Source organism: Pinus tabuliformis, chromosome Q, assembly GCF_031772625.1.
Source record: "Pinus tabuliformis cultivar Carrire ecotype Pingquan chromosome Q, CPIR1, whole genome shotgun sequence".
NCBI lineage: Eukaryota > Viridiplantae > Streptophyta > Pinopsida > Pinales > Pinaceae > Pinus > Pinus tabuliformis.
In genome coordinates, this window is record NC_142296.1 from 195,517,087 (window position 1) to 195,661,265 (window position 144,179).

Below are 144,179 nucleotides of genomic sequence, written 5' to 3' on the forward strand. Positions count from 1 at the left end.
CAAGGAAGAAAAACCTCCTTCACTTTTTACACAGGTGTCATGGTTTTAGAGAAATATCAAAAAATACAGTTGCCTCAGGAGAATTGATGCACCTCTGAAGTGACCTTGGGAAAATCAAGGTTTCGCCTAGCTTGGTTGGCCAACTGACTTGTTTGATGAGTCAAATGTTAACTAGACACAAATATATTTCCAATGAGCTATCATGAGCTCAATTTGGGGTTGAGGAAGACCTTCCAAAGTTGACTTCAACAGCACTCTGCCTTTAGGCAGCCTCATTTTTCACATTTTAACCAGTCTTGTGAGATTTGACTTTTGACAGGGCAAATGAACTCCAAATTGAAAAATTCAAGTTGTGTTGGAACGTAGACTCAATAATATTTCCAACGATATATCCCACTCCCAATTTGGACACTATAATGGCCTCCAAAAGTCTCCTACAAAATTCGCGACTCATTGAGCTAGCGCGGCGCATTGGGCAGTGATTTACAGTGTACTTTCATAACGGGCGCGACGCATTGAGGCAGCGTGGCACATAGGACTTCAAGGCCTGAAATCATTCAAATCTTCCTCCAAAGCTCCAAAGATTTTAAATTTCTCATTTCCCAAGTAATTTCACACTCCAATATGCTCAATGCATGAGTTTGTCTCAGTCCTCTTGGTGATTTAATAGGGAAATATTGAAACCCTAGTTCCTTGCAGTTTGATGAAAAACATTGCATAGGGTTTATAAATTGCATTTTTTGCTGCTAAATCCTACTCCCATCATTTTCACTCACTCATTCCCTCACTCCCTCACTTCATTTTCTCCCTCCATTTTCATTTATATTTACCCTTTCCATATTCCCCATATCCCTAGACTACCAACCCTAAATCCCTAATCCCACTATCCCAAACTCTAATCAAATATCCCTAATCCTTAAATGTTATTCCCTAAATCCTTGCATTCCCTAGTTAGCATCAAATCCTCCCCTCATCAGTCCCACTTATCCATGGAGCTCCAAAACATAAGGGAAAACCGGCAAGCTGCCAAGAGGAGGAAAATCAAATTGACCACACTTGAGCAAGAAATTCAAGCTGATCGTGAATCTTGGCTTGAGAGGAAAAAAATGAACCTAGAAACGATGCTAGAGAAGGCCAACAATGAGAAAAACATGTTGAGGAACATGGCATACCAGTACTTGTCAAGAAATATGGTGTGCAAAGCAAGAATCAAGGATTTGAAGGCCAAATTGAAGAAAACCATGAGTAAGAGAAAAGAGAAAAATAGATTTTAGATCTTGGCTAAGGCTTTATTATCCCAACACAACACCTGATGAGGAACACTCAGCCCAAATTTCAAGAAATTTGGGAAACTTTTTGCAAATTTTGAAATTTTTGGCCTAAAAAATAGGTTTTTCTGCTCAATGCGCCGCACCACTTGGCACGCGCTTTTTATAGAGACCTCCTTTTGAGGAAAACTCAGCATTTTTGGATTTTTCATGGAAAAATATGAATTCACTCACATGGCCAGGAAATTTTGACAAGATTTGAGCTTCCAAAAAGGTCAAAAACACCTCAAAAATGACCTTTCTGCCCAATTTTGGACACACAGGAAGCAGTGTTGGGAGAACTCAATTTTGGATGGGCAAATGGGGGCCAAATTCAGAAAGTCTACTTGTTTTGGAAAGTAGACAGGTATACCTTTCCAACAAGCCCACTTGGAGCAACTTTGGTGCACATGAAGGCCTCCAAAATCAGCTTCAAAAAGGCACAACATAGGGAAATCAACACGGTGCATAGGAGGAAATTTGCTCATTCTGGCCAAAAAACTCTATTTTTCGCCTAGTTTCTTCACAGTTTGACTTTTCTCTTTCTAATAGTCAAACTCATGATGTAATTTAATGTGACTTGATGGATTTTTATGTAATTATGCTAAATTTTCACTCATAGAGGTAGATTCATCATGAAAAAGTAGTTTGCAACTGAATGAATCAGTTTCCTAGGTTTTAGAGGCATGTTGTTCCACTGCCTACTTTTCAGTTCTTAGTTTAGATATTTTTGAAACAGCTCCTAAACTCATGAAATCGACCCCTAAAGCCTAGAATGAGTTGTTTAATGCCTATATATAGTAGTTTTTCAGTCATTGAGAAAGGCTGGACTCTTGTGAATGCTTTGAGAATTATTGTACATTCATTTTCAGTAGTTTGGCAAAGGAATTGACCAATGTGTGCAACACTTTATGGGATTCTTGTGGCATCTTGATTTGGTATTGTGTTTTCTTCTATAGTTGCAAGTTTTACATGTGATTTATGTATGCCATTATCTCTCTTTGCTTCATCTTAACTAAATCAAACAAGGACAAAGGTAGAATACATTGAAATTATAGTGCTCTACCTAGGGTTTTGTTTAGTTATTTATGTTTTCAGCTGTTGAAGAGGATCCCTGAGTCTTTCTTGCCCTCTCCAACTCCTCACTAGTCTAAAAGCTCTCCATCTCACTCAATTTTAAGTGCTAAACCATTTGCCTACCTCGCCCCATAAAGATCTCTGCAAAACTGTGTCCATTCCCCACACCCAAATCTGCCTTTCACAATTGAGCCAGCAAACCCATCTTAAATTCAATCAAACACCTCTGCACAAGGAGAGAGCCCTCTCTCGACCTGGTAGGTCTAGCTACCAGGTTAAGCATGGTTTGATGTTACCCTAGATATTGCCTTTCTCAGCCTAAGATAGATTTAGGCCCCAACATAGTGGCGACCATAATGGGGAAACGAAAAGTTTGTTGTTTGCTTTATAAACCACATACAGAGCTTGAAGTTAGCCAGGTAACCTTCGAAATGCTCTTGCTTTGCATTAGCGAAAGTAGATGAATGTTGCTTCAGTCAATCTCTAGTTTAGTTTATGAACTAAACATTTGGTTTCCTCAACAAAATATAATCAAGTTCAGATCTGATTCTTGTTGGTGGACAACGATCAGACACCGCAAGGCTGAAGTCATTCACCTGGCAACTCTAAATCAATTTTGAGATCATATCCAAGGACTCCACTAGAGGATGAACCTAACCAGTAGAAACATGAAAGGAAAATATGGAAAGATCAGGTATTCAAGTTGGAATTTCATCCAAGAAACTTTGTTCTTTGTCATAAATTATTTCTTCTCTTTTCCTGAGAATGTTAAGAAGGCTTTGCAAAGTATATTGTATTTGAGAAAAGATCCTCAGCCTGCATTTGATTCCTTCCCTTTGAATATTGTGAATACCAAAGATTTGCATGCCTTTGAGCTTGATCAAGACCCTTTTCTCAAATCTTGTGATGACCATCTTCAAAATGATGAGTCTCAAGAGACCAAGACTGATTCTATACTTTCTGTACATACCCCTATACCTTGTAAAATTCTAGATAGATACAAGCCTCTGATTTAACCTCCTATATCCCATGCTTTCCCTAAAAATCATGATCTCTATCTACCAAGATTTGATGTTGAACATGACAACATCACTACTGAGAGACATGTATTAAATTTTGAGTCTTTTCTTGATCTTTTTGAAGTTGATGAAGAAGATGTTAGTATTATGATTTTTTCTCTTTCTTTGCAAGGCAAAGTCAAGAGTTGGTTCAAAACCCTTCCTGATGCGAGAATCTCAGATTTCCAGCAGTTCGTCAAAGTTTTCCTTGACGGGTGGGTGGTCAAGCAGAACCCTTTCTTGATTATAGAAGGTATAACCAGTTGAAAAGATTGCCAGGGGAGATAGTACAACAATTTTCTGCCAGATTTAACCAAGATTATTATTCGATGCTTGTTAATATAAGACCTCCTCTTGGATCCGCTCTCTTGCACTACCCGGGTGCCTCTGATCCAGAAATGGAGTTTCAGCTGAGACAAAGGAATCTTGCAACACTTGAAGAGATGCAGAACATTGCAGTAGATGTAGAGGCTCATTTGCTGATCCGAAGGGCAGAAGGAAGAAGAGATGAAAAACATAGATCCGGAGGAATCGACATCTTTAGAGGTAGAGCTTGACATTTTGGTAAGTGTAGTGGAAGAGATAATGCAGAAGATCACTACAAGGAATGAGTATAGTGTTCAAGCCCATCGCTCGCTGATTGAAGAAAAACAAGTTCCTGATCCAAAACATCTTCTTTCTTATCCCAGTTGTCATATATCTAATAATGATTGTTTTATAGATCATCTTGGAGAAGAGAGATCTGTTGATATGACATGTATGCTTGATGATGTGTTTTATACTGATGATTTGCCCTATTTTTATCAGTATGATGATGATTATGTTCTCCAAATAGAAGCTAATCTTGTAGACAAACCAGCAGCTAGTTTGTGGGAAGAAGAAGTTCACTTTTAGCAGCACGAATACCGTGATCAACCATTGCATATCAGCTATGGAAATGATGAGGAAAGTGTAGAAAATTTTGAGGTAAGTGAAGGATCTTTGCCTTTTTGTTTTGCTTCATTTCAGTTCATCAGAGACAACATTCATGCAATCAGAAATCAACTATCGACAAGTCTTGATATGAACCTTTTTGAGGGGAATGAAAACCTTGTTCAAGACTTCTCATATCCAGATTTATAGCCCCTGAATCCCATTGATTGTCAAGTTGCAGATGAAGACTTGGAAGTTGGCACATATGATCAAATGATACAAGATGATTTTTCACCATTTTGTTTTGAATCATTTCAGTTTTTGAAGGAAAAATTGCATAGTACATCTTCAGTAAAGAATGAGCAGCATGTAGGGAATCATGTAATCTCATCAGAACCAATAGAAAATGGGTTGTAGTAGTCTTTTCAAGTTTTTCATGATCCAATAGTTGATGTGTTGGATGATGTCTATAGTCAAAGTCCTTCTCCTATCTGTGAGCTTGACAAAAGTATTGATACAAACTTGATCCGACAACTGGTTTCTTTGTCATTTTTAGTAGGAGTCTCGTCACAAAGCTCAGATCAAAGTTTGCATTCATGGTATGAGAAAAAGAGAAGTAATCCATTGGATGAGCTAAGTCCTAGTGTGCATGAACTTCAAGATCCTTATGCAGTGTTTTTGGAGGCGGATAGAGAATCCATATTATTCAACGGATCTGTTTCCAAGTTTTCATGGGAGTTGCCTTTCAGTAGTTCTCTCTTGTTGTTCATAAGCAAGCACTTGTGGAGAATTCAAACAACAGCCAGAATACTTACTTGGTTGCATTGGTTGTTTCATTTCACTTGATCAGGTGATGAATGGAACAACTAGAGTAGGTTGTATTGAATAAGCTCCATTTTGAGCATATTTTCTAGTTTGTCAGTTGTGTTTTGGTCTTGAGTCATTTTTTGTTTCAGTCAGTTTAAAGATAGTTTCAGCTGAGTGTCCAGTTTCAACTTTTGAGAGTCTTGTTTCAGTTTTGAATTAGTCAGTTCAACTATGAGTCTTGAGTCAAAGTTTCATAGTAATTGGTTTTTGGGTGTTTTGAAGTTATTGACTCCATCGCCCAATGGATGAAGGCACTTGTCTTCTCTCCCAAAGATTTGTGGTTCTTGGCACCTCCAAGGAGCTACCAACCCCATTGGAGCCAATGTTAGTGTCAGCCTTTGAAACCTTCCTCTAGTGATCAAACATACTCTTACAAAGTGATTTTAAGGTGTCAAGGTCAAATTTTGTCATTTCAGTGAGTCTTCAAGCAAAATTTAGTCACTAGGTATTAGGTCTAGGGTTTGTTTTCACTCCCTTCAAGGTTGTCCAAATGTCGGTCCATGTCACCATTCAGCTGAGTGTACCATCATTCAGAGGGTTGTCATCATCATGTCAGGTTCTAATGGGTCATTTTACACCTTGTTCATGCTTCAGTTGTGCCTAGGTAAGGTTCATTTCCCTCTCCTAGGGTTTTGAAGGTAATTTCTCTTGGATGGTCAAATCATCAGAAAAACTTGTATCTTGATGTTCATACACCTTCCCCTATCCTTAATGTACCTTATTAAACACTTCCCATCACTGATATCCCTCAAATTCCTCATTTTCGCACAAACCCTAGTTTCTTGCTACAATTTGACAATTTTCTAGGCTAGGCCCGTGTTTTGCCCTTTTGGACCTCTTCCCCTCACTCAATATTTGAAATTCCACTTTCCCATACTTCCTAACATCCCACCTTCCCAAAATTTTCTCAAGAATTTAGAAGCCCCTTATCCCATTCATTTCACTTCATTTCGACAAATCCCTTGTTCCACACATCAGGATAGGTTTTACTCCAATGATGTTTCTGAGCAAGAAAAGATGAATTTGGGAAAACGGAGGGATGTTTTTGTTCAAAGTAGGTCAAGGAAGAAAAAACTTCTTCACTTTTTACACAGGTTTCATGGTTTTAGAGAAATTTCAAAAAATGCATTTGCTTAAGGAGAATTGATGCACATCTGAAGTGACCTTGGGAAAATCAATATTCTCGTATCTTGGTTGGCCAAATGACTTGCTTGATGAGTCAAATGATAACTATACACCAAGATATTTCCAATGAGCTATCATGAGCTCAATTTGGGGTTGAGGAAGACCTTCAAACGTTGACTGCAACAGCACTCTGCCTTTAGGCAGCCTCATTTTGCACATTTTGACCAGTCTTGGGAGATTTGACTTTTGATAGGGAAAATGAACTCCAAATTGAAAAATTCAAGTTGTGATAGAAAGTATACGCAATAATATTTCCAACGAGCTATCCCACGCCCAATTTGGACGCTGGGAAGGTATCCAAAGGTCTCTTGCAAAAGGGGAAATGCATTGAGCCAGCGCGGCACATTGGATAGTGATTTACAATGTATTTTTATAACGGGCGTGATGCATTGAGGTAGCATGGAGCACAGGACTTCAAGGCCTGAAATCATTCAAATCTTCCTCCAAATCTCCCAAAATTGAAATTCCTCATTGCCCAAGTAAGTTCACACTCCAATATGCTCAATGCATGAGTTTGTCTCAGTCCTCTTGGTGCTTTAATAGGGAAATATTGAAATCCTAGTTCGTTACAGTTTGATGAAAAAACATTGCATAGGGTTTTTAAATTGCATTTTTTGCTGCTAAATCCCACTCCCATAATTCTCACTCACTCATTCCCTCACTCCCTCACTTCATTTTCTCCCTCCCTTTTCATTTATATTTACCCTTTCCATATTCCCCATATCCCTAGACTACCAACCCTAAATCCCTAATCCCACTATCCCAAACTCTAATCAAATATCCCTAAATGTTATTCCCTGAACCCTTTCATTCCCCAAAACCATACAGTTAGCATCAAATCCTCCTCTCATCAATCCCACTCATCCATGGAGCTCCAAAACATAAGGGCAAGTCGGCAAGCTGCCAAGAGGAGGAAAATCAAATTGACCACAGTTGAGCAAGAAATTCAAGCTGATCGTGAATCTTGGCTTGAGAGGAAAAAAATGCACCTAGAAAGAATGATATAGAAGGCCAAAAATGAGAAAAACATGTTGAGGAACATGGCATATCACTACTCGTCAAGAAATATGGTGTGCAAAGCAAGAATCAAGAATTTGAAGGCCAAATTGAAGAAAACCATGAGGAAGAGAAAAGAGAAAATTAGACTTTAGATCTTGGCTGAGGTTTCCTTAGCTCAACACAACACCTGATGAGGAACACTCAGCCCAAATTTCAAGAAATTTGGGAAACTTTTTTCAAATTTTGAAATTTTTGGCCTATAAAACAGGTTTTTCTGCCAAATGCGCCGTGCCAATTGGCGTGTACTTTTTCTAGAGACCTCCTTTTGAGGAAAACTCAGAATTTTTATATTTTTAATGGAAAAATATGAATTCCCTCACATGTCCAAGAAATTTTGACAGGTTTTGAGCTTCCAAAAAGGTCAAAAACACCTCAAAAATGACCTTTCTGCCCCTTTTTGGACACACATGAAGTAGTGTTGGGAGAACTCACTTTTGGATGGGAAAATTGAGACCAAATTAAGAAATTCCACTTTTTTTTGGAAAGTAGACAAGTAGACCTTTCCAACAAGCCCACTTGGACCAAATTTGGTGCATAGGAAGGCCTCCAAAATCAGTTGCAAAAGGGTGCTATGCATAGGGAAATCAATGCGATGCATAGGAGGAAATTTGCTCATTTTGGCAAAAAAGCTATGTTTTTCACCTAGTTTCTTCACAGTTTGACTTTTCTCTTTATAATAGTCAAATTCATGATGTAATTTAATGTGAATTGATGGATTTTGATGTAATTATGCTAAATTTTCACTCATAGAGGTAGATTCATCATGAAAATGTAGTTTGCAACTGAATGAAACAGTTTCCTAGGTTTTAGAGGCATGCTATTCCATTGCCTACTTTTCAGTTCTTAGTTTAGATCTTGTTGAAACAGCTCCTAAACTCATGAACTTGACCCAAAAAGCCTAGCATGAGTTATTTAATGCCTATATCTAGTAGTTTTTCAGTCATTGAGAAAGGTTGGACTCTTGTGAATGCTTTGAGCATTATTGTACATTCATTTTTAGCAGTTTGGCAAAGGAATTGACTAGGGTTTGCAGCACTTTATGGGATTCTTGTGGCATATTGATTTTGTATTATGTTTTCTTCTGTAATTACAAGTTTTACATGTGATTTATGTATGCCATTATCTCTCTTTGCTCATCTTAACTAAATCAAACAAGGACAAAGGTAGAATACATTGAAATTGCAGTGCTCTACCTAGGGTTTTGTTTAGTTATTTATGTTTTTAGCTATTGAAGAGGATCCCTGAGTCTTTCATGCCCTCTCCAACTCCTCACCAGTCTAAAATCTCTCCATCTCACTCAATTTGAAGTGCTAAACCATTTTCCTACCTCGCCCCATAGAGATCTCTGCAAAACTGTGTCCATTCCCTGCACCCAAATCTGCCTTTCACAATTGAGCCAGCAAACCCATCTTAAATTCAATCAAACACCTTTGTACACATACCTAGCCTAAAATTAGTCATTACATCAGTCATCTCAAGCTTCATATGCCATCTTTTCTGAGATTGAAAAGGAGAGAGCCCTCTCTCGACCTGGTAGGGCTAGCTACCAAGTTAAGCGTGGCTTGATGTTACCCTAGATCCTGCCTTTCTCAGCCTGAGGTAGATTTAGGCACTAATAGAGAGGACCAAAATTGACCTAATTATCATCCAATGTGGCCAAGTGGAAGTTGATTTTTGAATTATTTTTTTCATACATGCATTATGGATTGGGTTAGCCCTAAGCACATGTGAAATTAGTTAGGTCATCCTCAACCCTAAGTGGACCCTTAGGAAAGCCTATAAATAGAGGTGACCTAAAGCTCATTTCATCACATTGATCAAGCCATATTATATTCTTCTCTTTTTCTTGGTTCACACAGGCCTGTCGAAAGGAGTTCGTGCAAGGGTCCAAAATCACAGGGGTGAAGCTCGCACTGATCTATGGTTTTTTAAGTCCCTAGGTGCTGGATCAAAGTGGGAAAGAAAATTTCCATAGAGCCCTAGATGTTGGAACAAAAGCTTAAGGGAGCATCTATGGTTTTAGAGGCAGATCTGAAGGTTTGGTCCCCAAAGACTCGCACAGAGTAGTCTTGAGAAGGTAGAGGCCATCCCGTATGCACGCATTGCAACTGAAAGAGAGATTACAAGGGATTTTGAGTAGATCTGGTGGGTTTGACCCCAGAAGCATGGATAGGGTCTTCTCTAGAGAATCCGAGCAATTATAGATGCCCTCACACACTGGCCGAGAGAGTGTCCAGGGAGTTTCAGACGTATGCAGTCAGTTTTGGTGAGAGTGTCCAGGGTTTTGACTTTGGATTTTATTGTTGGATTCAGTGATCTGGTAGATTTGCGTTTCTCTCTACTATTATATAAATATGTAGACATGATTTTTAAATATTCATTGCTATCATATGTATTGGGTTCATTGTATTATCTACTAAATTATTTTTATGATGATTTATTAAAGAAGAAGATTTGAAAGGGTTCCCCCCATGTGGGGTTTTTCCCTGGTCTTGGACCAACCTATCGTCTCTTAAGGTTGTGCTGTTGTCTTCTTTGTCACTTCATATATTGTTCGTTCTTCAGTTATGTTTATGATTGGTTAGACTGCTAATAATTGGATGTATTATTAATGAAGAAGTAAAATGGGCTAAAGTAACTGATACAACATAGAATAATATAAAAAATTAACACGGTATCAGAGCTGAGGTGAATGACAAGCCTAAAAGAATACGAGCATTGAATCCCTAATTTTCAAAAAGTACATTGCCTAGTCAAGGTCAAGATGTCGTCCTATACCATGAAGGAGCATGAAAAGGTGGGTGATGCATCAAAATGTGTTGCATGGAAAGTTAGATTGGAGATCATAGCTGAAAAAATGATATGTGCAAATATATTCATGGAAGGATGCCCAAGACTCCAGAAAATTCTTCCGCTTCCCTTAAGAACATGTACAAGAAAGGTGAGTCCAAAGAAAACAAAATTATACCTGATGGTTTACAAGATCATTTATTGCATATGTTGGGAATTTAAGAAAGTATAAAGACATGTATGACAAGATAGCTAGCATGTATGAAACCACCAACTTGAATGAGATCATCACCTTGAAAGATCAACTAAAGGAAAACAAGATGAATAAAGGAGAAGTTGTTCAATCCTACATTATGAGGATCTCTCGCCTTATAGATCAATTGTAGAGAGTTGGAGAAAATGTGCCTGATAGGGATCTAGTAGTTGTGATTCTTAGAGGTCTCCCTCCTATTTGCAAAACCTTCATACTACAATCAGTAACAACAATGTCCTTTCGTCATTTGATGAAATTGTTGGGAAGCTTACTCAAGAAGAATCGAGGATGATAGAAAGGGGAAGGATTTAAGAGAATGAAGAGGGAGAGCCAACTGCATATATCACTAATGGAAAAAGGAAGAAGGAAAAAGGATATCCATCAAGGAATCCTCCTTCTCAAAATACTAAAGGAAGGAATGAAAAATAATTATCTCATATTGAATGCTTCAATTTCCACAATAAAGGTCATTATGCTTGAGACTGTCTTGAGAAGAGAAAGAGGCCTCATTACAACACTAGAAGCAACACCAATAACAAAAGAAGAAAATAAAATCAAAGTAATAACCACGATAGAAGATATCAAAGAATAACAAGGGACTCCTCAAGCGACCGTGAAGAAGATCATTGTACTCAAAAGAAGTCAAGGGCTTCGAGGTATGAAAGCAATACTGTAAATAAATTTGAATACATTTTTATTTCTACCCTTACTAGTTCTTATGCACTAGATTTGTGGGATAGTTGGTTGGCTGATAGTGGGGCCACTCATCATTTCTCTGGGTACAAGGAAGTCCTCTCTAATATGGTAGAGAGGGAGACTAAGCTAAAGATCATTCTTGGAGACAATTCCACTCATCCCATGAAAGGCTTTGGGCCTGAAAAATTTTAGTTGAATTCTAGGGAATCAATTATGCTACATGATGTTTGTACTCGGATTAATGAAGAATCTGGTATCTATATCTGCATTGGAAGATAAAGGGCTGAGGGTTTCCTTCACCAAAGGAAAATTTCTGACTTGGCCTATTGATTCAGCTATGAGATATGCATTCACATTAGGATCGAGATTTAAAGGACTCTATAGAGTCACTGGAAGGGCACTTCTAGCATTGGTTCATAATACAAATCATCTGAGCGAGTTATGGCACCATATACTGGATTATCTGCACTATGATGCACTTTCAAAGTTGAAGAAATTGGTCTCAGATATGCCCAATGTTCAAGATCATCATGATGGAGTTTGTCCAAGTTGTGTGAGGGGAAAGAAAATGAGGGGACCATTCCCCTCTAGTAAGAATAAGTCAAATGACAACCTCCATCTCATTCATTTCGATATATGTGGTATGATGTCGGTACATTCCATTGGTGGTCATCTCTACTAAATCACCTTCATTGACGAATTCTTAAGAAAGGCATGGATATACTACGTTAAGCATAAAGATGAAGCCTTTGAAATATTCAAGGAATTCAAAGCTTTGATCGAGGAAAGAGAATCAAAGTCTTCAGGTCTAACAATGGAGGGGAATACATGTCAAACGAATTAATAGCATTTTGCAAGAAAAAAGGGATTAAGAAGGAAACGATTGTGCCATATACTCCTGAATAGAATGGTTTAGCTGAAGGGAAGAATAGGTCTATAGTAGAAGCTATCTGTGCCATGCTCCATGATCTAAAGGTGCCAAAGGTCCTTTGGGAAAAAGCTACATGTACTACTGTATATGTTCAAAATAGGGTGCCTCATCAAGAATTAGAAAACAAGACCCCCAAAGAAATATTCACAGGTATCAAGCATGATATTAGCCATCTTCGTCTATTTGGATGCCCCATATATTTTCATGTGTCTAAGGACAAAAGGAACAAATTGGAAGATACAAGAAGAAAAGGTACGTTTATGGGTTATTGTGAAAATTCTAAAGCATATAGAATAAATATTCCTGGTCAGAGGAAGGTCAAAATTAGTAGGGACATAATTTTCGATGAAGATGTAGCTCTTGCAAAAGAAAGAGATCTTCCTCTACTTCCTCCTTCCAATGAAGGGAATGATGATTGGGATATTTTAGATGGTCCTTCTATTTCCGATACTGATATGGATGATGATCCCATAGAGCCTATGGATCCATTAGATCCTCCTCCAAATGATCCTCCTACTAGGAAGAGACCACTTTGGCTCTGTGATACTACATAATGCTAAAGTAAATGTCCCGATTTGTAGATCATTCAGAGAAAGGAAGAAACCATGAAAGTATTAGGGATATGTTGCAACCATGAATACTATGATTCAAGCTAAATCATCCTCATTCGAAGAAGAAGTAAAAGAACAAGTTTGGAAGGATGTTATGACCGAGGAATATCAATCAAATGTGAAAAATGATGTATGGGATGTTGTACCAAGGCCGAATGGGAAGTCTGTTGTGACTTCAAAGTGGCTATTCAAGATCAAACATGGTGTTGGCTTAAGGGGTCCTGACCCAGGTTTAGAGTTGTTCGCGCCAACCAAAAGGATCCTAACTGCTGGCCCTTTCGGCAACAACCTGCATAGTGCAGGTTACAGTCTCACCTGAAGCAGTATTGGGGGATGCTCGAACCAAGTTTTTGCATCCAAAGATAGTGTGATAATCAGTGTTAATCCCTTGTAGCTTAGATCTTCCTTCGTACACATCAATATCCTTCTATGGCTTGATACTATAGCTCTTGGAAAATGGATTCTAGACCTTCGCGAAGGTCTGCGATTAGTATTTACAGATCCTAAAGAGGAAAACTATCTGCTTTCGCGCATTAATTAATAACTTTAGATCTGCCTTCGTGCGATTCTATCCAATTTATCAGAAATCATAATAGAATTAACCCTTAACTTCATGAAAATAGATAAGTACTTAAGTCATGCATAAATATGATAGATGTAGTAGATTTGCGCAATTTTTATACATTATTCCACATAAAACATATTATTGAGCGACAAAACATAACATAAACATAATTAACAATAATACTCAGATGCAAGATATTTCTTCAAAATTTGTCTTTATTCAGTTCCAGCGTTCAATTTACAAACTTCTTCGCCTTGTGCACTCAGTTGCAGGGATCTGCCCACTCAGTTGTAGACTTACCAAGGCCTCCTGCACACTCAATTGTAGGAGCCTTCCCCTTTCGCCAAAGTACAAGAAACAGAGCTTTCTTGCCTTAGCACTTGCCCAAAAACAACAATCTTCATTCAAACTTATCCCTAAGACTCACTATGACTAATCTATATATAGCTTTCTTCAATACAATACCATGGTCCGTGGACCATGGGTGAGTCTCAAAACTGACCTATTACTTACCCAAACAAGGGGCTGAAGCCCCTTTGAAACTTACTTAGCTGCACACTCCACATTCACATTTTAAAGAGACTTTACATTCCTTACAAAATCTATTATAGAAATTGGTAAAACTGACCCTAGGGACCCTATCTCAATAGGCCCCCAACACAAATATGGAGACTCACCCTCGAGTCACTTGGCTGGCTTCTCTACTTTGTGATGAAGGTCATTGAAATCCTACTTCAATAATTCCAGCTCCATGATGCCTTGTACTGCAGCCTGCGTTACCTCTTCAACGAGATTTTGTGTAGTTGGTCCCTCTAGCACTAGACTCATTGTCCTTTGAGTCTGCTACAAAGCTTTTACCTTGTCTTGTATGGTCTAAGCAATCTCAATGGCCTCCTTTGTCCAAGGTTGAAGATGAGCCTTCAAAACTAATTCTCTTTGCTACAATTCATGCACCTGTGCATGTAGCAGCTTCCCTTCCTGTAGGCGTGCCAAGTGTTGGGCTGGCGCCAATGTGTGCACGCACCTTGATCTCGTCATATTTCTGTTGGGCCTTCTGGATTTCTGTACTTAATCGATGCAAGTTTGGGTCCTCCTACAAAGTTGCCCATAACTCCATGGTGTGGTTAAAAAGGAAGTCGTAGCCTTTAACTACCCTATCTAGAGTAGACATGTGCTCCTTGATGGCTGCAACTTTAATTGAAGCTTTGAGATCTTCATACGAAAATATAATCTAACTTTGCCTATCTCATCCTTCGACACACGAACTGCAGCAGCCAATTTTTTGACTTTTGCTGTAGCTGCATCATCCTCTGGGATGTTCAACTTAGGAATTGTCTTGCAGGCCTGCTCTATCATTGTTTCTAGGCTCTGACTTTGCACTTGTAGTTCCTCATCTTCCTTTAGAGCCTAAGATTTCTCCACAAACATATTTTCATTATTCACCTTGAACTCACTGATGACTGTAAGGGCATGCTGCTCTCTAATCCATAGCTCGTATAAAACCCCATGATGCAACGCATGGAGGGCTAAAGTGGCAATGAAACCAAGTTTACTCCCATGTCCTTCACTGTACCTAGCATAGCATGGTCCTCATCTGATGCCGTGTGAAGAGATCCTTCTGGTAAAGGTATGACTCTGAGGTCTAGAGTCCGTTCCAGCTCTGCTACTGTCCCATTCCCTTGCACCAGGCTCACTTACACCCTGTTAATTTGCCCAACACTCGCTTGAATCCTGCCGGTGTGGATCTGTAGCTTGCACATATCCATATGGATGCTCCCCAATGTTTTCATATATTGTTGCTTGAAATGCTACTACAACTCTATTGTGTTATCTATGACCTTGTCCCCGATATGATCGAGATACCATTTTGTAAGGATCATCAGGTCAATGTGTGTCTACTTGTCAGATTTATGCTTCTTTTGGGGCCCAAAAATGTATTCCATTCTGTACTTCTTCAAGGTCAAGGGAGTTCTCTGCTCCTCTCCACAACCTCCTTCCTGTCCTGAAATTTCCTGCTTATCTGTATGTTGCGAATCCAATTCTTCAAATTCTTCTATATATGTGTGTTCTTTCTCAGCATGCTCTTTTGCAACATGTTCTTTCTCATCACACTTCTTCTCCACAGCTGCCTTTGCAACAACTTCTTTCCTCTTTTGCTCAACTAGAGCTCGTGATGCCTTCTAAGTTGCTTCTTTTTGCTTCTGCACAACAGTCAATTGTGCAACAAAACTTTTTGCACCTTTGTTGGTACCTACACCAAGCTCTGTGGGTTCGTGCCACTCCATTGGCCAACTCCCCATGATCTCCTATACATCTGTTTTTGATACTAAATATGGTAGATTGTGTCATAGGTGATTTTAGTCCTTCCGTGCCCTGATTGAAATGTTGTGGAAATCGGCCTTGAGCTCTGCGAAGGTCGTCAATTGCTCAAACAAGGTTGGGGACAACCTTGGCCGCTAATTGATAACCATCCTTAGGTCCATCTCCATCAATATACTTAAACATTTTGATTCCTTAATCCTCTCTGGATCCTTTTTTTCCCACAGTAAAGTGAACTTCGTTGCCTCTAGTAAATACTCTAGCTGCAGGGGAAACTAACTATCCTCCGGTAATCACCAAACTACTAAAATAATAGACAACATGAGCCACGCATAATGGAGTGGTTTGATATCCTCATGAGCTTCGCGTCAGTTTGCGAGGAAATACGTGCAAAAATACTTTTCCAAATTATATTGAACTCCCTTCGTGACTCGGTAGCCAATGATACTACAGGGGCCGGAACTTCGTCCGTGTAGCATTTCCTCATGATTTCTTCTACAAGTATTTGTGTGGTGAGCTACATCGATTGGTCTTGAATGGAGCAGATAGAATGTTCACGTGAATTCTTTATAAGACCATATTCTGCCTTCATCTTATCTGCTAACCCTTTTTCTCCACTTTTCCCTCCAAACTCCTTGGTAGGGTCCACCCCTTTGTAGGGTAACTTTGTTATTCAATGAATTAGCATATCTATGATCGGGATGGGCTCCCCAAGACATAGGCACCCATCATGCACCAGCGCCAAGAGCTGGCACAAACACACTGTGTTGATTATTGATCTATGAAAATGCGGCATGCAAAACATGTGCAGCAACCTAGCCTGCTCAACACCTCTGACCCACTTCATGGGTTCCAACCATGTAACCCCAGTCTCTTCATAGTAAATCTTCGTCATATACTTGATAGTCACCAGATGTGTGAATTTCTTGTGGTTTGCAAGGTCCTAATATCTCATCTTCAGCATTGGAATGCGTGCTAAGGTTGTGCCTTCAAATTCCACCTATTCTAGTAACAGGGATATCAAGACTTTAAACTTCTCAGAATCAAGGTCTTTTGTAACTTTAGCCTTCACTTTCGGCAGAGGGATATACTCTAGGAGCCATGTGATAGGATCATACTCCTTAGCATCCAATTCCTCCACTCCTTGGAATTCCTCTTCCTCCAAGTCCACAACTTTCTCTGACTGCTTATATTTTTTCTCCTTCTGCTGCACTTCTAGGTTCTTCCTTAGTGAATGTCTCACTGGCATTGATTTCTTTTGTTTTTCTTTTGAAGCCAATTGCTTCGGCCTAGGTTACTTTGATGCCATATGCACAACAGGTGTAGCTTCCATACTTGGTATCTCCAGGGCCACCGTGTCAGAGACAACAACTTCAAAACTCATAGCTTCTGTGGGATTTGTGGCAGTCATATGTGCGAGAATAGTCCTTTGGTTAATCTCAGGCAACCCTACGAATATTGGACTGGCCATAAAGTCCTCCTAAACCATACGATTCATACAATGACATTAATAGGGCTTAGACACAAATCTTAGAATGCAAATTGTTTTTTTCGCAGACCAACATGCTCAATTTATAGATAGTTTTGAATTCAAATCCCATGTTCCCTCTAATTTCTGATCTTAAATGCATCTTTGGCGGTAGATATTCAAATATTTTTGCCATAAATGGCATATACCCACTCCGCTTAACATAATTTTTTTCCATTAAATCATGAATAATAACTCCAACGACTACTTTTGAATTCATCTATGTGGCACCATCCTCCATGGTACAGCTCATCCAGTGCAGCTTCACCTGTCACAATCCTATCGTTCATTACACAGCCTCCCCACTATGTTTTTCACCTTGTCAGGCAATGTAGTTTATGGTCTCATAATCCCTTGCAACTGCCTGGATTACTAAGATTGTCCTACTACCATATAGTCACAGCGCAGGGGTAGGATCCCTTGTGTACAGCTTCAACCTACTTCCGTTTACTTTCACAGGAAATGGTTCTCCATTCAATTTCACAAGTTGAATTGTGCCAGCATTTGTGATCTCCTTAACAACATATGGCCCCAACAAGTGCATTTGAAATTTCCCTAGAAATTTGGTGAACTTGCTATCATATAGTAGCACTAAATCATCTTTCTCAAAAGTGTGCAACTTAATATGCCTATCATGCCATGCTTTCTTGTGTTCCTTTTGCACTTGCTAGTGAAATCATACAAGAAAGCGGTCTTCTTCTAACTCCATGATCTGTGTGAGCCACTCCTCCATGGTCTTGCGATTTGCCATCACTGTCAAAGATGCAATACATAAAATTGGTAGAATATACTCCATACACATTACTTCTTCAATTCCATCGACCAACCTAAATGGTGTTTGGCCTGTCAACTTCTTGCAAGTTGTCCTATAAGCCCATAGCAGTGTAGAGATGCGCATATTCTAGTCATTCCTCTATGTGTTGCAGACATTTTTCAATGCATTCTCCAAAATTTTGTTAAAATCTTCCACCGTTTCATTCGCCTATGGGTGATAGTGTGTGCTCTTTTGATGATATGCCTGGAATTCTTCAAGAATCGCATTGATCGTTTCAATCAAGAAATGTTTGCCCCTATCACTCATCAATATCTTAGGGAATCCAAACCACATTAAGACATATTCAAACAAAAATTTTGCGGCAGTAGCAACGCTACAATCCTTCACTGGCCACGCTTCCACCCATCTGGTTAAATACTCTGTTGTCGTACTGATGTACTGTGCACCCGTCTTCTTACCTGGTGGTTGTATTGGACCTATAAATTCAATGGCCCATGTATCAAATATCTGAAACAAAACCTGAGGATTTAAAGGAAATTCATCCCTTCGCGAAGGCTTCCCTGTCCTTTGACAAGCATCAAAGGCCTTGTCATATGCCTTAAAATCATTGTGTAAGGTCGGCCACCATAACCTAGTGCATAAAATATTTTGTGCAGTTTCTTTTCCTAAATAGTGACCTCTTGTCACTCCTCCATGTGCTTCAGCAAGGATATTAGCGCGTTCAAACTCAGGAACATTCCTTTGTAGTATCTCATCCATTCCCATCTTATATAAATGACCCGCAATCATTGAAAAATCCACAACACGAACTACTAACTCCTTTTGCTGAGTGGAATAACCTTCGGGAGTTGTTCCTGTTGTTAAAAACTGAATGAAATTAGTAAAATGATCGTCCACGACATGCCCCACAATGAGCTACGCATCTGGTAGTCCTTTCTTCAAACTACTTGGTTCTTCACCTGTTTCAATCCTTGATAGATGGTCTAGACCGACATTCAACCTTCTCAGCTTCACAATCACTTCAAAGTCATATTCCTGAAATAATAGTAACCATTGACATATCTTCCCCCCCAACACAAGCTTATTGACCAGGTACTTCAACGCAGAGTGATCTGTATACATTTGAAAGTGTTCACACAAAAAATAATGCCTAAACTTCTCTAGTGCGTAGACCATCGCCAACCCTTCGCACTCTGTAGTGGAGTAATTCTTCTCAGCTTTGGATAAATTTTTGCGCGTGAAAGCTATCTGATGATCAATCTCTCACTCACCTACTTGTGTTAATACTACTCCTAGCATAATGCAATAGGGATTGACATGCACATGGAACTCTTTCTTCTAGTCTGGAAACACCAAAATAGGCGTTGTCACCATCTTTTCCTTCAAGACATCCAAATTGCGCTAACAGTATTCTTCCCAGCAAAACATCACATTTTTCTTTAATAATTGTTCCATCAGCGTGGTTATCTGAGCATATGCCTTGATCAATTTCTGGGAATACCAAGTGTGCCCCAATTTCACGTGCAGTTGTTTCACATTCCTAGGAGCTTCTAAATTCACAATTACAATGATCTTCTTAGGGTCCAACATCAATCCTTCCTTACATACAACATGGCCGAGAAAAATTCCAAAGGGCACACTGAATATGCACTTCTTCAAGTTCAGCGTGATCTGATACCATCAACATGTATCCAACATAATGTGTAGACTCACAACATGGCGCTTCACTAATCCAAACATAGTCCAATCATCAAAATACACTTCCAATAATTTATGAATAAACTCTTTGAACACCGCGATCACAACTCGGGAAAATATTGGAGGCACGTTCTTCAATCCGAATGTCATAATTGTATATTGAAAGAAACCCCACTCAATCATGAAGGTTGTTTTGCTTCGATCTTCCGACATGATCTTTATTTGATGATATCCCGAAAAACCACCAGTAAACAAATATTCCTCCTGTCCGCCAACATTCTCTAACACTTCATCACTAAATGGTGTTGGAAACAGATCATGTATGCATGCATCGTTTAGCTTTCTCAGATCCATGCATATGCATATTTCGACTTTCTGTTTCTTCTCTTAGATCACCATCGGGCTCACATAATTGAATTCCTCTACTGGCTCAATAATACCAACATCCAACATCTTATCCAGTTCTTGGTGCACCTTCTATTTATATTTTGGATTCAACCGATAAGGCCTCTACTTAACATGCTTCGCATCTGGCTTCAACGTAATCTTCATAACACCTAAATCTTTGTTGGCTTATATGGGCCTAACCCAGGTTTGGAAGAATTATTTAGCCAAACAAATCCCGCAGCTACTGGCCCTTTTGGCAACAGTCCGCGGAGTGTGGACTGAGGTCTCACCTGAGGTAGCAGGGGAGGGTGCTGGAACGAGGTTTCCACACCCTTGGGATGTCTTGATGTGATCTAGAGGTTTCACGCACCGTTTCACAGCTTCACACTACTTTACTTCACACATATCTAGTCCCATAATATTCCTTGATACGTATTAATGCGCTATTTATAGATTCAACCTACTTTTATGGGTCTTTAAGCAAACAATTAATAGAATTAACCAGTTCGCGCCCTTCGAATAGATACATATTCACATATAGTCATAACATGAGCATACACGCAGAGACCAAACAATTATATTAACCATGCATTAACCAGATCTACGATAGTTTAGATTTAACACAGAATTTTAGAATCAACTTATCTTTATTCACTTTCTTAACTAATACGTCCAGATCCATCTTGCACACTTAGCTGCAAGGGTCTACCGCACACAGCTGCAGACTCTTCCATGCCTATGCACACACAGATGCAGAGCCTCTATCTACTACCCAACACCCTCGACTCAGGCTTACTGACACTTCAAGACTTTTCTTCTCAAAAACCCATTACATAACAGATCCAAGATTACATACCAAAAACTACTTTCTATCCATAGAGCCTCACTCTATTTATACATTTCCATGGACTGCAATCCATGGGTAGGCCGACTCAACTTACATTTCTTTACATTATTTTTGGGCGGACTACCCTTTGACTCAACTTATTATAAATCGTGCTCCGTGCATGCTGCGGAGTCTTTACCCTATCTTTACCCAAAAGTTTGGGCTTTGTGCCCCCATGATCATTGCGCAGGGCTTCCGCTACCCAATAGTCCTCCAACATAATCATCGTGACTCATCTCGAGTCACTCAGCTGGTGTGGGAATATTTGCACCGAGGTCGATTAGCAACTTCTACACGTCAAGTGTCCCTTCAAAAAATTCTACTACGAGCCTCTGTACTTGTTCCAAGTGAGCCGCTAATGCATCCATAGCATGTGTTGTTGCTTGATCGGTATCATACATAGTCTGCATATGCGTTAACTTGCTTCAATTGTTGTAGAGACGCTAACCACTTCATCAAGCCAGGTTTGGATGCATTCTTTAAGCACTGCCTCCTATTGTTGTACTGCATCAACTTGGGCCTTAAGAGCTTGGGCCTGCTTCATTTTGGCCAACCGCTGTGTGATAGTGACCGTCTGTACATCCCCTCGAGCGGTATCATAGGCCTATTGTAACTCACGTGCCTTGGTTTCCACTTGTTGTATGGTTGGGTCCTCCTGGAGGGATGTGAGCATAACGAGAGACTGATCCAGTAGTCCCGAGCATTCATGGACAGTGCTCCTCATCGTTTCCAATCTGGCTTGAATTTCACTGTGGTGCCAATCTCATTCTACTGGGGGTGTGGGAAGCTATGCCTTGAGGTGGAGCTTTGTAATTTGTAACATTAGTTCCTCTTGGGTTCTTGCGACCTCCTGCTGGGCTGTACGAAATTTGGCTGCCATGTGCTGAATCTTGGTAACGGTTGGGAGGTCTACTAGCTATAGGGTGACCCTGCCCGGGGGTCACACCTGTAATTCCTACAACTGCGCTCGGATCTCCCCCAACACAGTTGTTTTCTCAGTGATTAGTTTGGTCAACGCACTGGTGGAAACATTGCTTGCTAGCTGGTTGTCGTAACTGAATTTTTTTTCGAGAGCCTTCATTGTTTTGGACTTTTTTCTTACAGCTGGTGGTTCCTTACCGCACAACCGCTTGAGATGGTCCTGCATCTTTGTTTCCGGTTGTGGGTCTTGTTCCAAGTCCATTTCCTGATCTTCCTGGTTCTCTTCTTCTATCAGGCTCTTAGTAGCCTCCCGCTTCGAAGCGTCCTGTTGTTACTAAAGTGTCTTTTCTGCCAGTTGAATGAGTCGCTGCTGGCATTCCTTCTTCTGCTTCTGGGCTATCATCTTGTTGAGAACGGCCTTGTCTGGGGCATGCCATTCTAGAGGCCATGTTGCTAATACCATGTAAATGGCATCAATTGTTGCAATGAACAGAAGCGTGAACCATGGTTGCTTTGGATCCTTTTGCACCCAGATATACAAGTGATGCATGTTTGCTTTGAACTCAGCCGTGCTTTCGAAAGTATTGTAGATTGTGGGAGACATCTACGGTCTTCGAATAATCCATGTCCATATATTCCCTTCCATGGCAGTCCAAAAAGCCAGAATTACAGAAACCCTTGCTACGTCTTTTGTAGCCCAGAGGGAAATATACCACACTGCTTTGGGTAGGCTATCTTTAATGATGGGAAACTGGCTCTCCTGTGGCAGTTCGCCTATAACCAGAAGGAGTGATAAGAGAAACCATGCATAATGAAATGTCTTACCTTTGTCCTGTGCTTCTTGACAATTGGTTAGAAATTCGTCGCATAAAAACTGTGCCCAATTGAACTGAACCCCTTCGGCACACTGCCTCACTAGTGCAATGACAGGAGCTGGCACCTCATTTGCGTGACACTTCCTCATGAGTTTACTAGCTAGTAGCTGAGTGGCGACTCATACTGTGTGATCGTTGATGCTTGTGATGACATACCCCCACTTTCCTTCTTCCAACTAGTATTTCTCCATTGTTTTAGCAAGGCCTACCTCGCTACTTGTTCCTGCTATGTCTGTGGGGCCATTCCCTTTAAGTGGCTAGTGCATAATTCGGTGGATTAAGTTAGTTGTGATCGGAATCGGCTCTTCCAACTAGAGATACCCATCATGTATGAGATAGAGCAGATGTCGGATAAAAAATATGGTGATGGTCATACGGTGATAGTGAGGTATCCACCTGAGGTTCAGTAGTCCCTCCTTCTCCACACCTAGCAACCAATGCTATGGCAATAGCTTGTCTTCGGCCAATTCGGGGAACTTTTCATTGTTTACAAGGTCCCAATCTTCGAACTTGATTCTTGTAATGCGCCCCATCAACAACCCTTCGAACCTTATTTCATCTGGAATAAGCGGGCTTTGGAGCGTAGCCTTAGCGGTGTCCACGCCCTTCAATATCTTGGTCGTCCCAGTCTAGGGAGAAATATATGAAGGTAGTGATAGAAGTTAGAACGCGACACCTTCTTCCTCAACCTATGTGTCGATCTGATCAATCAAGGCTTGCAGATCATCATCATCCTCAGCAGGTTCGGTGGTGACTACCTTTCCTTTGTTAACTGCTGACCGTTTGTTGAATCTTGGTGAGGCATAGACTGTTCCTATCATCTGCTTGTTCTTCTTGGGCCACGATATGTGTGGAGACTTCGGAACTTTGGGAGCCTGAGTCATATCCTCGGGTTCTACCTAATTTAGTCGAATTTCTTCCGCGAACCGTGCTTGGGTTCTGGCCATGGTACTCATGGGGTGCTTGGTAGCGGAGTACTTGCTACTCTCCGCTGGTTCAGAGTGCTAATATTCCAGTGCCAGCCACAGATTATGAGATTTTAAAAAACCCCTTCCCTCCTTTTTCCAGTTTATTCATGTCATCTAGTCGGCAGATCTTTGCGTATCTAGTCCAGAACTCTCGTCTTAATGTCTTGCCGCACGCTCCTCTCTGACGTACCCTAACTTTCTTGTCAAGTATAATGTTGCCAATGGTAATCTTCCAACTGTTCCCCACGGTAGCGCAATCCTTGGGGCACAACTGTGATTTTGTGGTCTACCTTAGTTGGTAAAGAATCCTTTTTCCATGCCGGCTTTCCACAAAGTTGTTTATAGTCCCGTGCCTTCTTTCAACTACTTGGGGCACTGAGATTGTAGTTCCTATTGCTAGTCAGGTGTTCGCACATGTGGTGCGATTCCTCGACTTCCCTGCTAGCCCAGGTTGTGAGCACTTCTCGAGCGTCTGGGTAGCCGGTTTTTCGGTAGGCGCTGTTATGGGGGACGTGTTCTTCCGTAAGTGCGGGTGCAGCCATGATAGCAGGCTCACAACATGTGCCGGTGGTACTCTGCTAGATCCGTCCTTGCCTAGTGCACTTTGCTTCCTTGGTCGTACTCAAAGTTTATTGATGTTGTGGGGTTGGCGGCTATCCTATCTTTTCTGGGCTTCCTTCTGTCATCTATTACAGGCCCAGTGAACCCATGGTATCCATAACTTCCCTGATTTCCTACTAACCTTGGCATCGGTTGCTGGTGAAACGGTTTGTTGTGGTGGCTTTGGGCTACTAGTTCTATGTTGGTTGGGTGTCTGCACCACATACACCTGCAACCTATGCTGGCGAGGAATGCTTACCTCGTTTCACTCTCCCATCCATGCACGCACCTGCCTCTGACACCCGTGCCATTTCCTTCGTGTCTTTGGAACTACACCCTTTCCTAAAGCAATGGTTGCGCATGGTGCCTCCATGGATATTTCTGGCAGGTTTGTTCTTCCCTTCGTCGATTCATACTGATTAGTTGGCTGCTCCTTTGCCCCTATTGTCACCATCCTGTTACAATTTAGTGTGGTTACTTCATGCAGTTAGTTCTTCCATCGTTCAATCTCTTCATCTAAGTCTGACGTGCAAGAACTATCCCGGTCCCATGAGAGTCTACCATCCGCTATTGGATTTACCCTGTCCTGGTCTTGTGCTGTAATCTGGTAGATATAGTCCAATTCACCCTCACTGTCTTCGTCACACACTGGCTTAGTATAACGTGCCCCTTCAGCTAGATCCAACGGAACCACTATGCGGAGAGATTTCTTTTCGAATATCATTTTTTGTTTCTTGAAGTTGATGACTCCATTTATATCCATTACCTAATCTATCCCTAACAATGCAGGATATGGGTTACTATCATCCACAATTTCTATGACCTCAAAATCGGTTTGTGTGCTAACACCATCGATGTCTACTGTAACCCTGTGCAATCTTCCCATGGGTAGGATACTTTGTTGGTTAGCCCTTCATAACTAGATTGGGGACCATTGTAGTGTGGGCCTGCCCATGCGATCCCAAGTCTGTTTTGGTAGGACATTCGTGTTGGACCCAAATCCAAAATGAACTGGTCCATCTCATAGTCTCCAATCTAGATAGTCAATCGCATTTCCCGCCCAGTGCGCAAAGCATGTTTACCTACCTTCTGGACCATTCGCGGTTCGTCTGCTCCCACGCAGCGAGTTATCAATTCTTGTAGTCCCTTCACCGCGTTAGGATCCTGGAGTAACTTCATGCATGTTTCCAAGAAGGTGGTTAGCATGGAAGTATCCTTCTCAGGTTTGGATTGATCCTTATTGTCCAAAGTAGAAGCTTCCACGAAGTTCTTCTTGGCTTCCATAAAGGTTTCCTTTGCACGCTCCAAGTCAAATTCTGGTTGTTTTGAGGGGGCTTTATGGACCCATGTATCCACCTCTGGCTGCTTCCCCTTATCTTCCCCTATAGCGGTGCCACTTCTGAGCATCATATTTATGTTAGGATCTTCCGCACGTGGTTCAACCTTCATCATTTGGACGTTCTGAGTAGGGTTAGCCGAAAGCACCCCCTTTTCCCACATCTGAGCAATTAGCATGGGGAAATCGACTACTTCGTGATCAAATTGGCAACTGTAAGGGAAACAGGCTTTGGTCAAGTTCATTCAATCATGCGCGTAATGCCCCGGTCCTCCACAGTTATAGAAAATTAATTGTCCTTGTCCCCGTACAGGTCCCATCCGCCCGTGGCCCCGTTCGCGTCCTTGGTATCCTCCTCGCGCGAATGGTGTGGCAGGATCCTACTCGTGCGCCTCCACATGCATCCTATAAGTAGGTATTCAATCCATCAACATCTCGTAACTGCGGCAATTTGTTTCATCTTGGCCCACCGTCCTACAGAAGTTACAAAATAATTGTTGAGGGGGGGGTTGTCTCAGATTCAGCAATAGGTGACAATTGTCCGTGGCATGCTTTCCTCCCACTTGACAGATTACACACTAGGGTGTGGGTGCTATGTTTGGCCCAGCTTGTACCTCTGGTCGCAATGGTATTGGCCCCCCTCCTGTCATATAGTTCACGAAGAGCGAACAATGGTCCTTATCGTGGCCCTGGCCCTTACATGTGATACACCACACCTCTTCCCATGCTTTTGTTCGAGGTGGCTACCCTTGTTTCAAGCTTCGCATTTCTAGACATAGGTTTTGTATTTGCACTTGGATTTGCTGTACTCCCAACTCTGGATCCTGTATTGGGGTTTCATGCAACCTCATTGCTATCTCCAACGCTTCAGCCTGGGTTGAGATCTTTTGTTGTGGCAAAGCCATCCTCAAATATGGGGTTAATGATGCAACAAACCAAGCGCAGTGTTGCGCATCCAAAAATGTCATGTTTGCCTCGCAGATAGTGCTTTTCAATTTCTGATCTAGATCCCACAGGGTTTCACTAGGCAACATTGTGATTTCCTTGAACCTAATAACCGACTGTGCTTCTGACTTTGGTCACCCAAGTTCCTTGTTTAGTGCCTCCTGGATTACTGCTATTCCCTTGTTTGGATGATCGCTTGAGTATTTCATGTACCAGGTCAACACGCAGTCCTGCAGCGCTAACTAAGGTAGCCTTCTTGATGTTATCATCTGTGATGCCCTGAGCGTCCCATACAGACTTTATCACAAACCAGAACCAACCCAGTTCCTCATTTCCTACACCCTTAAATATTGGTAGTTGGACTGCACTTGCCATACTGACTTTTGTTGGTGGTGGGGTTGGAGGTGGGGTCGGTGTTGGTTTAGCTGGATTTGGTGTAGGTGAAGCGGGTGGTGGTGTGGATGGAGGTGGTATCAGTGAAAAGCGCTCCTTGATCAACCAGACTGCACTTCATGGTGAGAACCTTGCAAGCTTCTCCTCTCTTTCCCATGAAATAGAAATCAAAGGACTGTTCTTTGCCCCTCCCATTCCGCAGTAACCTCTTCCACTCCGTGTTACTCTAGACATCAATAAATGCGCACAATCTGTTTTTCACACAATAGCGTCTTAATCCAAGTATTCAATGATTTGATATACTTACCCTGCGGTCCTTGGAGAAATCACCTTTCTACTTCACTATAATTGACAATTGTGTCTATTGCGAACTCAGTGATAAATCCTCCTATTACCTGATCCAGCCAATGATCTACTGTGCGTGCAATTTTTTCCTCGGTGGCTTCTAGCCTGCACACCAGTTCTGGAGTCCACACAATAGGCTGATCTAATCTACACCTTCCCACACTATTAGCTAACCTCGCAATCTACCAGAAATGTCGTGAAGAAGACCTCCTAGATATTTGTGTATATATATAGCGGTCCAACCAATATTCCTCTTATATTTGTAGATTCCTATTTTCTTGAACCACAAACTCGTGGAGCTTCCGATCCAACCACTCTTCAAGCTCTTTCTTTGTAGGGTTCCAGTGTTCCAACATAAGACACCCCTTAGGCAGATCTCGGTCCCAACAATAGAACCATTTGTTGGATTATATGGGCCTGACCCAGGTTTGAAAGAATTATTTAGCCAAACAAATCCCACAGCTACCGGCCCTTTCGGCAACAGCCCACAGAGGATGGACTGAGGTCTCACCTGAGGTAGCAGGGGAGGGTGCTGGAACTAGGTTTCCACACCCTTGGGATGTCTTGATGTGGTCTGGAGGTTTCGCGCACCATTCCACAGCTTCACGCCACGCTCCTTCGCACAGATACAGTTCTAGAATATTCCTTGATACTTATTAATGTGCTATTTATAGATTCAACCTACTTTTTATGGTCTTTAAGCAAACAATTAACAGAATTAACTAGTTCACGCCCTTAGAATAGATATAGATTCACATATATTCATAACATGAGCATACGCGTAGAGATCAAACAATTATATTAAACATGCATTAACCAGATCTGCGATAGTTTAGATTTAACACAGAATTTCAGAATCAACTTATATTTATTCACTTTCTTCACTAATACATCCAGATACATCCTGCACACTCAGCTGCAGGGGTCCACGCACATAGCTGCAGACTCTTCAAGGCCTCTACACACATAGCTGCAGAGCCTCTATCTGCTACCCAAAACCCTCGACTCAGACTTATTGAGGCTTCAAGAATTTTCTTCTCAAAAACCCATTACATACAGATCCAAGATTACATATCAAAAATTACTCTCTATCCATAGAGCCTCGCTCTATTTATACATTTCCATGGACCGCAATCCATGGGCAGGCCAACTTAACTTACATTTCTTTACATTATTTTTGGGTGGACTACCCTTTGACTCAACTTATTATAAATCGCGCTCTACGCATCCCGCGGAGTCTTTACGCTATCTTTACCCAAAATTTCGGGCTTCGTGCCCCGTGATTGTTGCACGAGTCTTCTGCTACCCAACAATCTCCGATGATCCTTTTCAAATCTGAGACCTTCGTTGGGAATAGATCCTGGTACTTGTACAACAACTTAGCTACCTTATCAACAATACATTCGTCCTAATAACCTCTTATCTTCACGAACTTAGATTCTTCTTCAAATCCAATGGTTACTTGTCGAGATTTCAAAGGCTCTGATATATCCGGGTTCTCCACCTTCAATCCTTCAATTTCACATTTTCCTTCTGTCTTTTGAATTGTAATATTCCATGGATCTTCCTCATATTCTTCAATAGTCACATTGTAACATTCCAACCCATGGTGTAACTGTATTCTCTAATCTGGCTGAGCTCATTCTACTGGTTCCTTCGACTTTTTGAATATATCTGCGTTAATCTCCTGTAGTGCCTCATCAATTATTTCAAACCCATCCTCAAAGCTAAAAGTTAATAGAAAAATCTCCCTTAAGATGTCCCATTCAGTTGTTCCATGGCGAAGCTCCATCTCCAGATACCAATTCATTGGGATGGTATCTAAGGTATGACAAAAAATGTGCACCCATTCTGGTTGTGGTTCTGTTCCCCAGGCCTTAGTCCATCATGCCAAATGATCGTGCGAGTCATCCTTCCCACTATATTTTTATGTCATTCTAGTATTAGAATACCCAAACCTTAACTTCATCATTCTTTTGTATTCTTTCCATCCAGGAAAGTTCTCCTTGTGTGTACTCCACCAACGGGCAGGCATAGTGCACAAGGCCAATTCCAGTGCATGGAAGCAATGTTCTTCTGGTACTTCCCTTTCAAATTCATCCAAAATAACTCTAGATTAGTCAAACCATCATAATGTGGAAAATTTCTTACCTCAGGCAAGACACGCTGCAACGACTTGGTCATCATATTGCAAAGGAGCATAGATACTTCATGTAACCAATTCTGCCAATGTTCAAGCTCTTCATCCAAATCCGAGGTGTAGGATGTATCCCTGTCCCACACAATTAGTCCATTGGTTGTGGGATTGATCTAATATTCATCTTGTGATATTATCTTGTATATCTGATCTAGATCATCATCGCTTTCTACATAGTCGTGAACAAGTTCAGTATAACGGGCTCCTTATGTAGGTTCTAGTGGAACTACAACCTCGAGAGACTTCTTCTCAAATGCCATATTCCGCTTCTTCAAGTTGATTACCTTGTTCATATCAATAGTCCAGTCAATCCAATATAGTGTGGGGTATGGGTAACTGTTATCCACTATTTCAATGACCTCAAAGTCAACCATCATGCTTGCACCCTCAATGTCCACCGTTACACCATATAAGTGGCCCATCAGAATAATCTTCTGTTGATTTTCCATGAACAACTGAATAGGAGACCACTGTAGCTCAGGTCACCCCATTATTTCCCATGTTTTCCTAGGTAGGAAATTCACATCAGACCCCAGATCCAATATTACCTGGTCCATTTCATATTCACCTATTTTCGCAGTTAGCCTCATCTTGTGCCCTGTTCACTTCTTATGCTTACTAATCTTTCTTACTGTGCATTGTTTAGCAAGAGTCTTTTCTTTATTCATGCACTTGTTGATTAACTCTTGCAACCCTTCTACTACTTTTTGATCACATAGTAACTTCTTACAAGTCTTCAGAAAAGTAGCTATCATTGAAGGATCTACCTCTTCCATCGCACTAGTCTCTGGCCTTTTCTCCTGACAACCTGAGGTAGAGGCCTCAACGAAGTTCTTCTTGGCTTCCACGAAGGTTTATTTAGCGTGATTAAGATCAAATATACTTCCTTCTCAGTAGCCTTGTTCACCCATCTGTCTTCCTCGGGATGCTTACCTTTATCTACACCAGTCGCCATGCCACTTCTTAGCATGATATTTATGCTTTGATCTTCTTCGCAGGGCTCAAACCTCATCATTTGAATCTTATGCATAAGATGTTATGGCTGTGCCTCTTTTCTTACATATTTTCCATAAGGACTGGAAATTCTTCTATGACATGGTCAAACTGTCGACAATACTAACATGATGGATGTGTGGGATTTTTTCAATCTCACACAAAGTTCCTTGCTTCGCCATAGTTATAGCAGATTACCTACCCTATCCCTCGACCTAGTCTGGCACCTCTTGCTCATCCTATGCCTTGGAATCCTCCACGCGTATCTCCTGTGCTTGATCCTGAGGCTGTTTTTCTATCTGCATTCGATAGGTAGGGGTTGTATCCATCATCAGGTTATAACTTCTATAATGGCATTCATCATGGCCCACATATTTACAAAATTTGCAAAACAAATGCTGAGGGGTCTGTGAAAACTTCTGAAGTAAATGGAAGTTATTAGTAGCATGTTGTCCTATACCTTGATAGATATCGAACCATAATGCAGCTCCCGTACTCGTCCCAATGTTATTATCTAGATTTGGCAGGACAATCCCTCCCCAAAAAATGTAGTTCTTATAGACCAGGCCATGGTCCTTATCATGTCCATGGCTCTTACATTTCAAACACCAGACCTCAGCGCTTACCTCCGACTCAGATTCTTTTCCTTTCTTCCTGCTCTGCAACTCCAAGTGCAGGCTTTCCAGCTGTGAGTGAATTTGTTGCACTCCAACGTTCGTATCCTATATAGGCAAGGCATCCACCCTCGTCACAATATCCAAGTCTTCCTCTTGCATTGCTATCTTCTGTTGTGACAGAGGTACTCTTAAATGCAACAAGAGTGATGCTATATACTAGTCGCGATGATGGGAATCCGTGATTATCATATTAGCCTACCTGATCAGGAATTTGAACCTTTGATCAAAGTCCCAGGGTGTCTCATCTATCTTTTGAAAGATTTCCTTAAATTCAATTACTGATTGTGCCTCTGACTTAGGCTTACTAAACTCCTTATTCAAAGCTTGCTGGGTCTCTTCCAACATCACCTTGGAGAAATCAGTGCAATACTTGATGTACCATGTTAATGTGTGATCCTGTAAGGCTGTAACTAGCTACGCTTTCTTAATATTATCATCCATAATCTACTATGCTGTCCATACAACTTCGGTGACAAACCAAAATTGTTCGGGATCTTCGCTCCCTACCCCTTTAAAAACTGACATATTCATCGCGTTCGCTGTGTTGAATGGTGGAAGTGGAGGTGGAGGTGGAGTGGATGGATGAGGTATCCTCGGGATACCCTGAGTAATTAACTAAACTTCACTTTGTGGCATCGTCACCACTGTCCCTTCATTGTCGCTTGAAAGGGGTTCATTGAGCGGACTATATTCTAGGCTTGATCCTCTGTTTCTTCTAAACAATACCCCGCTTCGTGTAGCCCCAAACATCAAGGTAACTGCATAACCATATTTTCACATAACAACATTTTAATCACAGTATTCAATGATTTCATATACTTACTCTGCAGTCATTTAAAGAGCCTTCATTTTGCTTCGATATATCCAATATTTCTATTGATTGCAAAATAAGTAACAAAGCTTCCCAATGTGCAATCAATCCAATGATCCACAGCCTGTGCGATATTGCTTTTTGATGCTTCCAAATGTTGCACCAGTTTAGGAGTCCACACTATAGGACCATCAAGCCTCCACGTCCCTTGACTATCAATGAATTTATACAACCGCTCATGTAGTTCTTCAGGGAAGAAATAGAAGAATGCATCAGTTTCTTCTGTGTACAAAAATCTCTGCAACCCCTTCTCCTTGGATAATTTAGGGCTCTTGTTCTCTTGAGTCACGAATGCATGCATGTTTCGATCAATCCACTTGTCAATCTCTTTCTTTGTAGGGAACCATTTATCACAAATCTCTTCAATAGATCTTGGTCCTGGCAAGAAAACCATTTGTTGGCTTAAGGGGACCTAACCTAGGTTCGAAGTTGTTCGCACCAACCAACAAAACCCTAACTGCTGGCCCTTTTTGCAACAACTTGCATAACGTAGGCTGCATTCTCACCTAAAGCAGTATTAGGGGATGATAGAACTAGGTTTTTTCATCCAGAGACAATGGGATAAGTGGTCTTAAGCCCTTGTAGCTCAGATTTGCCTTCACGTAGCTTGTATCCTTATATGGCTTGATACTATAGCTCTAGGAAAACAACTTCTAGACCTTCGTGAAGGTCTATGATAAGTCTTTACAGACCCTAAAGAGGAAAACTATCCACTTTCATGCATTAATTAATAACTCTAGATCTGCCTTCGCATAGATCTATCCAATTTATCAGAAATCATAATAGAATTAACCCTTAACTTCGCGAAAACAAATAAGTACTTAAGTCATGCATAAATATGATAGATGCAGTAGATTCGTGTAGTATTTATACATTATTCCATAGCAAACATATTATTGAGTGAGAGATCGTAACATAAAAATAATTAACAATAATACTCAAATGAAAGATATTTCTTCAAAATCGGTCTTTATTCAGTTCCAGCGTTCAACTTACGTACTTCTCCGCCCTGCGCACTCAACTGCAAGGGTCTACGCACTCAGTTGCGGACTTACCAAGGCCTCCTGCACACTCAGCTACAAGAGGCTTCCCCTTTCACCTAAGTATAGGGAACAAATATTTCTTGCCTTACACTTTCCCAAAAACAACAATATTCATTCAAAGTTATCCCTAAGACTCACCATGACTCAACTATGTATAGCTTTCTTCAATACATGGTCCGCCGACCATGGATGAGTCTCAAAACTGATCTATTACTTACGCAAACAAGGGGATAAATCCCCTTTGACTGTTACTTAGTTGCAATCTTCACATCAACATTTTGTGGAGACTTTACATTCTTTACAAAATCTATTACAAAAATTGGTAAAACTAACCCCAAAACTAACCCTAGGGACCCTATCCCAACAAATGGAATTGATGGCAACATTGAAAAATACAAAGAAAGGTTCGTAGCTTGAGGATTCTCTAAGAAAGATGGAGAATATTATGATGACATGTTTTCTCCCATGGCTCGATATATAACCATCAGTTTGATAGTTTCCCTTGTTGCTAGTCAAGGATGGACTCTTCATCAGATGGACGTAAATATTGGTTTCTTGCATGGCATGCTACAGGAAGAAGTATATGTTGAACAACCACAATGATTTGAAGTGGAAGATTGAAGAACACATGTTTATAGGTTGAAGAAAGAATTGTATGGTTTGAAACAAGCTCCTCGAGCTTGGTATGCATGCATTGGCCGTTACTTAATGAAGCAGGGATTCACAAGAAGAAATGTTGATCCCAGCCTCTACTTCAAGGTAGTCCAAGGTATGCCATTTATTTTTGTTTATATGTGGATGATCGAGTGTAAGAGGGAGCTTGCCTTTGAATTCGAAATGAAGGACCTTGGTCTCATTAACTACTTTCTAGTCCTTGAGGTGTGGCAAAATCTTGGTGAGATTTTCCTTTCACTAGGAAAATACATTGTAAAGTTACTAGAAATATTTGGGATGACTGAATGCAAATCCATGGCTACACCAATGGAAATTAACTTCAAGAAGTTATGTGGAGAAGCTGTAGGACTTGATTTGGAAAATCCATTCAAGTATAGACAACTAGTTGGGGCTATGATGTTCCTTGCGAACACTTGTCTAGATATATTCTATGCAGTAAATACATTGAGTCAATTCATGACCGATCCCCTCCATGCACATTGGGTAGCTCCCAAACATGTATTGAGATATTTGCATTGTTTAATCACAGTTGGCTTGAGATATTCTATTGGACATGTTCAACTTCATGGATACACTGATGTTGACTGGGAAAGAAATACTATAGACAAGAATAGTACATCTAGATGTTGTTTTAGCCTTGGATTTGTCATGATATCCTAGATAAGTAGGAAACAAAAGTCTATAGCATTAAGCACCGCCAACGAAAAATACATAGTTGCTAGCATGGCTAGCTATGAAGGAGTTTGGTTGAGGAAGCTCTTTAGAGAGATATTTGAGCAGGTCCTAGACACTATAGAGATATATTATGACAACAAGAGTGGGATATGCTTAGCAGAGAATCCCATGTTCCATGACAAGTCCAAGAACATTGAGATTTGCTATCACTTTATTTGAGACATGGTGTAGAGAAGAGCTGTTAGACTCCATCACATATCGACAGATGAATAGATTGTAGATATTCTCTCCAAGGCATTACTGAAAGGAAAGTTCTTGATATTCATAGAGTATCTTGGACTGATGGATGTGGCCCCTTTGGATAAGGGGAAGCACTTATCGAGGACAATGAACCAATGCTTCCTACCCTGTTTGAGCTCTCAGGGTGAGGAATTGAGATAGAGGGCTCCTAGGGTTGAGGGATCTTTGGAAAATAGGGTACTCCCCTATCTGTTACCCATAGGGTTGAAGATGTTTCTAACATATATTAATAGGTTCAGAGAATGATGCTCCCCTATCTCGTCTTTGTAGAGTATACCCTAGTTGGCATCATACTCAAAAGAAGTGCTTGTCAGGAATGCTACTCCTCATTTGGGCAACAAGTTGAGAGTGTACTTGGGTGTATAACACAAGTCAAATATGGTGCAAGTGATCTAGCACATGACTATTGAAAGTCATTGATGGATAGATAAGTAGGCTATAGGATTGGGATGAGATGTTTCTCCCCTTTTGAGATTCTAGGTTGAGTATGAGCTCTCTGATGAGATTCTAGGGTCGAAGATGTGCTCCCGTATATGATGAGTTATCCTATTGCTCAGTATGGGTGGAAGCTCTTACTCCCTAGTTCTTCTTCTTCTTGATTCTAGAAAATTTTAGTAGATAGAGTTGAGTAGAGAAAACCACAACATGATGCAAACATGACAAGATGATATGAAGATCAATTGATAGATATTGGTAGGTGGAGTTCTTCCTATTTGAGAGGGAGTGTTAATTTTTTCAACTAGGGTAAAGTTCCACATTGGATAGCTTAGATGACCAGGATGATTCTTGCATTAAATTCCTCTTTCCGAGAGGACTAGAATTGACCTAAAGATCACCCAATTTGGTCAAGCAAAAGTTGAGTTCTGAATTATTTTATTCATACATGCATTATGGAATGGGTCGGCCCTAAGAACATGTGAAATTGGTCAGGTCAACTCAACTTGAAGTGCACCCTCACAAAAGCCTATAAATAAAAGAAATGTTAAGCTCATTTCATCACATTGATCAAGCCATCTTCTATTCTTCTCTTTTGTCTTGGTTCGCATAGGTCTGTCGGAAGGAGTTTGTGCAAGGCTCTGAAATCACAGGGGTGAAGCTCACATCAATTGAGGGTTTCCTGAGTCCCTAGATACTAGCACAAAGTAAGAAAGACAACATCTAAAGATCCCTAGACACTGACACAAAATATTAAGGGTCTAGGGTTTCAAAGGTAGATCTAAAGGTGTCGGTCCTTGGACGCTCACAAAGGAAACACCTGAGATCATCTAGGCCATCCCGGACATATGCATAGTGATTGGAAGAGAGTGTCCAAGGGTTTTTGAGAAGAATTGGTGGGTTTGACCCCATATGCATGCATAGGGTGTTCCTAAAAAGAGTGTTTGAGAAGTTACAGATGCTGTCCAACAATGGTCGAGATAGTGTCTAGGGAGTTTTGTATGCACACAATCAGTTTTGGTGAGAGCGTCTAGGGTTTTGATTTTTGATTTTACAGTTGGATTTAGTTGGCTTCAATGATCTCATAGATTTGCATTTCTCTATTCTATTATACAGATATGTAGATATGTATATCTAATTTGTAAATCTTCACTGCTATCATATGTATTGGGCTCATTGTACTCTCTACTGAAATTTTTTTATGCCGATCTATTAAAGAAGAATATTTGAAAGGGTTTCCCCCTTGTGGGATTTTTCCCTAGTCTTTGGCCAATCTGTTGTCCCTTATGGTTATGTAGTTATCTTCTTTGTCACTACATATATTTTTATTTCTCCAGTTATGTTTATGGTTGGTTATACTGCTAATAATTGGAGGCATTGTTAATAAAGAAGTAAATTTGGCTAAAGTAACTGATACAACATAGAACAATCTAAAAATTAACAGAGTGTAGGTACATAGATGGTACTTGTGCTAGCCCTAGAATCAAGGATTTTGAGCTCAATTTCTAGTTTGTCTTGTACTTCCAGAAAGAGAATGATTAAATATTTGCAGGGGATGATTGAAAGCTGATAAATGATGACGATTAAGCCATTTTATAGGCCATTAGGTCCAACATAAAAATATAACTCAAGTATGATAAGTAACCCAAGTGCGACAGAATAGAGAAAGTGTGACATATGTGACAAGTGGGACAAATGGTCTATAATGCATTTCCCCCCAAAGTACAAAGCTGGAAATCATCATTGAGGACTCAAGTGTTTTGCCATGAGATAAGTTAGGGGCACAAGTAGGAAGGTGAAGGTCATCGTCTGTTACAATACATATTACATCATGATATCATTATTGAGGGAGGCATAACCATACTCAACATATAAGCCTGTATACATGTACAATGATCAAGAAGTCTTGTCCATTGATGATTGATTGTGGATCCATGTTTAGATAACTGTCAGAATGATCATAGCCATCATACTTTATGATATTGTATGATCCTGAAACTATAACCTGGATGGATGAAAATAGATCGAGGGTCTTCTACCTCATCACTCAATAATACGAGTCAACCATGTGAATAAGTGAGTTGGAGTTGAACATGGAAAACATTATTTGATTACCGATAAATGATGTAAGTTGTTAATAGATGTGAGAGAAACCACCAATGATGATAATGGCTCTCAAGGTACTATAGTATAGTCTATATGGTGTGAATTGATGAGTTCAAGTTTAACACCACATAAAATCTATTGGATAGTTGGCATTGTCTTGATGGCTAGTGGCCTAGTGAAGATATCTGCAAGTGTGTTGGCATTGACTTCAACAGTCATGATGGGTAGATGTGTTGGGAGGTTGGCATTGCCTAACTATTACAGATCCATTTGCGCACATCAACCCCGACTTACAGATTAGTACTATTAGGGCCCATCAAACCCCGATTTAGTTGTTACATACCCTAATGAAGTCAACCATTAGAATGCCTCCTTCCCAAGAGATTCCATGACTAAAATCATCCAAAAACTACCTCTAAGAAGATCAGCGCAGGTAGGCCTTTATCAGGGTGCACTGTAGTGCAGCCCAGTACACTGCCAGGGTGCATTACAGTGCACTTGAGCCCTCTTTGGCTTGTGATGGGCGAATTTGAGCGAAATATGCATTGGGGTTTGGAATATTCTTATCCATAGAATGCTTCTAGAAGTTTCCCAAGGCTATCTACTCCTTTGGGCTCGAAATTGGATGTTTGAGGAAGTTAAGGAACATCAATCCCTTTATCCCTTCCTCCATGGAACTAAATCCTATGTTTGGGAGGGCATTCATTGTCACCATTTATGGCATAACTTCCTTCATTCACCTATAAAAAGACAACTCATCTAAGTGATTAGTGGCTGGAAATCATTGAATTATACGAAGATGCTGTTAGTATGAGACTTGAGTTGGTTTCAAGTATTGTAATGATGTCAAAATGTCTTGCTTGTTATGAGGAGAGGATGGGATTGAACTGGAGGAGTGGCACTAAATCAAGCAAATTGGGTTGTAACTCTTCCTTTTACTAATAAAGTGTTCAAATCTTTTTCCATATGTTTGTATTCTTTATTGATGATTTCATATGTGTATTATGTACTTGATTCCATTTTATGTTTAATCAATAGATCATTATCATATGATTTGATCGGTTTTTTCCTTATGTCTGTGTGAAGGTTCTTTTCAAGTGGATTAAGTATGAAAAGGAGCGACATAATTGGTCAAGGGAGATAAGGAGTAAGCGAAAGCTTTAGGTAGGTTTCTTTACTATCTTATTTAATCCATTGGTTATAGAAAAAGTAGAGAATGATTTGCATTGTTGTTCTAGACTTAGCTACTAGTCTAGGGGTTTAGGAGTTTATCCATAGACACTAAAACTTCCCAAAACAAATTGGCGACTCCACTTGGGATCGATTATCCATATTAGTAGCTTATTCACCTCTTAAGATATTTTTACATACTGTACTTGTGTTTGTTGATTGAATTTCAGTCTTATTTCATTGAAAATTGAGTAAAAAATGTGTCAAATTGCCTTAAAAATGGCTTACTGTCACCAACGCAGCCCAATGAAGGACACAGTGCATTGAAATGCACTTCTCGCATAGAGCCAGTGCACTGAAGAACATTGTCTCTCACTACAGCATGTGCTGATCCCTTGAGGGTCAGTTTCCCATCTAGGAGCTAAAGTTTTTTGCCAATTTTCCACTGTTTGAATGATTTTTTGAATGTCAATGATGTCTTGTCTCTGAAAATAGTTTTTCATCTCCTTAGCTAGCCCTACTTAGACTAGGATTGATAAATGTTTCTTATGTATTTAGGTTGTCATTTTCAATATATAGTTGAAAGTTAGTTTTTTAGTTGATTGATATTTGTCGAAAGAAAGTGTCATAAAATCGTCTTTTCCTTCGAAAATTGAATTGTCGTAAAGTCTTCATTCACGAAAGATCAATTGATTGATGTGTGCATATGATTAGTATTTTTGTTGAAAGTGTCATAATTCCTCATTTCTTTGAAAATGAAAGTGTCATAAAGTCTTCCTTTCCTTGAAAAGAAATTGTTGCAAAATCATCATTTTTATGAAAAGAGTTTATTGATCGATTGTGCATTAGTTTTCCTTTTCGTTCATTCAAATTAAGGGAAATCAAACAGAAATACATGCATGTTGCATTGAAAAGGTTTGTGTGTGTTGATAGGAATAGTGTAGGGAATTTTCATTTAGATTGTGCTCTTTGCTCTTTGATCAAAAGGAATTTGATTGCTCTATCCCTAAGTAGCTGGGATTTTCATCATTAAATTGAATGAAAAAAATGCTTATCATGATAGTTGCATTCCTAGGAATTTCATAACACATCACGTGGTGAACTTGAAAGGAAAATTCCTAAGCAAGATCGACCTAAAATAAACATCAATTTACCTAATGGAGCATTGTCATTAACAATAACATTTAGTGGTTCTAGGCTAGAGACGTGTTCTGGTGTCGTAAAACAAAGCAGTTGTCGCTAGCTTTTCTGCAATACATCCTGAGTGTGATACCTCATTCCACGTACGTGAGTATATCATAGCTCATTCATGTACCTTCGGGTATATAGGGCGGCGTTACAGTACATAAAGTATATGGGAATGCTCTCACTATGCGGTTTTGCATTAGACAACGCTTATATGGATTGGGCCTCCACGTACTTTTGGGTATATATGGGAGGACAACACTAGGTTGCTATCCATCCTTAGGTAACCGAGTCGGCTGCCTTGTACACTATGATACACCGAACATAGCATTCAGGGAGATTGCCTACCCGTACTTCTTGGTTTGCCAGGAGGTATTCTGCAGTTCATAGTTGCTTGGTAAACCTTTTGCCTAGATTATCCCTCTTTTATTTTGTTATGTTAATTTGATTAAAATAAAATTAATTGACTGCGGATAACATCCTCCATGCTCACTCCTTATTTGATCTTAGGTTGAAACATATGGTGACAAATCCAGAGTCCACTGATCAAGGAATTCCTTTTGATGGGAATCCTAGTCCTTTTCTTCCTTTTGGAAATATTGGTGCTCCATATATGGCTACATTATACCTTCCAGGATTTACCATTGGCTTGCTAGTATGGTCGTTTTCATCCTCCTTGGTTCAAAATGTCACGATTTATCCGCAATCAAGTAGTCCTCCAACTGGACAAAATCAATCTCTAGTTGATCCTAATGTTGACCCTTTGCCTTCTTCCTCGATCGTTTCTTCCTCCCCTTCTTCCTCTTCGCCTGGTGAAAGTATTGGTACTAGTAACCAGGTGGCTAAGAAGAAGAAGAAAGGGAAGAAGAAGAAGAAGAAGCAAATTCAGCAGAGGGGCAACCAAACAACCATTTCTTCGAATGCAAAATCTAATGAGAAACCATCTTTCAAGCCTCACAAAGTTCAATATCCATGCAAAATTTGTGTAAGAGACCATCTTCTTCGAAATTGTCCTAATATTCCTCAAATATTAAGGGAATGGACTTCTTGTTCACATCATCCTATTTCATTAACTTCTCGAGATCATGTTGGTGACACACCATCAACTAGTGGTAGTAAAGTTCAAGGAAATAAGGGTAAAGTTAAGTTTCCCTGTAGGTTATGTGAAGGGAATCACCCCATTCACATTTGTCCCTATCTGGATGAAGCCAAAATAGTGTTGGATAACCATCCTACTTCACCACAACAACTTCCATCTGGTTACAGGAAACTCTCCGTAAATCCTTCACTAGTTGATGAATTTACTGACTCAAATCAATAGTCAATCAAAGCCACTCTCTCTGAAAGTGAATCCTATGAGTCTATACCTGACCCAAATCAATAGCTCGAGGTAACAGTTGACCCAATTTCACCTTCAACTAATCGTACCTTTCTCGAAGAGAGTGAATATGATACCACTCAAGTTCTTTTTGTTTCTTCAGATTCTAATGAGCTTGGGAGAAGTCCTCTTGTTCCATCAAGACAGGAGGAAAATCTTCCTGCTCTCGTAACTCAAGGAGTTAATTCTCTTGTTCTTATGGTACCCCCTCCAAGTAGTCTGGTCACTTCCTTTGATTGGAATCAGCTGGCTGGATTCTGTCTTCCTTCTTATGTGCCTTTCCAGATCATAGTACAAGTTTGTAATGTGATTGTATCTGGAACTATTATAGATGAAGGTGCATCTGTGAGTATCCTTTCCTCAACTGCTTGGCAAGCACTCGGTTTGCTGCCACTTGTGCTAGTTATCTAGAATTTTTTGGCTTTTAACAGAGGAACCAGTCAACAATTAGGGATCCTTCCTCAATTGACTATTACTTTGGGAGGACAAATCATTCATCCAAATGTGATGGTAGTCCCAAGCCCTCTAGATTATAATTTAATTCTTGGGCGCGACTATGTTTATGACACGGGAGGTATTGTTTCAACACTCTTTCGAGTGATTTGTTTCCCTCATGAAGGTAAAATAGTCATCATCAACCAGCTTTCATTTCCCAGTCCAATTACGGCTCCCATTCAACCATCTTCCCTAAATGGTCCTTTTGTACCAATGGTATCATCCCCGCTACGGGTTAATTATGTGGCAACCTGTTCCATACCTACATAAACTAACGATCAATTTGGTGATGTTGTACATCATGTTCTGGGGGCATTGGAACCAGATCTCTCCTTCATGACCTCTTATGAGTTGTGAACCAAGGATACGAGGATGGTTCTTTTACTGTGTCAACCTCGGTAAAAAATGAAACAGCTCCCATGAGGATAGTTCTTTTATTGTGTCAACCTTGTTGAAAAATGAAACAAGCCAATGAGGATAGTTCTTTTACTGTGTCAACCTCGTTAAAAAATGAAACAGGCCAATGAGGATAGTTCTTTTACTATGTCAACCTCGTTAAAAAATGAAACAGGCCTTTACTGTGTCAACCTCATTAAAAAATGAAACATGTCCATGAGGATAGTTCTTTTACTGTGTCAACCTCATTAAAAAAAGAAACAGGTCCATGAGGATAGTTCTTTTACAGTGTCAACCTCATTAAAAAATGAAACAGGTCCGTGAGGATAGTTCTTTTACTGTGTCAACCTCATTAAAAAATGAAACAGGTCCATGAGGATAGTTCTTTTACTATGTCAACCTCATTAAAAAATGAAACAGGTCCATGAGGAGAGTTCCTTGTCTTGTGTCAACCTCGTTAAAAAATGAAACCAAGGAATATGAGGATAGTTCCTTGTCTTGTATCAACCTCGTTAAAGAATGAAACAACTCCTATGAGCATTGTTCCTTGTCTTGTGTCAAGCTCGTTAAAAAATGAAACAAGGAAGTTGGGTTGTGTTATATTCTTTCCACGTAGTTAATAGGGGGTTTGAGGGGCACCCATAACCCCACTTAATGGGGTCTGGGGCAGCACCCCAGAAAATTTTGGTTTTGGACCCTATGTTAGGTTGGGCAGACCCACCTATGGTTTTATGCATGATTTTCGCACATGTTTTTTGGACGCTATGGTTTTCGGTCCATGGTATTGGACGTGATGGTTTTTGGTCCATGGTATTGGATGCTTCGGCATGTATAAATATGTATTATAACATTGAAAGGAGCATAATGAAAAATCAAGCTAGTAGTCCCGGTTTTGGGATCCAGGGGAAAATCTCTGTGTATATGTGTTTTATGTGTTCTGCTCTCACATTATTTATTTTCTGCGTTTTAGAATTCCTATGCAGGTAATTTCTATACGGGGTTAAAACATACATTTGGTATCAAAGCATATTTGGCTTCAAGGGGATGCCTTTGTTGTTGAGGGGTTTCGCTCGGGCCTGTGGTAGACCCTGTTCAGTGGGAGATCTGCGAGATCGTTTCTAGCGGTGAAAGAAGATGGCGAGCAGTGGAAAGATAGAGATCAAAAAATTTAATGGTCAGAGTTTTGAGTTATAGAAACTCAATATGGAGGATCTGTTGGTGGATAAAGATCAGTGGATTGTGATAGATCCAAGTACGAAACCAACAAGAGTGTCTGATGAAGAATGGAAGAAGTTGGATCGGAAGGGAAAAAGCATAATATGATTGTGTGTCTCAGATTCAGTATTGCTGAATATATAAGGGGAAGCTACAACAAAGGCTTTGTGGGACAAGTTAGGGACTTTGTACCAATCTAAGTCTCTGGTGAACAAATTGTTCCTGTGGAAAATGCTGTATAACCTGAGGATGAAAGATGGAGACTCAGTGACAGAGCATCTAAACACATTTAATACTGTGGTAAGTCAGTTAGCATCTGTTGATATTAAAATTTTAGATCAAGAGAAGTGCATCAGTTTGTTGTGTTCTCTATCAGATTCATGGGATAGTCTAGTTATTGCAATAGGTAGCAATGCAACTGCCTTGCAGTTTGATGAAATAGTCTTAGCCTTACTGACGGAGGAGATGGGATGAAAAAATATGGAGAGCCAAAATGGTAATGCTTTGTCTGTACAAGGACGGTCCCAGAATAGAAACAAAAATAAGTCATTGAGTGGGAGATCTAAATCTAGAGGGAGATCTAAATCTTCAGGAAAACCTATAAAGGTGGTGTGCTGGAAATGCAGAAAGGAAGGCCACTTCAAAAGGGACTATAAATCTAAAGCTCTTGACAAAGGAAAGGGATCTGATGAGGCTCCTTCTGCTGAGGTGAAAACCACCTCAGATGAAGGTGGGGATGTGTACTCGACTTCTTCAAGTACACATGTAGATCATGAGGCATGGTTGATTGACTCAGGTGCATCCTTTCACTTCACTCACCATAGAGAGTGGTTTTTGTGAGTATGAGAAATATGATGGTGGTGATGTCTTCATGGGGGATGACGGGAAGGCTAGAATCATTGGTCATGGAAAAGTAAAGTTGAAGCTACGAGGTGGAAGGGTTAGAACACTTCCGAGTGTTCTACATATTCCTACATTAGCCAGAAATCTGATTTCAGTTAGTAAGCTGGATGATGCAGGTGCAAAAACAATGTTCAAGAAGGATACCTACAAGATGGTTCGGGGAGCACTGGTATTGATGCGGGGAGTTTGGATTGGAACTCTGTATAAGCTACAAGGTAGCACTGTTGTTGATGGGTGCAACAGTTCCATGGTTCCTAAATGTGGAGAAGAAAATCTAGTGGTCTATGGAGAAAAGACCATGTTGTGGCATCAAAGGCTTGGACATATTGGAGAGAAGGGCTTTCAAATACTTCATGGTAAAGGTATGGTAGAAGGTACGAGTAGTAGTGTTGGCATTATGATTCTGGTATGGCTCTATGTTACAGGTGTTGTACTTGATGGCAACTCACTCTAGTGGAAATGTTTTGTTCAGGCTCTCAAAATGTTGGAAATTAAGAGGTTCGCAGGTGAATGGTTCAAAAGGTGCGGACCCGCAGGCACGCCGTGCAGGAAATGCGGTCATACCCGCAGGTTACCCGTTCAGAAGGTGCGGTCCCCCAGTTCACTCACTTCAAGGCAGAGAAGCGCGCTCACGTGGGTTTTCTTATGTTTGGCCCGTGGTATTTGGCCCGTCGTTCATGATCCTATGGTTTTGGCCCGTGGTATAGGATCTAATTTAGCCCCGGTTTGGATCCCTTGTTTTGGTTATTTGATGGTTTTGCCCCATGGTGTGAATGAGGGCTTGACTATAAATAGGGAAGGAGATCACTTGGCCAAGGTACCTTTTGCAAATTGAATATCTTAAGATCTGAAATATTGGGTTATCGGTTTAAAAAGCTTGATCTATATAAAAGTAAAGTTGAAAGTGAATCTATGAAGTGTGATCTCTCGGGCGCATGATCAGATCTGGGCATCTGACTGTCAGTGGCTCTTCGGAGGTTTGTTAATTCGGTTCAAATCAAAGGTTCGCAGGTATTTCACGGTTCAGGTGCGGAGGACCGCAGCTCGGTGAAAGGTCCAGTGCGGTGGTACGTGGTTAACAGAAAGGCACAGTGCGGGGGATCGCAGTGCGATCAAAGACACAGTGCATAGATATAGTAGAGGTACGCAGCATAACAGAAGGGCACAGCGCGGACGCACGCAGCAAGACAGAAGAAGAAGTGCAGAACAAGATCAGAGGTACGCGGCGCGATAGAAGGAAAGCCTGTGGAGGTACATAGAAGTATGCGGCACGATAGAAGGAACAGGTGCGTTGGCACAGTAAATGTACGCAGAAAGGCAGAAGGTGATTTGCGGTGATACGCAGTGAAGTAGAAGTCACTCTGCGTGGATACGTAGGGAAACAGAAGGCAGGGTGCGGAGTCACGCAGTCTAGATAAGAAAAAACTGCGGATCTATCTTAAAAAATTTGTTGGTTATCTTTTATCTATTGCTGCAGAGTTCTGGGTTTATATTTCTGGTACTATCTTTCTGTTTACAGCATTCTGAGAAGTTGGGTGATTGTATAAGAAGTTGGGTGACTGTATAAGGAGTTTGGGTGATTTGCATGTACTTGATGATTATTTGATATTCTTGGATCTAGTTTGAAAATTTATGAAAAGTGGTCCTTGAAAGAAAAGAAGTAGGGGGTTGTAGCTCCCTTCCAGGAGAGACTGGAAAACGAGAGAGAGTTGTAGCTCTCTGCAGGTTGTAGCCCGCGTACTGGTAAAGGACTGCACCAGTACAAAATCATTGTAAAAGGAGTTTCTAATTGAAAGAAGATAGAGACATATTGTAGCAGGTGGTTTTCATCCACATTGGGTTTCCACCTTATATCTGGTGTTCTTTTGTGTGATTATTTGCTTTTCTTGTTCATGCTCATTATTTTATGATACTGACATACAAAGTAATGATCAATATTTGAAGAATTATTCAAAGTATAAATAAGGAAGATATATTGAAAAGAATTTGATAATACTGATTCACCCCCCCTCTCAGTATTATTTCCAACAATTGGTATCAGAGCAGGTCCTTCTGAAGAAGCTTGATCGCTTGAAGGAAGATCTAACATCATGAGCAACTACGAGAGGGAAGCATCAATCAGGCCACCGATTTTTGATGGGACAAACTTCGTATATTGGAAGGTAAGAGTTACTGCCTATCTTCAATCTTTGGGTACAGAAGTATGGGACATTATAGAAACAGGGTATACTTTTCCATCAGCTACTCCTACAGATCCAGCTGAGAAGAAGAAATATGAAACAAATGCAAAGGCGGTTAATACTCTTCTAGGATGTCTATCTCAATCTGAATTCGTGAAGGTTATGCAATATAAATCCGCAAAAGAAATATGGGACAAGATTGTTTTGAGCTACGAAGGAGATGAACAGGTAAAACGTGCAAAACTTCAAACCCTCAGGATTCAGTATGAGAATCTCAGAATGTATAATGATGAAAGTGTGGCTAACTATTTCCTTCGGGTAGATGAGATTGTTAATTGCATGAAAAACTTGGGTGAAGAAATAAAAGAGGCTGTTGTGGTTGAAAAAGTCCTAAGATCATTGTCCCCCAAGTTTGAATCTAAAGTGTCTGCAATAGAAGAAAAGGAAAATCTACGAACTCTTACTATGTCTCAGCTACACGGAATTCTAACTGCTTATGAAATGAGAAAAGGAGGTCCATCAGACAGGAGAGAAGCTGCTTTTAAGGCTTCAGGCAAAGGAGACTACTATGAATCAAGTCACGTGCCAGAAAAAGAAGAAGAATCAAATTTTGTCAGAAATCTTCAACGGGGTACTGGAAGGTTCAGAGGTAAGCTACCTTTTAAATGTTTTGCTTGTGGAAGAGTAGGTCATTATGCTGCCAAATTTCCTCATAAGGATAAGATTGACAAAGGAAAGGAACCTGCTAGATGGAACAAGAAACAAAATGCAAATAAGAAAAGATACTACACTCATGAAGACAGTGATGGTCTATCAAATAGTGATGAAGATGAACGAGGTAATGACTATAAACTTTTAATGGAATTTAAAGATGATGATTACATGGATGCTATAGATGTGGATAGTTTTTATGAAGAGATTTATAGACTCAAGACATGTATAGAAGAAAAGAATATGATCATTGATACTCTACAATTTCAAATTGATGAAAAAGAAAAATATCTTGAAAAGTTAGAAGGTGAAATTGTTGGCCTTAGAAAAGAAATTGAGAAAACAAAGGCTATTAATCTTAAGTTTGTCAAAGGATCTGAAACTCTGGATGAGATCATCAATGTACAACATTCTCCGCTAAACAAGACAGGTCTGGGGTATAATGGAGAAACATCTCAAGCATCCACCTCAAAGAGTTATCTTGATGCAGCAAGAAGGAATGAGCAAAAGCACAATGGAGATCACCAGGTAAAGCAGGGACGAATTACATCAAGAACGAACAAAGACTATCAGGTAAACCAGGGGCAATCTTTCTTAAGGGTGAACAAAAGCTACAACCAGCCATAGGTAAAATCTTCTCAATTTGCTTCAAGAATGGATGACAATAGAAATTACAATCATTTGGCCGGTAGATTTGATAATTGCAGAAGTTTCTTCAATGGGCAATGTTTCTCTTGCCATAACTTTGGTCACAAAGCAGCTCCATGTGTTGCATATAAAACAATCACGACTAGAGAAGCTCAAAAACAAAGAAGTATGTTCGGGATAACAAAAAGGACCTATAACAACTTTTCGGCTCTTGAAAATGAAGTTGAATGTTCTATTTGCAATAACTTTGGTCATGAAGATTCTGAATGCAGGAGCAAGTTTCTGCAGACAAAGGAACAAGCTTCAAGCACCAGAACATGGAGAATAAAGGAACCACAAACAGAAAGATGTGGGATAGCATTTTATGTAGAGGGACAAGAAAATCTATGGTACATTGACAGTGGATGTTCGAAACATATGACAGGTGATAAAGAAAAACTTGAATCATATTCTGCTTTAGAAAAGGGAAAGAAAGTTTCTTTTGGAAATGATACTCTGTAGCTATAAAAGGAAAAGGCATTGCTCAGTTAAAAGAAAAGGTCAAAGCTAGAAATGTTTTGTATGTTGATGGATTGAAGCATAATCTTCTAAGTGTTAGCCAGATGTGTGATCAAGGAACCGAGGTGATATTTAGATCAAATGGATGTCATGTTCTTGATCTTGATACAGGTGAAACAGTGATCAAAGGTAGAAGAACTCCAAATAATCTATACATATTTGAAGAAGGACAACAACAATGCTATTTGAGCAAGGATGATGAACACTGGTTATGGCACCGGAGGTTGGGGCATCTAAGATTTTCACAAATAAGGAAAGCATGCAAATATCAGGTAGTTCGTGGTCTTCCAGATATCAAAATTCCAGACAACACCATATGCAAATCATGTCAGTTTGGAAAGCAAACCAGAACTAACTTTCCTGAGAAGGAAGGATCAGCTAGCATGCCTCTTGAGCTAGTCCATACAGATGTATGTGGTCCATTTAGGAAAAGGACACCTCGAGGAGAAGAATACTTGATATTATTCATTGACGATTTCTCCAGGTTTGTTTGGTTAGGACTTATGAAGCACAAAGACGAAGCATTCGAGAAATTCAAATCCTTCAAAGCCTTGGTTGAAAATGAATCAGGTTACAAAATTAAGTGCCTCAGGTCTGACAGAGGTGGGGAGTTTACCTCAAATGAATTTTTCGATTTCTGTGAAGAACATGGGATAAGAAGAGAGTTCTCTACAGCTAGAACTCCTCAGCAAAATGGAGTGGTGGAAAGGTTGAACAGAACAGTCCAACAAATGGCTCGTGTTATGTTGGATGAGTCTGGAACTCCCGCAACTTTCTGGGGTGAAGTTGCATATGCTGCGGTTGTTATTCCCAACAAAACAAATGTCCGAGTGAACAACACTCAAACTCCTCATGAGCTCTGGTATGGTGAGACTCCTTCGGTAAAGCACTTCAAAATCTTTGGGAGCAAATGCTATATTAAGAATACTGATGAGCAACTTGGAAAACTTGAACCTAGAGCAGATGAAGGCATTCTTCTTGGTTATTCTCCACACAGAAAAGCATATAAGTGCTACAATAAAAGACTTGGAAGAATTGTTGACAGCATTGATGTAGTGGTTGATGAAAAGGGATACATTCCTAGGCAAGTAAATCATGAAAATATCGAAGAAGATGAAGACTACCCTCAAAGACAGAATGATGAAGAAGAAGAACCTCAAGAAGCACCAGAGGAACAGATAAGGATAGAAGAGAAGACTCCATCCCGGTACGTTCAGAAGAATCATCCAGAATCTCAGATTTTGGGGCAGAAAGAAGCAGGTGTACAAACAAGAAGAACAATTGCAGAAGCTTCAAGCTATTTGGCATTACTCTCCTCCACTGAACCACAAAATGTAAAAGAGGCATGCAAAGATGAATGTTGGGTCAAAGCAATGGATGAAGAACTTGAGCAGATAGAAAAGAACAACACTTGGGAGTTGGTTATTAGACCAAAGGATAAGAATGTTATAGGGACAAAATGGGTCTTCAAAAATAAGTTGAATGAAAACGGGGAAGTAATTAGAAACAAGGCAAGACTTGTTTGTAAAAGGTATGCGCAGCAAGAAGGAATAGATTTTGAAGAAACTTTTGCTCCTGTTGCAAGACTTGAGGCCATCCGAATGTTCCTTGCTCTCTCAAGCTTTCAAAAGTTCAAAGTATTTCAAATGGACGTGAAATCAGCCTTTCTGAATGGAGACTTAGAAGAAGAAGTATACATTCAGCAGCCAGATGGTTTCATTCTTGGAAATGATCCAAATCTTGTATGCAGACTGAAAAAGGCTCTCTATGGTCTTAAACAAGCTCCAAGGGCTTGGTACTATCGTTTGGACAAATATCTTCATCAATAAGGTTTTTCAAAAGGATCAGCAGATAGCAATCTTTATATAAAAATTGAAAATGACAAATTGCTAATACTTGTTGTGTATGTAGATGACATTATCTTTGGTAGCAATGAAGAATCTATGAGTCAAAGATTTGCCTTGGTGATGCAGAAAGAATTCGAAATGTCCTTGCTTGGAGAATTGACATATTTTCTTGGCCTGCAAATCCAACAAAAGGAAGGAGGGATCTTCTTGTCTCAAACCAAGTATCTCAAGCAGATCTTGAAGAAATATGGCATGGAAGATGCAAAACCAGTATGTACACCCATGGTCACAGGATGTAGCCTCAGTACAAATGATGAATCAGCAGCAGTACATCAACCAACCTACAGATCTATGATTGGAAGTCTACTTTATTTGACAGGTACCCGACCAGACATCATGCATGCAGTGGGAATAGTTGGAAGATTTCAGGCAAATCCAAAGGAAACTCATCTTCAGGCAGTAAAGAGAATCTTCAAATATCTTCAAGGGACTCAAAATTATGGCTTATGGTATCCTAGAGATACAGATCTCACACTTCATGCTTATACTGATGCAGATTGGGCCGGAAGCGTGGATGACAGGAACAACATAAGTGGTGGTGCTTTCTTTATGGGTTCTATATTAGTATCATGTTTTAGCAAGAAACAGAGTTCGATTGCCTTGTCTACAGCTGAAGCAGAATATGTTGCTGCTGCATCTTGCTGCACTCAACTCCTTTGGATGATGCAGACCTTGCAGGATTTTCAAATCACTTGTACACCACCTATCTCCATCTTATGTGATAATACAAGTGCAATCAGCATTTCAAAGAACCCAGTCATGAATTCAAAAACCAAGCACATACCAATCAAGTATCACTTTCTCCGGGAACAAGTGCTTGAACAAAAGGTCAAGTTGGAGTATGTTCCTTCTAAGGAACAGGTTGCTGATATACTCACCAAACCATTGCCTAGGGAGACCTTTGAATACCTCAGGCAAAAGCTGGGGGTTGTTGATGCATCATCTTGTTGTTGAATCTCTTCTGATTGTTGGTTGTACGCAAGGTTCATCTGGAGTATATGCGTACATGTGCTGGGTTGCAAAGTGGTCGAAGATCGAATGGCACAGGTTCAGGGGGAGCATATCATGCATTTTTGGCATGATGGAGGAAGTACAGAAGGAGATCATGGATGCTGGTCTAAATATTGCTGCAATATGTCTCTATCTCTTTCATGTTCATTTATGGTGTTTGGTGGATTATGGTTCTTCTTTGCAGATCTGGTTTATAGTCAGGGGGAGCATGTTCTTAGGGGGAGCATAACCCTTTGCCCTTGATGTCAAAGGGGGAGAATGATGTTGAGGATCTTGAGGTTGCCATCAAGTCCAAAGGGGAGATTGTTGGCATTATGATTCTGGTATGGCTCTATGTTACAGGTGTTGTACTTGATGGCAACTCACTCTAGTGGAAATGTTTTGTTCAGGCTCTCAAAATGTTGGAAATTAAGAGGTTCGTAGGTGAATGGTTCAAAAGGTGCGGACCCGCAGGCACGCCGTGGAGGAAATGCGGTCATACCCGCAGGTTAACCGTTCAGAAGGTGCGGTCCCCAAGTTCACTCACTTCAAGGCAGAGAAGTGCGCTCACGTGGGTTTTCTTATGTTTGGCCCGTCGTTCATGATCCTATGGTTTTGGCCCATGGTATAGGATCTAATTTAGCCCCGGTTTGGATCCCTTGTTTTGGTTATTTGATGGTTTTTCCCCATGGTGTGAATGAGGGCTTGACTATAAATAGGGAAGGAGATCACTTGGCCAAGGTACCTTTTGCAAATTGAATATCTTAAGATCTGAAATATTGGGTTATCGGTTTAAAAAGCTTGATCTATATAAAAGTGAAGTTGAAAGTGAATCTATGAAGTGTGATCTCTCGGGCGCATGATCAGATCTGGGCATCTGACTGTCAGTGGCTCTTCAGAGGTTTGTTAATTCGGTTCAAATCAAAGGTTCGCAGGTATTTCACGGTTCAGGTGCGGAGGACCGCAGCTCGGTGAAAGGTCCAGTGCGGTGGTACGCGGTTAACAGAAAGGCACAGTGCGGGGGATCGCAGTGCGATCAAAGACGCAGTGCGTAGATACAGTAGAGGTACGCGGCATAACAGAAGGGCACAACGCGGACGCACGCAGCAAGACAGAAGAAGAAGTGCGGAACAAGATCAGAGGTACGCGGCGCGATAGAAGGAAAGCCTGCAGAGGTACATAGAAGTACGCGGCGCGATAGAAGGAACAGGTGCGTTGGCACAGTAAATGTACGCAGAAAGGCAGAAGGTGATTTGCGGTGATACGCAGTGAAGCAGAAGTCGCTTTGCATGGATACGCAGGGAAACAGAAGGCGGGGTGCGGAGTCACACAGTCCAGATAAGAAAAAGCTGCGGATCTATCTTAAAACATTTGTTGGTTATCTTTTATCTATTGCTGCAGAGTTCTGGGTTTATATTTCTGGTACTATCTTTCTGTTTACAGCATTCTGAGAGGTTGGGTGATTGTATAAGAAGTTGGGTGACTGTATAAGGAGTTTGGGTGATTTGCATGTACTTGATGATTATTTGATATTCTTGGATCCAGTTTGAAAATTTATGAAAAGTGGTCCTTGAAAGAAAAGAAGTAGGGGTTGTAGCTCCCTTCCAGGAGAGACTGGAAAACGAGAGAGAGTTGTAGCTCTCTGCAAGTTGTAGCCTGCGTACTGGTAAAGGACTGCACCAGTACAAAATCATTGTAAAAGGAGTTTCTAATTCAAAGAAGATAGAGACATATTGCAGCAGGTGGTTTTCACCCACATTGGGTTTCCACCTTATATCTGGTGTTCTTTTGTGTGACTATTTACTTTTCTTGTTCATGCTCATTATTTTATGATACTGACATACAAAGTAATGATCAATATTTGAAGAATTATTCAAAGTATAAATAAGGAAGATATATTGAAAAGAATTTGATAATACTGATTCACCCCCCCTCTCAGTATTATTTCCAACAAATAGCTCTCTGGATTTTGATTTCTATGAAAATTGTGTATACGAGAAGCAGAATCATGTGAGTTTCCCTTCTGATGGTAAGAGGGTGAAACATATATTAGAGGTTGTGCACAGTGATGTGTTTGGACCTGTGAAGGTTCCATCACTGGGTAAGTCTGTGTACTATGTATCATTTATAGATGACTTCTCAAGGAATAGATGGATATATTTCCTTAAAAGGAAATCTGAAGTCTTTGATAGGTTTAAAGAATTTAAGGCTCTAGTGGAAAACTAGACAGAGAAGAAGATAAAGGTGCCGAGGATAGATAATGGTGGAGAGTTTTGCAGTAAGGAATTTGAAGAATTCTGCAAGAAGTCTAGTATAGCACGACAGGAGACTACTCCATATACACCTCAGAAAAATGGAGTTGCAGAAAGAATGAACAAGACGTTGATGGAAAGAGTAAGAAGCATGCTAAGTGGTGCCGGGTTAGGAGAGGAATTCTGGGTAGAGGTAGTGGATACTACATGTTACCTAGTCAACAGGTCACCTTCATCAGCGTTGGAGGATAAGACTCCACAAGAGGTATGGACTGGTAAGAAACCCTCTCTTTCACATCTGAGGGTATTTGGATGTGATGCATATGTACATGTTCCAAAAGAGAAAATAACAATGTTGGATAGTAAATCTGAAAAGTGCATCTTTATTGGGTATAAGGATGGTTTAAAGGGTTATAAGCTTTGGAACCTAGTAGCAAGGAAGGTTATGTACAATCGAGATGTGGTGTTCAGAGAGGTGAAAGATGTTATTAAACATGAAGTCCAACCAAAGGAACCTGAGAAGATAGAGTTTGAGCTAAAGGAGGAAGAATCAGACTCTACTGCAGAGGAGGAATCTAAAGATGAAGAGCCACAAACTTTGGCTGTGAGAAGATCAGTTCGAGAAAGAAGAAAACCAGAAAGGTATAGTCCATCTGCTTTCTGTTCAAATTTTGCTTTGTCTGTTACAGATGATGATCCCAGAAATGTGAAGGAAGCAGTGGATTCAGATGATGGAAAACTCTGGAAAGAGGCCATGGTTGATGAAATGGTATCTTTGCACAAAAATGAGGCTTGGGATCTAGTGGAGTTGCCAGCTAGAAGGAAACCCATTGGTAGCAAATGGGTGTTCAAAAAGAAGACAAATGCAGAAGGAAAAGTGGAGAAATACAAATCTCGGTTGGTAGCAAAAGCTTATTCCCAGGTGTCAGGAATTGATTTTGGTGTCATTTTTTCTCTTGTTGCCAAGGTAACTTCTATTAGATTAATTTTATCTGGTGCTGCTGCTTTTGATTTTGAGGTAGAACAGATGGATGTGAAGACAAAATTTCTTCACGGGGATTTGGAAGAGGAGATCTACATGAAGCAACCTAAAGGCTTTGCGGTGAAGGGTAAGAAAGAACTGGTATGTAAGTTAAAGAAGTCTCTATATGGGTTAAAACAATCACCAAGGATGTGATATCAGAAATTTGATACATTTATATGGGGACTTGGCTTCACCAGAAGAAAAGCAGATCACTGTGTGTATTTTAAATTAATTGGTGACCGTGTTATTTATTTGGTCTTGTATGTGGATGATATGTTGTTGGTTGAAAATGACAGAGAAGTTATCCAGGATTTGAAGACCCAATTGTCCTCCAAATTCGACATGAAAGATCTTGGTGCTACAAACTATATTTTGGGCATGGAAATTAAAAGAGATCGGGCAAAGAGGAAGCTCTAGTTAAACCAAAGGAAGTATGTCGAGACAATATTGCAGAGGTTTAATATGTAGGATAGTAAACCGATGAAGGTTCCTAATCCTGTAGGTATGAGGTTATCTGCTGAACAGTGTCCCAAGACACAAGAAGAGGAAGTGGACATGTCCCGTGTTCCATATGCAAGTGCAGTCAGTAGCTTGATATATGCAATGGTCTGTACTAGACTAGACATTGCACATGCAGTGGGAGTATTGAGCAGGTTTATGTCAAAACCAGGGAAGGAGCACTGGACATCTGTGAAGCGGGTTTTCATGTATTTGCATGGCACTAGTGATTATGGTTTGTGCTACCAAGGAAAACCAGGATTGGATAGAGTGTTGGATATTCATGGTTTTGTTGATGCAAACTGGGCTGGAGATCTGGATCAGAGAAGATATACAAGTGGGTATGTGTTTAACCTATTTGGAGGTGCAGTCAGTTGGATGAGTAAGAAACAATCTGTAGTGGCATTGTCAACTACAAAGGCATAATACATGGCAGCCACTCATGCAAGCAAGGAAGTAGTTTGATTGTAGAGATTGTGTTCAAGTATGGGGTTAGTACAGGAAGCAATAAGGATAGACTGTGAGAGCCAAAGTGAAATTTTCTTGGCAAAGAACCCCGCATATCATTCAAACAGAAAGCACATTGATGTTCAGTATCACTTTGTGAGGGATATGATAAAAGAAAAAAAGATGTTGTTGGTAAAGGTGGACACTTTGAAGAATACTGCAAATGCATTGACAAAATCTATGAGCTTTGAGAATTTCTCTTGGTGTAGAGAGATAATGGGCATTTCAGGGTTGGAAAAATGACTAAGCTCTCTTTTGGCCCCCTGTGGAAAGAAAACAACAAGTGGAAGAATGTTGGTTTGTGTTATATTCTTTCCACATAGTTAACATGGGGTTTGAGGGGCACCCGTAACCCCACTTTATGGGGTCTGAGGCAGCGCCGTGGAAAATTTTGGTTTTCTACCCTATGTTAGGTTGGGTGGACCCACCTATGGCTTTGTGCATGATTTTTGCACATGTTTTTTGGATGCGATGGTTTTCGGTCTATGGTATTGGACGCGATGGTTTTCAGTCCATGGTATTGGATGCTTTGGCATGTATAAATATGTATTATAACATTGAAAGGAACATAATTAAATATCAAGCTGGTAGTCCCGGTTTTGGGATCTAGGGGAAAATCTCTATGTATATGTGTTTTATGTGTTTTGCTCTCGCATTATTTATTTTCTGTGTTTTAGAATTCGTATGTAGGTAATTTCTAGATGGGGTTAAAACCTACAGCATATTTCCTTGTCTTGTGTCAAGCTCATTAAAAAATGAAACAAGGAGTATGAGCATAGTTCCTTGTCTTGCATCAAGCTCATTAAAAAATGAAACAAGGACTCGTGGTCCCAAGTTCCAAGTCAAGTCTTTGACTAGATCTCGTAAAATCCCAGTCAAGTCTTTCACTTGATCTCATAAAAGAACCTTCATTCCATCCACCTGATATCCATGAGTAGTCTACTTAGGTGAATGTAATGAAGCTTGGGGGGCATGCACCTAATGGTAAAGTTAAGTAGGTTATGTGAAGGGAATCACCCCATTGACCTTTGTTCCTATCTAGACGAAGCCAAAAAGGTGTTGGATAATCGTCCTGCTTCACCACAGTGATTTCCATCTGGTTACAAGAGACTCTCCCTTTTATCATGTTGGGGGCATGTAAACCAATCCCAAGCATAGTTTTTCGTTTCAAGCTTGTGTAAACATGAAACTGAATCCAGGCATAGTTTTTTATTTCAATCTTGTGTAAACATGAAACTAAATCCAAGCATAGTTCCCTATGGTTCAATCTTGTGAAAAAATGAACCTATTTCCAATTTAACCCTTGTGATTGCCATTCTATCAGCCTTTTCTATCAGATGAGCCTTGGTTGTTTCATTCCATCACCACCATATCTTTGGCCGATCATATGCTTTCACTTGGTTGTTTTACCTTTTTTGAGGAACAATTGCAATGAGTGGTCTTGTTAGCCAGCCTCTTCACATAAATCAACATATTTTGAGAAGTTCCAACATCACTAGAACCAGTTGCTATCCTAGACACCACTCATTCCTCAAAATGGATACCTCTTTAAGCTCCTTTTAGACTCTCTAAATATGAAAATGTTACCAAGCGCTTTTCCTTTCTCGCTTGTTAACAGATTGGAAAAGATATCTCTCTTGTATTATTTTACGCTTTTTCAGACTTGAGAGATTAATTTGCAAAAAATAACTTGTAGAGTTTTCTTTTTATACCTTTTCAAATGATTTAAACATGAAAAGGACCGAGTTATCTTTGTCATTAAACTCGTTAAAAACATCAAATAGCGACAAACTTGTCCATCTAGACAAGACCGAGTTTCACCTTCGCTAGACTCGTTAAAGCATCAAGTAGCAATGGATTTATAGAAATTCCTCACTGTAGATCAAAAGATTATGCAATAGACTAAAGAAAAATATAAGATCTACTTCTACAACAAAATTTGTGGAAGCTTAATCAATTTGAGCTAGATCAATCAAAACACATATAATAGAGAATGAGAAATCAATCACACATGGCACAAAAGAAATAACCTAGGCAAAGCCTCAACCTAAAACCCCAATCTCTGTATTATCATACAACTGGATATATGTCCAGATTACGCAAAGCCTTAGCTCGGAAGCTATCCATCTCTTAGTACAATCCCTCTGCTTCACGTAGACAGTCAAAGGTTTCTCACAACCCTTCTCCTCTACCCTCCAAGCATCCTATTTCCTTGCACAATTTCTCCTGGGTCCTCAAACTGCCACCTGTGTGTAATAATCTCTCACACACTGCTCTGATGTCTAAAATAACTGCACAAACCTCAAGGAGATAATTCCTTCTACATGGATGAGTTTCCTATATAGGAAAAATCCTCCAACTGATAGTACACTATCCCTTCCTCTGATATCAACTGGGTCTCTGACTGAACTGACATGCATGAGTTATTTATGAGAGAATATTTAGTTATCTGAAGTGTAGCAGTTACATGAATGCATGCATTAACTAACCGAACTCACAATTATTTCAACAACCTGTTTGAATTAATCTAACCGACTTGACTCAGTTAATTGAGCCAACTAATTACAACTCAATATTACAACTCATCCTTATCTCTTTAACTGATGGATAAATTCCTCAATCAATGGAGAAATTGTTGCATGTCCCCACGTAGGCTTCATGTTTGATTTTCTACAACTAATTAACTCAAGATGAATTAATTAATTATTTTACAAACAGCTGCTAAGATCAAATTCGAATTTTACTTCTCTATTTTAGTTCATGGACTAACTAAAATTTGAATCCATCCCAAAATGCTATTTATAGCAATTCTATTTTTAGCACTTCCATTTTTCATTCCTTGTTGCTATGTCCAACACTAGTACCCGAACTGCTATTTATAGCAATGCTATTTTTAGCATTTCTTGTTGTCATTTTCAACACTCCCTCTCAACAAGAAAGGCATTCAACTCGAACTCGATCCTAAACCTTTGGAATGTTTTGCATGCAACACTTCTCCCAAGTGTTGTTGCTCCAACAACTCTAGAAACAAAAAAGAACTCCCAACTGATGTCCCTGTTGGGCTAGAAACATCCTCTGATGCTGAAGCTCCCTCTACCGCTGACAAGTGCTCCCTCTCTGACCTCTGAGCTGCTACAACACTCCATGCATCTTACACCGTTCCACACCTCTTTGTGCCATCCTACACCGGTGTAACACTCTTGTGCCTCTTACATTGTTACAGCGTGCTAGCTCTGCACTGTCCTGGGATTCCTATACTATAGCTCTCTCTGCCGCTCCATCCGCATCCATCTTTATCCACTCAGCTAGTCCTACTACTCTTTGTTGGGGCTCCTGTAGCAAGGTCTAATTAAAGAGGTTGGGTACCTCAAAGATCCCGCCCCTATTTCAACCTTCTTGGTACTATCACTTCACATCGCCCAACCTCACATTTGGAGGTAGGGATGCATGTGATCCCTCTGGCCACTTGGCTCGAAATTTCCCCCTACTGGAAGTCTATGCATGAGTGGATGCCTTCATTCGGTCTCCTCTTAGCTTCTCCAGTTGTGGCTGTTCCGCAACCTCCTGAAGCTGCTTCACCAATTGTGGCTCCTCCACAATTGTCTGAGACTTCTTCTGGCGCTACATGTTGAGAGATAATTTACTCTCCCTCTCAACCACCAAGCCTCTAACCTTTGCCTCAATCCTCAAGGCTTTGCATGCATATTGTACCTCAAGTGCATACAGGTTCTTGGCTAGCACACCAATCTGTTTCATCTTTCGTGCCGTCATGAAATTTTCTAGAAAAAGAGCTGATTTTAAATCAGCGATATCTCCCTCATCGAAACTCCGATTTAGCCAATTTTTTTTTTTGAATTTCGGTGTTTTTTTCGCAAGGAATCTAGATATTGTATTTTTTTTTGAAAATGTTGCACAAAAATTTTCATATCTTCTCTGAAATCTTGCGGCCCAATTTATTTATTTATTTTTACTTCAAATTCTCTTCTTCGTATACTGTTCATTGCTCCGATACCATGTAGAAATTCCTCACTGTAGATCAACAGATTATGCAATAGACTAAAGCAAAATACAATATCTACTTCTACAACAAACTTTGCAGAAGCTTAATCAATTTGAGCTAGATCAATCAGAACACATATAACAGAGAATGAGAAATCAATCACACATGACACAAAAGAAATAACCCAGGGAAAGCCTCAGCCTAAAACCCTAATCTCTGTATTATCATACAAGTGGAAATATGTCTGGATTACATAAAGCCTTAGATTAGAAGCTATCCAACTCTTAGTACAATCCCTCTGTTTCTCATAGATAGTCAAAGGCTTCTCACAACCATTCTCCTTTGCCCTCCAAGCCTCCTATTTCCTTATGTAGTTTCTCCTGGGTCCTCAAGATGCCACCTGTGTGTAATAATCCCTCACACACTACTCTTATATCTGAAATAACTGCACAAACATGAAAGAGATAATTCCTTCTACATGGATGAGTTTTCTATATAGGAAAAATCCTCCAACTAATAGTACACTGTCCCTTCCTCTGATCTCAATTGGGTCTTTGATTGAACTAAGTGTAATAATCCCTCACAGACTGCTCTAATCTATGAAATAACTGCACAAACATGAAGGAAATAATTCCTTCTACATGGATGAGTTTTCTATATAGGAAAAGTCCTCCAACTGATAGTACACTGTCCCTTCCTTTGATCTCAATTGGGTCTCTGACTGAACTAACATGCATGAGTTATTTATGAGAGAATATTTAGTTATTTGAAGTGCAATAGTTACATGCATACATGCATTAACTAACTGAATTCACAATTAATTCAACAATCTGTTTGAATTAATCTAACTGGACTTGACTCAGTTAACTGAGCCAACTAATTACAACTCAATATTACAACTCATCCTTATCTCTTTAACTGATGGATAAATTCCTTAATCAATGGAGAAAATGTTGCATGTCCCCACATAGACTTCATGTTTGATTTTCTACAACTAATTAACTCAAGATGAATTAATTAATTATTTTACAAACAGTTGCTAAGATCAAATTCGAATTTTACTTCTCTATTTTAGTTCAGGGACTAACAAAAATTGGAATTCATCCCGAAATGATATTTATAGAAATGCTATTTTTAGCACTTCCATTTTTCATTCCTTGTTGCTATTTCCAACACTGGTACCTGAACTGCTATTTATAGCAATGCTATTTTTAGCATTTCTTGTTGCCATTTCAAATGGATTCACCCGAAGGGTGGAATTATACAACAAGCATATGTTATCCTCCTCAAGCTTGATAAAAATAAAGAGGTACTAGTCAACAATGACTGGGGAAAATGGGAAAAAGGAGAGAACTTTTTATGGTAGCAAGTCGCTCTTGAACATAACACTTTCACCTCATCACTGTGACTATGTGGGTTGGGTCATTCAGCTTGATGGTTATCACACCATTGGTCTATCATACCATCCATTACTTTTTTTTGGGTCATGTTACCAATTCATTTTAGTGTCGCCGACATGTTCAAGATAAGTCATTCAGTTCAAACTTCATCTTTTTCAATACCGTAAACCTTCATTTTCATGACCGCCATTCCTAAACCTTCTGTCGTCAGTCGGTTTTCATCTCCAAAATCATTTACGTCATTTCCTGTTGTTGATGTGGGATACATCAAGGCCCTCCTGCAATGAGTCTCTTCTTGTTGACATCAGCACATTATCCAAGAAGTTGACCTAGAAACACCCCTTCAGTACCTTGAGGCTTGCATACATCAATGGTAGGTTTCTCGCCTCCGATGATAGGTTGACATCATTGGCCTTTGACCGAAAGACTTTGTATGATGTTCAACGTCAAATCATTTATTCACACCATGCGAAATGTACTATAGTACCTTGAGGGTCATTATCATTATCGGTGATTCCTCTCGCGTTTGTTAATGGCTTACATCATTGGCTGGTAATCAGATTATGTCTTCCCATGTTCAACTTAAGATCATCTATTCACATGGTTAGACTTGTAATTGACCGAAATATTGAACGAGATTGAAGACCTCAGATCTAGTTTCATCCATCCGGGCTGTGATATTTTCCGGAGTATTAAAACAAATGTACAATGGCCTTACATTCATGGTCATCCATTCATGGGTCTATATTTGTAGACGAATATATTTGTACATGTAATGAAAGTTTATAAGCTGAGCATGGGTATGCGTTCCGTCAGCAAGTTCATGAGAAAAAATCAAATTATCATGATATATGTATTGTAATTGATGCAGGTCACCTTCCACTTCGAAACCTCCTCTCCACATAAGAAAGTATTTCATTCGACATACATATTTACGACTTTATGCTTTAGGGGGAAACTGTTACAGATCCATTTGGGCACATCAACCCTGAGTTACAGATTAGTACTATTAGGGCCCATCAAACGCTAATTCGGTTGTTACATGCCCTAATGAAGTCAACCATCAGAATGCCTCCTTCCCAAGAGGTTCCATGACTGAAATCATCCAAAAACAGCCTCTAAGAATATCAATGCAGGTAGGCCTTTATCAGGGTGCATTGTAGTGAAGCCCAGTACACTGCCAAGGTGCATTACAGTGCACTTAAGCCCTCTTTCACCTACGCTGGGTGAATTTGAGTGAAATATGCATTGGGGTTTGGAATATTCTTATCCATAGAATGCTTCTAGAAGTTTCCCAAGGCTATCCACTCCTTTGGGCTCAAAATTGGATGAGGGAGGAAGTTAAGGAACATCAATCCCTTTATACCTTCCTCCATGGAACTAAATCCTAAGTTTGGGAGGGCATTCATTGTCACCATTTATGGCATAACTTCCTTCGTTCACCTATAAAAAGACCACTCATCTAAGTGATCAGGGGCTATAAATCATTGAATTATAGGCAGATGCTGTTAGTATGAGACTTGATTTGTTTTCAAGTATTGTAATGATGTCGAAATGTCTTGCTTGTTATGAGGAGAGGATGGGATTGAACTAGAGGAGTGGCACCGAATCAAACAAATTGGGTTGTAACTCTTCCTTTTACTAATAAAGTGTTCAAAGCTTTTTCCATATGTTTGTATTGCTTATGGATGCTTTCATATGTGTATTATGCACTTGATTCCATTTTATGTTTAATCAATAGATCATTATCATATGCTTTGATTGGTTTTTGTCTTTTGTCTTTGTGCAGGTACTTTTCAAGCGGATTAAGTACGGAAAGGAGTGATAGAATTGGTCAAGGGAGATAAGGAGTAATAGAAAGCTTCAGGTAGGCTTCTTTACTGTCTTATTTAATCCATTGGTTATAGAAATAGTAGAGAATGCTTTGCACTGTTGTTCTAGACTTAGCTACTAGTTTAGGGGTTTAGGTGTTTATCCATAGACACTAAATTTCCCAAAACACTAACTATTGGCAGGATTTTTAGCATTGATTTCAACCAGAATAACATGGATTCTTGTCTCAATAGATGTAGGAAGTAATGGATTAGGAAGACTCCCATGATTGCTGCTATAATCTGTAGAGAATCATCACAGTAGCAGGCTTATTGGAAAATATGTAAAATGATGAATACTGTGTTTATTAGGATGGAATCCCACGGTAGCTATAGGATTCATGTAGATAATCATCATAGTAGCAGGCTTACTGGAGAATCCATAAAACGATGACTATGGTGGTTGGGAGTTCAGGATTCCAAGCAAAAGAAAGAGAGTCAAGGAGAAAAGAGTGGAAGAGATTTTTCATCCATCCTAGAGGTAGCATGTCGGCTCAAAGCCTACATCATACCTTCACCATTGGGAAGTTCTATGAAAGAGCTTCCCAATGGTGTGTGGAAGTTTGAAAATGGCCTCTTGGATCAAAAGTTATGGTCTACTGAGGTAAGGGTCTTGAAGTCCTAAGGAGGTCATATAAGAGCATCAACATAGGCTATATTGGAGGTCTAAGCACATCGGGACCCAATATCGGAACCCTGGAGCAGGCTATATTAGAGATTGTAATATTGAAACATTAGAGGTCAGAGCATATCAGATATTGGATGTCGGAGGTTATCAGAATATCAGAAAGTTTAGGCCATAAGAACCTCGAAGCTTCTTAACAATTGAAGTTACGATATATGAAGGTGTTGATATTGATAAAATCACTGAGGGATGTATAATAGGATTCACAAAGGACTTTGTTGAAAAATCAAGGCATGTCGGGACCCTCTTCTCTCTCCTTTGGTAGGACACATGGTGACATGAGATTGGCTGCGAGAGGCTGCAGTGGCAATTGACATTAGCATGATGTAGCAGTAAGGTGGAAATGTGGCAGCCTACTTTAGCATTTTCGGTGGCCAAATGGGGAAATTAGAGTGAAACGTGTCACCACTTAGATGGCACCACTTGGAGAAGTTACGAGAGCATGACATCATCTCTAAGATCACTATATCAGAAGTTGAGGAGCTCGTAACTCTTGTGCAGTTGTCACCTGAGAAAGTTATGATAAAAGGGGGCTCTGATATTTACAAGAAAATGGTTGTGTGAATATCAAAAGAACCAATCATGCATAGAAGCTAACAAACGAAGACGGGCTACCGGCAAGAACAAACATCGTTAGCACCTAAATGCTAAGCTACTGGTTACAATGCCCAGTCCCATGGAGAAAAAAAAGGAAGTTGCCAAGCGAAAGGATCTCGAAACTTCACGACCTTGTAACATCATTTGAATAAAAGTTACTAGATACAGTGGCTTCAATATTGTAGAACCCAAGGGCTATAACGTCAGTCACAACTCTTAGTCCCATGGAGGAGAAATGATAAGGAGATAAGAAGAAGGGGCTAAAGGCCAATCAAAAGCTCACGATTTCATAAGGTTTGTTAATAAAAGTTAAGATATGAAGGGACTCCAATATAACATCACAAGTGGAATATGAAGATGACCATCATACGTCTTGGGCATATGAGAAAGAAAATGCCAAAGGAGCTAAGTTCTAAGGGTCTAAGGATATCAAAACTAAGTAATATTGTAACATCCCTCTTGTATGAGTTATGATATGCTGTGACTCTAATATGAAAGTATAAATGTGTATGGCTGATGGATGAGTCGGCAACAAGGACCACGATCATGTAGAGGAGTTGGCCTCAGGAGTAATGGTGACTATCAAAGATCGCTAGGTCAAGGTATTAAGGATCACAATTTTCAAAAAAGAGGTTTGGGTCTAACTTGAGGTGAGACAAGCCATCTCTATGCTCTAATGCACACTTTAGTGACCTAAATGGATGAATGGGTCAAAAGCTAAAGAATAAATGAAAATTTAAAGAGTTGGTTCATAGAGTCAGATGTATATGTAGAAATATCTAAGACAAGGCAACGAGGACAACGATCCACTGAGAAGCCATGCCAAATTAAATATAAGTTGTGTGAAACCATGAATAAGCATGGAGAGCCTCAGAGATAAAAGATTTTTCACAGAGAGTACTGCGCCTAGTTGGAGTGTGCAGGTGGATTAAGAATTAATTCTCAGTATGGAGAAAGAGTCAAGTGCCCATTCTCATGTCTAATGCAGTGGCAGGGGCCAAGTTACTTGCAACAACAGAATGGAAAATCCATGTTGAGGTACACTCGGGTAGTGTGGATACATGACAGTAGAGGAAACATTATGAATTTTGTAGTAGAGGAACAAAACATCATAGCTCAGTTAAGAAATTGAGTGGGGAAAGCAACATTTTTGCTGGAGAGAAAAGTGGAAAATCTCTCTGTATGTGTGTGCGCTACTATGTGAGGCTACGTGAGCCTATTCTATAGAGAAAGGATGAGAGCTCATATGCAGAGGTAAGAGGCCCAAAGAGAAGCTATGCTACTACGTGAGTAAGGTCAAAGGTGCTTGTGTAGAGAAAGAAGGCCAAGAGCTGAGTGTGTGCTATTGAGAGAAAAAGGTCGAGATCTGAAAGCATGCTGATGAAGAACAGAGAACAAAGAGCTACATGGATTGTGAGAAGTGACTATTGTTGAGCATATCAATGTGCTATTGTAGAGTGAGTAGAGTGAGAATATAATAGAACTGAAATAAGGCAGAATGGCTACCATAGATAAATAATATACAGTTCCTATTTGAGTGTGGCTTGGAGCTTACATTTAGGAAGTTGGTGCTTCCATCTCTAGTGGGTGCTTGAGAAGGCTTGGGGGTTGGTGCCTCCTACAAGTTGGTGCTTGAAATAAATCCATGAATTTTGTGCTTCACATGGTGCTTCTGGTAAGCTTGACACGTGTGTATAAAAGGACAGAGTTCGTGCTTCCTACTAGTGGGTGCTAGTAAATAATCAAAGGGAGTTGGTGCTTCTTGTGAGTGGTGGCTCACAAAATAAATTAATGTAATATAGTAGGTTCTCTTTTTTTACATCAATAACAACAACAAGATTTAGTGGGTTTTTCTCGAAAGGGTTTCCACATAAAACCTTGTGTCTTATGTGTATGATTCTCATGGTGCGTGCTTGTATGTTGAATTCATATTGCTTCCATATTATGTGTTGCTGCTGATTATATGGATGGTTGCGAAGTTTGAATAAGAAAAGTAAATTGGCATAAAGAATTGAAAATTAGCCTTAATACTAATTCACGTCCCCTTTCAATATTAACATTGTTTCCAACATTTGATATCAGAGCCACATTCCTTCAGGAATAACTTAATCGCTAGAAGGTAGATCAAAGGGAAACAATCGCTAATTAAGTTTGGCTAATAGTAGAAGGAGTTCCATTTTAAATGGATGAGACTATGAGATTTGAAAGGTTAGAATGGTAGCATATTTAATGGCCTTGGATGTCGGTATGTGGTTCTTTGTATTAACTAGAGAAAAGTGCGAGAAGAATGAAGAAGCCTAGAAGATTATAATGAAAGGGCTATCTAAGTCGAATGCTAATAAAGTGAGGATTTGTGAGTTAAAAAAGGAAGTGATGAATATGTTACAATTTTTGTATGGAGATATCCATGTGACTCAAGATAAGGCCAAAGAACCTTGTTTCTCTAGCAATGAATCACAACAAGCAAAAGTTGCTCCTCATGACACTCGGTTTGGTGATGAAGAAGGGATAGCCCTTAGACTTGTGGAAGACTTCATGGACACAAAGATGTCCTTAGATATATGTGGTAGATAAGCTAGCACCTCTGATAGTGAAGAAAAGTATATAGATGAGATAATTTGTTTAGAAAGAGGTTGATCTTGTCTCTAAAGGAGATCAAGGACCTATCAGAGGAAAATCTTAAGCGAGAGGAGAAACTGAAAATATATGAGCTTGAGAATGAGAAGTTGAGAAAAACAATAGTTGAAATAAATGCTCAACAAGAAGAGGCTAGTAGACTGAATGGGATGTTAACCAATCAGCTGAGTGAGAAGGAAGCTTACTGTGAGAGACTACAAAATGAAGTAGTCTCATTGAGACATGACTTAGAAAAGTCAAATAAAGAGTTGTCACCATATTAGAAGCTTGAGGAGAGAAATAAAGTCTTAGATGATATGCTTGGCAAGAAAATATTCCCTCTCATCAAAGCTGGTTTAGGTTTCAAGGAAAAACCTAGCTCCAATAAGACAAAGGCTAAAGGGTCAACTTCCTAGGTAAAGGGAGCTGAAGGTTCCAAAAATAAAATAGAAAAAGAGGTTGTTGGATAGTATCAGTAGCAAGGAAATGTGCAACAACAAAAGAATAAAAGACATCAGCAAAAGGATAAGAAGAAAGAACAAGTAGCACAACAGAACAAAGTTAGGAAGCTGCAAGAAAGAGTTCACGACATCAATGCAATTTTTCATGAAAGGTACATGAAGAACCAACGTAGGTCCTTTCATCCTCAAGCACAAAGCCTTCAAAGAAAAGGTAACTTCTGTCATCAAAATAATTTTTATGGGTATTATTTTTCTTGCAATAATTTTGGACATAAAGCCATAACAATATATGGCATGCAAGGAAACAAAATGCATTGGGTAGCAACAACCCAATAATGCATAAAGAGGATAGGAGAAGGCATGTGATCTAGGTGCATATTGGTGGCCACCTTCCTATTCCACTTGGACCCTCACCATTGTTCTTTCAATTTTTTTTTTTTCAGTTTCCTTAATTGTACCATAGTTTATTAGTTTTGGCAGTTTTTTTGGGTCCTGAACTTCCAAAGCTATTTTGAGGCCCTAAAAGACGTTTTTTTGGAAACATGCCTCCAGTGAGGTATCATATTTGGAGAGATATTTCCAATGAGGTATCATACGCCTCAAATGGAGATAATATGCCCAAGTTACGACGCCGAGAAGTTGGCTGCCCTACTAAACCCAGCGGGGCCCATAAACTCTTGGTGTTAAATCTCCTCGGGTTAGGGTTTTTGTTGTTTAGGGTTTTCTCTTATTGTTCAATAATAAAAAGGCCCTTGAGTTTCATTATAACTCAGTTCAGAGGCATGTAGCCGCCACATATCTTCTTAGAGATAAGTTACCATCACCCAAGCTACTCTTATTTCCATTCTGTTTGTAAGCATATTTCAGTATTTGATATTAATGAAATGAAGTGTTATTTATGTTGCATCTCGGTATTTATGGTTATATCTATAATTTATTGCATTCCTGTTTAAATCCAGATTAGTGGTATCAAAGTAGTTTGCATTTCTCTGTTTTTCTTTGCATGTCCCCAACGAGGTCATGATATAAGGAGTTAGGGCTAGAACTGGTCAAACCTTTGCAAGACAAATGTCGAAAATCCCGATGGCCTCCCATGGTGGATGAAAATAAAAAGAGAGAGGGTAGGAGATCCTATCAAAATCTTACTCGAATAAGCCCTCGAGCAACAAAGGAACACAATGATGGATAACTTTGCCTAGATCCTTCAGTGGCTACCCAGGGGTGACACATCTACTTCTAGCAGCTACTATGGAAGCACCAGACCTTTTAAGATACAAGTTAACTTTTATATTCCCATATTTGAGGGTCATATATATGCGGATGTCGTAGAGAAATGGTTAAATCTGCTAGAAGGATATTTTTGTGTTCATGATTTTTCCAGCTGGGAAAATATCACTTTTTCGCTTCACAAAGTTGCCCCCATGTCAAGGATTGGTGGGAAACCTACTGCGAGCAGAAGTATGATGGTAAGGGCTTACTGTTTTCAGTCACACTCACTTGGAATTCATTTCAGGATGCCATTAAGGAGCAGTAATACCCTGTCAGAATCTATGAGGATAAATACATAAAGTGGACCACGATGTGGCAGGGAAGGGACCAATACATGTCAGAATTTACAAGTATTTTTCATACCCTTCACACAAAGTTGGGTATCAATGATTCTGAGCAGCATTTGGTACTCAAATACTGTGACTTCCTACATAGGTACATCTAGGATGAGATGAAGTTCCTGGACATCTCCTCACTTGGCATGCTGTCTTGATACACTATCAAGATCAAGCAAAAGTTTAAAAAAAAGAAGAGAGACTTTGGATCTGTGAATCTGAAGAACAAAGGAAAAAGCCAAGGCGAGGTGACTGGAGACAACCCGTTGAAGCTGAAAGAAAAGAACACCACTACGAATTCAAAGAAGGACACAGGAAAGTGGTGTGAGTTCCATAATATCCCCACTCAAAACACAAGTGAGTGTCGGACCAAGCATTCACTAGTGGGCGAGTTGAAGGCTTCAAACTCAGATGCATGTTCTGACCCTAAGTTAGAACCTGATAAGGGGAATGAAAAAGGGAAGAAGATTATTGATGTAGAGCCTAGTGCCACTGTTGCCACTACCAAGATCCAAAAGAATGATCCTGAAGATCAAGAGGAGGGGGAGTGTCTTTTCCACTCACAAATGTGGGTGAAGGGTTTGCCGCTACATCTCATTGTCGATAGTGACAGCCAAAAGAACCTCATTTCAATAGAGGTCATGAAGTGGCTAGACCTACTAACCATACCACACCTGCAACCATACAACAACAGGTGGCTTCACCAAGGATGAGATCTCTAAGTCAGCTAGTGGTGCTGCCTTCCCTACAGCGTCAAGCCCTACATAGATGAGGTATTGTGGGATGTTTCTCCTCTCGACATTTGGGATGTATTATTAGGATAACCATACTTGTAGAAGAAGCATGATGTATATGAGTCTAGACCTCACTATGTGATTATTTATTTTGGTAATACATTATATAGGATATCGAGGTAGCCCCACCTACCACCACCTCTTTGATCTGTGCTAAGAAATGCAGTAAGATCACCTCCCAGACTAGGAAACTTGTTTTCTTTCTGGTTCACTCTCAAAGTAAGGGGAAGATCGTAGCCACATCCATGGCCCTCGGGAAGGGTTCCTCCACACTACAGAAGCAGGTGGATACTATCATGAAAGAATACACATACATCTTCTCCCCACCCATAGGGGTACCATTGCACTATTAATTCAAGAGGTCATTCGATCTGACTCTCGGAGCACCTCTCTACCCAACGGTCTGATATATCTTTGCTCCATTGTGGAAAATTCCAAGAACAAGCAGTGACATGATCAACATCGGATGCCACAAAAGTTTCAAGTGGGCGACAAAGTCTGGTTGCATTTACAAAATGAACACCTTACAAGATCCCATCAGAAGCTCAAACCACTCTGATATGGTCCTTACACCATTACCAAGACTATGGGAAATAATTATTTGGAGAAAAGCATTCCCCCATTCCTTGGCTGGCACCTACTGTTCAATGTAGATCGCCTTCGGCCATACTGTCCACCATTGTTTGACACATTTGACATTGCAAAACAACTCACACCAACATAGCTCAACCCAGACTGCATGGAATAGGCCACAACTAATCATATCATGGACACACAAATCAATAACACTCGCCAGTAGAAGATCCAGCTATATCGAGTTGTCAAAGTAGGCCAACTCTTTCACCAAGGCAAATGGCTCACTAGGGACCAAGTTCAGCAGAAGTTTCCTCATCTCATGGAGGAACTAAACGCAATGGAAACCATTGTTTCCTAAGGGGGAGGATTGATCCAAGTGGATATTGGTGGCCACCTGCCTATTCCACTTGGACCCTCTCCATTGTTCTGTCAAATTTTTTCAGTTTCCTTAATTGTAGCACAATTTGCTATTTTTGGCAGTTTTTTCAGGTCCTCAACTTCTAGAGTTGTTTTGACGTCCTAAACGATGTTTTTTTTGGAAAAATGTCTACAATGAGATAACATAACTAAACATATATTTCCAACGAGGTATCATATGAATCAAACAAACATAATATGAGCAAGTTATGACCCAGGAAGTTGGCTGCCCAACCAACCCCAACAGGTCCATAAACTCTTGGTGTTACATCTCCTTGGGTTAGGGTTTTGGTTGTTTAGGGTTTTATCTTATTGTTAAATAATAAAAAGGCCCTTGAGCCTCATTGTAACTCAGTTAAGAGGCATTTAGCCACCTATTATACTGTTCAATAACCCCTATTTTAATATATTATAAATTTCCTATGAAATTTATTATATTAAAATAGGGACCCTTTAGTTTAAAAAAAAAAGCCTTCGATTTTATTTCTTTAAAAAACAAAAAATTAAAAAATAGAAAATCAACATAAAAAAAAAATGTTAATAAAATCCAATAACCAAAGTTTAAAACTTAGGCTTTTTAATTAAAACCCAAATTATTAAACCTTGATTATCCAAAAAAAAAAAACAAATTTTAAATAGCCCCCGAAACCCAAATCACACTTAAGCTTTTAAAGTCCTAACTATTGAAACATGGATTATTTAAAAAAAAATCAAAATAATTGACTCTTCACCATACCCCACATCGCACAATGACATAATAAAAAATTCTAAAGGAAAAGAGTTCCTTATGCCTTAACTGATTGCGATATGCGATAAAGCCCAGAACCGATGAGATTATACAATCTAATACATAAATCCCCCCACGTCCACAGCTATTGCATAATTCACTATCATATAAGTCCATGCCCCACTACCTACGCCAATTTGGGATTGTGATTAGGCTCGTTGAACACCAATTGGGATTGCGATAAAGCCATAGACCTGACGGCATTATCCACTGCAATTCATAAAATCCCCGGTGTCCGTGGCTATCGCAAAAGTTCCAAAAAAAAAAAGCTTAAGTCCATACTTCTACCTCATGCCGATTGCGATATGCAATAAAGCCCAAACCCAATATTATTATAAACTCCATTTCATACACCCCCCGCATCCACACAATTGCAAAGTCCATAGAACTTAAGCCATTCTTCCTCTGCCCATTCCGATTGTGATTTGGTCTTATTCAAATTTTTGTCTAAATGGCTCAAATCTAATCTGCTCAGATCAACGACAAAGAATGTTTCGGACCCCCTTCGCTCAATTTTAAGTTTCTCAAAGGGTGGGGTTTGAAAAGTGTATTTTTCATGCAGCCCCATATCTACGTGTCACTCCTTTGTTCTTTCAGACTCCCCTCTTCACAAACCACTTACCACTTCGAACCCCCTCCAAAAAAACCGCTAAGCCTCCCCTTTCCACTGCCATATCTTCTGCCACATCATATTTCCACATGGATCTGCCACATCATGGTGACATCACCATCACGTCATCCCTTACATCATCCCGCATATCACAAATCACAAGTCTTTCGGCCAACACTTATAGCCTACCACTCCATAACTACTATTCAATATTCCCGAGTATTGCGATCTGCAATCAAGCCCCAGACCCGATAGAAATTACATGTCAATTCACAAATTCCCTTGCATTCACGGCTACCGCAAATAACAAAGGGTCGTACTTCATGTTTCTCCTTTTCCCATTCCATTTCGATTACGAATTAATCTTAATTGATATGATTCCATTTTTTGATAGGCATTCTTTGGGCTCAAAATATGACAATAATTCATCCCCTCCCGATATCCATCCGATTGTGATTATTCTAAGTTCTACCTTCGGTCTAAAAGCGATTGTGATTTGCGATAAAACTGTAAATTCCAACTCTCTTATCACAAACCTCACTCTGCATTCCTCTCCATTATGATTATGTTTTGGGATTTATTACGCTCTACATTTTTCCTGATTTCTTGCAAAACATGATTTGTTTCAAATAAAACTCGCTTGTCAGTCTCATTTAATTTGTACTTATCGATTCTTGTCTCCGTGTTCAGGTTCACAACAAAAGAGGACAACTGTGCTGATCAATGGAAATTCATTTCAAATAGATGGAAAAAAATCCAAATAATCCGATGGAACAAATAAAGTCGATGAATACAAAAAATCACTTCCAAAAAATGCCTACAATTTTTTTTTTTTTCCTTTAAGCATTATTGAAGGGATCTGTTTAAATGCCCTCAACGCCCTACACAATAGATTCAGTTGTTTTTCTGCTATTTAAGATTACTTCTTGCATGAAGTTAAGGTCTGGAATTTTATGAAGAAATGCTTACGAAAGCTCGCACTACTGTACTTTCATATTTTCCCCAATATAACAGCTCGAACATTGTTTAAGGATTTTTCATAAATAATTTTGAGAAGTTGGATCTTTGTACTCCCCAAGGCATCTTTGTGAGAAGGACTAAATTGCTTCTATTTATTTTATGAGCTGAGCAAAGTGCATATGGTATTTTTATCCTTGTAGCTCTATTTTGTTCATAAGTAAATAGTGAATTTATCTTTTCAAAATTTCTTATTACATGGTATTTAAAGAACAATGTTACATGTATTCATTTCTGATCATGCTGCCATTGATATTTTTTTACATGTTAAGCAATTTGCTTTGATATTCTGAATGCGATATGAGTTATACACATTATTTTGATTAACTATTTAATCAAAGTAATCATATTGAAATATTTTCATTTCCATTGGTGTTTGAGCAATCTATATTGTCATTTACTAAGGAAAATCATTATAGATCACATCTAGATAAATGTTAAACAATCCCAGGTTATAGAGTAGATTAATGCATATGTTTTCCATTTAATTCATTACTGCAAATCCATCTATTTCACTTCACTATAAGAATTACACATTCATTCAATAACCTTTCATTGGGAAACTGGTCCCATTATCCCTAGTCAGAGCCACTACCTAAACGGAAAAGGAGTTGTCTTAAGGTCTGGACCAAATGGTTTTCCCCCATGTTGATGCACCTAATTTTGATGCCTCAACCCATTTTGGTGCTAGAAGGAGGGCCTACAGACTATGAATGGAAATTAAGTCCAATCCAAGAAAAAAGGCCATTCCAAGAGTCATTCCCCCTCCAAATCTCCTACAACTTCCAGATCCCCTCCAGAATATCCTACTTTTAGATTAGGAGTTGTACAATCACCTCCCAAGTCTCTTAGAATCCTTCCTGAGGTAATCCTTGCAGATTATACTCCAAAATCAGTAGAAATTATAGCTTTGATGAATAAATTGAAACATGCCTCCATTTTAGTGGAGAAACATGAATCATCCAAAGTTTCTGAAGGAAGTATAACTTCTATGTTTCACAGAATCGGTGATTTGACTCAGTCCTAAAGTGAAAAATTTGGCATATCTCCATTTGAATTTCAACTTCAATACTATCAAACGAAAACTGATACATGAGATTCCCAAACATCTACTAGTGAGATTACCTCATTCTCTCATTCACAAACATCTCCATTTATTCCTTTCTCATTTCCTTTTTCTCTACATATCACTTCATCTATTTCCATTTCCTCTACAAAAATGAATAGTTCTTCCTCAAGTAGTACTATCATAGTTTCCATTTCTTCTTTCATCACATCCACCTCCCCAACTGTTACAAAGACAACTAGACCTTGGTCCAATCCGAGAGCTTTTCAAATGCCAGTACCACTTCATCCTCTACCAAGACATCCTAAAAGATGGCTTCCCAAATTCAATCCTGATGATGGGTTACCTGCTGAAGAACACCTTCATAATTATATGTTAGCCATCAATATTAATGAGGTAGATGAATAAGATGTTGTTGTTATATTATTCCCGTACACTCCTACAAGATTAGTAGGGTCTTGGTACTTTTCATTACTAGCTGTAGGTTTTAACCCCGTACAGAAATTACCTGCATACGAATTCTAAAACACATAAAATAAACAATGTGAGAGCATAACAAATAAAACTCATATACACAGAGATTTTCCCCTAGATCCCAAAATCAGGACTACTAACTTGATTTTTCATTATTGATCTGAAAATCACCCTATGAGTGATCTCAGTTAAAGATTTATTAAATGAAGGTATTACAAACTTGTGCTGGTGTGCGTCTATGTTATTTAGGCAACGGATCGATCAGATTGCAAATACACAGACACTTGAAATGGAAAACAACAGAGAAACACGGTATGCAAATATAAGAACAAAAGAATTTAATAAGGAGTTCACCCTATCCTCCATGGCTACATCTCCTGTCCTTCTCTTAGTGGTGGCCTTCTTTTATTGTGTCTTAAAGCAAAGAATTACAATGAAGGACCTCAATATGAGTCTCCTAAAACAGAATTGCCTTGGCATGGTGGTTCTTGGATTCCCCAAGCCACTAGAGTGCACAGACTATGTTCCTTACTAGCTCTTTGACCCCTCTAGTCTTTAATGGAAGGGGCCCAGTGTGGTGCTCAATCCTGATAGATCCTTTCAGGGATGGCTTGAATCTCTCAAGCTCTCTAGTGCTCGACGCTGCCTTTGGTCAGCTAGGCCCTTTGTCTTCTTTCTGCTTTTTGCTTCACTATCTTCTTCACTTTTGCTCTCTCTGCCTTTTGTTTCCTTCTTTTCTCTGTTTTTCCTCTCCATGTCTTCTACTTGTCTGTTCATGTCTTTAAAGCCATTCAATATCATGGTTGTTTGATTCCCCTTCCAACTCTGTCGGATCGCCAGCTATAGCTTCGCTTGAAGTTCCCTGTCTTGGGGTCATCATCAGGCTCACAGGGAGTGGACACTTGTCCTCTTGCCAACTGCACCAGCTTGCTTCATCAATTCGGTTTCTCAGTTACGTTGTGGAATGAGTCATCCGCCACCTTAGCAGTCAAATCAGACCTTAAATTCTTATAGATTTCAGCTTAATCCCCTGTCAATTATGCTCTCCCCATCAAGCGCGATCTCAGCCGTTAGATCTGGGGCCTCCAGATCCGATGCCATTCGCACATTTCACGTGGTTGACTTGCTTGACTATTAGCGAGCGATGAGTGGCAGTTTTCTCTCTCTTCCACTTTCCACACGTCAGGCGCTGAGTGGAATCGCTTTGTTTTCGCCAAATCTTCTTATCGCCCAACGGTGCCCCCGATAAATACTGTCAATTTTTGGAGCGTGGGTCCCGCCTTAGCCTTTAGCCTTTTCCCCATGGTTTTCTTGGCTCCCATGTGACTGACTGCTCGGGGCCTCTCCTTCTCAAGGGGTTTTGCTAAGCGCTAATCATGCATCAAAAACTGCCTCCTTTTCGCAATCCAGGCTTCCTAGGGGCTAGTTTTGCCTCCTGCGCAGTTTCATGGGCCTCGGTCAGCACGCTTTGACCGAGGTCCTCATCTTTCCACACTAACTGCTAACTGCCATTGTTTAGAGGTGTTTTTGATCACTGCTCTTAATTCTTTGAAGCCTGTCCTGACCTGATATAGTCATGGTTCTCTGATAACTCTTCTTGGATCCAATTTGGATCACGACCTTCCCACTGAAAAAGCTTTTGGACCACCAAAAGTTGGTTTTCAAGCATCAACTAAGTGAGGGTACTATTTTCTCACTTGTCCAATCTCAATCCACTTTACACCACTCGGCTTTGAACCTTTGAGCCCTACTCTGAGGTACTCAACATCTCCTCTGCGTGTCATCCTCACCTTCCTATCCAGCACTGTGTCTTCCTGCAATTCATTAAGATATTCAGGTAGCAGGTCATCAATAGAAGGCAACTAACTTTTCTCTTTAGGATCCTCAATCAGTGAGGGTTCAAAAAATCTCAAGCAATCTGCATTTATGACTGAGTAGATGTGCATGTAAGCTGGTAGATCAAGGTGAAAAGCATTCTCACCAATCTTCTCAAGTATTTTGAAAGGTCCATACCTGATAGGCTTTAGCTTTTTACCTTCACCTTGCATCCTGTCCTTACTGATATACAGCCAGACCTGGTCACCAACTTGGAAACTATGCTCCATCCGATGCTTGTCATGCCTAGCCTTGTATTTGGCTTGGCTCTTTTCCAGCTGTTGATGTATTGTCTGGTGGATCTCCTGGATTTGTTCAATGAACCTAGTTTCCCTGTCCACATCACTGTGTTCCTCAACTGTGGTATCTTTACCAAAGACAAAATCCAAAGGAGACCTTGGTGTGAAACCAAAACAGGTCTCAAAAGGAGATCTCTATGTAGAAGAAGGTTTTGCTTTATTGTAAACATGCTGCACATAAGACAAGTGTTCATCCCAAAGCTTAGGATGTTTGCTGCAATATTCTCTGAGTAACTAGATCACTATCCTGTTAACTACTTCTATCTAGCCATCTGTTTGTGGATGAAAAGCTATGCTTTTCTTTAGTTTGGTGTCCATCAGTTCCCACATACTTGACCAGAACTTCTCCACAAATCGGGTGTCTCGATCAGATACAATAGAAGTGGATAATCCAAAATGAACCAATACATGTTCAAAGAATAGTTTTGCAGTTTGTTCAGCTAATCTGTTTATTACAAGGTATCAAAATACACATTTTGCTAAACCTATCCACAACAAAATATAGATAATCATGACCTTTCCTAGATTTAGGTATTCCTCCAACAAAATCCATGGAAATGCTTTCCCAAGGGTGAGAAGGAACTGGCAATGGAGTGTACAAGCCTAGTTTTCTATTGATGGGCTTGCTTTTAGCACACATGGTACACCCTCTTACATATCTAGAAACTGTCTCATTCATTTTTGGCCAATAACAAAATCTTTGTGGCTGTGCAACTATTTTACTTACCCCAAAGTGACTCGATATCAGAGAAGTGTGTGCTTCTCTAATTATCTTTACTTTCTCAGTTTGTGGAATGTAGAGTTTCCCACAATGGTATAAGAGTTGCTCCTTCACATGGTAATCCAATTATTCTACTCGTTTGCCTTGACTTAAAGTTGCATATACATCTTTAAAGTCTATATCTTGAGCATATTGTTCAATGTAGCTTTCATGTAGCACAAAATTATGCTTAAGTACAGTAGATGCATTTATAATGCGTCTAGATAACATGTCTGCAACTTTAATATGTATGCCCTTTTTATATCTGATGACTAAATGAAACTGTTGTAGAAAACCCATCCATCTGTAATTTCTTGATTGATGCAACTTAGTTTTGGAGTGTAGGTATTGAAGTGGTTGATGATCAATATGTATTACTATCTCTTTGCCCATTAAGTAATGTTTCCACTTTTTCACACTCTGAACTAATGCATATAATTCTTTATCATATGTAGGATAGTTAACTACTGCAGGATTAAAAGTCTCAGAATGATAACATATGGGTTTACCGTGTTGTGTCAACACTACTCCCATGGCATAGTCACTGGCATCTGTTTGGATCTCAAATGGTCTTTGTAGATCAAGCAGTGCTAGTACAGGTGCTGTACTAATCTTTTCTTTCAAGGTGTTGAAGGCTTTCTGATGTTTGCCTCCCAATTGAAACACCTTGTTCAATCTTGCTAAAGCATGTAAGGGAGCAGCAATTGAGGAAAAGTTAGAAATGCACTTCCTCCAATATTGTGTTGCTCTTCAAAAGCTTCTCACTTTTGTAATAGACTTGGGTTTAGGCCAGTTTGCAATGACTGCCACTTTAGAGGGATCTATCTTCAATTCACCACCCCCTACTATATGACCTAAATAATTTAGAGATGTTTTTCCAAATTCACATTTTGAGAGTTTAACATGAAGTTTTTCTCTTCTCAAAACATCTAATGTCTGCTTAACATGCTTCAAGTGTTCTTCCCACAATTTACTAAAAATCAGAATGTCATCAAGATACACAATAACAAAATCATCAAGAAAAGGTCTGAGTACATCATTCATTAATCTCATGAAAGTAGCAGGAGCATTAGTTAAGCCAAAAGGCATAACCAGCCACTCATACAATCTCTGCATTGTTTTGAAAGCAGTCTTCCATGCATCTTGCTCTGCAACTCCGACCTGATGCTATCCATTGTGCAAGTCCAGCGTGGTGAAATAAACAGATTCCTTCAATTGATTCAAAAAATCATCTATGCGAGGAAGGGGATAACGATTTTTTATTGTGTTATGAAACCAGCTCAAGAAAAGATAGAAAATATAGATCAATGCCTTAGAATTCAGCCTCTTCGAGGGGGAAACCTCCTTTACATTACATTAATGAACAATTCTTGGATGATTCAAATGACAAAACCTCCTTTCTATATATAGGAGTCTAAGGAGTCACAATATAACCGAGCTGACCTAATAATAATAATATAAAGCCACAAAAATAACAATAGAGGGGTTTTATGGGGCACAATAATAACAATATGGCGATAATAGGGGCACAACAATATTAATAAGGGGTACAACTACAATAATAATGGGGTAATCACTAGTATTATAGGGGCCCAACATGCCCCTCTCCTTCAAAAAAGTGTTGTCCTCAACGCTTGAGAAGTTCTGGATGCTTCTGTATAAAATTCTCATCCTCCCACGTGGAATCTTCAGCAGATAAGTTCTTCCACTTGATAAGATACTCTGAAATTGATCGATTTCGTAGCTATCGAGTTCTTGTTTCTATGACTGCTTCTGGTTCCAATATAATTTTTCCTTCCTCGTCAAGTTCTGGCAATATTGTTTGAACTGGGAGCTTGTCACCTATAACCTTCTTTAAACATGAAACATGGAAAACTGGGTGCACTCGAGAAGCTGTAGGAAGCTCTAATTTGTATGCCATAGTACCAATCTTTTGCAACACCTTGTATGGACCATAATACTTTGTGATAATTTATTATCCTTCTTAGCTTGCTTGAGGGACATTTGCTTATATGGTTGTAGCCGTAGGAATACCCAATCACCTACATCAAAACTTCTTTCGCTATGATGTTGATCTGCCTATTGTTTCATTCTATTCTGTGCCAACATGAGGTTATCATTTAAGAGTTGGAGGACTTGTTGTTGATGTTCGATGTGATGTTCCACTACTTGAACCTTAGAATTTTCTCTTAAATATGATGTGATGGGTGGTGGCTGATACCCATAAAGTGCCATAAATGGGGTCATTTTTGTTGTTGTATGGAAGGAAGTGTTATACCACCATTCAGCCAGAGGCAACCATTTGACCCATTTTGTATGTTTATTAGATACAAAGCAATGAAGATATCCTTCCAAACATTTGTTTACTATCTCATTTTTCCCATCAGATGGAGGATGATAAGATGAGCTATGAGCTAACTGAGTACCAAGACAAGAAAATAATTATGTCCAAAACTTTCCAGTGAAAATGGGATCTCTGTCACTTACAATAATCTTTGGGTTTCCATGTAGCTTTTGAATTGTTTCCATAAATGCAGTAGAAACTATACTGGCTTTAAATGGATGTGATAATGCACAAAAGTGTGCATACTTGGTAACTCTGTCAACTACCACCATGATGACACTCTTTCCCTCAGCCTTGGGTAAACCTGTGATAAAATCCATTGAAACCTCCTCCCAATGTTGGCTTGGAATGGATAAAGGTTGTAATAGACCTGGTGTCTTAATTGTTTCAACTTTATTTTGTTGGCAAACCAAACATTCTGCCACAAACTTTTGAATATCTGATTTAAGGCCATCCCAAAAAATTTCCCTCTTAACCCTGTGGTAAGTTTTTAAAAATCTTGAGTTCCTTCCTAAGGGAGAAGTGTGCAATTCCATAAGAATCTTTTGTTTTAGCTAGGAATTCTTACAGAGGTAGAAGTGATATTTGTACCATAACGAATCATTTTTCCAGCTAAATGTATCAGACATACTAGAATCTTGTTGTAACGTTCGAATAAGTGCCCACACTTCTTCGTCATTCTTCCATTCCTCCCTTGCTTCATTTATCCAATCTTGTTGGATAATAGAAATGGTGCACAACAATGCTTCCACATCCTCATCCTTTCTTGAGAGTGCATCTGCCGCCACATTTTGCTTCCCTTTTTTGTAGATGATTTCAAAGTCATAACCCAACATCTTTGTGACCCACTTTTGTTGCTCTTCAAAGGATAATCTTTGTTCTAAAAAGTATTTAAGGCTATCATGATCCATTTTTACTTTGAGGTGTCTTCCCATTAGGTAGGGTCGCCATTTCTTAAGTGCATGGAGTATTGCCAACATTTCCTTCTCATAAATAGCTTTGCGTAAAAAGTTTCCCTTGATTGGACAACTTTCAAAATAAATGGGTCTTTCATCTTGCATTAAAACAACACCAATTCCATTTCCTGAAGCATCACATTCCACAATAAAGGTTTTTGTGAAGTCCAGTGTAGCTAAGACCGGTTCTTGGCACATTGCCTCTTTCAGATGTTTGAATGCCTTTGTTGCTTTTGGAGTCCATGAAAATGCATCTTTCTTCAATAATGTTGTTAGAGGTGCCGCTATTCTCCCATAATTCTTAACAAACTTGTGATAATACCCTGTCAACCTTAGAAATCCTCGTAGATGCTTTATGGATGTGGGGATTTTCCATTCCTTAATGGCTTTAATTTTGCTAGGGTCTACCTTAACTCCTTCATGAGATATAATATGACCCAAATATTCCAACTCTTGTACTCCAAAGAAACATTTGGATCCTTTTGCATATAATTGTTTCTCCTCCAATAGTTGTAACACCCTGTCAAAATGTTCAACATGATCCTTCCAAGACTTGTTGTAGATTAGTATATCATCAAAAAATACTAACACAAATTTTCTAAGGAATGGTTTGAAAATTGAATTCATCAAACCTTGAAATGTTGAAGGTGCATTGGTAAGGCCAAAAGGCATGACCAAAAATTCATAATGACCCTCATGAGTTCTAAATGTTGTTTTTAGAATGTCTTCAGTCTTCATTTTTATTTGATGATATCCTGAACGAAGATGCAACTTGGTGAAGTAAATTTATCCATGCAATTCATCCAGTAATTCATCAATGACAGGAATGGGAAACTTATCTTTAATAGTGAGCTTGTTGAGCTCCCTATAATCCAGACACATGCACCATGATCCATCCCTTTTGTGCACCAATACTACTAGAGTAGAGAAAGAATTTTGACTCGGTTGAATTATACTAGCCTCTAGCATTTTTGCAACCATATGTTCAATTTCACTCTTTTGGGCATAGTGATATCTGTATGGCCTGATGTTTGGAGGAACACTTCCTGGAATCAGATGAATAGCATGATCATGATCACGAATAGGTGGGAGACCTTTGGGAGTCTCAAATACCTTGGAATGATTGTCCAAGACTTTTTGGAGATCTGGAGAAATAGATGACTCCAATATGGAAACATCTAGTGAACATAATTGTGCAATTACACCTCTTTTTTCCTTTTTTAGAATCTTTGTCATACCGTTAGAGCTGATTATCTTTCCCGGTTTCCTTGCAATACCCCTTAATTCCACTTCCTTTCCTTCCACAAAAAATTTCATGAAAAATTCTTGAAAATTAAAAGCTATTGTACTCAAGGATTGTAGCCATCTTTATAGTTGTGAGTGGTATGCTTCCTGGTTGCCATAATTTTGCTTTCCATTTTTCTTGCTAACCTGAATGCCTTCTCTAATGAATCAGGTTCCCAAAAGCAAATATCATGTTGGATATTATCCTTTAAAGTCCCTATGAACACATCAATCCTATGCTCCTCTGGAATATTTTTTACCCTTATGTTCAATTTTTGGAACTCCTCAATGTGCTCCATTATTGAACCCTTTTGTTTGAGACTTATCAATTGGCTAAAAAAAGTGTTGCTTTTTGTATCCTCATAATGTGCTGTCAATTCTTCCGTAAAAATTGCCCAAGTGATAATTTGTTTATGAGAGCAAAGCCATTGATACCATACAAACTGATTTTTTTCCAAATATAAAGTTGCAATATGTACCTTTTGTGTGTTTTGCACATTATTGAGATCGAAAAATTGCTCCATCTGTAATATCCATGTTGCGGGATCCTTGCCATCAAACTTCCTCATATCGATTTTTGGAATATGGTGGATCTTTGATCCAACATTAGGGTCTATGGAATCATGATTAACATTTCTTTTGTCGTCATCATGAGTTTCCTTTACTACCATTTCACCATTACTGACCATTTCTTGTAGCAACTTATTCACATTTATCTTCAATTCTTCAATGTCTGTCTTCAAATCTGTCTTCCAATTGTCCATCTTAGCTTCCCTACCATTCATCTTAGCTTCCATGCCCTTTATCTTTATCTTAGATTCCATGCCATTTATCTTAGCTTCTGTTAGCTTTTTTGACAATGACATTTGTTGCACTTGGTCTTGTAAGTTTGATATATCATGTAGCATTTCTTCCTCTTCTTCATGATTCATGCTACCGCTTTCAGGTTGCTTACTAGGTGTTTGCATTTTCTTTCCTCGGGGCATCAGTCACCAATAATAATGCTCTACTATGCCTTTTGAATTCTTCAAAATAAATTTTCAAACCAAGCTTAAAAAAAAATTTAAAAGAATCTACACACCTTTTTTCACTTTGTAGGAGCTCGATATTGCCTTTGATGTATCTCTGTACTTTCAGATCATCCAGCTCTAAAATTGTGACCTGCAGTAGCCCTCTGTGTCGTCTTTCCAATGCCACCAGTCTGATCCAAATTGGATTCTCCAAGGAAGAGTTATGCGAAATCTCCCACAGTGACCTAATTATAGACTAGTTCAGTAGAGCAAACTTGTACGACGTGCCACAAGTTACTATTTTGAATTTTGGCTTTGAAAAATATATACAAGAAACTATAGTCCGTCCTCTTTCTATACCTTCTTACAAAATTTCAATTTGATGCTCAGAGAGAAAGTTATGACTATTTTCCCCAGGTCACCTATTTGGAATGTAATTGAGGAGTCTACAAAAATACCAACTTCCTCAGATCATATCTCCGCAAATATAGCGCAAAAAGCTCTGAAATTTGGACCCAAAGTTCATGATTTATTCTCAAATGGGTTTTTTTTAGCTTCTGAAACATCGTAGAAAAGAAGTTATAGCGAAAATTCCATGATGACCTATTTGGAGCAGCGAAACCCTAGAATCCAAAGCTCTGATACCAAATGTTATGAAACCAGCTCAAGAAAAGATAGAAAAGATAGATCAACGCCTTAGAATTCAGCCTCTTCAAGGGGGAAACCTCCTTTACATTACATAAATGAACAATTCTTGGATGATTCAAATGACAAAACCTCCTTTCTATATATAGGAGTCTAAGGAGTCACAATATAACTGTTATATACCTAGGGGGGATAATATGGGGTACCAAGGGAGGTACCCAAGGTAATAATGTAATAATGGGATGGGCCATAGTAATAAATAAGGTGGTTAACCCATATCATGTAAGGGACCACAAGTAGTTAGTAATAATGTAATGGGCCCATGGTATTAGTTTGATGGTATGAGGGAACCATGGTAATGACCCATGGTATTGTATGTATGAGGCCTATATAGAGGCTAGAGACTCCAAGTCAAGGAATATTGTGTCAAATATTATTGTATGAACATGCATATGGCTTGTGGAGTGTTCTCCTTCCTTAAGGAGTGAATGTATGGTGTTACCCTACCTTAAGGGTTTGATCAATAAAGAATCATTTCATATTATTTCTGGGTTTATTTGCATTGTCTTATATTTTCATATCAGATCTATAATATTTCTGGGTTAGATCTATAACAAGTGGTATCAGAGCTATAACAAGTGGTATCAGAGCTATAACAAGTGGTATCAGATCTATAATAAGTGGTACCAGAGCTATAACAATAACCCAGCCGACCTAACAATAATAATATAAAGCCACAAAAATAACAATAGATGGATTCTATGGGGCACAATAATAACAATATGGGGATAATAGGGGCAAAAAAATATTAATAAGGAGTACAACTACAATAATAATGGGGTAATCACTAGTATTATAGGGACCCAACAGATTGTTTTCTTATTCAGTGCTCGATAGTCAATGCACATTCTCCATGAGCCATCTTTCTTTCTCACCAAAATGATTGGTGACCTACATGGTGATGTGCTAGGCCTAATGAACCCTTTCTTGAGCAACTCCTGCACCTGCTTCTTGGTTTCAACATTCTCTAAAGCAGACAACTTATACATTCCAATGTTAGGCAATGGAGCATCTTGCTGCAAAATAATATCATGTACTATTTCCTTTTTGGGTGGCAGACCTTTAGGTTCTTGAAACAAGACATCATACTATCAAACAACCTTTTCTATATCAGATTTCTGTTTAGTAGTACAGCCCTCAAATACATTGGTTTTATCAGGTTTCTTTTCCTTTACAACCATCAGTAAGAATTGTTTGCATGAATTTATCATTCTTTTCATCTGTCGTGAGTTTATGAGAGCATAATTATTCTTCAGCTTATGAGCTCTTAAAAAGTATTCGATTCCGTCTTTAACAAGACTTAGATACTTGTTCTCAGCTCTATAGAAAATAGCTTTTCTATCATACAAGTAAGGACTTCCTAAAACAATTCCACATATATCCAAAGGAATTATGTCTAACTCAACCTCATATACAAATGCTAACCCAAAAGAAAACTTGAGTTTACACTGTCTAGTCACTTGTAGTTGTGCTTTATCATTCAACCATCCTAATGGGTATGGTTTCTTGCGAGGTGTAGTTGCTAATCCAAATCTCTTTACAATTGCTTCAGAAATTAAATTTACTTGTAAGCCACTATCAAACAAAGTATTAATCTTTTGATATTTTGAAACAACTCGAATGTGGAACAGCTCATGTCTTTTTCTCTCATTCTCTTCATCAATAATAGATTGAGCAGAATTATTAGTAGATGCTTCAGAATTCTTACCTTTTGTACCTATGGCTGCAATAGTTGTTTCATCTCCCGAGTTTGACCCCAAATCTCTTTGAATAGCTGCAGCAGTCTTCTTCTTCTTTCCCTCGAACTTCTTAGGTCTCAGCTATGGATGCAGAATCCAACAATCCTCATCATCATGCCCATCCTTTTTACAGTGAGTGCATGAAGCTTTGTTTTTCTATGCAGTGTTAGCCTTCCTTGCTTTCCACTTCTATTTTCTTTTCTCCTTACTCTTGCTTGTAGTGGGTTGGGATGGTCCCCCAACTTCTGGATTTCCATTCTTTCCTCTAGCTTCTAGATGAGTAGCTTGTACAGATACCTCATCTATACTAGTGGGATTAAACATGAGGATGGTATGCCTCATGTAGTTGTGTAGACCACTAATGTACTTCAACAGAGTCTCTGGTGAGTCTAATGAGATTCCTAGAATCAATGCTCTCTTTCTAAATTCTTTAGTGTACCCTTGCACACTTTTCCCTTTCAACTGTCGAAGAGTTTGCCAACTCATCATGGCTTGTTGCATGTAGGCTTTTGTCAGCTTGGGTTCTGCCTTCCCACCAAACCAAGGCAATGCCTCCTAGGTGTAGGCTTGCCAGTTGAATCTTGCTCTTGTCTGAGTCGATGTTCTGTACTCTGGAATAAACATCAATTTGTCTAATCCAATTGTCCAACTTTTCAATATTTAGCTCTCCATCATATACAGGCAAAACAAATTTAACATCTACTTTGATCAAAGATGCTTCCTTATTATGCACAGGGCTATTAGGAGGTGTGAGAAAGTTTTCCTCTTTCCCTTTTCCTTTGGAGTGGTCATGGAAGTGAGACTCATATTCTTCTTCGTCTTGTTTAGAACCTGATGAATCTTCATCCTTATGCTTTCTAAAGTCCCTATACTTTTCTTCTACCATGGACTTTATGGCTAGGAAACTTTCTATGAATTGAGGGTCTGGTCCTACAGAACCTTCCTCTGACATTATCTTCCAAGGACAGACTCTCCCAATTTCAAGATTAGTTTCAACCAACTCTCCTTCTCCTAATTTTAGCTTTGATCTAGTGAGCACTCAACAGCTAAACCAGCACAAGCTTGTCTAACCTTACATCCTAAAGCTCTGATACCACTTGATATGAAAATCAACCTATGAGTGATCTCATTTAAAGATGTATTAAATGAAGGTATTACAGACTCATGTGTTGGTGTGAGTCTATGTTATTTAGGAAACAGATACACTTGAAATGGAAAACAACAGAGAAATACAATAAGAAAATATAAGAACACAAGAATTTAATAAGGAGTTCACCCTATCCTCTAGGGCTACATCTCCGGTCCAACTCTTAGTGGCCTTCTTTTATTATGTCTTATAGTAGAGAATTACAATGAAGGAGCTCAATATGAGTCTCCTGAAATATAATTGGCTTGGTAGGGTGGTTCTTGGATTCCCCAAGCCACGAGAGTGCACAGACTCTGTTCCTTACTAGCTCTTTGACCCCTCGGGTCTTTAATGGAAGGAGCCTAGTGTGGTGCTCAGTCCCAACAGATTGTCTCAGGGGTGGCTTGAATCTCTCAAGCTCTCTGGTGCTCGACGCTGCCTTTGGTCAGCTCAGCCCTCTGTCTTCTTTCTGTTTTTTGCTTCACTGTCTTCTTCGCTTTTGCTCTCTTTTCCTTTTGTTTCCTTCTTTTCTCTATTCTTCCTCTCTGTGTCTTCTGCTTGTCTATTCATGGCTTTAAAGCCATTCAATCTCATGGCTATTTGATTCCCCTTCCAACTCCATCGGATCGCCTGGTACAGCTTTGCTTGGAGTTCCCTATCTTGGCATCATCATCAGGCTCACAGGGAGTGGACACTTGTCCTCTTGCCAACTACACTAGCTTGCTTCGTCGGTTTGGTTTCTTAGTTACGTCGTGGAATGAGTCATCTGCCACCTTGGTGGTCAAATCAAACCTTAAATTCTTATAGATTGCAGCTTAATCCCCTATCAATTCTGGTCTCCCCATCGGGCACGATCTCAGCCGTTAGATCTGGGGCCTCTAGATCCGACACCATTCACACATTTTGTGTGGTAGACTTTCTCGACTGTTAGTGCATGATGAGCAATGGTTTTCTCTCTCCTCCGCTTGCCACACATCGGGTGTTGGGTGGAATCGCTCTGTTTTCGCGAAATCTGGTTACCGCCCAAGGGTGCCACCGATAAATACTGCCAGTTTTTGGAGTGCGAGTCCCGCCTTAGCCTTTAGGCCTTTCCCCATGGTTTTCTTGGCTCCCATGTGACCAAGCGCTCAGTGTCTCTCCTTCTCGAGGGGTTTTTCCCAGTGATCGCACATCAAAAACTGCCTCCTTTTCCCAATCCGGGCTTCCGAGGGGCTAGTTTTGACTCCTGCACAGTCTCCACAGGCCTCAATCAGCATGCTTTGACAGAGGTCCTTGTCGTTCCATGCTGGTTGTTCACTGCCACTGTTTAGAGGTGTTTCTGATCACTGCTCTTAATTTTTTGAAGCCTGTCCGGACCTGATAGAGTCATGGTTCTCTGATAGCTCTTCTTGTATCCAATTTGGATCAATTATGTTCCTTTCAATGTTACAATACATATTTATACATGCTGAAGCATCCAATACCATGGACCGAAAACCATAGGTAGGTTCAACTAACCTAATATAGGGTCCAAATTTTTTTTCCCGAGGCACTGCCTGGACCTTGTAGAGGGGGGCTACCTGCCCCCCTCAAACCCCCAGACAGGGGGGGCTACCACACCCCTTGCGACGCCCCCACTATGCAATCGGTGCAATGAACGGGGGGCTCCACCCCCCCTCTAACCTCCTGGTTCACTACGCAGTTTAGTCGTGGAAAGAATATAACACAAACCAAAAATCTCCCACTTGTTGTTTTCTTTCCACAGGGGGCCACAGGAGAGATTAGTCATTTTTCAAGCCCTAAAATGCCTATTGTTTCTCTACACCAGGAGAACCTCTCAGAGCTCATAGATTTTGTCAATGCATCTGCAGTATTCTTCAAAGTGTCCACCTTTACCAGCAACACCTTTTTGTCTTCTATCATATCCCTCACAAAGTGATACTAAACATCAATGTGCTTTGTCTTTGAATGATAATCAGGGTTGTTTGCCAAGAAAATTGCACTTTGGCTGTCATAGTCTATCCTTATAGCTCCTTGTACTAACCCCAAACTTGAACACAATCTCTGCAACCAAACTGCTTCCTTGCTTGCATGAGTGGCTACCATGTATTCTACCTCTGTAGTTGATAGTGCCACTACAGATTGTTTCTTACTCATCCAGCTAACTGCACCTCCAAATAGGTTAAACACATACCCACATGTAGATCTTCCCTGATCCAAATCTCCATCCAGTCTGCATCAGCAAAGCCATGAATATCCAACACTTTGTCCAATCCTGGTCTTCCTTGGTAGCACAAACCATAATCACTAGTGCCACACAAATACCTGAAAACCCGCTTTGCTACTTTCCAATGCTCCTTTCTTGGTTTTGACATAAACCTGCTCAATACGCCCACTGCATGTGAAATGTTTGGTCTAGTATAAACCATTGCATACATCAGGCTACCGACTACACTTACATATGGAACACGGAACATATCCTCTTCCTCTTCTTGTGTCTTGGGACACTATTCAGCAGATACCTTTACACCTACAGGAATATGAACCTTCATCGATTTACTATCCTGCATATTAAACCTCTACAATATTGTCTTGACATACTTCATCTAGTTTAACCAAAGCTTCCTCTTTTCCCAATCTCTTTTAATTTCCATCCCCAAAATATAGTTTGCAGCACCAAGATCTTTCATTTCGAATTTGGAGGACAATTGGGTCTTCAAATCCTGGATAATTTCTTTGTCATTTCCAACCAACAACATATCATTCACATACAAGACCAAAGAAATAACACGGTCACCAATTAATTTAAAATACACACAATGATATGCTTTGCTTTTGGTGAAGCCAAGTCCCCGTATAAATGTATCAAATTTCTGATACTGCATCCTTGGTGATTGTTTTAACCCATACAAAGACTTCTTTAACTTGCATACTAATTATTTCTTACCCTTCACTGCAAAGCCTTCAGGTTGCTTCATGTAGATCTCCTCTTCTACCTCAAATTCAAAAGCAGCAACAACAGATAAAATTAATCTAATAGAAGTTACCTTGGCAATAGCAGAAAAAATATCACCAAAATCAATTCTCGACACCTGGGAATAACCTTTTATTACCAACCGAGCTTTGTATTTCTCTACCTTTCCTTCTGCATTTGTCTTCTTCTTGAACACCCATTTGCTACCAATGGGTTTCCTTCCAACCGGCAACTCCACCAAATCCCGAGCCTCATTTTTGTGCAAAAATGCTATTTCATCAACCATGGTCTCTTTCCAGAGTTTTCCAAACTCTGAATCTACTGCTTCCTTCACAGTTCTGGGATCATCATCAGTAATAAATAAAGCAAAATTTGAACAGAAAGCAGGTGGACTATACTTTTCTAGCTGCCTTCTTTCTTGAACTGATCTTCTAACACCCGGATTTTGTGGCTCTTCATCTTCTGATTCCTCCTCTGCTGCAGAGTTTGATTCTTCCTCCTTTAGCTCAAACTCTATCTTCTTAGGTTCCTTTGGTTGGACTTCATGTTTAATAACATCTTTCACCTCTCTGAAAACCACATCTTGGCTATACACAACCTTCCTTGTTGTTGGGTTTCAAAGCTTATAACCCTTTAAACCATTCTTATACCCAATAAAGATGCACTTTTCAGATTTACTATCCAACTTGGTTCATTTCTCCTTTCGAACATGTACATATGCATCACATCCAAATACCCTTGGATGTGAAAGAGAGGGTTTCTTACCAATCCATACCTCTTGTGGAGTCTTATCCTCCAACACTAACGAAGGTGATCTATTGACCAAGTAACATGCTGTCTCCACTGCCTCTGCCCAGAATTCCTGTCCCAACCTGACACCACTGAGCATGCTTCTTGCCCTTTCCATCAGTGTCTTGTTCATTCTTTCTGCAACTCCATTTTGCTGAGGTGTATATGGAGTAGTCTTCTGCCGTGCTATACCACACTTCTTACAGAATTCTTCAAATTCCTTATTGCAAAACTCTCCACCATTATCTATCCTCAGCACCTTTATCTTCTTCTATGTCTGGTTTTCCACCAAAGCCTTAAATTCTTTAAACCTGTCAAAGACTTCAAATTTCTTCTTAAGGAAATATATCCATGTATTCCTTGAGAAGTAATCTATAAATGATACATAGCACACAAACTTACCCAGTGATGGAACCTTCACAGGTCCAAACACATCACTGTGCACAAGCTCTAATATCTATTTCACCCTCTTACTACCAGAGGGGAAACTCACACGATTCTGCTTCCGGTGTACACAATTTTCACAGAAATAAAAATCTAGAGAGCTATTACTCATATGTTCTACCATACCTTTACCATGAAGTATTCGAAGGCCCTTCTCTTCAATATTTCCAAGCCTTTGATGCCACATCATGGTCTTCTCTCCAAAGACCACTAGATTTTTAGCTCCACTTTCAGGAACCACAGAACTGTTGCACCTATCAACAACAGTGCTACCTTGCAGCTTGTATAGATTTCCAATCCGAACTCCCTGCATCAATACCAGTGCTCTCCGAACCATCTTGTAGGTACATTTCTCGAACACTATCTTTACAGCTACATCAACCAGCTTGCTTACAGAAATTATATTTCTAGCCAATGCAGGAATATGTATAACACCCAGAAGTTTTCTAACCTTTCCACCTTGCAACTTCAACTTTACTTTTCCACGACCAATGATTCTAGCCTCCCTATCATCCCTTAAGAAGACATCACCACCATCGTATTTCTCATACTCGTAGAACCACTCTCTGTGGGGAGTGAAGTGAAAGGATGCACCTAAGTCAATCAACCATGCCTCATGATCTACATGTGTACTTGAAGAACCCAAGTACACATCCCCACCTTCATCTGAGGTGGTTTTCACCTCTACAGAAGGATCATCATCAGATCCCTTTCCTTTATCAAGAGCTTTAGATTTACAGTCCCTTTTGAAGTGCACTTCCTTTCCACATTTCCAGCACACCACCTTTACAGGTTTTCTTGGAGATTTAGATCTCCCTCTAGATTTAGATCTCCCACTCAATGACTTATTTTTGTTTCTATTCTAGGACAGTCCTTGTACAAACAAGGCATCACCATTCTGGCTCTCCATATTTTTCCGTTTCATCTCCTCCGTCAACAAGGCTGAGACTATTTCATCAAACTGCAAGGCAGTTGCATTGGTACCTATTGCAATAACCAGACTATCCCACGAATCTGGTAGTGACCACAACAAACTGATGCACTTATCTTCATCTGAAATTTTAATATCAACAGATGCTAATTGACCATAGTATTAAATGCGTTCAGATGCTCTGTCACTGAGTCTCCATCTTTCATCCTCATGTTATATAGCTTTTTCCGTAAGAACAGTTTATTCACCAGAGATTTAGATTGGTACAAAGTCCCTAACTTGTCCCAGAAAGCCTTCACTGTAGCTTCCCCTGATACATTTAGCAATACTGAATCTAAGACACAATCATATTGTGCTTTTTTCTTTCCGATCCAACTTCTCCCATTCTTCATCAAACACTCCCGTTGGTTTAGTACCTAGATCTACCGCAATCCACTGATCTTTATCCACCAACATATCCTCCATCTTGAGTTTCCACAACTCGAAACACCAACCATTAAATTTCTCAATCTCTATCTTTCCACTGCTCGCCATCTTCTTTCACCACTAGAATCGATCTCGCAGATCTCCCACTGAATAGGTTCTACCACATGCTTGAGCGAAACCCCTCAGCAGCAAAGGCGTCCCCTTGAAGCCAAAATAACTCTGATACCAAATGTAGGTTTTAACCTCGTACAGAAGTTACCTGCATATGAATTCTAAAACACGTAAAATAAACAATACAAGAGCAGAATACATAAAACACATATACACAGAGATTTTCCCCTAGATCCCAAAACCAGGACTACCAGCTTGATTTTTTATTATGTTCCTTTCAATGTTACAATTCATATTTATACATGTCGAAGCATCCAATACCATGGACCGAAAACCATCGTGACCAAAACCATGGACCAAAAATGATAGGTAGGTTCACCCAACCTAATATAGGGTCCAAAAATTTTTTCTCGAGGCACTAACCCGGACCCCGTAAAGGGGGGCCACTTCCCCCCCTCAAACCCCCTGGACAGGAGGGGCTTCTGCCCCCGATGTGACACCCCCGCTACGCAATCTGCGTAATGAACGGGGGGCTCCCCCCCATCTAACTCCCCGGTTCACTACATAGGTTAGTCATGGAAAGAATATAACACCAGCCAATTCTATTACTAGTTTGGATTTTTTGAAGAAATTTTTTTTACTAAATTTGGTGATGATCGCTCAACCACATCTCTTATCAATGACCTTTCCAATTTAAAAATGAATTTAGGGGAAAAGATAAAAGATTTCAATTCCAGATTTAACAAATTGTTAAATAAAATTCCAGCTACTTCTAGACCTAGTGTCGATGTACAAATTGAATGGTATATTTCATCTCTTCCTTCTAACATAACAATTTTTGTAGATAGAGCTAATAAAAATACCTTGGTAGAAAACATGAAATAAACTGTGTCTGTATAGAATGGGATAAGTGTGCTAGAAAATAAAAAGGATCAAGAAGAGAGAAAATTAAAAAGAGTTACATTTAAGGATGAATCTAAAAAGAAAACACTTAAAGATCCCTTTGATCTTGAATGCTTGCAACAAGTACTTAAAACTTTATCTAACAAGATGGTAGAGATGAAAGAACAAGTAGCTGAATCTTCTTACAAAAAACCTTTTAGAACATACATAATAAATCAACCACCTAATCCACAACCTCCACACATGATCTCTAATGCAGAAACTAATGATGAAAATGAGGAGGAAGAAACATTTTTAGCTGATGAATACGAAGATGAAAAAATAGCTCAGTTAAATGGAATGTGTGATTTTATTCTTCCTGTTTCTGATAATGAAAATGAATATGAAGAATTACCTATTAGCACAAGAATTAAAGGTCTAGTTGATCCTATAAAACCAATTCGAAAAAAGAAACCTTCATGTTATAGACATTTTTGGGCACTACAAACCCAAGAATGAAATGTCCATAAACCAAGGGCTCCTAAGTCCCTAAAAGTGTTGTTCTAACCCCTAAAGGAACAAGGTCAACTGATTACAGCTTCTCCCAGAAGTTCTCCATGAAAAACTGCTCAGAACTGGTCAAAACAGGATCATTTCAGCTGCTCCATAGGCAAAGTGCGTTGCATCTCACCTAAACACACTATGTGGGTTCGTTGCATTTCAAAAAGCCCTTCTATGGGGTGTGATGGGCGAGAAGTGACAAATGGCAGTGTCATTCCGCGAGGTGGAGAGGCATGGAAACTTCCATAAACTTCTCCTGTGACACTTGCCTCTCTGAATTCGACCAAGGATGAGTAAGAGATCATCAATCTCCAAGTGGAAGCAAGAACTATCAGAGGGAAGACACTAATCAAATCACAAGCTGACTCATCTCCCTTACAGATATCTATATATGTCTCCCTCATCCCAGAGATCCAGAGGATGGAATTTTGCATATTGTAAGAATTGCTGTTGGTTTCTTGAGGCAACATCAGATTGTTGGGTGATCTAAGCTTTGTATGAGGTGAAGAGGGGCTTCCTTGCTGAGAGGATGATGCTGGGTCAGAACAACTGGTTGTAACTCCCTTGGCTCTTTCTTGTTTATCAATAAAAGCTATTCCAGTTTTCCTCCATACTCTTGTGTCATTTATGTTTTCTGCATTTGTATGGTCAATTTACATCTGATCCTAGATTGTTTATGATTATAGATCTATGTTCTTGTATAGTGCTATGCTACTGTGATCTTACAGGTACTCTGTGAAGCTGGGAGTCCAAGGGAACAAGTAGCGAAAGACTATCAAGAGAGAAAGGAATTGAACTAGGAGATTAGCGCAAGACAGAGGTTGGTCTTCTTTGTTCTTCTCTCATCTATACTTCATAAAGGAAAAATGAAAGTAGCTTTACTTTGTTTGTTTCTAAGGTAGCTATCACACCTTAGTGGGATAAGCAGTTCTGTGTAGACACTTTTCCCTGTAACAAAATGGCAACTCCGCTGGGGAAGAATTAGTTTGTTTGTTCATCTTCCTTGTTGTCTATTTTATAAACTTACAGACGGAGCCTGAAGTCGAGCCAGGTAGCTTTTGAACTACATTTGCTATGCAAATGCAAATTAGATAAATGCCGCTTCAGTCAATCTCCGGGATTTGTTTATAAATTAAACAACTGATTTACAAACTCTCTGATTGCCCCTTGTGGTAGCTCTTAGATTCTCCTTAGATCTACCCCTGATTGTTGCATTACTGATTACCATTTGCTCGGCCAAAACCCATGAAATGACCTGCAAAATGTGACCTGGAACCCAAGCAAAGTCTCGTCTCTGGCCCAACGCAGGTACTGTTCTGTGAATCTAAAATTCAGCGCACTTCCCGAGTGTAGTAGGTGCGCTGCATTTCAAATTCCCTGTGTTACATTTGCGCTAATCAGACTAGGCATTGTTCAGTTTTGGTTTCTATGATTCATTCTTTCCAGTTCTATTCATGAATTTTGCTGCCTGTGATCAATATATCTCTGTTTGAAACCCCTTTTCCTTGCTGTTATTCTCCCTCCTTTGTACAAAAGAACTGTAAATGTTTTTGTGTATTTGTTGAGTCATTTTCAGTTCTCCTTTGCAAAAAGTAACGTAATCGTATTGTCGTCCTTTGATTTGAAAGTGTCACAAGTGTCGTTTTCAGTCATAGGAAAGAGTTTGGTTGCTATAGATAGTCGATTATCCTGTTACTATTGTATTTGGTCTAAATTTGTAATTTTTCTAGTGTCGAAAGCAGGTATTCATTTCCAAATCGTAAAGTGTTGTGGTTGTCTCCATTTTTGATTTCGAAAAGAAACTTGTTGGTAATTGTTGCTTGAAAAGTAATTCAGATTTGTGCATTAGCTTTCTTTTTCCATTCACATACTAAGAAAGCCAAAAACAAATACATGCATATGCATTTGCATTTAGACTGTTTGATTGGTTTGATTTAGGAAAGTGCATTTAGAGTGTGCTCTTTGCTCTTTGTGAAAGGATACTGTCTCTCTTTCCTTAGTAGCTAGGATTTTCATTGCACAAAGAAGATAAAAGATTGTTTATCATCTTAGATTGCATTTTAGGAATTATACATCTACATCTCGCGGTGAACCTGAAAGGAAAATTTCATAAACAAGATCAACTATAAAATAAATTCAATGAATCTAACAACGCTTTGGAACCTAACGCACAACATTTAGAAGTCTAGGCTAGAGACATATTCCGGCATCGTAAAGCCTAGTAACTGTTGTTCTCACTGATGGTTGGGTGATTCCTCCACTTTGAGACAATAAGTGCCAGTACGGACTTGTGCTCCCACGTATCGTCGAGTATATTTTGGGAGACCACAATAGGCTTAATCCTTTATCCATAGGAAGCCGTGTCTGCCGCCCTATCGATCGCAATGCACTGAACACAACATTCGGGAAGATTGACTACCGTACCGTAAAAAGTATTCTGCAGTTTTGCGATTGGTTTGGTAATCCCTCTACCTAGATTTCCAGAGCAGTCCCTTTCGTTCCTTTTCAGACTCCTTAACGGAAAAGATCCATCTGAGCACTTGTCACTTCAGGCTCATTAAAAATCGAAGGCGACTAGAGTCATCTTTTGTTTTTTCTCGACTCTTAAAAATTGAAAAAACAAGTTGTGTCAAAGCATCTAAAATTCATCTAATTCGGAAACATACTTCCCCTTTATTTTTAGTTGATCGAGTAATCCATAACCGTGGAAGAAAGTCAATTGAAACCCCGTCGTTCGCGGAGGCTTACGAGTCAATTGTCTTTGTCTCCGGAATCTAAGCTAGTATGGACAAAGTGAACTCGTTTAACCGGTTCCAAATCTCCTGTTAAAGTTAGAACAAGTGTTCCAACAACATCAGAGCTTTCGGTTACTCCAAACATTTCTGGTATCCCTGCCTTTACAGAAGAAGTTCAACAACCACAGAAGGACAGTGGTACTGATCCTAGTCTGAGGGTAAACACTTGTATCATTGAACCAGTTCCATCTACAACCGGTTCGGAGAGTGTTGCTCCCCAAACATCTGTCGCTGCAGATTCCATACCTTCTTCGACACCAGAAATATTCTACGGACCTGACGGTCTACCCCTTCCACCTGGTCTGATTTCTATAGAAGAGATTGTGGAAGATCCTCCATCTAGTACTCCATCGCAATTTGGAGTCGGGATCACTCTGTATCCTTCTTCATCAGAAGTTAGTCTACCGCCAGCGGAAGCTCCTGTAGAAATGCTAAGCAATCTTTTAGATAGACTAGAAATGTCTGAACAACCGTCAACATCTAGGACTATGTCGTCTGACACAGCGATGGCAGAACTCCCTGCTATCACTCCAACAATGTTCGCCGGTATACCATCTGTCCCAACTAGCTCTCAATCGCTAGAAGGAGCCCACTCAGGGGCCATTTCGACGGTATGGTCTGTTCCTGTTTGTTCATCCAGAATAATATCCGGAAACTCTTATGTTGAGTCTCAACAAATTGATCCATTTGGAGGTCAATTTGGGCAGTTCGGCCCTCAAGGGCAAACCATTCCCTTAAGTACCGGATTACCACTGTATTGGGGGTAGTATGCCCTTTCATTATCCCCTTTGGGAGGACAGCCATACAGGAGTTCACAACAAAATTCGGGTTATGCTGGAATTACTTCAAGCCGTTGGGTACCGATACTACCTCAATAACCAATAGTTGTATATTCGATGTAACAATGCTTACCTATGTCAAGTATACCAAATACGCCAGCTATTGTGACTGTGTCGCAAGTTCAAGCGCTGCCTGTTGTATGCCAACCTCAGGTTTCTCAGGTTGTAATGCAACAGCCCCTTGACCCTGCAACTCAACCACAATCGCCGACTGGTGGAATGACATAGGTTCAAACGGGTACAATTACCCCTCATCTTGGTCAAACAGTTAGTATCGGGCAATAGCACATGGCTTCACAACCATGGCTAGTGCAATACCAACAGCCGCAGTTCCAACAAGTATACCAAGGTTCTGAGCAACAAATCTTTGAGAATAGTGGGAAACCGTATATTCAAAATGGTCAAAATCAACCATTTTACAATGGTCATACCCACCAACCTTACCAAAGTTACCAGCATCAAATGCATTATGTTAGTATGCAAAGACCAACTACTCAGGCAATCCCATCTTATCCTGGGTATGCTTCACCTAACTTGAATCAACAGTTACCCTTCATGGTGACTTTAGAGTTACCTGATTTAAATCGGTTAACAAATGATCCAATCGCTTACGCCCGTTGGTGGCCAGCGATTCCACATAAACTTCCATCAGATATTCCTAAATTTAAAATCCGGGTGAAGATCTGTCGAATCATGTGATGGCCTTCCATCTGTGGTGTTCATCAAACACCCTAAACGATGATTCGATTAGGCTTCGCCTTTTTCAGAGGACATTAACTGGTTTGGTAGCATAATGGTATATCAAATTGCCTAGAGCTTCATTCGACAACTTCAGTACCCTAGCCACAACCTTTTTAACCCATTTTCAGTTACCAATAAGGTACGAAACGGGAACAGAACTTCTTACCAATTTCAAACAAACAACGGCCACTCACATATCAGATCATATACATGAGTGGTGATGTCGCCGTAGAATGGTGAAAACGTATGTTCCCGATCAGCTCTTAGCTGAATGGTTTATTAAGTCATTACTGCCTTCCATCACGGAAGATGTGGCAAAAGGGGGAGTCGTCACCGAAGAGCAGGTTATCGCTCGTGCGCAATATTTGGACTTGATTTACACTTAGTCCGGCACGCTCTATGATAAAATACCTGACGCTCCTAGACCGGAATTCTCAGTTCCTCCTCCTCCTAAATCAAACAATGACTCTCATGCCGGCGATGGCATGATTGGCGCAATAGACACGAAATCAACAAAGGCTACATCTAAAAAGGCCCGTAAGATTTCCGGTCAAAATGCAAATGAGGAACTTCTTGCCTCGGAAGTAAATGCCGTATCGACAGATAAAGGCAAAGAAACCAAGCAACCAGGGGGCAAGAAGAAAGGCAAAGGGAAGAAGAAGAAACAGGAAGAATCATCACCTGAAAAATCTTCTGCAAACCCTCCTGGAAATAGGAAACCAAAAAATCCATGCTTTATATGCGATGAGGATCATTGGACCGCAGATTGTCCACATAGAGCTGAGCTTAAAAAATTCTTCAAGAATTCAAAGACCTCAGCAGTATTAACTGATCCGTTTCCAAATCTAGGAACAAATCTAGTTGACAGTGAAAATGCTTCTCACTGTCAAGTGCTAATGTTGTCGGTTTCCAAACAGCAAAATGATGCTTTGATATCGACAGGAAACAAAGATTATGGGAATCCACAGCTGTCGAACAACAAGGATAAAGATAAACCTAGTAGTTCGACAACAACTTCGACAGAAGTTGCGCCACCCATCATTCCCGAGTTGACAATAAAACCGCCAAAGGGAGTAGTACACAAGTCGACGTTTAATCCCCATGCTAGAATGGTGCAACATTATAATATAGTGGAAGATTTGGCCCAATCGCCATCCGCTATGTTGACTCTTGAGGTACTACAAAATTGCCCATCCCAAAAGCGAGCTTTATTATCAGCCATTGGTGGGATAGACCCAAAGGATTCCAATCTTGTATCCTTCGATCATAAAGGATACGATCCTCAGTTACCAGCTCAACTAGCTTTCCTCGTTCAAGTGAAAGCCCTCAACAAAACTGTTCATGAAACAATTATTAATGAGGGGGCATCTACATGTATTATGTCGATGAGTTGCTGGAAAACTTTAGGATCTCCAACTTTGTCACGATCTTCGACGACATTAAAAGCATTTAACGGACGAACATATACCCCATATGGTATTCTAAGTAACTTGAAGGTTGAACTAGGAGGGAAAACAATAGAGATAGATGTTGAGGTAATCGACGGAAATCTCGATTACAACATCCTATTGGGAAGACCATGGATATATGCTATGGCTGCTGTTGTGTCGACCTATTTTAGGAAGATTGCATTTCCCTTTCAAGGAGGGTTTACAATCGTCGATCAACAAAACTTCCTCCCCAATGGTTCTCAAGTTACGGGAAGCATTTCAATGATCCATGGAAGCCCCCATTCGCTTCAAAATATCAAAGTAGGCCTACTAAAAGATCCTATATTAATGGGAACTTTCACCCTTCCACCTCTAATCAATTTGGTGGAAGTAGCGTCGGTAGGAACCTGCAATATGATATCTTCTAAAAAGATCTCAGAAAACGATATCGACATGGATCATGCGTAGGTTTTGCCTCCAAGCCCAATAGAAATATTGTAGCAATCAATGTTCCTAGCATGGGAGGCAAACCCAAATCAACGCTCATCAAGTGTTTGGATAGATAGGTCTAAGGAATATGGTACCCCTTCAGATCCTTGGTCATGAGTGCATGTCACCGACGAAGGAAATTTTCAATCAATGATAGTTGAAGGGGCACCATGGGATGATTACCACCATCGTTCCCTTCTTCTAGATTGTGAAGAAAATACTCCTGATGACCTTTATCATCCTTCAGTTTTTGATTTCCTATCAAATACTGTAAACACAGTGGATTCCGAGCGAAACTTGTTCAACATTGAAGAGACTATCGCCATAAATATCTCGACCAGAACAGATGTTGTAGAGAATATTTATGTTGGCGAATGTTGTTCTCCTTCAGAACTAGAAATATATAATGCTATTTTTCCCGAATTCAGAGATGTCTTTGCTTGGTCATATAGTGAAATGCCAGGCATTGACTCGAGTATCATTGAACACGAAATCAAGATGTATCCATATGTCAAACCAGTACGACAACGGCTACGGCAGGTGCACCCCAAGAAAGTCGTTGCCATTAAGGTAGAAGTTGAAAAACTTCTCCATGCTGGTTTCATTTACCCGGTTCCTCTGACCGATTGGGTATCGAATATTGTCCCTGTTATGAAAAAACAAGGAACAATTAGAGTGTGCATCGATTATAGGGATGTAAATCAAGCTTGTCCAAAAGACAACTACCCTACACCCTTCATCGACTAGATAATTGATGAATGCGTCGGATGCGAAATCTTTTCATTCATGGATGGATTCTCTGGGTATAATCAGATAAATATCTGCCCACAGGACCAGTCAAAGACTGCATTTATCTGTCCGTGGGGCACGTTCGTGTAACGAAAATTACCCTTTGGCTTAAAGAACGCAGGGGCAACTTTTCAGAGGGCAATGAATTATGCCTTCCATGACATCAAAAACATCATTCAACCATACCTCGACGACCTACCGGCTCATTTGCGAAAGCGGACTGATCATTCGCAACATTTAAGAGCAATATTTCTACGTTGCTGACACTACAAGATACGACTCAATCCACACGAATGTGTATTTTGTGTCAATTCTGGTCGTTTACTTGGCTTTATAGTCTCGAAAGATGGGATTCGTCTTGACCCATGTAAGGTTCAGGCAATCATAAATTTGCCTCCACCTTCAAATTTGCTTCAGATTCAGAAACTCCAAGGGAAAGCAAACTTTCTGAGGAGGTTCATTCCAAATTACACCGAACTTGCTAAAGGTTATACGCGTCTTTTGAAAAAGGAAGTACCCTTTGTCTGGGATCAGGTTGCGCAAGCTTCCTTTGATGCTTTAAAAGAATCCCTAATGAAAGCATCATTAATGTATGCTCCTGATTATCAAAAAGACTTTAACCTGTATCTGGCTGCAGCGGATACAACTATCGCAATAGTTTTAGTTCAAGAAGACAACGAAATTTAACATCCTATATATTATTTAAGTAAGAACTTAAATGATACAGAAAGCAGATATTATTATGTTGAAAAGCTAGCGCTCGCAGCTATTCAAGCAATACAGAGATTTCGACACTATGTCCTCTTTCGAAAAACTACCATTTTGTCAGATTGCAACCCCATGACTTATATATTGTCGCGACAGTTGCTGGGGGGCAAATATTTAAAATGGATAGCAATTCTACAAGAGTTTGATCTGGAATTTGTAAAATCCAAGTCAAAGAAAGCTCTAGTTTTCGCAGAATTATTATGCGATCTCCCATCGTCGTCCAACGATGAAACATCCGAAGAAATAATCGTGGACAAAAATTTGTTTCTGATATCTTCAAGCAATCTGTGGTATGGGGATATAATCATTTATCTCCAAACCCAAAAATATAGGCCAAATACCTCTCGCTCCGAACAAAAACGTATTCGATACCAAGCAAAAGACTACATGATCGTCGGTGATACACTTTACCGTCGTGGTATCGATACGGTTCTGAGAAGGTGCCTCACCCATGAGGAGGCTGAAAAAGTCCTGAATGATTGCCATTCAAGCATGTGTGGGGGGCATCAATCTGGTTATGCTACAACGTAGAAAATTTTACGAGTAGGGTACTTCTGGCCAACAATGTTCAAAGATTGCATAACTGCAGTCAGAAGTTGCCATGCTTGTCAAATTTTTGATAGCAAAACCAGAAGATCACCTGCACCTCTGCAGCCAATAGTTGCCGTCAGGCCATTCGCCAAATGGGGCATTGATTTCATGACATGTAACCCCACCTTGATTGGGGGGCATGGGTATATCATAGTCGCAGTTGACTATTTTACCAAATGGGTCGAGGCGATGCCTACATTAGATAATATTGGTGAAACAACTGCCCTCTTCTTTTTCAATCATGTAGTCGCCAGATTCGGCGTCCCACAAGCTATATTCACAGATCATGGATTGCATTTTCGCAATCACATGATGGTCGAATTAGCCGCCAAACTAGGGTTGTCTCACGATAGCTCTACTCCATATTACCCTCAAGCCAACGGACAAGTTGAAGCAATCAACAAGGTCCTGAAGCGCATGCTGCAAAGGATGATTGGAGTTCACAAAAGAGGTTGGCACCTAATCCTGTACTCAGCCTTGTGGGCTTACCAAACATCGGTAAGGAATGTAACCGGGTTTACACCTTTCCAACTGGTATATGGCCTGGAAGCAGTCTTACCAATCCAGTGTGAAATCTCATCCCTCAAACTCGCAATTGACCTTCTCCCTAGAACTTCAGAAGAGGAGGCTCATTTCTTGGAACTAATCCAGTTGGATGAAACCCGTCGTGATGCCGCTTTGGCTAACGAAACCCATAAGAAACGAGTCAAGGTGCAGTTCGACAAGAATGTCAAACCCCGTGTCTTCTCAGAAGGTGACTTGGTCATGCTTTACGACCAAGAATCCGATAAATTGGGGGCAGGTAAATTCAAGTCTTTATGGATGGGCCCCTATATTTTTAAGCAAGTGTTAGCAAAAGTAGCCTACGAGTTAATGGATTATGACGGGATTCCACTGGCACAACCTCGTAACGGGTTGTACCTCAAGTGTTACTATGTGTGATTCAGTACAGTAACCTGTATGCTTTTGTTTTCGCTAAAGTGTTTGTTTTGGTTGAGTAATCCACTTTTTACATTTATTGCAGATGTCAAACCTATTGGAGTCATGTGTTGGATATGCCGACGGAGCGAGTCGTAATTCGCGGAAGCTATCTTCCGCGGCCTGGGCCATTTTTGATCCAAGCTGCAAGTTAGTAAGTTTCAGAGGGGTATGTATTGGTCGATCAATGAATAACATCATTGAATATAGCGCGTTGATAGAACTTCTCTCTGATGCCATCACGCATGTTATACGCCGACTGATTGTCAGGCTAGACTCACAACTCGTCATACTACAACTCACTGGTATCTACTCTGTCCAAAATCCAGCTATTTATCGCATGTTCCTAAGGGTTAAGATTTTGGAAAGACAATTTGATTTTATTCAATATCAACATATTTCCAGAACCTTAAACACATTCACTGACTCATTGGAAAATTATGTGTTAGATAGACATTTGCAACATTTATAAAAAGAAGCATACCATCAATATTTGCATTTGGATCATGTAACTTAACCAAAATAAAGCTTCGAAAATCAAAAATATATATATAACTATTTATGGTTTACACATAATGTTCTGTAACCAAGACAAAATTGGTCAAATGACCCAAAACTCAAAATGCTAGGGGGCACCCTAGTCTAATGATGCTCGTGATAGCAAGTCACAGCCTGTGCGATCATGCGTAAGAGCCAAGTCCATCGTCTTGGCACACCAGTAGTATGCTGCTGCAACCTCAAGGGCAGCTCGTCAGTCCTCACATCTGGAATACCAAGAGTGAGGCCCTCAACCTGTTCCTGTAATGCTGTGAGAGTCTCGGCCACATCAAGGTTGGGAAGGATAGCCCTTCCAACAGCCTCTTCTGCTGGGGCGGCAGCTGGCACTCTCAAGCGTACTACTGGCTGAACGGGACCAACATCTGCATGAACACATGAGTTTGATTAAGTCTTAATAGAATAAAGCACAAGGACATTATAAAAGAAAAATGATAAACAGGGATATGGTCAAAGAATTTACCAATGGCGCCCCACTGTTCGCCAGCCGGCAGTACTAAATCTGGATCACCCCGGAAGTCCATACTGGCGTATGGATACTTGGAATAAACCATCTCCTGACGATCAAACCACCCGAAGAAGGTATCAGAAAAGAAAATTTGAGACTGACCAAAATGCCTAGACATATGGTCAACCCATCTCTGCATACGTGGTTCAGTCGGTGAAGGTAAATCGAGTGCAATATACTGCGGCTACATCAGTGGTATCTTTTCCAAGGCAAAGGCAGTCAAGATAGAACCATAACCAAAGTTCTTCAACCTCCCACTCTTCACCTTGGTCAACTGTTCTTTCATCACAAGAAGTACTGCGTCGCACCAGTTGAACACCTTCGGTTGGAGGCATTCCAAGGCATACTGCATATAAGATCGGTTGGCTACATGAAGATCCGCACCACCAACCATCCTACCAAAAGTAAAGAAAATAGTCCTGAGGGACCTGTCAGTGACATCACAGATGATGATCTTTCCATCTTTACTCGGCTGAGATCCCTCTTTGCAATACCGGTGAACATAATCCCTCACAGATTCACCTCCTCGAGCCGAACCTAATAAAGAGATGGGGGCACCCCACCTCGACAAGCCAGTCAAGAAATAGATGTCCACTACAGTCAAGGGGATGGATTTTCCCCTAATCTAGAACACCTGGTTGGTAGGATCCCAAGCATCGAGCAAATACTGCAGCAAGTTGATTTGTTGTCTTATGCTAGAAATGCGGAAAAACTTCAGCAAGCCACAGTTCCGCAGTGCGTTTACTGTAACCGGATGATGTAAAGCAAGCATGTCCTCTTCTTCATGCTCACGTTCTCGCCATGTAATATTCATCTTGCTCCAAAAATCTCTGAAAACAAACAAGAGAAGAGTTAGATACTGATTTTGGTAAGAAACAGGCAAAATTTCCATCAAAAACTGTGCATAAAATTCCTTCCTTGCGCCCATTGCACCTACAGTAGTGCTCTGGGTGCGTTGCATGTCAGATGGCTAGTAGACGGGCCAACATCCAATGCACCTTTCAATACACAAAGGGTGTGCTGAAGCCAAGGCGAGTTTTTCAAACCCCAGAGGCTCAGAAAAACCAGGAATCAAGCTCAGAATGCAAAATGGAAAGCATGAAATTAAAGAGCTCAAGTTTAGCTCCTACCTGGTCCAGACAGCATCGAGAATCGTCCACAGAATCTCCTGAAATCAGCTGATAAAAATCAAGGAGGGAAAGCACCTCCAAAGCTCCAACAAACCAAAGTTCAAATGAAATGGTAAAATGAGAGGTAAAAGCACTTTTACATTACTTTTACGTAATTCGAGTAAAATATTAGTGTTCTAACTCATTTTTCAAACATGTATTGTTCATTTCTAACTAGTTTGATGAAGCAATTGAAAATGCAGTACAATCTTTGAAAGAACAAAGCTATTTATGGTAAAGTCAAGAAATGACTGTTGCATCGAGTAGTTTTAGCACATAGTTCAAGCTTGTTAAAAAATAAACATAAGCCATGAGCAAATGTTTCCCCCTGCATTTAAGCTCATTAAAAATGAACTATTTCCCGGTAAATAACCATCGTGAATGTAATACTTCAGCCTTTAAATCCCTGGTCGTGTTCTCATCATCACCTCCACTCTGTATTGGCCGATCATTCACCTCCATTTGATTGTTTGCCCCTTTTGAGGAACAACTGCGAAGAGTGATCTCACTAGCCATCCTTGTAACACTGCTGTGATTGGAAAATTCCAAAACTTACCTGGAATCAACTGCTACCCAAATTTATCACTCGTTCCTCAAAAGACGAGTCTCCTTTAAGCTCTTTTCAACTGACTCGTAAAATATGAAAATATTGCCTAGCCATTGGCCTCTCCAGCTCGTTAAAGGGATCGGAAGTGCTATCCCTCCTCTAAATTTTAATCTTTTTGGACCTGAGGGATTATTACAGAAAAATATCGAGCGCTTATTTTGTTCAGCTCGTTAAAAGTATCAAAAATTCATCCCTTCTGTATTGTTTTATACCTTTTCGGACTTAAGGGATTAGATGACGAAAAATGAATTTTGGAGTTTCCTTTACATTCCTTTTCAGACTCTCTAAAATTGAAAAGGACCAAGTTATCTTTGTCGTTAAACTTGTTAAAACTTAATAGCGACAAACTTGTCCATAGCAGACAAGAACGAGTTTCACTATCGCTAGGCTCGTTAAAACATAACGATGGGTTTGCCCGAAGGGCAAATTATAGAACAAGCATATGTTATCCTCCTCAAGCTTGACAAAAATAAAGAGGTACTGGTCAGCAATGGCTGGGGAAAATTGGGAAGAAAACTTGAAGAAACTTTGTTGGTAGCAAGTCGCTCTTGAACATGACACTTTCACTCCACATCCAAGTCGGGTTGGGTTGTTTCATTCACCGGTCACATCACCATGGTCCCATCACGCCATCCACATTTGGGGTAATGCTACCAATCCATCATGTCAGTGTCGCCGATATGTTCAAGAGAAGTCATTCAGAGAATTCACCTGTGTCTCACCCGCTACAATACATTTACACTCCATTCTTTCATGACTGCCACCCTGAACCGTATGTCATCAGATCGTTTTCACCTCCTTTAAAATCATTTGCTCTGTTCTATGTCATTGATGTGGGATTCATTAAGGCCCTCCTGTGACGGATTGCTTCTTGTCGACATCAGCTCATTATCCAAGAAGTCGATCTAGGAACACCCCGTTCAGTACTTTGAAGCTTGCAAGCCTCAATGGCAAGTTTCTCACTTCCGGTGATAGGTTTACATCAATGGCCTTCGACCGAAAGATTTTGCGTGGTGTTCGACGCCAAGTCCTTTATTCACACCATGTGAATTGTACTGCAGTACCTTGAGGGTCATTATCATTATCGGTGATTCCTCTCGTGCCTGTTAACAGCTTACATCATTGGCTGGTAATCAGGTGATGTCTTTCCATGTTCGAATCCAGAACATCTCTCACATGGATAGACTTGTACTTCGAGTGGAGATAGAACGAGATTGAAGACCCCGGATCTAGTTTCATCCATCCGGGCTGCAATATATATTCAGGGAAATAAAGACATCAAATGTAAATCATTGCTGCACAGATAATCATCCAATCAAAGGGATGATGACTCTACCAGAATCATCAGTCTACACTCAGACGATTGTCTGTCCTATGTACATGAAAATGAATTTATAAAGCTGAGCATGGGAATGCCCGCCTCAGCTAGATCATGAAAATATTATGAAGATAATGTATTGTATTGTATCTTATTACAGGTCTCCTCCCAGCTTGAAAGAACTTCGGATCCTCATAATAAAGCATTTCACCCGACATCAAAAGATTAACGACCTCATGCTTTAGGGGGCAACTGTTATAAACATTTTTGGGCACTACAACCCCAAGCATGAAATGTCCATAAACTAAGGGCTCCTAAGTCCCTAAAAGTGTTGTTCTAACCCCTAAAGGAACAAGGTCAACTGATTACAGCTTCTCCCAGAGGTTCTCCATGAAAAACTGCTCAGAACTGGTCAAAACATGATCATTTCAGCTGCTCCATAGGCAAAGTGCGTTGCATCTCACCTAAACACACTGTGTGGGTGCATTGCATTTCAAAAATCCCTTCTATGGGGTGCGATGGGTGAGAAGTGACAAATGGCAGTGTCATTCTGCGAGGTGGAGAGGCATGGAAACTTCTAGAAACTTCTCCTGTGACACTTGCCTCTCTGAATTTGACCAAGGATGAGTAAGAGATCATCAATCTCCAAGTGGAAGCAAGAAATATCAGAGGGAAGACACTAATCAAATCACAAGCTGACTCATCTCCCTTACAGATATCTATATATGGATCCCTCATCCCAGAGATCTGGAGGCTGGAATTTTGCATATTGTAAGGAATTGTTGTTGGTTTCTTGAGGCAAGATCAGATTGTTGGCTGATCTAAGCTTTGTATGAGGTGAAGAGGGGCTTCCTTGCTGAGAGGATGATGTTGGTGTTTCACAAAAATATCGTCACCATGATTATTTGCAGTCAGTATGGGTCCATCATCACTTGTACTATCCTCCTAAGCAAGTCTCAGACCTCAGCTTTTCAATTCAAGCTTTGGAAATGGGAGAAAGACATTAGAAATCAATGTAACTCTAGTTCCGCACTTTCTCTCACTATTACCTGCGGTCCCACACCTTCTGTTTACAAAAACTGCAGACCTGCTCGCTCTGTCCCTAAAGGTGTGGGTGCAAACCCCTGTGAAAGTCAAAAAGGTGCAAGTTTATTCTAAAAAACTCACTTTGGGTAAATTCTAGAGGTTTCTAGAAGGAATTTTGACGTGGATTGTTCACTCTGAGGTGGTTCATGCATCCCAAAAGAGAAGGAGCTAATCCCTTGATGAGAGGAGCTATCCCTTTGAAGGAGGGATTTATCCCTTTGAAGGAGGGCGTAGTAACCTCCCTCCATTGCACTATAAATACAGGCATTGCGCTGGTTGCTGGGGAGGTTAGAAGCTGAACATTTTTTAGGGTAAATGCTGGTGAAATCAAGACTTCCTAGTTGAGCTTAAGAGGAGAGATCACATACCTTTTTGGCTTCATTGGGGAGTGAGTGAAACTTGTCAAAGTAGAGGAGACTTCTTGTTGGACCCTGGGAGGAGCTTGTACAGCGTCAAGGCAAAGGTTGTAAAGTTCTTCTTCTTTTGAATTAATACAATCAAACTCATTTTTCTCAACAAGTATCTTATGTTATTTGTTTCATGGACTCCTTGACTTTCATGTTAAATATGTTTTATGATTTTGGCTTTTCAGGTGCTATTTAATTTGTTTGCCTTGTTTGTGTTTGCAGATCCGCGACAAAGGAGCTCATTTGGATCAAAGGAGCGAGGGCATCCACAAACTTGCGTTGGACCTAAGGTAGGCCCTAAAAACACCTGTTTGCCATTGTTTATTAAAGAATATTTAGAGAAAGATAGTGTCTGGTTGGTTTGCTTGTCATTAGGTCTTCTTTAGATTCTAGGAAGGTCTATCTTGTCCTCAAGATTGACTTATTCCGTGTGACAAAATGGCGACTCCGCTGGGGACTTGATTGTTTTCCTTGTTTTTACTTTGACCTGAGAAACTGTGTTTTTGTTTCTGTTTTTGGCTTGTTGTGTGTAAAATTGGGTAGAGTTTGTAGATCCAGGGTTATTTTTCGTTTTTCATAGCTTTGGGAGTGGACCGCACCCTAGCCGTTTGACACAGTGCGTACCTACCCGCAGCTTGGCTTTTAGCACAGAGCGGGTGTTGTGAGGAAAAGTATCCGATGCGGATGACCCTATACCTACTCTAAAGGTGACAGTCTTTAGCAACAACTGAAAGTAAAGTTTTGATGATTTCCTTTATGAAAGTACAGAGAGAAGGAAAAGAAGGTCAACCAACCTGGTGTCCTTTGCTTAGTCGATCTTGATCCTCTCTCTTTGTCTCTTGTTCCCAGCTCCTTGCTCTCTTTGCCGGTCCAGCTACACACAAGCCCTGCACAAAACGAGAGAGGAAACTACAAGATACAAGTACTCATAACTGATGCATGGATTAGAGTGAATCAAATATACATGTAAATACAATACATCAATGCAATACAAGTATATAGGAGAACATGCAAAACTTTATTGATAGAAGTAACAGGGTTCTGAGAAGGTTACAACCAATGATGGCTCCAATCCAGCAGCACCTCCCCAGCAGCAAGAACTCTCCTCTTCACCTCTAGTAAAACAATCACCCAATAGCTCTAACTGTAATCCAACAGCACCTCCTTGCTTTACACAAAATTCCAGCCTCCTTAGACCTCATAGAAGAGCTCTATATATAGGAGAGAAGAAGAGAGGATGAGTCAGCTTGAGGCTGGCATAGAGCTGACTAGTGTCCTCTCCCTCTTCAGTTAATCTTCAGTTCTTGAGTCCACTTGGAGATCCTTGGTTACACATGGTGATCAAGTACCTCTTACTCATCACAGGGCGAATCTTATGAACCAAGTATCAGTTTGGAAGCTTCCTGGGCAGTTGACACCTTGCAGGATGACTGTGCCACTTGGCCAATCTCGCCCAGCGCAGGTAGCCTTCATTACTTTTGACTTCCAGCGCAGGTACAAAGAGGGACAGTTGCATTCCAGCGCAGAAGCTCAGTGGAGCAGCTGACATGATCCAAAATAAGCCTGTTTTGAAGTGTTTTCAGGTGGAGAACTGATTGGAAGTGCTGTTGTTTGATGACCTTGTTCTTTTAGGGGTAAGAACAACATGTTTAGGGACTGAGGATCCCTGTAATTATTGACATTTCATGCTCCGTGCTGCGAGGCACAAAAATGTCTATAACAGTTGCCCCCTAAAGTATGAGGCCGTTTATCGGGTGAAATGCTTTATCTAGAGGATCCGAAGTTCGTTCCAGTGCTGAGGAGAGTGCCCTGTAATACAATACAATACAATACATTATTTTTCATTCTATTTTCATGATCTAGCTGAGGCGGGCATTCCCATGCTCAGCTTTTATAAATACATTTTGGTACATATGACAGACGATCGTCTGAAGATAGACTGATAATTTTCTGCTGAAATTATCATCCTTTGAGTAGGATGATCATCTGCTACAATGATGTACATGGCAAATGCTTTTATATTTCCTGAATATATATCGCAGCCCGGATGGATGAAACTAGATCCGGGGTCTTCAAACTCGTTCGATCTTCACTCTAAGTACAAGTCGATCCATGTGAGAATTGCGCTGAAGTCGAACATGGAAAGACATCGCTTGATTACCGGTCAATAATGAAAACCGTTAACAAGCGCGAGAGGAATCACCAATAATGACGATGACCCTCAAGGTACTGCAGTACAATTCACGTGGCGTGAATAAAGGACTTGGCGTCGAACGCCACGCAAAATCTTCTGGTCGAAGGTCATTGATGTATACCTGTCGCCGGAAGTGAGAAACTTGCCATTGAGGCATGCAAGCTTCAAAGTACTGATGGGGGTGTTCCTAGATCAACTTCTTGGATAATGAGCTGAAGTTGACAAGAAGCGATCCGTCAAAGGAGGGCCTTAATGAATCCCACATCAATGACACGGGACGGAGCTAATGACTTTAGTGGAGGTGAAAACAAACTGTGACATATGATTCAGGGTGGCGATCATGAATGGATGAAGGATAATGCATGGTAGTGGATGGGACACGGTTGACACTTTCAGAATGACCCCTCTTGAACATATAACGACACTGATGCGATGGATTGGTAGCATTACCCCAAATGTGGATGGTGTGGCGAGGACCATGGTGATGAGACCGGTGAATGAAACAACCCAACCCGATGTGATACGGAGGAAAAGTGTCATGTCCAAGAGTGACTTGCTACCATTAAACTTTGAATGTTCTCCCAATTTTTCCCCAGTCATTTCTGACCAGTACCTCTTTATTTTTGTCAAGCTTGAGGAGGATAACATATGCTTGTTCTATAACCTGCCCTTCGGGCAAGCCCATCGCTATGATTTAACGAGCCTAGCGATAGGGAAACTCGTTCTCGTCTAAAGACAAGTTTGTCACTATTTAATCATTTTAACGAGTCTAACGACAAGGAAAACTCGGTCCTTTTCATTTTTAGAGAGTCTGAAAAGGTACAGAAAGTTAACTCCATGATTCCTTTTTCGTCAGCAAATCCCTTAAGTCCGAAAAAGTATAAAACAATACAGAAGGGATGGCTGTTCGGTACTTTTAACGAGCCGAACAAGACAAGCGCTCGATCCTTTTGTGCAATAATCCCTCAGGTCCAAAAAGATTAAAATTTAGAGGAGGGATAGCGTTCCGGTCCTTTAACGAGCTGGAAGGCCAAAACTCGGCAAACTTTTCATATTTTACGAGTCAGTGAAAAGAGCTGAAAGAAGACTCGTCTTTTGAGGAACGAGTGATAAACAGGGATAGCTACAGATTCCAGGTACAGGTTGGAATTTTCCAATCACGGCAGTGTCACAAGGATGGCTAGGTGAAATCACTCTTCGCAGCTGTTTCTCAAAAGAGGTAAACACACAAATGGAAGTGAATGATCGGCCAAATGAACGGTGGAGGTGATGGATGAAAACACGATCAAGGTTCTTATGGCTGATGAATTTACGATCTCAAGAGGTTATTTACCGGTTCATTTTTTCCATGAGCTTGAACTCTGAGGGAAACTTTTGCTCACACTTTTCTATTTTTTAACGAGCATAAATTCAGTCCTAAAACTGCTCGGATTTGCGTTTATTTTTTAACGAGCATGAACTATATGCTAAAAACTGCTCGATATACCAGTCATATGAAGAACGCCTCTCGTAAGGACCAATTTTTATAGAGCTTATGCCTTACCACAGCTGTGCTCATTTTTTGGCAAATTTTACTTTTGCCCCACAGGCTTTCTTTCATGCAAGTTCGGAAACGGCTAATCTTAAAACCAGATAAATAACCGCCCCTAGCTTGCACTCCAGAAAGTTTGCATGCCCCCAGGTATAGGATAGAATTTCGAGGTTGCCCCTCCTCTCCCCTACTTCTGCTTTTCTTTGGGTGTTCACATTTATTTGTCATCTTGCTAATCTAATGCTAACGATACTTGTCTTCTCGTTATTTTAAGGGGTCTTACGCAGTACTCAGGCTTCCCGTCGGCCCACTTTTAACAAACAGCTATTTATGACAATAGAAGAACACTACCCAAAGATAAAACATTGGTATTATTGAGGGAGGCTTGCCTCTTTCTTATTATTCCAAAGACGGTTCGATTTGCTGCCGCAGATCAATCTCTTTCTTCGGCGGTGCCTATCATTGGGTTGTCCTAAGATGGTTACCCTCTGTCACAACAATACGGTCTCCTTCTTAATAGACTGCCCCTGCTTATCCTTCAAAACACATGTTTCGATGGGCGAGGCTTGAATTTAAAGATGGTGACTACTTGTTGTAATAAGGGAATTCCTACTCGGGCATTGCCCACTTTTTTAGACAAAGGTGAATGATTCCCAAACACATAACTTTAACAAAAGATCATTTTTCCAGAACAACCCCACTTCCTACAGACGGGGTACGGACTAGTCATGTTCTCCTGCGGAAATTCTGTCTTATACCCGGAGTTTCTTCTGCCCGAAGCAGACCAGGGTGCATGCCCCCTGGGTCCTAGTCTTTCTTTCCGAATCACTCGCGCTCATCGGGAAGGAGGACCGGGGGCGGAGGCGAATCTTGAGTGAACAGACCATTTAGGATTGGTATTTGACTATTTGCGATGTGAGATCCCGGAAATGAAAGTTGGTCTACGAGCTTGACCACCCTTCCTTCATGTGGAAAACACATTACTCTAAAGAGTGAGGAGACTATCGCTCCCATGCAATAAATATAGTCGCGTCCAAGGAGTAGGTTATAATCCAAGGGTCCTTGAACTACCAACACGTTCATCCTGACGGTCTTCCCCTTCAATGTAACAGGTACATCGGGGAGGATCCCTAATGGTCGACTGGTTCCTTTATCAAAACCTGAGAGATTTCTCAACTCAGGTAAAAGCGCCGGGGAACCCAGTGCTTTCCAAGCAACAGAGGAAAGGATACTCACAGACGCCCCTTCATCAATGATAGTACCAGCCATAATCATTCTATAGATCTGGACAATGATTCTGAATGGTACACTGGCTGGTAACCGGGGTCTGCCTAGTTGATTCCAATCAAAGGATACAACCAGGTTGCTTGGCGGTGGGACCGAATATACGGCCGGATATGACTCTGATGATGTTCCTTCCTGCGATAAAGGAATGGGCGCATTGCCCTGATGCTCATCGGAGTCGGTGCTGATGAAAAGAACCTGGATGGTGTCATCCTTGTTCTCATCAGTGAGGGTGTCGCATGAAGACGACTCTTCGGCGACGGTGTCATTTGAAGACGGGTCTTCAACGACGGGGTCATTGGACGATAGAACCTCTGAAGGAAGAACCGGGCCAACTGCCGTATCGACCTTTAGACTTTCGTCTAGTCTAGATTCAGTAGGTTCATTCTCAATGACCGACACTTCAGCTGACCACTTGAGTGGTTCAACCGGATTTTCAACTATCGAGGGATTAGGCGCGAGTTTTTGATATCCAGGTGGAAGTCGCATCGGTGACACCGGGCGATCTTCCAAAACTCTCTTGGCCTCATCTAAGAATGGACATTTTTGGATGGCATGATGACCTTCACACAATAGACAGGGTGATCTTGGTCCCCTTCTTCGTCCTTCACTCTCGCTAGTTGACGGAATGCAATCAACATGACAACCAGAGGTTGATGCTACCGGATTGTGCAACCTTGGGGACCAGTCCCTTAGTATCCGGGGAATACAAGGACAATCACGATGGAAATGGATCCCTTTGCAAATGACACATGGCGATTTAGGCCCGGTCGGTGCAGTGTGTGGGTTTTTGTCAGCTTTCTTCTGCTTGCCCCCAGTCGCCTTCGCCAGAGGCTCCTTCTGCTTCTTTTCTCTCTTCTTCTTTTCCTTCTTCTCCTTGGGAGGCTGACCTTTGCCAGCTTTACCTTGCGAAGACGAAGGATCAGAGGAAGTATCATAAGAAGTGGAAGGCTGGTGGGTAGTTCTAGATTGTTCTGACTATTGATTCGAATGCTCAGGATTAGTGGCGATCTGGACTACATTAGTTGAAAAGAGCCATACAGGGAGGCCGATTGTCAATCCTGGAAGCGACAATGTAGCCATATGAGGCGCACCAACATCTCCCCAAGAGGAGAAGGGATTTGGACTTCCGCCAAGGTTACTTCCTTGGTTGGTGGGCTCCATACTTTTCAACTGAAAGATCAACGTGGGAATAACAGGTGATTATGTTCTGCTTTAAAATAAATTTTATTAACGACGCTTTTAGACACAAACTTGCTTTTTCATGTTTTAAGAGTCGAGAAAAAGCTAAAGATGACTCTAGTCGCCTTCGATGTATTAACGAGCCCGAAGTGACAAATGCTCGGTTGGACTTTTTCAGTTATAGAGTTTGAAAAAGGCCAAAAGAAACTGCTCTGGAGATCTAGGCAGAGGGTGTGCCAAACCTTTCGCGAAACCACAGAATACGTTTTACGGTACGGGTGGTCGATCTTCGTGAATGCTGTGTTCACTGCATCGCGATCAGTAGGGCGGCCGACACGGTTTCCTAAGGATAAAGGATAAAAACCTATAGGGGTCTCCCAATATACGCGACGGTACGCGGGAGCTCAAGTCCGTGTTAGTGCCACCGACTCTCAGGAGGAATCACCCACCTTCGTAGAGATCGACAGTCACTATGTTTAACGACGCCGAAACACGTCTCTACCTAGACCTCTAGATGTTTGCGTTAAATTCCAAAGCGTTGTTATGTAAATTGAGTTTATTTTAATGTTGATCTTTCTTAACAGTTTGCCTTTCAGGTTCGCCACGAGATGTATATATACAACTTCCTATATGCAATCTAAGAATGAGAAGCAAATCTTTTCAATCTTTCAACTTTGAAAACCTTAATCTACTTGAGGGAAAAGAAGGACACAACTTTTTCCACAGATCAAAGAACACACACTAAAATGCACATCTTCCTAAATCGTCAAGCATACAGTCAAATGCAAAATGCACAATGCATGTATTTCTTTTCGTTATCCTTAATGTTGATGCTAGACAAAAAGGAAACTGTTGTATGATTTTGAATCTAATTTCAAGTAGAAATAAACAAGCTTGTCCACAATCAAAAGACACCTTATGATAGACTTGTTTAAAAACACAGGAAATATATAGATTCAAACCATGAAATGCAAATCGAACAAACTCAAACAGCTATGAACAGTAATAAAACTAGCTCTTAAGATCACAAAGACACTTTTACAGTTCAGGATCTAAGAGGTCACAGCTATACTGGTTCGCTTTTCACAATGGGAAACTGTAACTGCAACAAGAAATACTGAAAGAACATTCACAGTTTCATCACACAACTGAGGCGGAATAATGTCAAGGAGAAGTGGCTTACAGCAAGTACAATAACCAGCAAGCAATCAGCCAAAAACAAGTGCAAACAGGGCCAAGACACAATGGGAAAACTGAGCAAGACAAGGGCTAACTGGACCAGCGCAGGTTCTAGTCTGCCAATTTCACTCTCAGCGCAGTTCCCGAAGGGAGTACCTGCGCTGTAATGCAGGCTGCCTGTGTACAGCCTGCACTGACTCACGAGAGTTTCGTCTACAAAGTTTTCCGGGTCATAAAAAGCTCAAAAATGCACCGTTTTTGATGAAATAAAAAGCTATAGGTCAAGTACAGGCTAAGGTATGATCAAGAGGATGAAGATCTATCACAAAGAGTAAAGAGTCTTTTGTAGATAAGCTCTTCAAATCTTGAATTTGCTCAGCAAATGAGCAAGAGTAGCAGTCCCTCTACTTCGCTTTTGATATAGTCAAAAGCTTTTCGATTTGGTACTCTTTTCTTCAAGAAATGAATAGCAAAATACTACAAACACCAACAAGATACTAGGCTCCCCAGTGGAGTCGCCAGTTTGTTGTGGGGAAAAGCATCCGATGCGGATGACCCTATCCCTACTCTAAAGGTGACAGTCTTTAGCAACAACTGAAAGTAAAGTTTTGATGATTTCCTTTATGAAAGTACAGAGAGAAGGAAAAGAAGGTCAACCAACCTGGTGTCCTTTGCTTAGTCGATCTTGATCCTCTCTCTTTGTCTCTCGTTCCCAGCTCCTTGCTCTCTTTGCCGGTCCAGCTACACACAAGCCCTGCACAAAACGAGAGAGGAAACTACAAGATACAAGTACTCATAACTGATGCATGGATTAGAGTGAATCAAATATACATGTAAATACAATACATCAATGCAATACAAGTATATAGGAGAACATGCAAAACTTTATTGATAGAAGTAACAGGGTTCTGAGAAGGTTACAACCAATGATGGCTCCAATCCAGCAGCACCTCCCCAGCAGCAAGAACTCTCCTCTTCACCTCTAGTAAAACAATCACCCAATAGCTCTAACTGTAATCCAACAACACCTCCTTGCTTTACACAAAATTCCAGCCTCCTTAGACCTCATAGAAGAGCTCTATATATAGGAGAGAAGAAGAGAGGATGAGTCAGCTTGAGGCTGGCATAGAGCTGACTAGTGTCCTCTCCCTCTTCAGTTAATCTTCAGTTCTTGAGTCCACTTGGAGATCCTTGGTTACACATGGTGATCAAGTACCTCTTACTCATCACAGGGCGAATCTTATGAACCAAGTGTCAGTTTGGAAGCTTCCTGGGCAGTTGACACCTTGCAGGATGACTGTGCCACTTGGCCAATCTCGCCCAGCGCAGGTAGCCTTCATTACTTTTGACTTCCAGCGCAGGTACAAAGAGGGACAGTTGCATTCCAGCGCAGAAGCTCAGTGGAGCAGCTGACATGATCCAAAATAAGCCTGTTTTGAAGTGTTTTCAGGTGGAGAACTGATTGGAAGTGCTGTTGTTTGATGACCTTGTTCTTTTAGGGGTAAGAACAACATGTTTAGGGACTGAGGATCCCTGTAATTATTGAAATTTCATGCTCCGTGCTGCGAGGCACAAAAATGTCTGTAACAGCGGGACCGCACCTGTGTCAACTGTGGGCCTGCGGACCCTGTCAAAATTTTGAAAAACCTAAGATTTCCTCTGTTAGTCAGCTTAGTGTTTGTTTAGAAATTGTTATCCACTACCTAGACCTGCATATAACTTGTCATAAGCTTTCCTTAGGTTGATTTCGTTAGTGTTAGGGTTTTAGGTGAAATTCTTAGGAGTTTTGCTTGTTGGGCTTGTTTTTCATTTTGGTTGTGTAGTGGCTCTGAGCTTAGAAGCTGTAGGGACTTTAGATCACCTTAGTGTCTACCAGCCTTCTTATGAGTCTGACCATTTATGAAATCTCCCCTTGTTGAGGAATCCGCTTTGAGTTTTCTCTTTACAAAACTTCAAAAAGCTTGTGTTTGAAAGTTTGGATTTTCATTTTCAAAAAGAAAACAAAATTGGTTGTTCTTGACTTATTTGTGATTCTGCATAAATTGGTCCTTAGCTTACATCTAGCTAAGTAAAACATCCTTAAAAAAGACATTTAGTAGGATTTGACTTCAAATAGGTTTTTTTAATTTAAAGATCTCAAAGTTAGTCATTTTCATTAGTTTTGAGTGTTTTATAAGAAAATATAAAAATCTCTTTTGGAAAAAGTTTGTTTTGTAGTGATTGAGTGCTTTGAAACGAAAAAGGGAAATTTTTGTGAAATAACTAGTTGTCTCGTTTTGAGTGCATTGAAAAAGGACAAAATATCTTCTTTTAATTTGTTTGATTGAGAAAGATTTGTGTTTACAAAGTATTTGCATTCTCAAACTCTTTCTTAGTTTAGAAGTTCATCGAAGAGAAAAAGATTGTTTAAATCATCTTAGGTGCATTTTTAGTGATTTTGAGTCGAGTCTTCATACCACGAGTTTCATCTCCGCACCTTTTGACTTAAACAAAAACCAATAAAAAATAATTCTTAAAGTAAAATTCATCTAGTAACATTTTTATTTCTAGGGCTCTGATACACCAACTTAGCTTAGGCTAGTGTCTTGGAGTAGGAGAGTAATTAACTCTCCAAGACAGTAAAAACAAACAAGTAGATGTATCTTGTGGTAGGGAAGAAATCCAATTGTTGCATTTATGCTCTGGGAAATCTCCTCTTAAAGGAGAAGCATGAGATCGTGTCCGAACCAGTGTGGGAATCAATCCTTCCTCATTGGGAATGACGCTAGATATTCATGTATTAAAAATGGTAAACCTCGGATTAACCATTGTTGAGGAGCCTGGGGTCACTTATTGGTAAACCTTGGATTATGTCAAGGAACCTTCAAGGGGATTGAGCTTGCTACTCTGCCCTTGCATGCATATCGGATCGTAGACTGTTCCCCCAGGTATATTTGCCTCAGTTGGTAACCTTAGTGGCCATATTCTTTAGGACTCTTCCTGAGGTGACAGTGGTGGGAAGATCCCACTGTACCTGGAGCAGACATCGGCTAGACTCACTTGGATTTTCTGGGGAGTTCTATTCACTCGAGACGGTTAAGTGGAGGAACTTGTGCCAGTCTATTCATTAAGCAGGTTGCCGGGGTAACTGTTCAAACCGCCATTTCTGTATTGAACTCTGCGACGTTGGATTTCATCACCAACTAGTGTTTTCAGTATGGAAAGTTACTGTTTGTGTGTGTTTGATCTCCTAGATTCTTTAGGCGTGTGATTCAAATTTGTTTGGTTCTTTAGAGGCTTTAGGTGGTTTTCATTGAGATTTTACTTTGTTTGCGTGTGAAGTAGTCAAAATTTTTTAATTGTGGCTGAATTACCAAGGCAGTGCCGTAGACTTCGGGGCCAATCTCTTGAGTTTGTAAACGTGGTTGAGTTACTGAGGAAGTCCCATAGACTTCGGGGCCAACCTCCTGAGGAAGTACCGAGCCAGCTTGAAGGCTTGAAAGTCCTAGTAACTCCTAGAGACAGTAGAGTTGGGTCACTTGAAGAAGGAGAATCTTCTTTGATAGTACATCCTGATTTTCAACCATTAGTAGCAAATTATAATCCATAGTCAGTGTCTGTTTCCGAAGTTACTGGTAGCTTTTCATCTACTAGTGATATAGGTGAGGAACCTGAAATATCCAAGCCTGAAAGTGAATTTGCTGCTACTCCGACATCGGGGTTTGTTTCTCCAACTTCTAGTGGTCCTGGTTCACCTAGGGTAGAAAGAGTAATCACCCAAGATCTTCCTTCTCGACTTATTGCTATTGAAGAACTTGCTCCGGAAGAAGAAGTAGGCATCCCTATCCCTGAAAATCAACCTGTTATTGAGCTAAGGGAGCGTGAATCAATTTTTTACAGTCCACCTAGGAGCAGTTCTTGGTATCTTTCTTTGACTAATTTCTTAGAAAACTCAGGGTTAAGTTTTTCACCACCTCGCGCTCCTTATCACCCAACACTTAGAGGTTTTTATACTCCCGTAAATATGTCAGGACAATCATCCATGTTTACTCAATCGCCCGAATCCTTTTTGTACAGCGGTCCTTCTGTTCCCTCCGGGTATTAGTCCCTTTCTGGTACTTTTTCGGGAGCATCTTCTCAACCCATTGAGCAAGGGTTATTAACTGGAAGAAATGGTACTAAGCCGTTGAGCATAGAAGGCATTCTTATGATGTCAGGTTCTATTCCCAATCCTCAACCTCAAGGTGGCCAGTTACCGCCTGGGGGGCAGCCTCAATTAACGCCTGGGGGGTAACCTAAAGGTACACAATTTGCATCTGGGGGGCAACCTCAAGGACAGTACATACCTATGGGACAGTACGTTCCTCAAGGTCAAACCCAGACTCAATATGTACCCCAAGGTCAACCCCAGTATCCATTTATACCTCAATGCCAACCCCAGTATCAGTACGTGCCTCAAGGGTATCAACCCCAAGGTCAGTACTCGAACCAAGGTTTTCAACCACCTTCCGGTCAAACATATGTTCAAGGAATAGGAAATGTACCTTTCAATTATCAATCCTACTCTCAACCTGGTTATGGTCCTCAGTATTCTCAACCTATTATGGGTCAGTACCCCGGAATGAATATAGTGTGGGATCCATCGCAAACCCAACAGGTGTTGCAGCCAAATGTACAGTTGTCATCTCAAACTGGACAAACCTTAGTTTCTGGTTCACCCCAGCAACCAGTCCAGTCTAACATTCAAACTTCTGTACCTTTGGTAGTTTCTAAGCCTGGGCTTAGTACGCCTCGTACTCCACCGCAAACGACTACTACAACTGCCGCAACATCTGTTCAATCTACCCCACCTACTTCTGGAGTATCGACAGATCTGGTTTCTACTATTCCTGTATCTACTCCTCAGACATCTTTACCACCGTCTAGATCTACGATTCAAACTTCGGTTCAGATGCCTGTAAGACAACCTGGTTCAAGTACGGTTGTCACAAGTCAACCACAATTTACTTATCAACCGTACCAGGGACAGTACCAATTCGGTCCTACTGTACAACAGCCAGTCTATCAGTATCAACCATATCCTAGGTACACTTATCAACAACCTCAACAACCCTAGTACGGTCCGGTTAATCCTTGTTTTCCGGTAGGATACAATATCCCAAACGCAATTCCTATTCCTAGTTATCCTGGATGTCCTCCTCCTGGGGATGGTCTCATGACCCAGAGTTTTAGGGATCCTAATTGGCAGTTACCGTTTATCACAACTTTGGACTTGCCTAACTTGTCGCGCCTAACAAACGATCCCATTAATTATCTTCTGTTTTGGCCGCCAATGCCGAATAAGTTGCCCAGTGACATTCCCAAGTTCGAAGGTAAATCAGGAGAGGACGCGTTGAACCATGTGATGACTTACCACCTCTGGTGTGCGTCTAACTCCATTTCAGATGATTCAATCCATCTTAGACTTTTCCAGCGCACTCTAATTGGTCTCACGGCCAAGTGGTACATTGAGTTACCACGAGGCACTTTTTATAATTTTAGTCAGTTAGCTACCTCGTTTTTAACTCATTTTCAGTTGCCAGTCCGATACGACAATGGCACAAAATTGCTAACTTCGCTAAAACAATCGCCGTCTACTTATACTTTAGATCATATTCATGAGTGGAGACGTCGACGACATTTAGTGAAGGTGTTTATTCCGGATCAGATCTTGGCCGAGTGGTTTGTAAAATCTTTGTTGCCAAAGATCACCGAAGATGTAGCTAAAGCCAGAGTAGTTACTGAGGAGCAAGTGATTGCTCAAGCACAGTACCTTGACTTGGTCTATACTCAGTCAGGTACGTTACACGAGAAAATCCCCGATATTCCCAAGCAAAATCAAATCGCTGCAACTCCTTCGGGATCTCATGCCGCCGATGGTATGATTGGTACAATTAACACTAAAAGTAAGAAGAAATCTTCCAAGAATTATTCTCCTATCATAACCTTGCCTGATTCCCCAATAGGATATTCTTCTACAGAAATCTCCGCCGATATTCACGTTGTAGAGTCATCTACAGCCAAATCAAAATCCGGTGGGAAGAAGAAAGGAAAGAAGAAGAATAAAGCGGACAAAAGTTCAAAGGAGAAACCTGAAAAGGCGGAATCCAATGATGAAAAGTGCAAACCTCGTTATCCTTGTCTCATTTGTGATGATGAACATTTTACAAGAGACTGTCCTCATCATGCAGAGGTTGCGAAGATTGTCAAGGGTTCCCAAACTCCTACTGTTTTGAAGGATCCTTTTCCGACTCAAGACTGTAAGATGATAGGTTCATCCTCGAGTGCCAATGAATAACCCATACTAATGATGTCCCATGTAAGGATTGCGACTCGATTGCAAGATTATGGTAGTAAAAGTCTTGTTGATGGTAAAGAAGCAGAATCTTCTCATTCTAATCCATCAACCTCAGCTCCCAGTTCCGATCCACTACAGATCGAGAAACCTAATCCAAACTTGGTAATCAAACCGCCCGCCAAGGGTATACTTCGAAAGTCAGCTTTCAATCCATATGCGAGAGCGGCTTAGAATTATAACATTGTTAAGGATTTAGCTATTTCACCCTCAGCAATGTTGGCTTTGGAAGTGCTGCAATCATGTCCAGCACAACGTAAATTACTTCTGTTGGCTATAGGAGCTATTGACGTTCAGGACTCGAACCTAATAATTTTCGATCTAGAAAATAGTACACCGTGTTTGCCTCATCAAATGGCTTTCCAGATTCCAGTGATAGTAAAAAACAGGCCTATTCATCGGACTGTAATTGATGAGGGAGCCTCAATGTGTATTATGTCGATACAGTGTTGGAGATTGCTTGGTTCTCCTTCGCTAAATCAATCCCCGATGATTCTAAAGGCCTTTGATGGCCATGGGTTTCATCCTTTTGGCATTCTACAGGATTTGCCTATAGGGGTTGAAGGAAAAACCATTAGTCTAGATGTGGAGGTGGTTGATGCCCCTCTAGATTATAACCTTCTCTTGGGTTGAAGTTGGTCTTATGCTATGACAGCGGTCGTTTCATCGGTCTTTCAAGTAATAAAGTTTCCACATAATGGAAAGATCGTAAGAATAGACCAGCTGGCTTATTTTCATCCGACCCAGCCTCTTCTGAGAGTATTCAGCATGTCGGTAAAATGACTATCCCATATAAGGATGTTGGAGTAGGACTAGTTAAAGATGCCGGTTTACTGGGAACTTTTCCTTTTCCTCCAATCAACACATCGTCTTCATTTTCAACTATTCATATGATTACATCAGACACCATTGTTTATGATGATCCTTGGATCGTTCCTTCTGAATCTAAGATAGACTCATTCAGTAATGCCATGCCTTTGAGTCCATATGAAATTTGCCTATGAAGCCGTGCAGTCGTTTCCTGACCCATCTTCAACTGAAAATGACTTCATGAATGTGGTCTGTGAGGAGTCACTTTTCACATCAAGCTCGGATTTAATCACGTTTTCTAAACTTGTTCACTCTGATGAGCAAATTCGTGAAATCCTATGTGTAGATGATTTACCATGGGAAGATCTCCATCACAGATCTTCATTTTTACCCGAGGTTGATCGTTTTGAAAATGATTTCTCATCAATTTTTACAATTGAATATGTCAAGGAACCTCAGAATCCAATGAAACATCCTGATTCAGAGTTAAATTTGGGAAACATCTCTTGAACTATTCCTATTGACATTTCGGTTAAGCCCGGAATTGTTGAGAACATTCATATAGGTGCCTCATGTACAGATGATGAAATTCAGCTATATAAGGCCCTATTTCAAGAATTCCGCGACGTGTTTGCCTGGTCCTATGAGGAAATGCCAGGAATTGATCCCGCGATTGTTGTTCATGAGATCAAGACTTACCCGGACGCTAAACCCATTCGACAATGTTTGCGTCAGATTCACCCACGAAAAGCTACTGCAATTAAAGAAGTTGAAAAATTGTTGAAAGCAGGTTTCATTTATCCGATCCCGTTAACGGATTGGGTATCGAATATTGTTCCGGTTAACAAAAAACAGGGAACAATAAGAATATGCATTGACTATAGGGACATTAATCGAGCCTGTCCAAAGGACAATTACCCAACTCCCTATATCGATCAAATCATTGATGATTGTGCTGGCAGCGAAATATTCTCCTTCATGGATGGTTTTTCTAGATACATTCAAATCAATATTCTACCTGTCGATCAACCAAAAATGGCTTTCATTTGTCCATGGGGGACATTTGCTTATTGCAAGTTACCTTTTGGGCTTAAGAATGTCGGAGCAACTTTTCAAAGGGCGATGTCTTATGCATTTCATGACATCAAGCACCATCAAGCACATTGTGCAACTGTATCTCGATGATTTGCCTGCTCATTCATTACATCGAGCTGATCACCTCATCCATTTACGAGCAATTTTTATGAGGTGTAGGCATTATCGGATTCGGTTGAACCCACACAAATGTGTCTTCTGTATAGAAACGGGTCGATTGCTGGGGTTTGTAGTTTCAAAAGCTGGCATTCGCGTCGATCCCTTGAAGGTCGAAGCTATCGTCAAATTGCCTCCTCCTTCGAGTCTTCGCCAACTCCAAAGTTTGCAAGGGAAAGCAAACTTTTTATGACGATTCATTCCTAGCTACGCTGAGGTTACAAAGGGTTTTACCCGGTTGTTGAAGCAAAATACTCCATTCTATTGGGATGAGATAGCTCAGAAATCTTTTGATGCACTCAAACACGCGTTGACCCATGCACCATTGTTGCATCCTCCCAACTACAACCAGGATTACTTCTTGTATCTCGCTGCCTCTCATTCCACCGTTAGAATGGTCTTAGTTCATAAAGATGAATTTGGAACTGAACATGTGATATATTACCTTAGTTGAACTTTAAATCCAACTGAGCTAAAATACTCACATGTGGAGAAATTGGCATTGGCAGTCGTTCAAGCTGTCCAACGTTTTCGTCACTACATTTTACTATGTAAAACTACAGTAATTTCGGATTGAAACCCTATGATCTACATTTTGACCAAACAATTGCTAGGGGGCAAGTACTCTAAATGGATCGTTATCCTACAGGAGTTTGACTTGGAATTTGAGAAATCTAAGTCTAAGAAATCTTTAGTTTTTGCGGAGTTAATGTGTGACTTCCCGCGTGTTGGCACAGAAACTATGGCGAAGGAGCCCATTGCGGACGAATCCTTGTTTCTAATCAGCACTTTAGATCCGTGGTATGGGGATATCATTATTTATCTCCAGACCCAATCCTTTTGGCGAGAAATTTCATGGTCAGAACGTCGAAAAATTCGATTCCAGTCCCAACAATTCAGGATTATTGGAGATACTCTTTATCGCTGTGGGGCAGACTCTGTTTTTTGACGTTGCTTAACTCACGAGGAAGCTGAAAGGGTTATAAATGACTGTCACTCTGGAGTGTGTGGCGGTCATATGTCTGGGTTTGCCACAACCCAAAAGATATTGTGTGCTGGCTACTTCTGGCGGTCTTTATTTAAAGATTGTATTACAGCGGTCCGAAAATGTCACAATTGCCAAATTTTTGATCGTAAGATGCACTCCACCTGCTCCTCTCCACCCTATAATTGCCGTTGGTCCTTTTTCCAAATGGGGTATCGATTTTATTACATGTAACCCTCACTCGGCCGGGGGCATGCGTATATCATCCTTGCGGTAGATTATTTTACCAAGTGGGCCGAGGCGATGCCTACATTTGAGGCAGACGGCAAGACAGCTGCAATTTTCATGTTCAATCATATAATTGCTAGGTTTGGTGTCCCACAAGCGATAATCACTGATCATGGGCGCCATTTTCGAAACGTTATGATGACCGAACTTACAGGCCAGCTTGGTTTACGTCATGATAGCTCAACCCCTTATTATCCACAAGCGAATGGTCTGGTTGAATCCATCAACAAAGTTTTAGTTATCATGATCCGACGAATCATTGGGATTCATCAGTCAAATTGGCACAACATGCTATTTTCAGCGCTTTGGGCGTACCGAGCTTCAGTAAAAACATCAACAGGGTTCACTCCTTTCCAACTAGTCTATGGTTTGGAAGCCATGTTACCCATTGAATGCGAAATCCCGTCATTGCAAATGGCCATCGAGTTACTTCCAGCCACTTCCAAAGAGGAAAAGCGTTTGTTATACTTGGCTCAATTAGATGAGAATCGATGTGATGCTGCATTGGCGATCGAGACTCACGCAAAACGCATGAAAGCTCAGTATGATCGAAATGTGACCCCTCAAAATTTTTTGGAAGGAGATCTAGTCTTAGTTTATGATCAAGCTAATGATAAATTAGGTGCTGGAAAATTTGTTCCTATGTGGCATGGTCCCTAAGTTGTCAAGCGAAAGCTAGCCAAAGGGGCCTATGAATTGGTAGACTTTGACAGGGACTCTTTGGGTAAATCCAGAAATGGTCTTTACTTGAAGAGGTATTATGCTTAAAGGATGGGTATGGAGATTTTTAGTTAGGATAGTTTTTCTTTCTAGCTGGTGTGTTTTAGTTTAAACAGTGTGCTTAGCTTAGAGAGTGTTTTTTCGTCATTATTCCTGCTTATCTTGGTTTTACTCTTGATATTGTAGATGTCGATGCCTCTCCAAACATACATTGGTTTTGCTGATGGTGCTTGTCGTAATACACAGAACATCTCTTCCGCAGCTTGGGTTATCTATTCGCCCTCTGACGAGTTAGTATCTATGCATGGGGTAAGCCTCAGTCAAACAACGAACAACATTGCCGAGTATAGTGTAGTGATTGAGGTATTATCTGAATCTATTTCATTTGGGATTCAGAGTTTGATAGTGAGGTTAGATTCTGAACTCATTGTATTACAGCTTAATAGAGTGTATGCCATTAGAAATCCAGTGTTATTAAGATTATTTTTTAGAGTGCGTCTCTTGGAACGTGAATTTGATTATATTGAATATCAACATATTCCAAGATCTTTAAATACATTAGTAGATCCAATTGCTTCTCGAATGTTAAATAGACATTTGCAATAATCATACATGTAAATTTAAAACCATTCCATAACATGATTTACAAGATAAGCCGGTAATAGTGATATATATATATATATATATATATATATATAGATATATATATATATATATATATATATATATATATATATATATATATCTATCTATCTAGGAGTGTGTCAAAAAATACATCGTCCTCGATCATAGGTTGAAAAACACCTTATTATCGGCAAAAATGATAAGTACAAAAAACAAAATGTCACATGTGCCCACAATAGGTGATCATCCTATCACTGGTGATGATCTCTATAAGAAACCACTGCACGGGCCACCTTGCAAAGGAACCTCCTAAAAGGTCCCGGGACCCCAATCACATAGCACTGAAGTCGACGAGGAATGTCATCTATAGTGGTCTCTGGAATATCTCCCGTCAAGCGCTCAAGATGACCCTCCAACTCGGCCAAAACCTCTGTTGATTCGTCCTGTGGAGATGGCGCGGGTGCAACTGGTTGCTTCCTCTCGTAAGGCCGGAGAGCGGCTGGTCGCTGTGGACCCACATCTGCATTTGAAACTTTTGCTATCAGTTTTGAGACGATGGAAAAAATAACAAAAAAAATTAAAATAGGAAAAATGTTGAAAAGGATTTCACCTAACTCATCCCACTGCTCTCCTGGTGGAAGAACCATGTCTGGGTCACCACGAAAATCTATCCCAGCGTAAGGGAAGTCTTGAATAGAAAATACCTAGTTTTCCAGCCATTGGAAATACTCAGGTTTGAATCGAGCAACCTCTGTCCTCTCGTCCGGGTGACGGGCCATAACTACGACCCATCGCATCAGTTTGGGCTCTCGAGGAAGCCCAGTTCCAATAGTAAGGTGCTGCGGGATCAACATAGGAACCCTCTCCAGGCCAAAACTCACAACCAAAGCGCCATAACCAAAGGTTTTTAGTCATCCGTTCTTGGCCCTGGTCAGTTGGCCTTTCACATTGGCCAACACAGCATCGCACCAGTTGAAGATGGTGCCTCGAAAGCAATCAACTGCCATACGCATCTGGGATCTGGTGGCAATATGTAATGCGATAGCCCCGCAAAGTCTGGTGACAGTGAGCACAATCACCATGAGCTCAGGACGGGATATGGTCTTTATGTCTATCCCTTTGTCTCTAGCCTAGCTGTTGCAGTACTCTAGCCTGAGGCTATCGACAGACTGGCCACCTGCCCTAGCCCCAAACAGAGTCAAGTCTTCGCCTCTCTTAGGCAAACCAGTCAGAGTGTATGCCATTAGAAATTGAGTGTTACACAAAAATATCGTCACCATGATTATTTGCAGTCAGTATGGGTCCATCATCACTTGTACTATCCTCCTAAGCAAGTCTCAGACCTCAGCTCTTCAATTCAAGCTTTGGAAATGGGAGAAAGACATTAAAAATCAATGTAACTCTGGTTCCACACTTTCTCTCATTGTCACCTGCGGTCCCGCACCTTCTGTTCACAAAAATTGTGGACCTGCCCGCTTTGTCCCTAACGGTGTAGGTGCGGACCCCTGTGAAAGTCAAAAGGCGCAAATTTTATCTTAAAAAACTCACTTTGGGTTAATTATAGAGGATTCTAGAAGGAATTTTGACGTGGATTGTTCGCTCTGAGGTGGTTCATGCATCCCAAAAGATAAGGAACTAATCCCTTGATGAGAGGAGCTATCCCTTTGAAGGAGGGATTTATCCCTTTGAAGGAGGACCTAGTAACCTCCCTCCATTGCACTATAAATACAGGCATTGCGCTGGTTGCTGGGGAGGTTAGAAGCTGAACATTTTTGAGGGTAAATGTTGGTGAAATCAAGACTTCCTAGTTGAGCTTAAGAGGAGAGATCACATACCTTTTTGGCTTCATTGGGGAGTGAGTGAAACTTGTTAAAGTAGAGGAGACTTCTTTCTGGACCCTGGGAGGAGCTTGTACAACGTCAAGGCAAAGGTTGTAAAGTTCTTCTTCTTTTGAATTAATACAATCAAACTCATTTTTGTCAACAAGTATCTTATGTTATTTGTTTCATGGACTCCTTGACTTTCATGTTAAATATGTTTTATGATTTTGGCTTTTCAGGTGCTATTTAATTTGTTTGCCTTGTTTGTGTTTGCAGATCCGCGACAAAGGAGCTCATTTGGATCAAAGGAGCGAGGGCATCCACAAACTTGCGTTGGACCTAAGGTAGGCCCTAAAAACACTTGTTTGCCATTGTTTATTAAAGCATATTTAGAGAAATATAGTGTCTGGTTGGTTTGCTTGTCATTAGGTCTTCTTTAGATTCTAGGAAGGTCTATCTTGTCCGCAAGATCGACTCATTCCGTGTGACATCTGGGTCAGAACAACTGGTTGTAACTCCCTTGGCTCTTTCTTGTTTATCAATAAAAGCTATTCAAGTTTTCCTCCATACTCTTGTGTCATTTATGTTTTCTGCATTTGTATGGTCAATTTACATCTGATCCTAGATTGTTTATGATTATAGATCCATGTTCTTGTATAGTGCTATGCTACTGTGATCTTACAGGTACTCTGTGAAGCTGGGTGTGCAAGGGAACAAGTAGCGAAAGACTATCAAGAGAGAGAGGAATCGAACTAGGAGATTAGCGCAAGACAGAGGTTGGTCTTCTTTGTTCTTCTCTCATCTATACTTCATAAAGGAAAAACAAAAGTAGCTTTACTTTGTTTGTTTCTAAGGTAGCTATCACACCTTAGTGGGATAAGCAGTTCTGTGTAGACACTTTTCCCTGTAACACTTCAACTTCTACTGCTAAAGATAAAGTTTTTAAAAAATCCACTTCCACTTCCCCCCAAGTAATTCCGTCTTCATCCAATTCTCCATATTCACCCAGAAACTTAGTAGTTTTAGATACTATTGAGTAAAATATAGTTGGGGAAATGAAGAAAATAAAAGCAAACATTTCCCTTCATGAACTCACTAAACTCAAACAACATAAATTTTTACTGAAAGAATTGAATGCGGTACCTGCTTCTCCTCTTCCTGCCACTGTGGTATCCAAAGATTCTAACACAATGGGTAAACCTCCTGGTCATTCATTATTCGATTCCTCTAATCCTATCTTGATAGGTGAAAAGTATAATTCTCATACCCCTCCTTTTCTTTTGACTTCTGAAATATTTAATCAAAATGTACATAATTTCTTGGTAGATTCAGGGGTTTCTTCGAATATCATGCCGTATTCAGTTTGTCTAAAATTAAACATGTCACCCTAGAAAAATATAGTTCACATTGTGCAACTCGATAGGAAAAAAGTCAAAGTCATAGGAGAAATGAATTAATTTCTTATTAGATTATCTTCGAATCCTTAAGTTTGTCAAATAATTGATATACTAGTTGCTGATATCCAAAATTTATACGGTTTAATTCTTAGTTGAGATTAGTCAGAAAAACTACACCATTATTTTTCCATTGATTGGTCTCACTTATGGCTCCCATTTAATGGAAAGCCAAATCAAATTAGAATCAACCGAGAAAAACACATGAAACATTCGGTAACTGATTTCGAAGGTGAAAATGAGGCAGTAGCATTTAATAACAACATCCTTGGAAACTACTCTACTGAAACATTTTTTGAAAAATTTAAAGCACAAACGTCAACATTTATGAGTAATTTTGTAACTTCTCAAATTGAATTTTTTTCACAAACAAACGTTTCCAAATGTGTAAATATGCTATAAAAACCATTAGTCAATTCTTTATTCTAGACATTGTATTTTGATGAGTTGAAATCAAGTGATGGTGCAGGAGCAGGTTGCATATTGATTAATACTGAATGCATGAAGAAAATGCTAACTTGCAGATTGGAATTCGAATGTACGATTGTTTTTGCAGAATATGAGGCATTGGTCCAAGGTATGTACAAAGCAATTAGTCTTGACATTAAATACCTTCAAGTTTTTGGAGATTTAGAAATTGTAATTAAACAAGTAAGAAACATGATGCACTATATCTCTACACATTTGAAGCATTATCAATCTTTGGTTCAGTCTCTCACTTCACATTTTTTAGCATTTATCATTTCTGCTATTCCTAGGATGTATAATGCTAACGCCAATCTTCTTGCTAATGTTGCATTAAAATTGATCCCATCCGAAGATTACAGTCCCGATAGAATTTCTGTAGAGTTAATCTTTAGACCATCCATTCCTGATAATATCACCAATTGATGGGTCTTTAATGATGATGAAGACATTTTAAGCTTCTTAACTTCTAAAAAATCATACGATGACCAAATAATTGATGAGGATGAACACAATGATAAATTAAAACAGAAAATCGATGATAATCCCATATCCAAAACTATAGTAAAACTTGAGTATCTCTATGATTTAAAAGACATTTTAAAAGATAGATTTAAAAGAGTTACTAATTCAAAACTATAGAGTTCAACTTTGAGATTTGAATTAATAAACCTTGGGACAAATCGTAAACCTCAAAACATCATTTTAGGACTTGGTCTCTCGTCTGAAGAAAGGTTATCCTTCATTCATTTGTTAAAAAAATAGTTGTTGTTTCCGAACTTATGCCTTTCCTTGATGGTTTCTCAGGATATAATCAAGTCATGGTCCACCCAGATGTTAGGCTAAAGACTACTTTTAGAACTAAATGGGGAACTTATGCCTACCAAAAAAAGCCATTCAGTTTAATAAACACAGGAGCCACTTTCCAACGAGCCATGGATATAACTTTCAAAGGAACAAAATGGTTGTTGTTTATTTGGATGACATTATCATTTATTCAAAGAACATAAATAATCATTTGTGGGACTTAAGAAAACAATTTGAACGCTGTAGAAAATATGGGATTTCATTAAATCCGAAAAAGTCCTTTTTCGCTCTTAGTGAAGGGAAAATTTTAGGATTCATTGTGTCAAAAAATGGAATTTACATTGACCCTAATAGAATAAAAGAAATTTTAGAAATTTCTCGACCATATAACAAAAAATGCATGCAATATTTTTTGGACATATCAAATTTGTCAAAAGGTTTGTCCCTAATTTCTCACAAAATTTTTTCCATTCCAACAATTGATTAAGAAAGACGTGATTTTTAAATGGGATCATCATGAAAAGAAAGCATTTGATTTAATCAAATAGGCAATTGTCAATTCTTCTTTAAATACTTCAAATTTCTCTGATCATTTAATCTTATATACCTTTTCTTCCTCAACATCTTATGTCGTTGGTTTGACACAAATTAATAATTAGAAAATTGAAGCACCCATCTCTTTTTTCAGTTCAAATTTTCAGGGTACTAAATTAAATTGTTCAAAAGTAGAAAAACAAGCATTTACTGTATATAAATATGTAAAGAATTTTAGACATTTTCTTTTAGAAAAATGCACGAAAGTAATATTCCCATTGCTAGTAGTGAGGCAATTACTAATGCAGAAAAAATTAGGAGAAAATAGAGCAAATTGGGTAACAACTCTACAGGAGTGCGATATTGAAATTAAACCAGCCAAAATTGTCATAGGGCAAGGTTTCTGCAAGCTTCTTACATGAGAATCCAATGTCCTAGCCTAAGGGTGCACATGTAAAAATGAACACATTTATGAGGTAACTGTAATTGATGTTGAGTCCCAATACATTGATTTAATTTTTTATTTGAAAAATGGATATGCTCCTTTCGGACTCAATCATAAAACAAAAATAGGTTTACGATTAAAATCAAGTCATTATGAGAATTTTGATAATGTGTTATTCAAGAGAAACTATGATTCCATATTGTTAAGATGCCTTGAAAAGTTTGAAACACAAACAGTTTTGTAGGAACTTCATGATGGACTAGTAGGTGGACACTTTGGAGGAGATACTATTGCACACAAAATCTTACATGTTGGATACTACTAGCCCACTCTCTTCAAAGATACCCACACCTATGTAAGGAAATTAAAAACATGCCAAGTTTCTTTTGGAAGACAACTGAAACTGGCCTTGCCTCTGCATCTAGTCAACATTGAACAACCTTTCGAAAAATGGGGACTGGATATCATAGGTGAGATCGTTCATTATTATTTTAAAAAACTTAGATATATTATAACTACTACAGATTACTTCATTAAGTGTGTGGAAGAAATTCCACGAAAGGTAGTCAATTATGAATCTGTTATTGAATTTATTGATCAATTTATCATTACAAGATTTGGTTTGCCTTTTGAACTTATATTTGATAATGAATATTATTTTTCAGGTACCAATGTAATTAAATTTGCAATTAGGAGAGGTTTTAAACTCAAATATTTTGCTAATTACTATCCCCAGGTAAACGGTTTGGTAGAATCCACTAATAAAAATCTCCTTAGAATAATCAAAATATCTGTTGATCAAAATCAAAGAAACTAGCACAAAGCTTTAATATTTTCTCTATCGGCTGATAGGATAACTCAAAAGGCCTCTATAGGCACTTCTCCATTCAACTTAGTATATGGGAAGGAAGCCATCAGTCCATCACATTTAGCTCTTTCTTCATTAGCCCTAGTTCAATTTTTTGAATAAATACCTTCTTTTTTCTTGCAATTAAGACATTCACAAATCCTAAAACTAGAAGAAGAAAGGGAAAATGCCAAACTCACACACACCAAACATCAACAGATGGTGAAAGCTTCTTTTGACGCAAGTTCACTCACACAAATATCCTTCCAAGTTGGAGATCTAGTTCCCAAGTGGGACAAAGCACATGAAGAAGAAGGGAAACATACCAAATTTAAAAAATTATGGCTTGGTCCATTTCAAATTGTTGAACAGGTAAGCCTATCTACATTTATACATCAAGATTTATCAAGAAATAGAGATTCTCTTCTTGTAAATGAGCTCATCTTAAAGAAATTATTTTCTTAGGATTATATATATATATATATATATATATATATATATATATATATATATATATATATATATATATATATATATATATATATATATATATATATATAGATATAGATATATATATATATATAAAATCATTACCATTTTACATCTCGTGGCATTCTAATTTCCTTTTATAGATTTTGTTAATAAAATGTTAAATAGTACTATATTCACTTTTCAAACATCTCTCAAAGTTATTTTTTCATTTTTTTATTTTGAAGGTATGAATTTTTTAAGAAGTGGTTACCAAAATTGAAAACTAGATAAAAATTATATGACTGAAATTTTTGCATTAAGCTATAAAATATTTAAAAAAAACCTAAAAAATTATATCTGTTTACTCTAGTTTTGGTCAAAATGGTTATCCTTAAAAGGTAAAGATTGTCTTACGACTAAAGCAATTTCAACTCAGATTTGTCATCCAAAACCCTTAAGGAGTCAATAATGCTCACCATCCATTAAAACGAGAATTTTTAGAGTGTAATTCTAAAATATAATAAATCTAAGAAGATAAGAGGTCTCATCACGAGCTTTCTTACCATGTTCATCGAGAACTGTTGTAGTGGCTACAACCACCCTCCAAAATTTTTCCTTAGCTTCATTTTGGAGCCTCCCTCCCAACTTTTCACAGCACCTTGTCTTGCTTCGTCAAGTAAACAAGCTTTAGTGTTTTTCTTGCACAAAGGCAGCCATTCAATCGCGCTCGATGCATTCCCCTAATAGGCTAATCACCCGAACTTGGTCTAGCTATAGGCTAAGATTCTCCCCCAAGAAATTGCACAATTCTGGAGGGAAACCAACCTTCCCTCCAGAAATTGTGCAATTTTGACTAGCACACTACTGGGCTCTAGAATTACGCAATTCTGACAGTCAACACTCACAGTGAAAATTATCAATTTTTCCCAGTAGGGCTACTCAGCCTAGAATTTGCACAAATTTGGGTAGAAGTCAACTTCTCTGCCCAGAAATTGCACAAATCTCCTGGGTAGCAAGCCCATCTCCTAGCCAAAAATGTGCATTTTCTCCTAGCAGTCGAATAACCTCGTGCATGTGCAGTTGAGTTGACAGGTTCCCTCCAAGATCGCGCAAATATGACTTGCATGCATGGACTACTTCTCCCAAATCTACATGCAAAGGAATACCTTGTTTCAAGGACCTATTTTTGGCAGTTCGAGGTTACATGCAAGGATCATTTCAGAAACCTCCTACCAAGTATCACTTTCCCTAGATTTGTGGCATGCACATCACAACCTTGATTTTATGAAAACTCGTCAACCAGATGGTACAGAGCTCAGTCCTCACATCAACCTTGCATATCTGCCATCCCAAATCAAATCTATGAGATGTTGGCTCATTCAACTCAGCTATCTTGGGGTAAGCTCGCCTTCCATGTCTTGTGTTTCATTTCTGGCGCTTTTTGTGTTTCGTTTCGTATGAACATTGTCTTCTTGATTTTAGTGAGTGCTTGCTATTGTTTTGATACATATTAGCTTGTAATAGCACCGTTTCAGTTTTCGTTGCTATCTTACTGTTGTGACATGCATGAAACTATTTTTCACGAATGGTCGCCGATTTGGCGACTTGCTTCACCCACATGCATGTTGATATATTTACTAAATCTTTCATTGAATGTTTGCATGCACGATTAATCACTTCTGCTTCACTTAGTGTCATCATGCATTCACTTCCACATTTTCTTTCAGTTTCCCGTCGACGAGTCTGGCCTATTAGAGTCCTATAATAATAGGATTAATAATTTGGAATTGACTATGATTAAGTCTTGTAATACTATACACACCTTTTCTTTCTACAAACATTTTCCATATTAAAACTAAAAAATGTGAAGAGGGTATGTCCTAAAAGAAATATCAAAGGACAAAAAGAATAAGAAAAGATCAAAAAAATGAAAAAATTTAAACCCCAAACAAAAACAGATCATGAAAGTGTGCAAGTCCAAGCGCCACTACCCATTACTTTACTGTCTAAAATAATGGTTGTGTGAAGCTTGTCATACATGCCACAACCCATGATAGTGAAACTGTTTAATCTTGACTACTTCATGCTTTAAATTTCCTGTTTATAGTTAGAGAATAAAGATATGGCCAAACTGTTTAATCTTGGCAGATCAGTAGACAGGTAGAGAAATAATTTGTGCTCATCAACTTAATATGAGCCATTGGAAGATATAAGGTTAGATGTATTTAGTTTACTTTTCAAAAGAAAAAGAAAAGGAAAGGGATTGCTAGCTTAAATGCACCCAACAAAGTGAAGAAAAAATGTTAGGGTAAGTAAAAGGGTAAGTAGAAGAAAGGTTGTAGAAAGTAAAAGGTTGATTGAAGCATAAGAACACCTATCATGTTTAATCATGTGTTTCAGTGTGCAGGAGCAGTTATGAAAATAAAAGGATGCTTATAAGCTGATTTGGTTAATTCCCCCTTCATTTCATTTCACTCTCCACTAAATACTTACTAATTTCCCTTTTTACCCCTTCATTTCTTATGAAGACACTTCTTCCCTTCATTTCCACCCTTGCCCCTTGGTTTCACACATTCCCTAGCAAATTACCGTCCAAATTCATTCCCCTACCCAAAAACCTTTTTCCCTTTGAAAAAATCACTTTCCCCTTGATTAATTTCCCTAAAAAACCCCAAAAAACTCAAAAAACCCTTTATCCTAACTTTTACCCACCCCCGCATTATTAATAAAGCCCACAATTCGCTGTTTTCCTGACAAAACTTGTTTAACTTGCCACCTTAGTGCAGTAAACTAACCCTGCTACCTAAACCCAAATCATTATATTTTTAATCCCACAATTGCTCATAAATTAATTACAAATCAATTGTGATTAACCCCTGGGCCTCGCTAATTTCTACCCCGATTTCTCACCGTGCAACTTCACCACACGACATACATCAGATCTATGACCCCCAAATTTTACGACACATCCATATCGGGTCCATTCACCTCCCAATGTTTACCCGCTCGAGAGCACAGAATATGAGCGGTTTTTCCCAGGCCCCTTTTGGCTATGTGGCAGCATTGCATGAACTCACGTGCTCTCAGGAAAATACCACCCGATGGCCAGAAGCAGTGCGATGGCCCCCTAAACCACCCCCCCGTGTAAGCCAAAACCATCATTGGTCATTATGAAGTTTTGCACCAACCTCTAATCGTTGTCGGTTAAAAGGCCGCATACCCCCATTTTTACCCTTTTTGCTCAATTTGCTCTGAGAAAGCTTCCAAGCCTTCCTATAAAAACTTGTGTTTTTGCAACCAAATTCAACTGTCGAGTACCTTTCGAGTACACCCTAGACGACCAATTCAGCCATCCATAGCATACTTAAAGCTACATTACCCTCTGCAACCGCCATCAAAACCAGTTTGCAATCTGAACCTCAAATTCCAGGTATTTTGATAATAAACCAGAAATGACCCTCTCAAATTCAAGAATGAATAGTTAATTCAAGCATTAAAGTAATTGAATTTAATTAATTTCCCTTGAATTTAGAGTATTTCCCATTGAATACCCAAACCCCTATTCTGCAAACCGCCATTACCCTATCGCTACAGCTGAGTTTTCAAAACCTCACCTCTTCAGCCTGTATAAGCTTGATTCTCACATTTATTCTAAAGATGGCTACCTAGACCTCTCTGGATGTCAGACCTATGTCAACCCCTCACTTGGACATTGACCATTTGGCCCTAGCAGACAGGGATTTCCAAATTAAAGACACTGCTACTCTAGGCCACCTTCTGAAAATCCACTGCTGGAGTAAGGATAGGTTCCTAAACCATGTAGATGACATTCACCTTTGGGAATCTAATTTACCCAAGTACACATTCCCAAAAGTTCACCCATTCCCTGATATTGTACATTTCTATCATGCCTGCTATTTCCCAAGCCAAAGGGCTATTGTGGCACCAAACTAGCAGTTGTTATTCACCATTACTGTTGAATCCATCAACCAGATGCTACAAATCCAGCCTAGCCCTAATCAGACCCCTCTGTCCATTGGAAACCTGTTGGACCTATACATCACACTAGACCTAGTCAAAATCAAGCAAATTTTCCAGAATTTCATCATTGATGAACACCATAATTCTATAGACACTCCACCCTATGCTGCCACCATTTTTTCAGAGACTGGCAAGCACACAATCACCATGCTCTCATGCATCCTAGGATACACATCAGATGAGCATGTGGATGAGGTCATCATGGCATTCTTTTCCATTTTCACTCCAGGAAAGCCTCCTGCTATTATGTATGATTATGCTCAGTTCATTGTAGATAGAATGCATGAAAAATTCACTAAACTGCCCACTGAAAGAGTTTTCAAATACTCTTCAGTGTTCTTTTATATTTTTTTTTTTACCAGACATACAAGTTCCCTGTGAGGATCCATAAATTAGACACCAAGGGAAAGGAGAGATCAGTCATCCACTGGACACCCTTGGTCTAAAAGTTTTCCACAACATTCACCTACAAAGAGTTCATACACTACTTTGTATACCCAGTCATGAACATGCTGACTTCAACTACTCAGCCCAGAATCAACCAAGACATCAAGAGGGTACTGCAATTGGCCAAGAAAAATAAGGTGGGAGATTGGTACTTGTACCAAAACCACACTGAGATTAGAATTTATGGCTGTGAGCTAGCCCCTTATAAGTTGCCCAAATACCTCCCTATGAGGATATTTTCCCTTGAATATTTCAGACAACTCATAAATTTTGATGAGGTCCACTTCCTATCTGCTAGGAAGAAACACAGTTCAAGGTAAAAAACCAATTGGGCCGATTCATTTGCAACAACCGAGAGGCTAAACCAGAGGCCGATAGGTTACTTCAACAAATGAAATTCAGAAACAGTTTCATCTGGCACTATGACCCTCATGGAGTCATAAACAAGCTCAGACTCAAGGTCAAGTTGGGACCTTACATCCACCACCTACAACCTGACATTGAACAATTTGCTAACCAAATTGAGTGGGTGGAGAACACATTGATTGATATGGACAACACAGTTGTGGATGTTGAGAACACACTGATTGATCTAGAAAAGAAATTTGACCAGAGCTCTTTCCTGCAGGTTTCAGAATTACGAGAGCCAATGAACATTCCTCCTGTCATACAGACCCTAGCCAATGAGGAGAAGAATCCTAAGAGGAACATGGAGGAGGCATCCAGCTTTGCCATGGAGACTTTAGATGAACTGTTTAAGCTAAATAAAAGGCCCAAGTTGAATCCTGTGTCTGAACAGGAGGAGAACATTGCATCAAAGGAAATAATTGACACTAAGGCAATGGGGCAGAGAAGTAAAGAAACAGCTGAAACGGCTGCATCAAGTGAAACAGAGCAGCCATCAACCTCCAATACATAGATGATAGAGAGACAACAGAGTATGGAGGTTTCTTCCTTTGTCAGGCCAGCTGACAAGGAAAAGGATATCAAAGACAGATTCAAAGAGATAAAGATGAGGAATGAAAAGTTGAAAGCAGAGACATATGCCAAATACCTCAAGCTTACACCACCAAATCAGACCAGACTGATGTCAGCCTTTGACATCAAAGAAGGAAAAATGCAGGTGTCATTTTTGCAGTCCACTCTACAGCAACCAAAGACCTAGAAGATTACAAGAAGACTAATTTTGAGGTGTTGGCTAAGGATGTTCATCCCATTGATCAAATAGAGTTTCATAAGCATGTTGAAGAAATGATTTACTCCACCCTCATAGAAAAGGCCATGGCTGCTTACAAGATGCAGAATTCATTGGACAATGTAACAACTCAATACAAATTGGAGAAGGCCTCTTCACAGGCTAAAGACACCAGGATAAAGTCCTTGGAGGACTTGGCCATTGAATTGCGCCATGACCCAAGTGATATTAAGGCCATTGAACAACTGATCATGAAGAAGAATGAGAATATAGTAACCCTCAAGAAATAGCTCAAGCTGCCTCATTTAGAGCACCCACTGACAAAGGAAGTCTTGGAAAGCCAGACTAATCAGGAGGAAATGATGGACTTAGTGCTACAGGTGAATGACCAGCTAAAGGAGATGGAGAAAGAGTTGGATAGCTTGATTCATCTCAAACAAGCTAGTATTGACAATGTTCCTGCAACTGTCATTCCAACAGTGACCACAGTTGTACCTTATACTTTGGTAGCATCATTAGCTCCCATTGTTCCAATTGCCACTGCACTACCAACATCTACACCAACTACATCAGCAACATGATCAATAGTACAACCTCCAGAGGTGATAAGCAAATAGGCTGGTGAAAGAAATGGAAGAAATGTCCATTCAGACCACTGAGATGAACAGACTTAAGGAGAAAGTCACCAGGCTAGAGACAGATTAGAGACTTGCCCAGATCATGCATAATGAAGAACAACAAAAGGCTACAAGGATGAATGAAAGAATAAAAATCCTGGAGAAAGAAATGACACTGAGTGAACCTGTAGGTAAGGCTAAAGAGAAATTGTGGGCCAATATCATTGACAATGTCAATGATATTTGGCCATCCATCCAAGTTATTTTTGAACAAATTGACTTAATAAAGCAGACCACATAAGCCATTCAGAGAGTCAAGGAAGAACTTGGAGATATGCCAGAGGAAGCTGCAAGAATCATCCACTTCCTCAACTCCAAGAATAAGTATGAGCTGCAAGAACTTGAGATACCTAACAAGACAAGTACAATTTTGGAAGTTAGAAAAGTCCTCACTAAGAGGAATTTGATGTTGAACTTGGAATATAAGTGTCAAAACATGCAACTAGCCGTTGACAGGTTCATGGTTAAGTTTGAACTTTTGAAGGAAAAGGAATTACCCAATCCCTTAGTTATAAATGATAAGTTAATGACACATGAAGATTACAATAAGAAGATCAGGTAAATGGTGAGAGAACAGGTAATCAGTTCATCCATGAAGGGCTTACCAATAGGAAAAGTATTGTATCAAACTTTTGAAAACTTGTTTTACCTCCAGCATGAGGTAAAACAACTATTTATTAATAAGCCTACTTTTGCCAAATATACAGAGGAAGATGAAATATACAGAAATATGCTCAATATCCAATTACCAGATGATGAGAGATGGGAAAAACTAAATGATTTACTATAGGAAAAACACAATAAAAATATAAGTCTACAATAAAAAGTAAAAGTGCACTTTAAAAGGATATTGACAGGTCAGCAAGGTTAAAGTGTATCAGATGAAAGATTAAAGTAAAATAGAACATCTAGCGTGAAGACCAAACAACCAATTGGCTTAAAGGGAAAAAGATCAAAGAGCAAAGATAGCAGAACTTACATAACAGGGACAACAAGTAGCAGTTCAATAGCTGTCTCTATCTTCTTGCATGAAGATATTTCTTTTTCCTAGATTAGTTGTCAATGCAGTTTGAGATATTTTGTAATTCCTTTATTCAAAGTATTTAGGGTGGATTGCTATACATTTGTAGAGTTATTTTGATCTTAAAACGTAAGGGTGATTTTACCACTTTCAAGTCAACAGACTGGAGTAAGTAATAAAAGAATTTTGCTACATGATTCATGAGATGAGCTATTTGCAGTGAATTATCTTCTTTGTTTGATTTTTTACCTTATTATGTGTTTCATAATCTTATATGTGTTCTATATTTGAATGAATTAACTAGAGATATCACTCAAAATTTGCTTAAGTACACTCTGTTTTGCATAGTTAGTCATTTACATGTTTTCCTCTGATACCCAGATTTGAGAACCCTTAATTGCTCTCGCATCTCCCATCCTAGTTGACTTCTTTCAATCCTTCTAGATTCCAACCTAGGGAACCCTTAATTTCTCCTTGAATCTGATTTGAAACCATTACACAATTTAGCCTTTGAGTTTTGCAGTAACTCATCTATCTTGCCCTGTAGACACTTTTTTTAGAACTGAATCTAGTCTTGCTTGTCTGACATTTGACCCCATAGCCCAATGGTAAAATGAAACCTTTATTCATCTAAGTAAAGTGATCCCACCACCCAAATTCAAACCAAAACCCAAGTGCAAACAATAACTAGCCTAAAATCATCTTAACTAAAAGAAAGTTAAATTATAAAGAGAGAGCCCTCTTTGAGCATCAGGAAGGCTAGGTCCTAATCTCCAAAAGTGGTTTGTGGTTACCTTTGACTTTTCTTCCTTCTTTAACTTCGAAAGAAATATTAGAGTGACAACATAATTGGCAACCATACCGGGCATTTTTATCCTCAGTCTCATAAAACTTTAAGGAAACCTTAAATTTAATCTTGAGCGCCTTAACGTCATTTTCGTAAGTTGTTCTTAAATTTTTTTCATAAAAAATAGTGAAAAAAATTAGAATTTTGGCTCCTAAGAAGACTCACTATACCAGGGCAAACCCAGATCCAAACCCTTCTACCATAGTTGATGACCCAGACAAAATTCTAAGAAAGCCATAAAACCAAGAAACTCAGGCGAGTAGTAGTCAGTTAGTCAAAGAAAATTCACTCCCTGAGAAGTTGTCAACTTTAGAGGAAGTCCCTTTTGATTTTTCATTTGACCTCTCATTATTTAGAACTAAATATGAGAATGCCATCCATGAAACAGTGTTACACCCTGAGTTTACTCAACTTATTGAATGAAAAAGGGTTATCCATCCAGATTTAGAAAAGTTGTCTTGGACGCTTTTGACAAGTTAGAAGCCTTGACCTCTACATTGATCAGCAATATAGATAGTTCTTACCTTCAACAATCTGTTGAACTATATGCCCTTGCTGCTGCTACCTCTAAAATTTTTGCACAATCTTCACTCACTATAAATACACCTTCTTTTACCATAACCTCACCAATAGTATCCACCACAATCCAATCCCCTAAACCAGTTATTCATCAACCATCCTCACCATCATCTAGTTCATCTCCATCCAGTTCAAGCCCTTCCTCAACTACCAGCACTTTACCCCCTAGTCAAGCCAGAATCCAAGCTATGGCAGACCGATATGCACGTCTGGTTTTACCTACACAACTCCATGCCATGCCCCAAGATTATCAGAGCAAAATATTCTTATTCGATGCTACTGGTCAATACATTGCCCAACAACATGTAAACATAATGACTAACTATTTTGAGTTGCATGAGATAGATGAATCAGATGTCCAAATGAGGTTGTTTGCCCAAACATTAACTGGGGATGTCAAGAAATGGTTCAAAGCTTTACCTGCCCACCATGTTGTAGACTTAGCTAATTTTCATATATTATTCATTGATAGATGGGAGAGAAAGAAAAACCCTCTGCAAATACTTTCTGAATATGACAACATTAGAAGAGATCCTAATGAGTTAGTCTAGGATTATTATACCCGGTTTAATAATATTTACAATTAAATCCCATCTAATATTAAGCCTCTACCTGACCTTGCATTAATTAAATTTCTTGATGGTTTTGACATTGACATGTCATACTAGTTAAGGGAAAGAACCATGAAACATTGGAACAAATGCAAAGAAATGTTGTTAGTGTAGAGGCCAACCTATTAGCCAAGAAAGCGAGAACTAGAAATTAAAAGAGAGTTGTAATTAAAGAGGAAACTTCCAATTCTGATGGAAAGATAGATAGTTTAGCCAAGAGTGTAGAGAGAATAATGGATAACTTAGAAAACATGGAAAGGAAAACTTAATGGGAGAATCAACAACCACCCCCAATAAGAAACCCCAATTTTAGGAAGAACCCTAACATTGGAAAGAATGTTATACCAGATCAACAGATTAGGCCCCCCTTCCAAGAGAACTATGTTGAGGGTCCATAGGACCAAGAAGGAGAGGATGATACCTAGATAAACTTACTAGAAATCAAAGACAAAGATGTTATTTTTCTTACTCAAGAAGAAAAAGACTTATATATGCTGCAACAGTTCCAGTTAGAATCTTGTGAATCCTTTGATTTTAAATAGGGATATGAGTCAGCTATATATGAGGTACACAAACAATATAGCTTAAGAAGTAAAAAGAACAATGAGACTCCCATTAAAAGATCCATCCAGACCCAGACTAAGATAATAAAAGAAGCTCCAGTTACCAAAGTGTTACAAATCCTCCCTAGGGGAACACCGGAGACTTCTACCCCTAAAATTGTAGATATAACCTCCACTGAAACTCAAACAGAGACAATTATTGAAATCAATCAAAATAAGAGAAATCAAGGCAAAACAGTAGAAACATAGACTAAAATGCCTAGTACTGAGAAATAGGATAAGAACACACAAACTGCACATGTTAAGGAAGATCTAAATCAAACAAACAAAGCTCAACTCCCTTTCAACATCAAAACTGAAATAGCAAAATTAAAGATATCAGTTCCCTTGACCGAACTAGTAAAGAATGAATCCTATA